Source organism: Amia ocellicauda, chromosome 18 (assembly GCF_036373705.1).
Source record: "Amia ocellicauda isolate fAmiCal2 chromosome 18, fAmiCal2.hap1, whole genome shotgun sequence".
NCBI classification, from domain to species: Eukaryota; Metazoa; Chordata; class Actinopteri; order Amiiformes; family Amiidae; genus Amia; species Amia ocellicauda.
Genome location: NC_089867.1, coordinates 19,529,960 through 19,674,138, shown reverse-complemented (window position 1 = coordinate 19,674,138; position 144,179 = coordinate 19,529,960). Strand labels below are relative to the sequence as shown.

At 36.7% G+C, this 144,179-nt stretch overlaps 1 protein-coding gene and 1 long non-coding RNA gene across 2 annotated transcripts; both read right to left on the bottom strand.

Annotated features, from left to right (window-relative positions):
* Nucleotides 1-64,933: 64,933 nt before the first annotated feature.
* On the bottom strand, nucleotides 64,934-68,612 carry LOC136713990 (uncharacterized). Its single transcript, XR_010805004.1, has 3 exons — nucleotides 68,456-68,612; nucleotides 68,007-68,071; nucleotides 64,934-65,922 (listed from the first exon to the last, which is right to left on the bottom strand). It is a non-coding gene; the product is annotated as an uncharacterized LOC136713990 (long non-coding RNA).
* Nucleotides 68,613-77,006: 8,394 nt separating this feature from the next.
* On the bottom strand, nucleotides 77,007-122,784 carry ajap1 (adherens junctions associated protein 1). Its single transcript, XM_066691180.1, has 6 exons — nucleotides 121,820-122,784; nucleotides 94,624-95,384; nucleotides 85,634-85,721; nucleotides 84,580-84,822; nucleotides 82,288-82,418; nucleotides 77,007-77,218 (listed from the first exon to the last, which is right to left on the bottom strand). Exons 1-5 carry the CDS (start codon nucleotides 121,846-121,848, stop codon nucleotides 82,346-82,348), a joined length of 1,194 nt encoding a protein of 397 aa, XP_066547277.1. The 5' UTR covers nucleotides 121,849-122,784; the 3' UTR covers nucleotides 77,007-77,218; nucleotides 82,288-82,345.
* Nucleotides 122,785-144,179: the final 21,395 nt, after the last annotated feature.

Sequence of the window (144,179 nt, the reverse complement as noted above, 5' to 3'; positions counted from 1 at the left end):
ACATACACACATATATATATATATATATATATATATATACATACACACATATATATATATATATATATATATATATATATATACACACACATATATATATATACACATACATATATATATATACACATATATATATATATATATATATACATACATACATACATACATACATACACACTATATATATATATATATATATATATATATATATACACACACACATACACACACCACAAATGGAGTGGTGTATTTAAATGGCAATACGAAAATAAAACATTAAAATGACAGGTATAAATAACAATGCTTTTTTTTTTTTTTTCCAGAAACGCGTACACTGCACAGTCAAAAAACAAAAGTGTTTATTTGTGGCGTAATCGCTCTCAGTGTCCACTCAATCTGAGACACTTGTAATGCTATACAATGCGTTTTGTTTTTAAACACATGAAAGACTGTAGACAGGTGAGGTAGAGATTGCGACTTGAACTTGATTTGAAATTATGCAGCTAAATCACTGTTGGCATATTTAATGCATATATTTAGGAAAAGTCACAAAAGGGAATGCGTAGTGTATTCAGGAACACATAGTAAAACACATTAAATTGTTCAAAGCAGCCCTGCACTTCTATCACGCAAGCTATCACATGACGAGAGCTACAGTTCAGTATGTGCACACAAACTGTGCACGTATGTGCACGCTAAAGGGAAACTACACCCAAGCATTGGATTCAAACTGGATTCGGAAGGAAACACTGAAGAAAAAAGAAAGATTTTCTGTTTCAATTGCAAGCAATGCTTTTCTTACAAGGGCAGTGTGAGTAGTTTACAGAATCATTAGTGAGCAATACATCCATTTGCTGTAACGATTATAATTCTGTTATAATTCAGTTTTAATATACATTTCAATTTTTTTACCATTCCCATTCCGCGCTGTCATACTGTAGTATCAATGCCTTGTATTTATGAAAGTATTACTGTGTGGCACAACCATTTAAAGACTATACATTTATTTTAAGGAATACTGATTAATCAACTAATTAACATTGATTAACCGATCAAATATTTTAAAAAAATCGACTGACAGCCCTAATATATATAAGGTTCAAACAGCTTTAAGAGATCCCTCAAACACTCAAATGTTGAGGATAAGAAACTTATATGTATTTTTTTGTAAATCTATCCAAGGTCCTACACTTATTTCAAAGTCGTCTGTACTTATTAACACCTACACTAGTACAAAATAAAAAAACAGTAACATCCAAAGTGGAAAAGGAGTAGTGACTTCAGAAAGCTAGAAAGCTTGTACCTCAAAGGTTAAGATTATATGTATATATAAATATAATCGTATTATAAGTTAACAAAAACACATTCACAGCTGTAGGTGTTTCAGGGAAATTTGCTTTAACTGCAGTGTTTCACTGGAAGAAGGATCTGTATTTCAGCACTTGTGGGAAGTGTCTGATTTTAAATGCAAATATGAGTTTAAATTAACAAACATGACCATAACTATCAAAGAGTGGAGGGGGCTATATCTGACCATTGAGATTGACAGGAAAACAAATATAGATAGTGTATTTCGATTATGCACTGTACCACTGTTATATTATTAACATGTTGAACAAACTGCATTATATTCCCCATTGAACACTGATCAGTTCTTGATGTCTTGCTCCACTTGTCTGGTAATGATAAAAATAATAAAAACCTGCACAAAAAAGTCTCATTGTTGTGATCTGCCTTATTCTTCTCCCTTATTATACAGGGCATTCAAATAATTTCCAATGGAAATAACAAACATATATTTCACAGCAGGTTACATGACATTAACTTCATTGTGAGTGACATGTGTATAGGGAAATATCATCTGATTTATGAAGTGAAAGCAGAAACATATTGATTGCAATGAACAATTAATGTATGCTACCCAAAGTACCTAGTGCCCTGCTAAGGGGGCTGGCGTCTTTGGCTCTGCAGTGCTGTGTGCGCATTGCAATCCAGGGGACCAGAGTTCATCTCTCCTAAGGCAGACAACAGTAGCTTCAGTACATTGTGAAAGTTAACCGACGCAGCTCACTATCAAAATCAATTAGTTACAGGATATGGGCAAATGCTATGTTTGGTTCTCCATGCCAGTGTGTCTCAATCATTCCTTCGATGGCCCATCTGTTGAAGGGGAGAGAAAAGATGTTACATCTCAGTCTCCATCTATGTCTGGGCACTTACTTCCCCTGTATCCTCAGCTGCCAACAGTCTATGATTTTATGATAGTGCTAAGAGTGTGGCACCAAGTGTGCTGCAATCCAGAGCACAGAGTGCATCGTTTTATCTTACAACATAAAAATACCCAAAAGGGGAACAAATACAGTAATTAGAATAACAACAAAACGTTTTTCAAAAAAGTTATAAATTGATTTGCATGTTAAGAGGGAAATAAGTATTTGATCCCATATCAATCAGCAAGATTTCTGGCTCCCAGGTGTCTTTTATACAGGTAACGAGCTGAGATTAGGAGCACTCTCTTAAAGGGACTCTCCTAATCTCAGCTCGTTACCTGTATAAAAGACACCTGTCCACAGAAGCAATCAATCAATCAGATTCCAAATGCTCCACCATGGCCAAGACCAAAGAGCTGTCCAAGGATGTCAGGGACAAGATTGTAGACCTACACAAGGCTGGAATGGGTTACAAGACCATCACCAAGCAGCTTGGTGAGAAGGTGACAACAGTTGGTGCGATTATTCACAAATGGAAGAAACATAAAATAACTGTCAGTCTCCCTCAGTCTGGGGCTCCATGCAAGATCTCACCTCATGGAGTTTCAATGATCATGAGAACGGTGAGGAATCAGCCCAGAACTACACGGGAGGATCTTGTTAATGATCTCAAGGCAGCTGGGACCATAGTCACCAAGAAAACAATTGATAACACACTACGCTGTGAAGGACTGAAATCCTGCAGCGCCCGCAAGGTCCCCCTGCTCAAGAAAGCACATGTACAGGCCCGTCTGAAGTTTGCCAATGAACATCTGAATGATTCAGAGGAGAACTGGGTGAAAGTGTTGTGATCAGATGAGACCAAAATCAAGCTCTTTGGCATCAACTCAACTCGCCATGTTTGGAGGAGGAGGAATGACTCCAAGAACACCATCCCCACCATCAAACATGGAGGTGGAAACATTATGCTTTGGGGGTGTTTTTCTGCTAAGGGGACAGGACAACTGCACCGCATCAAAGGGACGATGGACGGGGCCATGTACCGTCAAATCTTGGGTGAGAACCTCCTTCCCTCAGCCAGGGCATTGAAAATGGGTCGTGGATGGGTATTCCAGCATGACAATGACCCAAAACACACAGCCAAGGCAACAAAGGAGTGGCTCAAGTAGAAGCACATTAAGGTCCTGGAGTGGCCTAGCCAGTCTCCAGACCTTAATCCCACAGAAAATCTGTGGAGGGAGCTGAAGGTTCGAGTTGCCAAACGTCAGCCTCGAAACCTGAATGACTTGGAGAGGATCTGCAAAGAGGAGTGGGACAAAATCCCTCCTGAGATGTGTGCAAACCTGGTGGCCAACTACAAGAAACGTCTGACCTCTGTGATTGCCAACAAGGGTTTTGCCACCAAGTACCAAGTCAAAGGGGTCAAATACTTATTTCCCTCATTAACATGCAAATCAATGTATAACTTTTTTGAAATGTGTTTTTCTGGATTTTTTTGTTGTTATTCTGTCTCTCACTGTTAAAATACACCTACCATTAAAATTATAGACTGATCATTTCTTTGTCAGTGGGAAAACGTACAAAATCAGCAGGGGATCAAATACTTTTTTCACCCACTGTATATACATATATATATACACACACACACACACACACACACACACACACGCAATGAAAATAAAATATCTTCACAAACTGTTATTGAATCTCAAACTTTTCAGAAAACCTTTTATTTTATGACCACAGCCTATAATAATGTATTTCACTCATGACAAAAGCGTACACCATAAACACAAATCTTGCCTCGTTTCTGCATTAGAAAGCGTCGTAAAGGTCAGTCTTCCACTTTCCTTGAAATTATTCTGCCGCCTTGGTGTGTAAAATGTTATTATTCTTTTCCTAATATATCTGCTGACACATTCTCTTTCTTCTCCCCCAAGTTTGAACCCATAGGCTCTCACCATTAGCCATTAGCATTGGCTGTTGAAATGTTGCTGAGGTGGGTGATTAAAGCAAAAATACAGGATCAGCAAAGGCAGTGAATAAAACAGATTTAATTCATATTCTGACTAAGGAGTTAGTCTCTTAACCCTCTGGATCCAGGGGTTTCCCTATCCAAACCACATGGTAAGAATATATGTTTTTCTACAACAAATCACAAGAGAAAAATCTTATCGGCCTAGTACTGCATGTAAATGTTGCCCACCTGCCGTCCCTGACTGTGTCACAAGGCAGAGCGAGGCAGTACCTTGCCTCCTCCATCCCCAGCTTCCTGGCCGTAATGAGTGACCGCCAGCATATGATACACACCTGAAAGCACTCCACCGCCAAGCCCTATATAATGAACAAGCTGTCCGCGTCTCTGTGCACAATACCTAGAGGTGCAGGAGGAAGAGAGGAGAATACTTGAGAGAGAAAAAGAATCGGACTGATATACCGGCTAAACAACCTATTTTCGTATGAGACTCCAGACTCATACAAGTTGTTCATACAATGAACCCTTAATAATTAGCAGTGTGAAAAATTAAGGTTCTACAGAGTCTGCAAGGTTTTCTAAAATAATGCAAAAACAACAATTCACATTCTGTAAAAACTGAACTGAATACATTAGAACATTCTTTCCTCAGAAGTAGAAAAAAAATGCAATTTGTACAGATTTGAAATGCATTAGGGCTGTTAGGAACTTTACATTTCTCTTTGGTCTCAGCTGAAATTAACAGAGACGGTCTGTGCTATATTACATAAAGTCTGACAAGGTGATGTCTATTTCAGGAAACAAGATCATTCAGTACTCAATCTGTCAAGTAAATTGTTTTATAAAAGTCATTTCAAGTAGTCACTCATGCAGACAGTGCTTAATTTTTAATATTAGGAGAATTAAGAGAGCTCAGACATTCCATGAAAACCTTTATTGATTACTTAAAGCAAAAAGACACACCAATAGAGTTTTGAACGGTCTATAAAGAAGTTTGGTTTGAATACTACTAAATATAAAAAATAAAACTTCACATTTTGTACGTCTCAGTGCAGTAGTTCAGGCCACTAGATACATTAACATTATTAGGATGCTACATTTTTATTTGCGCTCTCTCTCTCTCTATATATATATATATATATACACTCACCTAAAGGATTATTAGGAACACCTGTTCAATTTCTCATTAATGCAATTATCTAACCAACCAATCACATGGCAGTTGCTTCAATGCATTTAGGGGTGTGGTCCTGGTCAAGACAATCTCCTGAACTCAACAAGGTGCTGAAAGCATTCTTTAGAAATGTTGGCCCATATTGATAGGATAGCATCTTGTAGTTGATGGAGATTTGTGGGATGCACATCCAGGGCACGAAGCTCCCGTTCCACCACATCCCAAAGATGCTCTATTGGGTTGAGATCTGGTGACTGTGGGGGCCAGTTTAGTACAGTGAACTCATTGTCATGTTCAAGAAAGCAATTTGAAATGATTCGACCTTTGTGACATGGTGCATTATCCTGCTGGAAGTAGCCATCAGAGGATGGGTACATGGTGGTCATAAAGGGATGGACATGGTCAGAAACAATGCTCAGGTAGGCCGTGGCATTTAAACGATGCCCAATTGGCACTAAGGGGCCTAAAGTGTGCCAAGAAAACATCCCCCACACCACTACACCACCACCACCAGCCTGCACAGTGGTAACAAGGCATGATGGATCCATGTTCTCATTCTGTTTACGTCAAATTCTGACTCTACCATCTGAAATCTACCACAGAAATCGAGACTCATCAGACCAGGCAACATTTTTCCAGTCTTCAACTGTCCAATTTTGGTGAGCTTGTGCAAATTGTAGCCTCTTTTTCCTATTTGTAGTGGAGATGAGTGGTACCCGGTGGGGTCTTCTGCTGTTGTAGCCCATCCGCCTCAAGGTTGTACGTGTTGTGGCTTCACAAATGCTTTGCTGCATACCTCGGTTGTAACGAGTGCTTATTTCAGTCAAAGTTGCTCTTCTATCAGCTTGAATCAGTCGGCCCATTCTCCTCTGACCTCTAGCATCAACAAGGCATTTTCGCCCACAGGACTGCCGCATACTGGATGTTTTTCCCTTTTCACACCATTCTTTGTAAACCCTAGAAATGGTTGTGCGTGAAAATCCCAGTAACTGAGCAGATTGTGAAATACTCAGACCGGCCCGTCTGGCACCAACAACCATGGCACGCTCAAAATTGCTTAAATCACCTTTCTTTCCCATTCAGACATTCAGTTTGGAGTTCAGGAGATTGTCTTGACCAGGACCACACCCCTAAATGCATTGAAGCAACTGCCATGTGATTGGTTGGTTAGATAATTGCATTAATGAGAAATTGAACAGGTGTTCCTAATAATCCTTTAGGTGAGTGTATATATATATATATATATATATGTATTCACAACCTTCAAGTCAAGGTAAACAAGACTAGCAAAGGCTGGCCAATAATATTATGCAACAGTGCAGGGCAAATAGAGCAAAAACAAATTAAATCCTAAAAACTAGATTTCCTATGTAACAAAACTTTACTTATACATATAGTTTTTTGTTTCATTCTTATTAAATGAGAACATAAGAACTGTTGAGAGCAGTAAGAGGTCATTCAGTCCATCAAATCTAATTCCTCACCAGCTCCAGGTAGCCTGGAGGGGCTGATCTAGCTGCTGTATATATGACCTTGGTGTTTTTGCTCCTACAACTTTGCCTGGTACACTCTTCCAATCATTTTGTTATGCCCTGTCTAAAGAAGTGGTTGTTATTTATTTTTCTCTACACTTTCATTTATGCCCTCTAGTTCTACTGCCTGCTAACAGTATGAAATGGGATCTTGGGTTAACTTTATCTCTAACATTTAGGATTTTTATCAACGTCTATCAAACCTCCATCACTGCCTGACTATTCTGTAAACTAAAGAGATGTAAATCTATGTCAAAGAATTAGCCTTGTCCTTTTGCATACCTTATTTAAAAAATGTGGCATTAAAGTGATAAGAAATAATTATGATGAGTTCTGAAAAATAAGCAATATATACTGTAAATATACAAAACAGGATTCACACGATTAATTTATGCCTGGAATTAGGGTTCTGAACTCAATGAATGAGAGATTTGGCTTACATATCAAATAAATATTGTAAAAGTATACTATAAACAATACAAGGGTGATAGGATACATATCAACAATGTATGTCGGTTTCTTCTTTAAGCTCCACATCTTGCGGAATGTGGAATGTGGAATCAGGTCTAAAGTTGACATTAAATGTGTTTGTTTTCTTTCTGACATTTCTGTTGAGATTAGTTTCTGGATGTTTTGCCGGGTCGAATCTTTAAACTGCACTGATGTTTTCACTTTTCTTTACAACTCTCCATTGAATTTCCTGCAGATTTGACAGCGATGTATTGTATGTCCCTTTCGGTGAGCTCCGTTTTGGCATCAGTCTGAAATGTGTAAGACACAGTGGCAGATTCACAGCCATTGCAATTGCTCAACTGCTTACATTGTTAATGGAATTTATTTATGCACAGTATTGCATGTGAACTTAGAAGTCAGAAGAACAAAGCAAAGAGAACATTATGCAGTTTTGACATGTTAGGCACCCCAGGGCCAAGCGCATACGTTACACTATCTATATGGTATTGACTTTGAAATAAATTATAGTTTACATCCCTCTTGATTAAAACTCCCAAATGCTATCAGGTATGCCGTCTCGTGCCATTAATTATTGTTTGTGAATGCATAAGAAGGGAGAATGTAACTCTCCATTACCAATAAGGAGATGACTTTCTGTGGGCTCCCATCTCGTGGGTGTATAAATATACCTGCATCAATCACCAAGACATTTCTGCCAGGAAACAAGTGAATGATGATAATGTAGATATCATACAAATGAGGAAACTAAACTGAAACTCGAATGGAGGGGGTTCTTGCTAGGAAATGGCACTGAATCCAAGTGACTGTGATGTATCAAGACTCATCACATGTTAGTTAGCTTCCAAATATAAGCTTCCTGCTTCTTCTTCTTCTTCTTTTCTTTTTATTTTCAGCATAGTGGATTGCAAGAGCCATCTCTGGAAGACAGACCTTTTATTTTATTTTTTTTCTCTAGGGATAGTGCATGGAGTTAGGTTTTAATTGGATTGAAAATGAGGGATGAAGGGTCACTGACATGTGAATCTAAATGGTAGACATGCTCGTGAAAAGGCAAATGCTTTTCTATTGAGTTGCGTCAACGAAGAGTAATGGATGAAGCTGTAATGCTTATGTTAAAAGGACACAATGTAGACCATAGATGGACTGAAATTAGAGCCCAGTAATATCTGAGCTTTTCATTTTAATTAGTGTGCATAGAAGTCCATACTGAAAAGGTTCAACCCAACTGATTAGAAAGATTGCCAGACATTAATATTTTTAATAATTTTTTTGTCTGTAAGATTTTTCTTTAGGAGATTTGCCAGTCAGATCCTATTTACTACTTTCCCTGATGGGCTTTCAGTTTATGTCTTTCAACTCTTGCACACGTTAAATACAACTAAATTCAGGAAACATATCTGTTCAATCAAAAATCCTACTGTACAAAGTACTTTCAATCCCAAACTTGATGCAAACATCAAATATGATACTTAAACTAGCCTTTAAATACATTATTCATTTTAGAAATATATATAAAAATGTATATGCAAATGGTAGCATTATAGCAATGACAGGTGAGGTGAGACAAAAGCTGAAACAAAGTATATTGTGTATTTTAGAAATGACTAGGCACGTATTAAGTTAATTATATGAATAATTCAGAAAAGTGTATGACTCTAGTAAGAGATACATTTATTGACTTTTGTGTAGTACCGGAAATTACAGATGCTTTTAAAAATTGTAATGATACAGCTTACTCATTTTCAGATTATGATCATTTATATAATACGTGTAACATGAACTGTACTAAAAACAAATCACACCATTTTTGTTCGCAGATTCCAAACTCCCACACATTTTGAGACTGTGAAATGGACTTGCAATAAATTTGATGTCCAAACAATCCTATAGAGCGAGACAGTGAACGTGTGTGCCATGTAGCCGCTATCTTCCTGCATCTTCTTAGGACAGACATTATCAGCGTGACTGTGGTGTAAAGTGACAACTTATTAACTGCATCTCCAAATATATCAGAAAATCTCTCTCCGTTTGTGTTCCAGAAATGTCAGCTGTCTAATTTCAATACCAACATCTGCCTTTATAATAATGCACTGATCTAAACAGGGGGGACAGTTTGGGATCTTTTGCAGCAATACAGCTTCAGATCCCACAGTGCTCATTAGAAGTTGGTGTTGAAGCTAAAATATGTGTCATTCTCTAACTAAGATGTCTTTTCATGATGCATTTGAGTAACCACAGCCATGTATTTATCATTAATTCCAGTAAAACATATCAGTAGAACATCACTTGACTGTTTAATAATAACATAATGATAATACTTTGTAATGTATACTTGTTTTAAGAAATACTGTTCTAAGCTAAATGGTTTAAAGGACAAAGAGCTACGGATAAAACACCATTTTCCTTCTCTTGGAAAAGTCACGATTTTATTCGGCTTATTTTTTCACCACAAAGACATATAGAGAAGTTAACCTCAGTGTTAATCCAGGCAAGAAACTAGCAAAATCAATAAAGCCGATTGATTGACATGGCAAGGCTCGTATAATTACTAATTATGGTTTCACTCTGGATTTCAATTTCACGTACACTCGTCTTGAACGATAACCCTCAGCAGAACATGGGCTGAGGGACACACAGGCCTCTGTGGAATCAGGGATCCGAGGCAAAGGGGAATACAACACCATAAAGACAGGAGGTCTTTGTTGTGCCATTATAGTGTGGTCTTAACCATTTTGCATCACTTTATTGACCTGCTCAAGGTAAATTAAAACATATACAACAATCATACACACAAATACTATAGTGCACAAGGTAAAGCAAGGTAAAGCAAGGTAAAACCTCGCTCTGCAACAGGGTATAAGAAAGATTGAGAATCGCTTAGGAGAAGGTTACTGTAAACTAATGTCAATCTAAAGGAGTTTAGACTTAGACTGTATATGTTATGTCTAACTCAATTTCAGTACAACTTTTTTTTTTTTAGTTGATTGTCAGTAGAGCTGGCAGGGTTTCAGTGCAGGGTGTGTTTGATAATTGCAATTAGGTTTCAGTATATTCTAATTATGGATTCATTAAAAGAAATGGCAAGTGGGCATCTTTCATAATGAGAGGCCTTGTGATTTTTGGACCGGAGTTTGTCACTAAGGCTTTGAATGTGCCGCAAATAATTAGAAGCTGAACATCCACAGTCTGCTTTTGAATTTGAAAAATCACCCTGGCAACACACAGAGTACACCACAGATAACTGGGCTGGCTGTGATGTCTAGCTATAGGGATAACAATCAATAACTGTGGAAGAATTTAAAGGGATATGGGTTCTTTTCTATTTGGAAACCAATTATGACTATGATCAGGGGCACTTGTGGATCCTGGGGAGTGGGATTTTGGGTCATGTGTTAACTTAGAAGTGGCATGATATGTTAAAGAAATTGGTATTTTATTCACCAAGTATGAATTTGTAATTAAGAGGTGAAGTTATGAACATTACTCAAAGTTAAAATAAAGGACATTTTAAGTGTTTTGAGAAAAATAAATAAATACACTGAATCTATAGCTTTAAATGCGTCTTACATATATAATATGGGAAGAGATACAATACTGGAGAATGATGTGCAGATTTGAAGACAAGAACTTAGACATTATGAAGTATAATGAATGTATGTGCATTGCTTCTTAATGGTGACCTACAACTTCAACTTATATAGTTCTGTGGCTATCATTTAGTTGCTACATTTTAATTAATGATACATACATCTAGGGCATGAAGTACAAAGCCCTGTTTTGCTTCTATTATACAGGGAACATCCAGAGAAGAATTATATTTCTCTGCTTATCAGTTAACATGAACTTTCAGGGAATCTTGGTGCTCAATTAAAACTGCATTTATCATATTTGTATATACCAGCTATAATATTAAACCACTGGTGATTCATGTAATTGTTGTATCTCCCATTATACATTAATACCACCTTATTAAAAAAAAGCTATTTGTGTAAGAGATCATTGCAATTCCAAGACACAGCAGGCAAGGGTATTTTATCTGCAGTCCATTATAAGATCTAATAACCATCTAATTGTCTCTTTATCCTTTCAATAATCAAATCAAATAGGTATTGAGACCAGAAATTAGTTCAGTCAATACTGGAGTAAAATATCCTGAGTTACAATGATGCTTTATGTTGTGTTGTTTTGTCTGAAGGCTAAATTTGATCATTATAGAACATGGCAGTAAGAAAAGATGAGCATAGTTGTTTTGAGCACCGTAAGAAGACAATAACGCATCACAACCCTGAAACAGAACTCTGAAGACATTAACAAAAGCTGTAATGAGAAACAACATTATCATCTCAGCAGCTCAATTTGATGCATGAGAAAAAAGGGTTTTAATTTCCTGTTCTACTACTCTCTTGCTTTATGTACAGTACTCTAAGTAAGCTTATGTTTTAGTAGACACCAGACTCCAATTTGTTTAATGGTTGCCAGAAAAATAAAAAAGGTTGCCCATTACTTTACATGAGTTTAACGTACACAAATTGTTTTAAATAATGTATAATTAACACAGTAGTAGTTTATAATGCTATTTAGCAATTTGTTTGGTTTAGTAAATATGGTTAAACTATACTCATCAATTATATATTTTTCAGAGTTTAACACTGATTCAACCTAGAGAAAACTAAAGGGTAAGATATGAGGTGTGAAAACAATGTGTCAATGCAGTACACTGCCTATCATTTTATTCTAATCAGATCAACCTGTGACTGCTACTTGGATTCTTTCCTGAAACTGTTTTTCAATTAAAGTTTGTTTATGTATGTATGCATGCATGTATGTATTTACTTATTCTTCCATCAGGTGTGGGGAGTATAATTGTGCTAGTGGCATGTCCAGCAAACATCAATGAACAACATGTTGGCTCTTTTTGTTTTTGCAGAAAGCCCTGGTGAGCCTGCTGCTCTTAATTTACCAACTACCAGGAGAACAAACGTTGACTTAAACATCTGACGTTCTTGGCAAGCTGCATGTGTGTATTGGGAGGGAATTACCTTTTCACTTCAAGCGGTCACTCTAGCACCAGTCAGAGAAGCGGTGGGAAGCAGGTCACGTTCCCTGTGACTGGACCTTATCCATCCTGTGGATATAGATGTCATTCACTTTAGTTTTTTTCTATAAGCTATAAATGAGAAGCAAGAGTAACACAAAAAAGTCAAACATTGTCCCCTTCAATAGTCTCAAAACCTGCACACATGCAGAACAGGGAAAAACCCTGGTCTGTACTGGTCTGTTCCCATCCTTTTCAAGATTCACATGTTCAATTTCAAATGTATTTTGTTGTATCAGATTTTTTTTAGGACACAATGTTCTCCTAACATTGTCTCAGACTGCTTTAAGCCATTAAGGTCATTCTAAAATTAATCCTTTGAAAAAAGAGGTATAAGTTATGGAAGATCAATTAAATCTTAATTTAGCCTCAGGACAGACTTTATTAACACTCCGGCCTTGGATTAAAAAATAGCATATGGATAATTAATAAATCAGCAATATGACCCATTACTCTCACAGCATAGGTATTCAAAGAGAAGAACCTCTGACTGCCCCATCTAATTCTGGGCAAAAGAGATCTTTATTACATACACTGAACAGCCACACAAAAAGCAAACAAACAATGAAAGCCTTTGTTGTTAAACCCTGCCTCGTTTCAGCCATTACTCATTCCTTATGTCTTCTTTCTCCTTTAGCTGACACTGTGCTCAGAATGCGCAGCAGCAGAAATAGCCACACAGCACAGACCATCAGACACTTTATTAAGCCAAGGGAGGCTCTGGCAGCTTCAGGACATTTGGGAAAACCAAATATGGAACTTGGGCTCCCTTTAGTATAACTACAGCAGACGGCAGAATACTGATAAGGCTTTTCTGTCTGAGGCCGAACTCTTTGTTTTCTTCTTGATAAAGTCTTGATTTCGTGTTAATGTAAAATGAGGGGTCCGTAATAAGGGGTGCATAGTTAGACATGCGGACCCACAATGTCAAAATGCATACCACACTAAATGTTAAGAGCTAAATCACTAAGCAGTTACAGAAAGAACACCTGGGACACAATGGAATAACCCCCCCACACACACATATATATTCCCCTCTATGAATTAAGAGATTAAACATGTTTTCAGTACTTATTGAAAGCTTACAGAGAAAGGGAGGGGGAAGAGAATGTGCTTCAATTAAATTTAAAAATATAAAAACAGGACTTGTACCACTTTTTGTACCACGTTTTTGTTAATACATGAACCCCTGACAATACACCACAGATTTCACCCAAACATGTTTTAATTTACATACAGCGTCAATAATTGCGAATGGCTGTTTTAAAATGTGTTTGGATACTTGATATTTAATTGTGGAATTGTGGAAGGTGTGTTCAGCAGGCATATTGTTTACGGGGTGAAATAATAATAATCATAATAATCGTATCCGTCTCTTGAATGCCCTACTTCATGGCATACATGAGTGCATATAAAAATGTCAATTAGTCATTTACAAATTGCTCATTAAAGATGCTATACTTTTAATCAAAGAGATGTCTGACATTAATGGTCAGTGAGTTGGAACGATTTCATGGGCAAATTAAAAGGGTCAGGTTACCACTTTGAATTTTATAGGGAGGAAGGAGAGTTGACTTTCAAACTGAAGCCAAATTACATTTCAAAGATGATACTAAGAATGTACAACTCCCTTAACGAGGGTAATGGAGCAGAATGTGGGACTATCAGATTCAGAATGACTGTAAATGTGAGACTTCAATAACCCATTTTCAGACAGCAATAAAAACGTAATATTTCACATGGATAGTTTTTTATAAAAGAGAAGTATCTGTGACTTGCACTCTTGCAATCTTTACAGGTATGTTTGAATATAAGTAGCCTGCTTTGTGTACATGTAAAAACAAAAATAACACCCGCATCTCTTTTTTGTTCCATTATTATTTGACTGCCACAAAAAAAAAAAAAAATTAAAACATAGGACTGGAGTCACAGGATGAAGTAAAAATCAAAAGGCATGTCAAAAGGCAGTACTGTGCATCTCTGATAGTTGTCACATTTGCTGCATTTAATGACACTAATCTCGAAAAAAGTCTTGATACGTTTGTACCAAATCACCTTTATTTGTCAGAGTTTTGAGTCAATAAGTGCTTTAACACTGCCATTTCTGATCCGGATCAAATGCATCAGTACATCAGCATCAGTTGATGCAACCCCAAGGTTTTCTGCATGCACACTAGCATGTAAGTCCCAACTTTTACAATAAGTTTGTTGTACAACATACAATTGAAGGAGGCAACAAAGGAAGATACAATTTATCCAAATATAACAAAAACAAACAGCCAGCAGTTTCTACTGTTCACAAGAACTGATATGTTTTAAAAAGTACTTTACCTATGTTTGTATGGTTAAATAGAAACTTCAAAACAAACAAACAAACAGTCATTACACCACAGTGCATGCCGAAACTTGAGCCCGTCGAGCATCCTCACTGCCAGGATCAAATGCTACCAATGCATTTGATTAGGATCAGGATCAGAAACGGAAGTGTAAACACATGTAAAGGCATTCACACCCCAAAATCATAACACAACCTGACCTGTCATAGGGCATATCTCAATTCTGTGCAGGTGTCACGCACAGGAAGGAGAGAACTCTACTCATTATCCACTTCTGTGAAAACAAAGGCTGTATTTTGAAGGCCTAAGGTGTCCCACTAAATGTCATTAAGGTTGTGTTTAATCCATGACTACCCATGCAAGGGTACATTTTTGACTACAGTTTACTGGTGAATTGCCCAGAGTTATTTTTAATTGCTCTGCAAGCCGAGATTAACTAATGAACTTAATCAAGACACAAGGACAGAGTATTCTATTACAAAAGTTCTGAAACTACTCAAAGCATGAAACATCATTAAAGTAGTGGAAATGCATCAATTCCCTAGAAAAACTTAACATTTCACCTGTGGCATTTCATGAAGTGCTTTTAAAAGTCTTGCTACAGCTCTTTTCATTACATGATCCAGTTCATTCCGGGGCTTCACACAAGCAGAGTCTATCTTTTGTTGTTTTTGTTGTTTTCGTCTTGCAGTTGTCTGATTGTTTTGTATATATAATTGGCTAATTCAAATTAAAATGGTTCTGTTATGCATATGTAATGAAATTCCACATAATTCTGAAACTCAATTTGCATATTAATACACAGGACAGATCTGATTTATATATATTAAATATTTTTTAAAACATTATGATGCAGTTCAAACATCTGTGGTCAGGCTGAAGTCTTAGCGGAGAATGACCAACCGTGCAATCTTTGAGCCTGCATGAACGTGGTCATCTTGCTGCCATGTCTTCCAGGTCTCAATATGCTTGCTGAGCCACGCCTGTGAGGAAAGGAGTTAAAATGCTAGCCCTCTTTTATCGCAGCCATTCCTCTCGCCGAGCTATTCTTTCAAATGTCAGCAGATATGCCTCTATGTCATCCTGTTCAGTTCTTTTTGTGAGTGGGTTGTGATGTGTGATTTTGTAGGTGGTGCCATGGTCAGGGCTGAGGAGAGAGTTGACAAAACTCCTGTTGCATGACAGTGGCATTTTGTTGTCAAGCTGCCCACATCTCTTGATTCATCTCCCGTTGGGTGATGTTGGACTACACAAGTTGTCAAATTAGTTCCTCCATACTGGTGTATATATTTGTCCCGCCTGCATTCCCCACCAACTTCAGGCACCGTAGTGGGTTGGACACAGTGCCCGGGATCTCAGGCGGCGGGGGTTGGAAATACAGAGACAAAGGGTGATTTATAGTACACAGTGATCAGTGCTCTATACAAAAGGACTTACAAAAACAAACAAAACTAGTTTGTCTCGAGCCTAAACTTAACACACTTAAACAGGTCCCTAAACTACACATTCAACACAAGACAAACAGCAACCGGTCCAAAATCCGTAATTGTCGTCCATAGTACATAAAGTCTCGTTATTCAAAAGGAAATCTTTCTTCAATACTCTTCTATTGCTCACAATACTCCACTCCTCTCCTCTCCCAGGCTCCCCTCCTGCCTCTCCACATCAGGAAGACATTCAATTCAGGAGGGGAGCCAGTAACAGAGCAACAGTAAATCAACTGCTGCTCCCTGTATAATCGGCTCCACCTAGGGCCGGGGGGTGCTAAAGCCTCACAGGGCGGTTTCTTGCTGAACCTCCTGGCACTGCATCATATATAGGTTTTAAAAACATTTGGCTTATACCAATATGTTTTGCGACTGACATTTGAGTGAAGTTTCACTGGAAATACAGAATGGGTCAGATAAGTTGAAAGATACATGAAGGGCAAATCATTTCTCCACGTTTACTTACAGCACAGTGTAGTTTTATTTTATTTTTTCCACAATTCAAAATTAATGTTATGACTTATTTTTTAAAGGATTTATTTAAAAAAATCTACATGATGACTTGTACCTGCTATTGAAAGATCAAATGGTACTAACTAAATGTTATCTGAGCTTCAGTGAACATAAATGGAAAATTGTCAATGGCAGCTGTACATGCATATGATGGATGCTGAGGGGCATTGGAGGAAATCATTAAGCTTTCCTTCACAGGGCAAACAATCCCCCCGTCTCTGCCTGAACACCTGTGCCATTGCAGGTTTGTTTGCTGGAGGGAGGGGAAAGTATTAAATAAGCAGCAAACAAACAGTGGAAGAAAAGCAGTGCCTTGTGGTCTGTATGGTATCAGTGGGATGCTCTGGATAAACAGACACTTCCCAAAAGTTTACCAGAGCTTTAATAAAGACATGAAGGTACAAAATAAATACATAGAATGTTGTGAAAAAAATACCTCAAGGTCTTTTAGGAAAACTACCATGGGTTACTTTTACCTTTTCTTTTTTAATATAGCAATGTACAGCATTCTTAAACAGCGGGTTTATAAACTTTTGCTGAGCAGCAGTCAAATTTTTAAATACCCAATTCAAGCCACTGAAATCATTTTTTCTAGCCAACTTTTTTCAAAGGCAGAACTGGCATTCAACGAACTCTGAAAAGATATCACTGATAAATAAATTGCAGTAGTTTACAACCCCAATTTAGCTTTAGTGACTGGTTATATGAAGCATTTGGCTTGAGGGGAAGAACCACCTGGCAGAATGGGCCGCCCCCCCAAACAAAATTAAATTATAAATTCCACATAGTTCAATTAACAATATTTATTAAATTAGACAAAACACCTAATTATTTTTGTTTCGAATGATGAGATTTTAATGTGTGAATATTTTGGACTACAGCTGTATGCTAGCTTTCCATAATATAGTGCACAGCGTCATTTCAGCCCTGCTGTACTTTATAATGATGCCATAATGAATAATCAGGATGTTGAGCTTGCCCACCTTTTTGCAGAAAGCTGATCCTTGACCAAGTGGGCTGCTGTCCAGGAAGTAAATCATCCTACACCACCCTGTTTGAGAGCTAAAGGCAAACACGTTGTTTCGTTCAAAAATATTCTCCTAGGAAACAGCAGGATATTAATTGGATTTGCAATTAATAACTTAAAGTCTGAAATGCATTTATTCACTTTTACCCACAGTTTCAAAGCATGGCATTTTTGTTATTTTTTTTTTTTAAATGTGATGCATATTTTATGCTTCTATTTGTGATAAATTGGAGGGACAATCTTGGATTTGCTTCAATAAGACTAATGGCTACTATCAGTGCATTAAAAACTTCTGAGCCTCCGAGTTAGATCCATACCTGGAGCACTCACTTTGAGTGATAAAACGCACAGCTCCAAATCTTCAAAGTGTTTGATATATTTAAATGTGAAATGTGCTTTCAGAAATGCAAAATTCATATTTTCCTATCAAATAAAGAGCCGTCAACTGGGTAATAGCTAAATGTGATATATAAAGGTAAAATATAGGATCCTTGTTGTTGTTGAATTCAGTTTTGGAGTACACAACAGGAATACATGTTTGCTAAGACTTATCATCATTCTGTTTTTTAAACACCCACTATCACTAAACTATGACTAGTCATCTTATGATTTGAAACACATATGCAAATTGTGCCACCCTTGTGGACAGGAAGAGAAAGAATGAGACATTTATTTTAAATAGTTATTAGTCTCATGGAAGTGTTATAAATTGTAATGATTAACCAACTGTTTAAGAGAGGTCAAGCTCCAATTATAAAGATAAGGCAGAATTGACAGTGTAGACTACCAAAAGTTTCAGAAGTCTTAAAATCACTAATGAGACAGAATTCGGGAATGCTCTGCACAAATGTAAAGAGGCAATTATAAAGTATAAGAAAGTCCATTATCTCTTTTGTAACTTTTAGTTAAGTTTCAGTTGTATTCATTATTTATGATATATCTATTTAGGTCTACTTTCTGGTAAAGGTAAAATATGTGAGGAAAAGTACAAGTGTTTTTAAGAACATTGAAAATAGGAATAATATTACAGGGTCAAACAGAATTCTTAATAAAGTTTACTTGTATTGTTTAATTGTTTCGTTTTGTACACCTCTATCAATTGCTTTGCTAGACATCACAGTATATATTCTCGTATTCATTTGGAAAAGTGAATATCATTGTGTTTTTGGTTTATAACATTTGAGTTTCAGTTATTAACATGTTCATTGGATTTAGTACACGTTGTGAATGGGAACAGAAGTGGTCATTTTGAAATATGCATAGATCCTTCTGAATCAAGCTGTCAAGAATGTTCATATATTTTTGCTTTAAACTAATATATATATATATATATATATATATATATGCAAGACTGCCTAACAACTTTTGAATAATTTAAATAATTTAAATAAAGATACTAGGCTGTAACCACTTAAATTACAATTATGGCAGACAATTTCCAGCTGTTATATTAAAGGTCTAGCAATATGAGCACTGATTAGTGGGATAGTGCCTACTGTGCTTGCATTTAAAAACAAGATATTCTACAAAAAATACACAAGGGACATTTATTTACTTCTGTATAAACAACTGCATTCCTTCCTTCTTCTTAATGCACAAATATTTAACTCATTGGCACCTGAATCCATTGCAAACAGACAAAGATAAATTACTTTACCCACCATAACATCCATCACTTGTCAACTGCTGCCTTTCACCAAATTCCTTGCACCCCCCTCAACATTATATATGATGAAATGGTTTTTGCCTTGTCAGACAACCTGACAGGTCTCTAATTGGGGAGGAGAGATACATGCATGCTTCCGTAATTGTAATTCAAAAGCTTTACAGTCACATTTTCCTGAAGAAGTGTGTATAATATGGCATATGGTTCTACAGGGCATAACCAGTCCTGTTTTGTAAGAAAAAAAAACTACCAACAAAGTTATTGTAATGACAAATAATTTATTTTAATCTACTTCTTTTTTTATTAATCTTACTTTTCAGCTTCAAACAAATATTTACAGTCAACACTATCACAGTCAAGCTGGAGATTTGGATTGCTTTTGACTGAACGCCTCTCAGTGTACTCTGTGACTTTTAAAGGCTCTCTGAAAAAGCTGTTACAAATAGTTAGAGGACAACTGCATCACAGGGCTAAAACGCTACACTTCAGCAACACACATAGACCCTCAACTATGAGATTTCACTTTAGCTTGCTTGTGGTTGCACCTGCCAAATTGTATTCCTTTCTATAATCAAACATAAGTATGTTAGCCACTGTCCTCTTTTCAGAATAGGATTGTATACAATAAATAACAAAAACACAGCATATGAGAGGTACACACAAACGTGAAAGAGCTAAGCAGAGTCTTTTATCACCCAGCCAGGGGTACTGCTGTAGCATACCTGGAACCATTGCTGGATGCTAGCGGTTTTTACAGGGGTCCAGTTTCCTATTGTATCTATCACTCAAGTCCAAGACGAATTGGGTCTCTGGCTACTCCAAGCACACGCTATTCCTGGAGTAGGATACCCATCAATGTTGCCAAGATCATTAGGTTCTGCTTTCCCTGTGGGCCAGAGGCAGAAAATAACTTTCCGTTTCCGGAGCTGGCAACTGCGAATACACGGTTAAATGAAGATATACAGCCGTAGGTCTATGGGCCTTTTCAAGGTAACCTCTGCTGTCAGCACACATATTCTAGTGTTTGCTGGCAGGGCTTTGGGAAGTAATATGCCACGGAGGTAAGGTTTGTGCTAAAACAATAACAAATAAACAAAAAATAAATATTTTCACGAGTTTTGTTTAGCCAAGTGTTTTTTGATTTGTTTGTTTTTTTTTCTGGGCAAGGTTTGATCTATAGAACTGGTTTCTACCTGCTTGCAGAACTGCCAGATAAGAGTCCTGTATTTGTGAATATTCCTGGGGCTATTCAGCTGAGGAATCAAGTAGCTGGATCTGAGCATGCTTCTTATCCTAAAGCGCATCTCCAGAATGCAGAACAATCTGTCAATGCAATCACCAGTGACTTACGACTGCCATGCATGCTTGTGAGTCTGTGTCAGTTCTCGTACAAAGATTCAAAAGATTTAACATGTCAGATATTTATATCTGATAACACATATGCTTTTACACTATGCTATGGAGAGCATCAAAGATTTGCAGCATTACACACACACAAACATTTATAACACGTATCACTTTATGTTGTTAAAAAAAAAAAACATCTCTGGTGTGTAAACATTTCCATTCATCTGTGTAGTTTGACACACTACAGTATGCATCTTTTCATCTGTAATACTGGTAAATGGAACATTTGTTTTTCCAAATCAATCAATACATGCATATATACAAATATGCAATAGTAATACATTCATTATTTTTGCATTATTTATACCTTTATATCTGTACATTAATTTTATATTTGCATGCCTTGGCTTTTGGTGGCCAAAATTCAGCATACTGCTACTATTTACAATTACCTACCCAAGCGGTTCTACCTTTTATATGTCTATACATGAGAAATAAAAAGGTATTCATAGTATTTGCAATGCTTTCAAACTTACTGTGTTCATTACTTGGCATGGATTAACTAGCTTAACTGTTTGATTAGGGACTCTTATTAAACATACAGCAGTAAAATCAAGGCCAAGTAAAATGTTGCTGCTCATAAATGCGAAAATTATGTCTGACTACCAGCACGGATGCTCACAGGACAGCTATGATGGTTCAAAACTCAAATCAACAAGCATATCCTGAAGAGAAAACCCTTCCCTTACACTGGTACTGTAACATGCATTTCATGTTTCTATACAGTATGTTCATTGGGAGCTCCATGCTAAATTAGTGTTGATGCAGGGTCAAAACTGTCAAAAGCTTTGGGGTAGAATCATTTCAGCTCATTTAACTGTTGTTAGCAGCTCATAGATTGGAAACAGAACAGCAATTAAACATTGCCTTCAGACTGAAAACCTTAAAGTAATGTGAAAAGGACACTGGGGCTCCACTTCAGTTGACTTGCTCTCTATAAAGAGAGATCCTTACGGACTTGTTTTAGTTTCAAGACATCATAAAGCAAAATTCATTTTGAGGCTGGTGAATATCTGAACCAATGGCCTAAAACAATAGATGCCGTTCAAAGTTCAAAGAATAAAATTATCCACATTTTTAAGGGCTACTTTCACTCAACCTTACTTATAAGAACTGATGAGACATTAATAGTCTGGTAAATTAAGAAGAACCAAAATCTCTGTGTCCTACTACTATTTAATCTTTATTTGTTGCAGGAATTTAGCATTTCTTTCTCTGTTCAAAACTTGTTTGTGAGTAAACTAAAATATATACAAATGGACTTAAACTTTGTACAAATGTTTAAAAACAGCAGTTTCACATTAATGCAGTTTTTATCACACTTTCTATATGAAAAATATTGACAAAATTATTGTAATCTGCATTTGAACTAATATATCAATAGTGCTAGAAATATAATAATGCAATATAAAGGCTATAAATGTCTATACCTATTCACACTACTGTGATATTCTTAAATCAATCAATAAGCAACATATCTATTCCATTATGATAGTTATTATTCCTGTGTGCAATTTAGTTAGCATTAACTCTGATTATCAATCGCGCATATATATATATATATATATATATATATATATATATATATATATATATATATACATACATACACACACATATATATACACACACATACACTCACCTAAAGGATTATTAGGAACACCATACTAATACTGTGTTTGACCCCCTTTCGCCTTCAGAACTGCCTTAATTCTACGTGGCATTGATTCAACAAGGTGCTGAAAGCATTCTTTAGAAATGTTGGCCCATATTGATAGGATAGTATCTTGCAGTTGATGGAGATTCGTGGGATGCACATCCAGGGCACGAAGCTCCCGTTCCACCACATCCCAAAGATGCTCTATTGGGTTGAGATCTGGTGACTGTGGGGGCCAGTTTAGTACAGTGAACTCATTGTCATGTTCAAGAAACCAATTTGAAATGATTCGACCTTTGTGACATGGTGCATTATCCTGCTGGAAGTAGCCATCAGAGGATGGGTACATGGTGGTCATAAAGGGATGGACATGGTCACAAACAATACTCAGGTAGGCCGTGGCATTTAAACGATGCCCAATTGGCACTAAGGGGCCTAAAGTGTGCCAAGAAAACATCCCCCACACCATTACACCACCACCACCAGCCTGCACAGTGGTAACAAGGCATGATGGATCCATGTTCTCATTCTGTTTACGCCAAATTCTGACTCTACCATCTGAATGTCTCAACAGAAATCGAGACTCATCAGACCAGGCAACATTTTTCCAGTCTTCAACTGTCCAATTTTGGTGAGCTTGTGCAAATTGTAGCCTCTTTTTCCTATTTGTAGTGGAGATGAGTGGTACCCGGTGGGGTCTTCTGCTGTTGTAGCCCATCCGCCTCAAGGTTGTACGTGTTGTGGCTTCACAAATGCTTTGCTGCATACCTGACGAGTGGTTATTTCAGTCAAAGTAGCTCTTCTATCAGCTTGAATCAGTCGGCCCATTCTCCTCTGACCTCTAGCATCAACAAGGCATTTTCGCCCACAGGACTGCCGCATACTGGATGTTTTTCCCTTTTCACACCATTCTTTGTAAACCCTAGAAATGGTTGTGCGTGAAAATCCCAGTAACTGAGCAGATTGTGAAATACTCAGACCGGCCCGTCTGGCACCAACAACCATGCCACGCTCAAAATTGCTTAAATCACCTTTCTTTCCCATTCAGACATTCAGTTTGGAGTTCAGGAGATTGTCTTGACCAGGACCACACCCCTAAATGCATTGAAGCAACTGCCATGTGATTGGTTGGTTAGATAATTGCATTAATGAGAAATTGAACAAGTGTTCCTAATAATCCTTTAGGTGAGTGTATATACACTCACCTAAAGGATTATTAGGAACACCATACTAATACTGTGTTTGACCCCCTTTCGCCTTCAGAACTGCCTTAATTCTACGTGGCATTGATTCAACAAGGTGCTGAAAGCATTCTTTAGAAATGTTGGCCCATATTGATAGGATAGCATCTTGCAGTTGATGGAGATTTGTGGGATGCACATCCAGGGCACGAAGCTCCCGTTCCACCACATCCCAAAGATGCTCTATTGGGTTGAGATCTGGTGACTGTGGGGGCCAGTTTAGTACAGTGAACTCATTGTCATGTTCAAGAAACCAATTTGAAATGATTCAACCTTTGTGACATGGTGCATTATCCTGCTGGAAGTAGCCATCAGAGGATGGGTACATGGTGGTCATAAAGGGATGGACATGGTCAGAAACAATGCTCAGGTAGGCCGTGGCATTTAAACGATGCCCAATTGGCACTAAGGGGCCTACAGTGTGCCAAGAAAACATCCCCCACACCATTACACCACCACCACCAGCCTGCACAGTGGTAACAAGGCATGATGGATCCATGTTCTCATTCTGTTTACGCCAAATTCTGACTCTACCATCTGAATGTCTCAACAGAAATCGAGACTCATCAGACCAGGCAACATTTTTCCAGTCTTCAACTGTCCAATTTTGGTGAGCTTGTGCAAATTGTAGCCTCCTTTTTCCTATTTGTAGTGGAGATGAGTGGTACCCGGTGGGGTCTTCTGCTGTTGTAGCCCATCCGCCTCAAGGTTGTACGTGTTGTGGCTTCACAAATGCTTTGCTGCGTACCTCGGTTGTAACGAGTGGTTATTTCAGTCAAAGTTGCTCTTCTATCAGCTTGAATCAGTCGGCCCATTCTCCTCTGACCTCTAGCATCAACAAGGCATTTTCGCCCACAGGACTGCCGCATACTGGATGTTTATCCCTTTTCACACCATTCTTTTGTAAACCCTAGAAATGGTTGTGCGTGAAAATCCCAGTAACTGAGCAGATTGTGAAATACTCAGACCGGCCCGTCTGGCACCAACAACCATGCCACGCTCAAAGTTGCTTAAATCACCTTTCTTTCCCATTCAGACATTCAGTTTGGAGTTCAGGAGATTGTCTTGACCAGGACCACACCCCTAAATGCATTGAAGCAACTGCCATGTGATTGGTTGGTTAGATAATTGCATTAATGAGAAATTGAACAGGTGTTCCTAATAATACTTTAGGTGAGTGTGTATGTATATATATATATATATATATATATATATATATATATATATATATATATATATATATATATATATATATATATATATATACACACACACACATATATACATATACACATTATAAATATATATATATATATATATATATATATATATATATATATATATACATACATACATACATACATACATACATATACACACACACACACACACACACACATTATATATATACACACAGTGAGGGGAAAAAAGTATTTGATCCCCTGCTGATTTTGTACGTTTGCCCACTGACAAAGAAAAGGTAGGTGTATTTTAACAGTGAGAGACAGAATAACAACAACAAAATCCAGAAAAACGCATTTCAAAAAAGTTATAAATTGATTTGTATGTTAATGAGGGAAATAAGTATTTGATCCCCTATCAATCAGGAAGATTTATGGCTCCCAGGTGTCTTTTATACAGGTAACGAGCTGAGATTAGGAGCACTTTCTTAAAGGGAGTGTTCCTAATCTCAGCTCGTTACCTGTATAAAAGACACCTGTCCACAGAAGCAATCAATCAATCAGATTCCAAACTCTCCACCATGGCCAAGACCAAAGAGCTGTCCAAGGATGTCAGGCCTAGCCAGTCTCCAGACCTTAATCCCATAGAAAATCTGTGCAGGGAGCTGAAGGTTCGAGTTGCCAAACGTCAGCCTCGAAACCTTAATGACTTGGAGAGGATCTGCAAAGAGGAGTGGCACAAAATCCCTCCTGAGATGTGTGCAAACCTGCTGGCCAACTACAAGAAACGTCTGACCTCTGTGATTGCCAACAAGGGTTTTGCCACCAAGTACTAAGTCGAAGGGGTCAAATACTTATTTCCCTCATTAACATGCAAATCAATTTATAACTTTTTTGAAATGCGTTTTTCTGGATTTTTTTGTTGTTATTTTGTCTCTCACTGCTAAAATGCACCTACCATTAAAATTATAGACAGATCATTTATTTGTCAGTGGGCAAACGTACAAAATCAGCAGGGGATCAAATACTTTTTTCCCCCCACTGTATATACACACACACACACACACACACATATACACACACATATACATATGTGATGCTGCCCTGTGCCTCCCCAGATCCCGGTGGAGGGGAGATACCGATGGAACAGCCAACTCGCTATTACCACCATGACTGGCTGCCTGCCTCTATAAAACAGGAATGCAATTTACTTCCTGTTGTTGGGTAGGCAGGAGGCGAGCCTGGGAGTGTGTGCGAAGGAGACATCAGCGAGAGCAAGCACTACAGAATGACAGAACAACAGTAAAGAGACTTTGCTTTGAACTTTGTTAATGACTTGGATTATGAACTCTGGATTGTTTGACGTTTCCTTCAAACAAATATGCTTAGGTAAATTAGAGGGACCACTAATATTGGGGCAAACAAGAAATTTGAACATTTTATGCAGCTGTTGCACAGAAACAAACAAATAGAAAGGATGACAAGAGCCATAAACAGAAATAATACAGCAGACCCAACAGATGGTGAGATTCAGCTGCATACTATTAACTGTAATAAGGTCATAATGCAAATTGCACCATTCTGCCTACAAGTGTAAGGGCAAATTGTTTTACACTCATAGCAACAGAATTACATATGGCATTTATGTTTCGCTCTGTAATATTTAATATGGAAATATGCAGTTTAAATTCCTATTCCTTAACAATTCTTGTAGTGATCTTTTTAGTGAATTGTTGGGTGGAAAATCATGAACATTCTTTGAAGTTTAAGATAGTTCAAGTTTTGCAGTTTCTAAAAATCACAAACAACTTAATCCAGATATTGATACAGAGTGACACCAAGCAGATATTTTAATAATATTCACTACAGAAAGACAAGAGTTTCAGCTTCAGGAGCAAACTTTGACTCACCGCTAATAGAAAAATAGAAATTAGAAATATTCTATTAGCAGTTGGAACACAGTTTTGATTTCATGTCTATCAGCAATCAGTCTTTCACCTTTGTCTATCAGCAATCAGGAAAGGTGATGTATTTCATTGGCATTGTATTTCTCTTCATTCATGTAATTGACTTTATTCTCAATGGTGTCTCTGAAATCTGCAGATTGTGCTCTTATCATGTAGTGTGAGTAGGATTTCAGTCACAGCAGTAAGAGCAGGTCCCAAAGGCTGTAATGCAATAAGTGCACAAGTGGACCACAATGCTAGACGTTGGCCTGTGCTGGATGCATGACTCATATTGACAGAGAAAGTTACAAATTCATAACCCAGATTGAAAATTGTTGAGAAATTCAGGCAAGGTAAACTGTACTCTATAGATCAGTGGTCCGCAAAGTCGTGCCCGCAAGAGGTTTCTGCTGTGCCCACGATACTTATTCTAAATTTTAAATAAATTAAGTTTCTTGAGGGGAAAAAGCACAAAAAGATTTTAATTCTCGAAAAAAATAAAATAATAATTCCAATAATGTACTGCAAAAAGGAAACAAAAAATAGTTGTCAGGCACTCTCACGCACAAATGTGCAGTGTAGTGAGAGATTGAGTAGATAGTGTTTCAGAATGACGTGTGTGTGGAACAGGCAAGTCCAGCAAAATAACAGACTTTTGGTTGCAGTTACCAAAATAAAAATATAGCTGTTGGTGTCCAGAGCGTCAGAGATCCTCTGCATGTTCACAAGCACATATCTAGGCAGGGACACTGCCCTTTTTTTTGCCGAAGTTCCTTATTGGTCTCACCCGCACCTCCCACGCAGACCTCTGTCAGCATCCGTGGACCGCAGTCAACTCCCCCCCGAACCACCAGATTCGTGCCTGTGGAAAAAATATATTGCGGAACACTGCTATAGATGAAAATACAATTCCGATTCTGTGCATTAAAACCCTATTTTAGCATTCTTCCAAAATTTTCTTCAAAAGTTTCTTCATAAAATCATTTGAGAAAAGGAAATCCACTGAATTCTGTCCTCAGTCCATGCATGCATAAGGAATTGATATGTTTCGGTGTCTCTAGTCTGACTCAATGCTTCTGATTACTCTATTGGTGAACATCACTTAAGAAATGCTTTTGCAGTCCAGATGGCAAGGTTGCTATAGAAGACAGGGATTGGCGTCAATACATTCAACATTAACAACACTTTTCATTCACTGTTTTTAATAATAACTTTGCTTTCCAGGCAGGGCCAATCAAAACCTCTGACTGATGAACATTGCTACATGAAAATACACTGTTTCAGTTTATTGAAAAACTGCATTTGTCAACCACTGGAATAACATTTTTCAAGTAAGACAAATATTAAAAAAACATTTATAAAGCTGTGTTTTAAAGTAAGCTATGAACCTCAATATAGACCATATAGTTTAACATCTGCTGCTGTGAAACAGTTTGTCTCATGTACCTGCTAACAAAAGCACCTCTCTATATATTTTGGAGCTCTGCGGAATATCAAGAAAACAAGTTACATAACATTTCCTTTACGTTTCCTGGAGTCAGGTATTGGTACATTAACTGGATGAGCTAAAAGTCATTCAAGTGTGACTGAGAAAACTATTACAGCGTTTAGGTTCTGTGGCCCTCTATCAGTCCTCTGTTGAAGTGAATAGCTATTTATGGCAGGTATTTATAGCAACAACAGATACAGTCAAGGAAGATTTCACAACAGATTTCCGAATGTCACAGATGTGGATCAGCCCCGTGGAATGAAAAGGCAGTAGTGCACCGTCTATCGGAAGATTTTTTTCTAAACTAGCATAATTTTTATATAAACCTAAAGAGATTATGCACGTTATAAACTGGTAAAGACGTTCAGGGATCAGACAGAGCCGACCCACCTTTTGATCACTCCTGATAATTTTATTACTATTAATACACTTCAGCAGATGAATAAAGGACTCTCAACAGTCTCTGCAGTAGTAATGTCCCAAAAGAGTACGTAGAACATTGTGGAAAAATATTGAAAGGAGAAAATACTCTCAAAAAGCTCACCACTGTCAGAAAAGGTGGAACTCTCCTCCAGGAAATCAGTAGGATAGTCTCCAAGGGTTACAGAACATCTAACACCAGGTAGGATGCAAAGCAGCTCATTAAATAATGCTCGCAGCACTGAAAGAGTTTTGACTCCAGCTGAACCACTGCAAAACACAAGGGCTGCTGAATTTTGATGACAAACAGTGTTATGATAACCTCTTGCCTGATTTAAAATAGAAAGTCCCCCGTACTGCTTATTGTCAGAGAGCAAGGTCAGAGCTGCAGCTTTTACCTGCCACCTCTTGTTATAATTTTGTGAGGGAAGCTCAATGAATACAAAAGGACTACCTGACTTGCTCATTATTTTATAAGAGGAAATTCACAAAATGCAAAATGGCTTCTATATTGCATATGACTTTGCAAACTTAGAAAGGAATACGATAATTATAATAACAATACTAATGATACCAGAAGAAATTCCTTAAACAATAATGTGCCCAACCTACCACCTAAGTAAAGATAAAATTAATAGAACGGTACAGCTTAATTATAGTGTTAAATAAAGACTATAATTTTCTAGTTCCACTGGATTTCTAGAAGAGAAATACTTAGAATTAAGTTAAACATTAAAGCAATATTCTTACTTGTGTACATAGCGTATGTGTCTCAGATAGATAAGAGGATAGACAGACAGTTACTTCTTGACAGTACAGTTTGATGTGATCTGGGACTTACAAACCACTATGTTCTCTCAAACTTCAGACTGTTAGGAGTCAGGTTTTTCCTTGATCTCAGAAAGGAGTGACTAAACTGGACAGCATTAAGAAGCTCAGAATTTTAATATAGAATAAATATAATAAAATGCCTTTCATCTTTTGGCAGAGAATTGTTACCTCTCCATAAGGTCTACACACTACTGTACAGGGTGCATGAATAGCTATTCCATGGGAAGCCTGGCAATGCAAAACTACACCAGGGAAATCGTTGAGAAATTCAGGCTTTCTGTTGATGATGGCTCATCCCTCAACCCACAGACGGCAGCATCATAGGAGTCTATCAGCCCAGCCTCCTGTGTGGTTGTGAAAGGCAGTGTTTGCAGAAAAATGCCACCCAAAAGCACAGCCCCAGTCACACACAGGTCATGATGGATTGTACCCACAGATGTGTACAATCTTTTGCAAGAAACACCAGGCATGCTACTTTGGCCCAAACCGCAGAGTCGTTGGACTATCATATGACACTACATCTGTTCAGACATGACAGCCTGTTTTAATTACCTGGTACTGATTTTCTTATCTAACTGAGCTATAACTTTATGTATGCATCTCATTTATGTAATCCTTTTATTTTTTACAATACAATAATTATATTATGCATGTTAGTTTATGGGGTTAAACAGGTGAGCATAACTGATTTAATGTGTTCTTATCATTTAGCCATCCTAATCAGCAAGACAACCTTCGTATAAGCTTTCATGAGTGATTCCTTATGATGTTATTTGCTGCCTTTTCTTTTTTTCTTTTTCCAAAAAAAGAAATGCAAATTTTTTATCGTCGCATGCTGTGCCTCTCTGGTTGAAGGAGCTGTCATCCATTATGGATGTAATGCTGCAATAACTAGAAAATAAACATTAATCTTCATTCATTATAGAGCTTATATTGCTCAGTTTTTCTACTGTCTTTAAGCAAAGCCAGCATGGGTACGCTGATTTTTAAGGTGGGCAATGATTAGACCTTACGAAAGTATTGATTCATGCTAGAATTAACAAATATTACGCAAGCATTAGATAAAATAATCCAATAAATCTACAGCTTAATGCAAGAATGTATGGGGAAATCCATCCATTATGATATTTGTAGTAGCACGAACACTGACATGAGAGTCCATGATTAAATTATGATTGAGGCTTTGATTTTAAGGTTGGAAATTCACTGCATCTCTATCTCCAGGGGGTTCTTTAGTCAATCCTCTTACATTCTCATGACTTCCATTAAGTAAATTATAATTTAATTGAACAAATTAATAAAATTCGGATACTGAAAGATTCCTTTCCGATAAAATAACATTCAGGATTAATAACGTTATGTAGTAGGATAATGATTGTATGGATGCATTTAATCTGTTTTTCAAGCTGTTCATATTTGGTTTCTAAACTATGTGTGAAGAGTGTAAAGAGCTGAAGAGAAACATGTTGCAGATGATAATTGAGCCGCCCAGTTTCACTTGATGGTGGCCAGGGTTCTGTCTACTGTTAGGACTGGTAGGTACATAGTAGTAGGTATTTAGGCAGTCATGCAGAATAAATAAATAAATAAATGCATAAAAATAAAATACATATTCTGTAAGTAAATGAAGATGTCAGGTTTATGAAATCATGTAGAGCCTAGGGGGTAAATGGTTGAAAAAAGGTTAAGAATCCCCATTTTAGAGCTTGGTTACTGTGGGGTATTATCAAGTCCAATAGAAACAACCAGATTATAATTATTTTTTCCTGGGAGTTTAACATTTTATAAATATTGAATTTAATTACACGCATCAGTGAGCTCATGTATCATATGTGATGCATGTGCGTGGATATCTTTATTTGGACAAATGCAAACAGTGGGGGGGGGGGGGGGACAAAAAGTTAATTCCAACAGAAGAAAAAACAGAAAATGAAATAAATAAATAATAATATTTTTTGTTTTACTTAACAACGAGCCAAGATAAATACCAGAACATTAAAGAAGTTACCTGATTCCTTTAGAACTAATTATCTTAATATATTTTACATTTAATTCTGAGGCAGTGCTAATGGATATATTCAATTAAAGTTTAAATTTAAAGTAAATGAGTGCTAAAGAATTTGCTGGCCTTCTGTAGTTTCTTGTGACCTCCTCTCACTGAGTTACACATTCCATTGCATATAATAAAACTGTTTTGTCAGTTACACTTACTTATGCCAAGCAAAATAACTTCACTTGTCAGGAGTAATTGTGCAGTCTGTTTCAAGGCCATTTGTGCAATATTTTACAATGGTTACGTTTATAGTTGAATCACTAAGGATTTCAGATCAGATTAAATGAAAGGGTCTTTATTTATAAAAGCTGTTTACCGTTGGGATTGATTATAAGCAGTTTTTTTTTTTTTTTTTTTCTCTCTTCGGTTTCAGAAAAATAGTCAAGCAATGCAAAGTACAACAGAAACAATGACTGAATTTGGATGAGTCAGTATGACATTCAGGATATCTGCACAGGTATGAAAACAGTATTTTTTACAGGATCAACAGAGAATCTCTTCAACATAATGAAAACAAATAGTAACATACAGAATCTAAGGTACAACTATGAAACGGCTCAGAAGAAACAGGTATTATGAAAGGCAACCTAATCAATAACTATTGTTAACTTGCTATGTAAGCTTTGCTTGGTTTATGGTCTAGTGTTGCTCGGTGTGCTAAAGCTGAGAACACCAAAGTTAACAGTGGCACAGGTACCTTATATAATAGACTATTTATGGTACCAAGCTCAGGAAAACACTGGTTTCCTTGATGAAAAAAATGAAAAAACAAACTTAAAATACTGCCGGCTGACAAAAGTGGAGGATACCACACTCCCTGAATTAGGCCTGGGATAAATACAACTTTAACAGGCTTCCATGCTCTCGGTGACTCAGGGTACTAAGTTTAATAAAGAACAATTTAGGTGCTTTACCGTTTTCCAAAGTACATCTTACAGATGTGTTACATAATTGTAATTGCAGAAAAACGGCACTGTGCCAGCAAACACATTTCCCCACTTTCATTGCTTCAGCCTCATTGTTTGAACACATCCCTTAAGGGATAGTAGACCTACTATGTGTAAGTGTCTCCAGACTAGATTGAGATATATTGTGCTTTAACTCAAATGAGCTGGTGCTCTTCAGTAAAACCCTCAAACAAATTTAGTTGATTTAGTTTGTCTAGCCTTAAGACTTCACACAAACATGTTAACATTATATACGAGCTTCCTATCCAGAAGGAATCTATATAGTAGCTGTTGTGGAAATGGGATGATGGGAGGAAGAGCACCTTAAAGCATTGAATCTGCTTCTTATAGGTCTTGTCTCACATTAGTAACAGCAGTCATACCCCTGCTACGATTTCTGATTTGTTACATCTTGTGCATTTGATTTTGTTTTGATGGTTTAAAGTCCCAGTGACCAGCACTCATGTTAAACAGAGGATTGTTTAGTTAGTTTCACAATAGATGAGGCAGCTTATAAAGACAATAACACAAAATATGAATATAGTATTTAGTCTACAATGATCTCTATACAATTTTGTAACAATATTTTGTAGGAAGAAAACACAAGAGTAAGGAACTCGTTGGGGAAAGTTAGGTGATAAACTTAGGGATTTGTGCATTCCTCTCTTTGTGCTTATCCATTCTCATTTCTACTAAACAATCTGAATTCAGGTCTTTTGTGTAGTGCTCCTCTCACCTCCTGCCCTCTCTACTGTCTTCGTCTTCCTTGCTCGTTGATGTGCCATGTGCCTTAGATCTATCCCACTCATTTTCTACTCCATTTTGATCAACTCACTAGTTGGTGGCTACTTTCCCTTTTAATTGAATTAAAAAAGGCTGGCATGCCTCCTACTCTCAAGCAGTGCATCTCACATGTGCATTAACAACTCTCCTCTCTCGCTCTCATTTATTCCAGAAGTAGGATTTATGAGTAAATGTGTTTTGCACGGTCAGGCCCTTGACGAATGATTGACGAGCTACTACATTAGAGATGATTTGGCTTAATTAAACAAACTGCAATTGTTACCTGACCCCCCCCCCTGCCCCCAGCCCGGCTGTTCAAACACTGAAAACAAGCATCACTGACATGATAATGTTTCTGTTGATTTATTTAACAATTTGCAGAGCAACACAATCGGAATTACCCAGAAGGCAACATGTCAGTTCTTGCAAGTTTAAAATAAATACATGCAGGCATGCATATGTACAAATCATAATATACTTAGATTATTTTAATTTATCAATTACACTGAAAAATAAAGATGAATACAAAGGCTTTTCTATCAGAATTATCAAAAGATGCAATGGTCTATAACTTTCCATGGATATCATAATCAATAGCATATAAATGTAACATCACAATAATGTCAGAGTTGCCGTATTGTATCATTCTTGATGTATTTGTATAATAACACAATATAAAAGAGAAACAAACCACAATCCAGTGTAATCAAACCACAATGACTTCTTTGCTATGGAATGAAAAAAAAAAAAAAAAAAAAAAAAAAAGATATTTGCAGAAAATGGCCAAGACCAGTTAAATACTTTGCTCACCTGTCTGGATTCATCATATGAACCTCAAAATTAAATGTAATATGTACAACCCCTGCATTCCTCAGTCCCTGATTCACATCTACATGTTCTGTACTTTTTGTTCTACAGAAATTGTAGAAATCTCCCTCTTAACAAGGCAGGCCACTACATCCAACCACTGCAGCATTATGCTTTAACCCAAATTTATATGCTCATAAACATATTTCAGAAGACAGTAAATGTTATGGAAGAAGTTGCTTGTATTGCTCGACCACAGAGTAATGGAAATGGAGATGTTTTATTGTTCAAGGCCACGGAATAGGCCATTGACAAGTGGTCTTATTTATAGTCTGAATGTTGACATTTCAGATTCTCGGCCATTCCCAAGTATTTTTAATCAAACTTCCAAAAGCATGTCTGTGCATCATAAATCCCTGTCCTGCAACTTTATTATTTATGCAAACATAAATATAAATAAAAATGTCTTTGGGGGCTCTTTTGTGCAAGAAACTTTATTACAAACTTGAGTCACTGTTACCAATTGGAAGACCATCTGCATTTTACAGATTTTTGCATATCTTAATTTTCTTAAGCATTACAGTACAAAATTACCCTGCAGAGATTTAAGCACTAATCGTTATATAGCAATTAAAAAGAAGTCAGGACAGAAAAAACGCTTACTGTATGCAATAAAAATAGGCTGCTTGCCTCTTAATGAATTTAAACAATTGAGGGCCTGATAATATCTATCGACATATTAATTCACAAATGAACCTTCCGAATATGAGATAACAGAACGATTAGCAAGCTGACCCAAGATTTGTGTGGACCAAATATTGCAAACCTTTATTATGCTCCTTCACAGCATAAGGCATCAATACACTTGGATTTTTACCCTCCATGAGGATAAACCTATTTAATTGAGTCATAGAGTAAATAATATGTAACTTTACCAAACTGCTAAACTGCCAAGTTATTTGGATTCATTTTAAAAATAATATGTAACTTTAACAGTTGTTTTTGTTAAATAAATATTTCTAATAGTAATAAGAATAAGTTTGTTGAAGAAAGTGTACAGTTTGCTTGAAAAAAATGATGACACTCCAGCCTGGAGTTTAATTCCTTTGGGAGGCAGTAGTTGTTCATTTATTTTTAAAACAGCACACACTCTGCAGATTAGAATGTCATAAACTGCGATATAAACAATGAAATGATAAAGAGCACAAGAGAATGGCATAGAATGAGAGTATATGTAATTCTCTCTACGGCTAAGAGAGAAGATTCCTTTGGGAGTAAATTAAGCATAATTTAGAGTTAACAGAGACACAGAGTTTGCAGGCATAGAAAAACAAAGTTAGACAAAAAAAAAAACTTTTCATATTCTTCTTTCAAAATATTAAAAGAATAAGAAAAAGTTGATTACTTTCTTTGAAGACTATGGTCAAGCTTTACTAGCTAAGTCAATTCACTTTGGTTTCACCCTTTTAACAGTTTTGCAGTGGGTGTGCCTTTGAAAGATACCAGGAATTTACAAAGGGGCAGAAAATAGCAGAAAGACATTAATAATCTGAATATAGCCAGACTATGGACCTCACTCCAACTCTTTAGTGACTCCTCACAGTGGAGGGGCTGAGTGCTTGGCACAATATCCTTTGAAAGGTGCCCAGCTACTGGAATTGTGTGACGGTTTCTGCAATAGATCGTGCAATCCACCGAGAACAGCACATTAAAGCATCAGGGAGCAAACAGGGCCACCCGGACAGTGCTGCTGAATGTGCATTATCAATAAAAGAAAATAAACTCTCCTCAACATAATATGACATTATCAATAGACATGGATGTCTGCTCCTGGTTGATTGGTCTTCTCCTAATATCAAATGAACTGTGAATCTATGTGCACACACAAAACCACTCAAGCTGCATTTCAGCTGGTTCAACTTTTCATTGATGTAAGGCTTAACATCAGACAAAATCACCTTCCATGTTGGGAAAATCTGATATTAAAGTGCAGAGGCATAGAGATGCACTGGGAGAGCCTGATGTATGATATTAAAGCTAAGTCAGAACTTTATTATAGTTTGGGGAGCGATGATTACCTAGAATGATGCATTACAGACCTGTATTAGGACTCAAATGGTCTACTTTCTATGTAAAGATGGCAATATTTCCACATTAATTTCTTCCTGTAAGAGACAACAGAGATTTCATTTTTATTTCCCTTCCACAAAAACAAAGTGAATATCCAATTGGGTGATATTATTATGTTTATGTCTTTGGAGTAACTAGGACAAAACTTATATTTTCAGCATTTGTTGGCTTGAGTGTTTAAAACCGAAAATAAACACTACCAACAAACTATGTCAAAGCATTAAGGTGGCTAAGTTATATTCCGTAGAAGAGGACAAATGTTTGGAATGTAAGTTATATAGGTTCACTGAAGTCTCACATTATATAAAAGCCAGGTATGCTTGTTCCAAGTCAAACACAAAAAATACAAAAACGAACAGGCACAGATAATCAAAGGACAGATGAGCAGATGGACAAAGATTGTTTGCAACTTGATCTTGACCTTGACCTTGTACAATCAGCTGTTTATCAAACCTGCTAGGAAGGTTTGGAGGATGGATTTAAAAAAAGAAAAAAGTATTTAGTTAGGCCTGAAGGAATACACCAGAAGAATCAATGGATTTCAGTTTCATTAATTCAGGCTTAAGGTGGGCCAGTGTTCTGTCACGTGAATTTATTTGCAGCTGATGGTTACATGCAAGCTATTCAGCTGCCAGACAGTCCACGTTTATTTAAATGCAAAACTAATGTCATTGGATGTGATTGAATTTTAAATCAGCTATTTTAAAAGTCAAAGCAAAGTTACACTTTCTGTGCACCACAATCCATTAAACTCTACATCTAGATGGCACATGTGACAAAAAGCCACATGCTGTTGATTTTCTTTTCTCAAAATAAAATGTTGATTGGGATACTGGTGACTGTAACATGTGTTGTGTTATTTCATAGCAAAATAAAAACCCCACCTGTGACACGCATCCTTTTTATAGGAGTCAGATTCCTTTTAAAAGCAGTTTATTTTCCTTCTGTCTGCGTTTCACTATTCAGTGAAGCAAAAGTACACCGATCAGCCATAACATTATGACCACCTGCCTAATATTGTGTAGGTCCCCATTTTGCCACAAAAAAACAGCCCTGACCCGTCGAGGCATGGACTCCACTAGACCTCTGAAGGTGTGCTGTGGTATCTGGCACCAAGACGTTAGCAGCAGATCCTTTAAGTCCTGTGAGTTGCGAGGTGGGGCCTCCATGGATCGGACTCGTTTGTCCAGCACATCCCACAGATGCTCGATTGGATTGAGATCTGGGGAATTTGGAGGCCAAGTCAACACCTTGAACTCGTGATTCATCAGACCAGGCCACCTTCTTCCATTGCTCCGTGGCCCAGTTCTGATGCTCACGTGCCCATTGTAGGCGCTTTCAGCAGTGGACAGGGGTCAGCATGGGCACCCTGACTGGTCTGTGGATAAGCAGCCCCATACGCAACAAACTGCGATGCACTGTGTGTTCTGACACCTTTCTATCAGAACCAGCATTCACTTTTTCAGCAATTTGAGCTACAGTAGCTCGTCTGTTGGATCGGACAACACGGGCCAGCCTTCGCTCCCCACATTCATTAATGAGCCTTGGTCACCCATGACCCTGTCGCCGGTTCACTGCTTTTCCTTCCTTGGACCACTTTTGATAGGTACTGACCACTGCAGACCGGGAACACCCCACAAGAGCTGCAGTTTTGGAGATGCTCTGACCCAGTCATCTAGCCATCACAATTTGGCCCTTGTCAAAGTCGCTCAGATCCTTACGCTTGCCCATTTTTCCTGCTTCTAACACATCAACTTTGAGGACAAAATGTTCACTTGCTGCCTAATATATCCCACCCACTGACAGGTGCCATGATAACAAGATTATCAGTGTTATTCACTTCACCTGTCAGTGGTCATAATGTTATGGCTGATCGGTGTATAACAGAAAATAAATTGCAATAGATCCTGGATTCTGCAATGACAGGCAGTCAGTGTCACCAATCGGATCAGTATTTTTAGACTAAATAAAGCCTTTCTAGTCATCTTTGAAGCCAGGTTCTTAGCGTGGTCTGCAATAGCTCTTTATACACTGTGTGGGAAAAACATAAAAATAAATCAACCGTATGATTATTAATTAGGGAACCAGAAATACCATGCCTTCACAACTTACAAAGTATTCATACTTGGCACTTATTTGATTGGCTATAATCTGTAGTTCATCCTGTCAATTAGAAGAATCTCCAAGAGGGTTTTATTCCCAGCCTTATGGATTGTTTAATGTATGGAGGAAATCATAGAAAAATTAACCAGGAGCACTCCGAGTGTGAGGTCTTTATGCTCCAGGTATTAAATCCAGCACTTGTCAGGGAAGGAAGAGTATGAACTACAAATGGAAAGATACCCACTTAGCACCAAGCTGTTTTGCCTTTGGCTATATGGAGGAGGGCTGCTTCTGCTGATACTTTATAGAAGGTTTCACTATTTGCTACGGTTCTGACATCTTTTGTAGTCATAGAAGATGCAGCTTTATATTTTTTGATTCCTTTCATGTATAAAAGGAGTTAAGAAAAATCTTTGAATTGGGTAAATATTCAAAGATTTGTTATAAGTGTAAATAGTTATTTTTTGTATTTGTTGTTAATTGTATAAGATATAATATTTCAATTTGCTGGAGCACAGCCACTCCCACATGCTATAATACTTCCTCACAAGTTTAACCACTAGCGATTGTTTGTCCCAATTAACATGTTTTGTAATGTATGTATTTTTCACATTATATAGCATAATACTTACATATATAATACATAAAACCCATGCATACATATATCTCACTTTTTAATCGGTTTAGGGCACACAGGGGATTTCATACGATGCCTTATGGATGCAATCATTGCAAAGAGAGAGACTGAGCTCCGCACATTACATTATCATTTGGGATTATTCTGCATCCCTGTTACAAAAGTACACACACTCCTCTATAAGATGCAATATAAGCCACCAGTGGTCAAATAAGACCTGTGATAGAATTTGGTGTCAAAATCCCCAGCACCGAATCTCTAATAAGATTGATAGCACATTTAGATAGCTGGAGACGTCATTGACTTTCAGCACATCCCGCGTATCGGAGATGATAAGAATAACACACAGGATGGAGAGTGTCGGGGTAATTAGTTGCATGGCGCGGACAGATGGGGAGGACGGGTCGGGAGATTGCAGATGATTTATAGAAAGATGCCCGCTTCCCATGTTTGTCCAATCTGATTGGGCCCAGCTCATGCAAGCCCGAGTGATAGATTGTTGTTGAGGTCATTCAGATGGGGCCGCCTATCCACAGGAAAATTTGTCTTTAGGACGATGAAAGTGGCCTTTACTGACCATGCATATTTAGGGGATATTGCCTTAACCCCAGGCATCTGTGGGGACGTTCTCCAGATCACTGCGTGCGTCTTAATCAGATTTCAGAATTAATAAAACCCCAATAACATTACCTGACATGTAACGTTGTTGTTATATTGGGTATCTATTGCCTTGTTTTCTCTATAGCTGGGGTAATAATATTGTTGGTTTTGTTATTGATAAGTGCATAAAATGTAGCTTTTGTTCTGGGAATATATAAAGGAGTTTCTTTTGCATAACATTTCCTCCAGCAATCCTGTCCACAGTGATATTCTAGGCATTTTTAAGGTCACATCTATCAAAGCAATTACTGCTCAGAGAATGACGGCCTCTTCATTCAAAAGAATATCACTTCTTAGTAAAGTCTGTTAACTAGCAAAGCAATACTGGCTTTGATTCTGAAACATATGTATATGGGCTTTTTTTTTTTTTTTTTTCCTATGCAGCCATCAAACGTATGCTGATGAGAAAGACACTGATAGCCAGGCGAGAATCCTGTGGAGAACACATTTCTTTCTAAAAGCCCAAACTAACACATGAGAAATGCCCTGGTGCAGTCATCTTGCGGTTATCTACTTAATCTGATATTTTAATTAATCAGCCCATGCCATCATACATCTCTGAGTTTCAAGAAGAATGTGCTTCCAATCCCAGCACTTCCTGCGAGGGATAGGCTACTACCTGTTATTTTTCACTGCCAATGTAGGTGCCTCTAGAATACGATTCCCCAAACATATAGCTGAAATCCATTTGACAGGAAACAAAAGACAGTTCTACGGTTTCTCATCAAGTTGTAGAAGCTCCATTTTACACATTCAAGAATTAAGTCTCCTTTATTGTGTTAAGCTACATCATGGTTCAATTAATTACAAGATGACCCTTCATTCCGCTACTCATAATTGATTACAAGCAAGTAGCAAGAACACTGATGTTGTTTATCCTTTTACTGAATAATGCAAAGCCTCCTGAACTTGTGAAGTTTTTGTCGTTGTTCAAAAGCTATTTGAAGAGCACAAGACACACATTGTGTCATGCTTTGTACAAAAAAGGAAAAATGCAAAAACAATTGTAATAATACTGAAATAAAGAGACTATTGGGAAGTTGTATGTTAAATGTAATTCGTCTCCTTTATAAACCTACTATATTTTATTTTCTGGTATAGATAACCAGTATATAACAGCCATTCTCTCTTAGGTAATGTATATATGGGTGATTAAGTATAGGGAGGTTTAGTTTTTTTTTCCAGGGCTATAGATCATAGGACTATGTACTTTACTATTATGGCAAGGCAAACTAAAATATAACAATATAATAAAGAATATCAGCTGAAGTGAGAGCTATACATGGTACCTTAATATACATGTTGCGATACAATTAAATTACAGAAATACTAATTTAAAAGACTGGGTTCGCTGCTACCTCCTTGTACAGGAACCCCCAAATGTGGACTCCTTAACAGAGAAAGGAGTATAAGCATCCACTGCTAAATAAAGAAGATACCAGGAGGGATGCCCTTAGAACTGGTGTGGTCTCCTCTTTGCCTCATGTGTCAGCATAGTAATAATTTCTTCCCTGCTGTTACAGAACGCAATCAAAATAACCAATTCAGAAAGCAAAGATAGTGACATGAGGTATGAGCATGATTTTAAGAAGTCATAAAATACACGTCAGACGGGATTGATTTAAACACTGCTGTGTATTGGAAGAATTTCGAAAGTGTGGGTCTTAATGCAAATATTCCTACTGCACTGAATTTACTATTGGCCCTGCTGCCTGTTTTCCACATAATAGCAATAAATAAAATGCGGTTTGCTTCTGAAATATGAGAGACGATTACACTGTTCGATTAAATATTTGGTGACAGGTGAGTAATATTGAAGGACACCCCACTGAGAAGGACATTTTATCATGAAAGATTATTTAAACAGCAGAGGATTAATGTTGTCAACCTGCAAGATTTAAGACCATTGAAAGTGCTGTCAGCAATCCAGCTAACAATCAGAAGGACAGCCGGCTTGTAAGTTCTTAGGAACAAGTTTTGTTTTTTGTTTTTTCAGAAACTTCACGGTGTTTTTTTATTCCACACAGAATGGAATATTGAGTGCAAGAGGAATGAAATGTTATAACAACAGACTAGGGTCCTGGGAACGTGTCAAGATATATGACCCCAGTGGTCTTCAGTTTTTCTAACACAGCAGACATCTTCATTGAATAATTGCTCTTGGGAAGATCATATTATCATTCCTGAGGTTAAAATCAATTGATAAATCAGTTCTCTGTATATGCATTGCCGTTTATTTTCTTTTTTTAAGCTGCCTTATTGGAAAAGAGTGGTATTGGGTCCACTGCCAAGAAGCTAAAATAACTGAACATTTTCAAAACTTGGAAAGAATAGGATATGGTGTGCTTTAATTAAATTCATTGATTTATAAAATACATGTGATTTCAATGGAATCCACAGTGCTTAATTAAGTGATTTAATTCTTTATGGTTTTCCTTTGAGTGGGGAAACCTTCAACTGCCGGTCAGTTAACATCTTAAGCAGCGCTATTTTTTTATCTAATGCATCAAAACATCACATACAGTAATGGCATTTTTCAAAAGTGACCCAATCTGTTTGGTTACTGAAAGTGAATTATACAACATCGATTAGGTCTTATATTTAAATCCTCAATCTAATAATTAAAACATATTCTGTTATTATTTCCCAGAACAACTTTTTTAAATTATCACTTTGCTAACTGCTTCACCATTTGGTTGATCAGCTTATATAAGATTAGGAAGGGAAGGCAATGTCATTCCCAGGGATCAGCTTCAAATAACACTGAATCAGAGTGAGAATGAGAACAACCACACTCACACGTACTGTATTATATTCCTACACAAGAAAACAAGATCTCATGTCCCCCCCAACCCACGCATTAATTTGCAAGACTACCATGTGGCTCTGGAACTTACTGAAAACTGGCACTTACTCAATGGCCACTGTAGTGCAAGATCAATAACATCAATACATACATGAGAATCAAAACCAGTTATAAAAACAGTTTTGTTTTAATCACGAAGTGCCCCTTTTCTTTATGTTACACACACAATTGCAGAGCAAAGATGTCAATGTTAAACATTAGAAAGCAAGGAAAAGTAGGCAAAATACATTACTGGAAAATTAGTTTTCATGTGAACAAGCAGGAAACACAGGTCTTATCAATATTTGTAACTGCTTAATTACATTCTGTAGACCCAGACCCATTGGTATTTTTAATGAGCAATATTTATATACTGTGAGTATGAGTATTATGCAGTATACTAGACTACTTAGGGATTGAATATAAATGTTTTGTTGAAATCTTCAACCTTGTATATAGCTCATAAATGCATTTTGGTTTGTTTGTTTTTTCTTGTTGTTATGTACTCTTCTTTGTTTGACTTAATAGAAATGATGTAAACTGTATGGCTGGACCTGTTTTAATGTAATTATCCAAATTTGAAGAGCTTCTCTCCCTACCATTAATTATGTATAACACTGACTTTGTAACTAATTGCATTTCAAAGTATTTTTAGGAGTGAATTATTTTAAGATCATCTTTGTTATAAAAAAAGGATTAATGCTTTCAAAATATAAACTAGAACAAAGGAAAGATGGAGGAGGATATATATAAAGCAACATATGTGAAAGAATAGTTTAATAAGGCAAAATGATGTGTAGGTAGCAATCCATATTTTTTCCACTAACTGCACTCTTCACCAATTTGCATCATTAGGTATATCTTCTGTCATATAACTTCAGTAGTAAAATGATTGATCAAAGCTTAAAGAAGCCTTTCAAAGTATTTGCAAAGAGGCTGCGTATCAGCCTTCTTATGACACCATTTAAAATGGGTCTGACAATTATTGAGGCAGAGAGACAATACAATAATACATTTTCTCGGAGATATCACCAACTGTCAGAAACGTCATTGAACAATTTTTGTTCAGCATCCTCACAGATTTAAGCCTAATCCTCTGTAAAAGTAAAACAAAACGTGCCTAATCACTGATGCTGAAGGGGAGTTCAATGCGTCCAAGCTATAAAAAGAACTAACATAAGTCTAATTCTCTAGTTTTAAATAAAATACACAAAAAAATAAAAAATAGATTCAAGACTACATGTGATGCATGTACCACTCATAATACTACTGCTACTGATATTATTAGAGTAATAAGTAAAAGTGGGAGGCAAGTTACAGAAGAAAAATCTACATCAAATCAATATTTGGTGTGACCACCCTTTGCCTTCAAAACAGCATCAGTTCACTTAGAAATGTCTTTGTTATCGGAACATGTCCATTAAAATATCATCAAATTGATCAGAAATACAGTGCAGACATTGTTAATGTTGTAAATGACTACTGTAGCTGGAAACGGCTGATTTGTAATGGAATATCTACATAGGCGTACAGAGGCCCATTATCAGCAACCATCAGTCCTGTGTGCCAATGGCAAATTGTGTTTGCTAATCCAAGTTTATCATTTTAAAAGGATAATTGTCATTAGAAAACCCTTTCACAATTATGTTAGGACACCTGAAAACTGTTGTGCTGATTAAAGAAGCAATAAAACTGGCCTTTGTTAGACTAGTTGAGTATCTGGAGAATCAGCAATTTAGGGTTCGATAACAGGCTCAAAATGGCCAGAAATAAAGAACTTTCTCCTGAAACTCGTCTATTCTTGTTCTGAGAAATTAAGGCTATTCCATGAGAAAAATTTTCAAGAAACTGAAGATCTCGTACAACGCTCGTACTACTCCCTTCACAGAAGGGTGCAAACTGGCTCTAACCAGAATAGAAAGAGGAGTGGGAGGCCCCGGTGCACAACTGAGCAAGAGGACAAATACATTAGAGTGTCTAGTTTGAGAAACAGACGCCTCACAGGTCTTCAACTGGCAGCTTCATTAAATAGTACCCGCAAAACACCAGTCTCAACATCAACAGTGAAGAGGCGACTCCAGGATGCTGGCCTTCTAGACAGAGTTGCAAAGAAAAAGCCATATCTCAGACTGGCCAAAAAAAGAAAAGATTAAGATGGGCAAAAGAACACAGACACTGGACAGAGGAAGATTGGAAAAAAGTGTTATGGACAGACTAATCTAAGTTTGAGGTGTTCGGATCACAAAGAAGAAAATTTGTGAGACGCAGACCAAATTAAAAGATGCTGGAGGAGTGCTTGATGCCATCTGTCAAGCATGGTGGAGGCAATGTGATGGTTTGGGGGTGCTTTATTGGTGGTAAAGTGGGAGATTTGTACAGGGTAAAAGGGATCTTGAAGAAGGAAGGCTATCACTCCATTTTGCAATGCCAAGCCACCGGATCTCAACCCTATTGAGCTGTTGTGGGAGCAGCTTGACCATATGGTACGCAAGAAGTGCCCATCAAGCCAATCCAACTTCTGGGATGTGCTTCAGGAAGCATGGGCTGAAATCTCTTCAGATTACCTCAACAAATTGACAACTAGAATGCCAAAAAGGTCTGCAAGGCTGTAATTGCTGCAAATTGAGGATTCTTTGATGAAAGCAAAGTTTGAAGGACAAAATTATATTTCAATTAAAAATCTAACCTTGTCAATGACTATACTTCCTATTCAAACTCATTTCATGTATGTTTTCATGGAAAACAAGGACATTTCTAAGTGACCCCAAACTTTTGAATGGTAGTGTATATAATGTACCTTATGATTTATAGTCAATGGGAGCAGTAAGCCTAAGAGGTCATTCAGTTTACATAGGGTGTTGTACAAGTACCATCAATTTCAATACCATACATGAGTACTGAGTATTTTTCTACGTACATTGTAGATGCAAGTTCAAGTAATCATTAGCATACTAAACTGATTTGATTCCTTTTGTTTGTAAGGCATGGAAATTACATAATTCACTTAAGAAAAAACAGATATAGAAATGTTCTGCTGCCATATGTATAACGCATCAACCATCCAATATGTAGTTTCTAAAACAACAGCATACAGTATGTTGTGATGATTCATTTGATTACTGGGCTTATATAATGGTAACATGTAAAACTCATAGGAAATGTAATTTCAATAAAGGAAAACATTAATCAAATCAACAAAAAAAAAAACAGGGAGAAGGCATTTCTAGTGCAGAATTTTTCCAATGTCTAAATTAGCTTTCTAAGAACTCTCTCTAGCTTTATATATTTCCACACTAAGTGAAACCTTTTCCACAAAGGGAAAAATTGACATCAAACACTGAAGTGAGTGGCTATTAATGCTGGAGACATTACCAATCTTCATTGAAAAATCCAGGGAGAAGTCTCTTTATGGATCAGAAGGGAGAAAACAAAACAAAAAATGTTTCTCATGTAAATTCACCACAAACATTTTTTTTTATTTTCTGTAAAGCATGTAATGTCAAGAATAAAAAGTGTATTTGAGTCTTGAATTTCTTATTCACTGTATATTCTTTAAAGCACCTGCTAAGGATCTCCCAGAAATGCAGAAATGCATAGAAATGCAATATTATGCTATATAGAATATTCACTTAACTTTGCAAATTAGTCATCACCTTTAGGAATGTTATCTGGATAAAGACTTCTACCAAAATAATAAATTCATCATAATTTAAAAGAATCATAATTCTGTTTTATCAGGAAAATAGTCCTTGCAATATAGCCTGAGGGCAGAGGAGTTCTACATAATCCCATGAGTAAAGGAGAAATACCATTGATTAACAGTCAAAGAACATCACTTAAGTGTAATTCCCATGCTTTACTATACCACATGCTAAATTAATGCAACATTTGTAAGAATATTTTAACTGTTTGTAGCAAAATCTGAATCGGTAAGGAAAATAAAGGAATTCACATAAAGAGCTACAGCTCAGTCACTGAAACCCGTGCTTTGCTTCCTGTGGGGTGCACAAGGTTTGAGTAAAGCATTTACAGTATAAAACCACTCTTTGGTGTAAATGCACCATCACCTTCAGGTTCACAGCTACACTTGACCTAATAAAAATATGCTTAGTAGTGCTGACATCCTCCTGGCTCGGAAGCTTCTCAAATAATTATTTCCCCTTGAAGGTGGCTCAAGGCATCAAGATGAATGAACTAAAACTTCACCCACCATGCGTCTCATTAAGGAAACTGTATCGCTATGTTCTGATCTGTCCACTGCACCTTCACTTTATTTTCATCAGCTGTACAGGGCCTATTCTCTGCCTTCCAGAGCATAAATTACATTAAGAAACGATAAGTTACAGTGAATAAGTATGATATTGGAACATTTCCCACTGCAAGCTGAAATGCAGTGAATCACCCACCAAAGCTTGGTGCATTTAAAAGTGAAATTATAAGAAAAGTACTACCAGAAATATAACTATATAACTATGTATGTGTGTATATATATATATATATATATATATATATATGTAATTGAGATGTACTGATGACTGTAATTGTACCTGTTGCTTTGCCTAGTATCCATTAGCCTATGCTGTTTATGAACACTTCACGTACAATGAGTAATATAAAGTCACATGCTTCACTATATTGACTCTTGGGTAGTTCATAAGCAGTACTGTAGAGTGTGTACCTCATTAGCACCCTACACTGTTCTTCTTTTGTAAAATTGGATGATAAACAGTATAATTTATAATACATCCAGCTTCTACTTATGGGGAAACATTGGAACATTATATATTGCTTCACTGACTTTGTATGCTCAACTCAATTATTTGAGATGGGCAAAGCATACAGGGACATCATTTTGTCTGGAATGTAGGTATGTGTGTATTTATTTATTTGTCACTAATACAAATGTACATGTGTGACATTTACACACTAAAAACCTCCACCATCATAATGTAAGCTGAATCCTTAACATTAATTCAACTTAATTGTGAAGTGCCCAAAAGTAAAAAAAAGTGTGCAGCATTACTAAAGAGTGTTACATGCTTTCATAGACACAGCAAAAGAATAATAATGAAAATAAATCAATGCAAATAAGTTTGCTTACTTATTCCTTCATTTATCCTTGGTATTTTTGATGTTGGTTGACTTCACTTTGAAGATCAAGCTCTTTCTGGGCTAAGTTCCCTTGTTCTGTCTGGTTTTATCCCTCTGGCGTTTTTCATGCTTCCAACATATTTTTTTTTTCAACTGTATTAACAATGCAAACACTCAATGCAGAGACTATTCATCATGGTAAGCCATGTAACATTCTAGTGCATTAGATATTTGTCAAGCCTTTTTAATTTCCATCCCAGATAAGCCCGTATCATCATATTAGTGTAATACATTTGCTAATAAACAGCAAAATGTCCGTGTGTGCTAATTGGGTATCTGCTTGCTTGATGGCCAAGAGGGAATTTCCAAGGCCATAATAATTCTCTGTGTAGGCAAGAAGCATGCTCTTGGAGAAATTAACAAAGTCCTTTGGGATTTAAGAAGAAAATTGGGAAATATGGTGTTCAAAGCCTGGACAGAGCATTAAAGATCTCCTGGTTTGTGTGCTGGAGCATGCAGGAGAAATGTTCGGCACACTTCTTAAATAACGGAACAGAACTTCCTTGAAGTCATAATGTGGCCTTCAAAGCTTTTGTTCTTATTCTTTTTCCAGAGGGGTCAAAACACAAGCGTAATCTTTCAAGCCTTATAAAATTTACATTTTAAATTTATTTTTTATGTGCTCCCATTTCTTAGCTTCCCTAGGCAACATAATCCCTGCTAGAGGCCTCATTGTGAAACGATTAGGGAGAGCCATGGACATCTCCATTACCAGTGGCACCCATATTGAGGGTCTTGTCTGTAAATGTTTAATCACACTTATCCTGAGGAGTAGCTGCCATTAAACAGCTTGAGAGACCTTTAGGCATTTCAGAATACAGATCATCAAACTGAGTTTTTTTTTAGTTTTTTTTTATTATTATTATTTGGATGCTTCCTTTTATATACTTTTATATCACTTAAACAAGACATCAAAGTCATGGCATTCGAAGGACAGGAGACGGTACATGTTCCAGGCTTCCTGGGAATAGGCCTCTTATTATGCAGTCACACAAACACTGATTATTAAACTTGCAGTTGCTGCCACATGTTTCTCTGACATTGTGTTCGTTCTTTACGCTCGTCAAGAAAGCAGATGATCATTGCTGCACTGCACACTTTCTGTGGTGGGTCCGCTTTGCAACTTAAATAATGTCATGCAAAACAGATCTCCCTTAGGCTAGCTATGCCTTTCCAAAGGCATTTAAAAAAGTTATTCTATCCATCACACATCACATCATATCACAATGGAAACTTAGCTCATCAGAAAACACTGGAAGATTGGAGTTTCACATTCCCCTTATCACAAATGAAGGTTACCACTGCCTCACAATCAGCTGTATTCATGAAAATAAAACATGGCATAGTGCTAGTTTTTCACTTTTTTTTTTGGAAGTAATACAGGTTGACATTTTATACTGACTAGAAAAAGACAAATACCACTTTGTTTTCCTTTTATAGAAACATTTAAGGGGGCAGAGCAGATTTTAATTTGTAATATATAGTCCAGTAGTAAAGTTCAAGACATGCAAGGTCCAGTGGCAAATGTGTTTTTGTAATTACAGTTTGAATTTCATGGCAGGCAGTGAAGAATAAGAACAAGAAAACAAACTGATAAGCACTGAACTGCAGAACCTGTTGTAACAGCTGGATGAGTCAGCATTTAAATTGCTATGCAGATCTTTCCTATAGAAACCTGTTTTCCTCTAATATGAGTGAAAAGCAAGAATGCTTTTGCCAGCAATAATGTGCAAAAAACACATTTCCAAAATGTAATAATCCTTTCCTTAAAAGGATTCTTAAAAGAATGTTTTCCCTCAAGCGAAAAGTCAGTGGTTATGAACAGTGACATTATCAGGCAAACCTACTCCTGGGAAATAAATCTGTTTTTAATTTGGGCTTTGATATTCCTCCAATAAGATTATTATTAAGATCATTAACATTATCATCATTAACAACTTCTGAATTTCCCCTCCTATTTTACAGTGCACTCACAGAACTGAAGTAAGTAACCCTATAAACCTGTTTTATATGATGAAAGAATGATAGGGTGGCAAGATCACACAATGTAATATGGCACACATCTGTGGGATTGAGTACAGGACTTATAGCATGCTATAACACAATTCTCCTTCAGCAGTTCCTCGTTCATGTTGGCAGATGTATAGACACTTCCCCTTAAAACTTAATTGTCTTTGGCAGTATCCTGTTGTCCAAAATATTACATTATAGCTTTTATAAGTGAACAAGCCAAGTTCAAAGCAAGGGTGACACCACCATACTAGCACAATACCACCACGGCCACACTGCCAGCACAACCAGAAACTCCCAGTGGAAAGAAAACAGAATATAGGATTCACTGTCCACATTGCATGTGTCCGCTGTTGTCAACCCCAGCCCCAATACTCTTGTATGACAAATGGGATGTCTGTGGCTCCCGTGCCACAAAATCCTTGTGCACTGTTATTCCTTAAATACAGTGGAAACCCTTATGGATTCACACCTGTCTAGGCCATTAATTTAGTAGAACTGTTCTGTCACACAAACTTACATTGTATTGTATGTATATCAACAGAAGGCTTGTTCTGAAGAGAATAAATTACAAATATTGGTTTAATATGTCATAAGTAGGGTCCTGCGTTTTATGCAACGTGGTTTCTAAGCCTGCACTTCATTCCCCCCCAAACAAGGTGGCCATGTAGGCTGCTTAATTAAACAGTGATTGTTTAATATTCTCAATTAGTATTTTTAATCAAGGTTCATCGAGTGCAGATTAACTGTTACTGCAAATGTTAATTCGAATTCTGAGGTATCTGATAGTACAATTTTCATCTTGTACAAATCAGGTGTTTTGAGGTAGGTATTCCCTTTTCAAATGACCTGCTGCAGAAGTTGCTCCCACCTTTTTTGATTATTTGTTCATTCAAAATGCACATAGTTGGTACTGATAATTTTTCCCCCTAAGGCAATATTAGCACAAACAAATGCCTGTCAAAAAAAAAATCTTATTGATGTATATCTTTCCCTTATGTTATTACTGGTGGAGATCGTTTAATAGATATAAATCTCAGACTTTCGTTTTCAGTGGGTTTTCTTCTGGTGATAAATGTTAGTCTAATGTTGTAGAATACCAGGTGTATATTGCTGTGTGAGTTAGCCGAATTCATTTTTCTTTGGATCAAGATGTTTTTGACTGCATGTTTAGGTCCCTTGTTATTTCTTTTAATGCCTCAATTAATTCAATTTCCGTTTGTACTAATCGTAAATCATGAAGAGTCAAAGCGCAAATTGTGATTTAGTTGATAATTTGAGTACTTTAAATTAGGAGGCTGCAGGGACATCTAGGGCATAGCAGTTTGAATTACAAATGGGAGGGGGAACAGAAAAATGTCCCTAATCATAAGGGCCGTAATCATAAGTTATTTTTAGAATGTCAGTTATCTTACATTTTTCTGAAGCAAGAAATATCAATGCATCTTCCACATTCTTCTGTTAATACAAGATTCACAGCAATGTTTAACAATCATATATAAATATATTACTTAGAACTAAAATAGCTTAATTTAATTGCTTAGCTTAAGTTGATTGATGTAAAAGCCATTGCATACATTTTTACAAATGAGATTAATCCTGGTCTTTCCTATATACACTGATGTAAGTCTGGTTTGTGAATATCTTTCTAAAGAGAATTATTGAAAAGTAAATCCATTACTTACTATCCACAAATGGGGTACTCTCATATTTATATTCAATTAAATGTATAATGATTTCACTACAACTAACTCCACAATCATCTTGTTAATTATTCTCATGTATTCTTAACAGCATTATATATCTGATCTCCTCTAATAACTCTATACAATCAGATGCTTCAATCTATACTAGCCTTGTTTGGCACTGACAGATGTGGGTAGTGCAATGGAATGAGTAACAACTTATTATCCTACAAAAAATAAAATATTCTCAGATTGAAGTTGAATTCCCTTCTAAACCTCTTCCAAAGCTTTTCTCCGGGGTCAAGTATTGGTATATTATCCTAGTTAACAGGGAGTTATGTCAGATTTCTACATTTGGTAAGGTTGTTGAGTCAGCTGAAGCATTTCTGGATACCCTCAACAAGGGTCAGTGCCATCCAGGTCTACATTCACTTATTCATAGGGTGTCCTTTAAAGTACCACAATTGGGTCACATGTGCATTAAAATGAGCTTGTATGTTAAACAAGTTCACAGAAACATTTATTTTTTATCTTCCAAAAAACTAATAATTTTATACGCGTGAAGAATATTTTGAAATGTGTGTGAAATCATAGCAGATTTTGTCAAACATAAAATGGTTGCATTTCATTTCACGGAGCGGTAGATAAAACATGAAAATCAAAGGAACATTATCAGTCAAATCTGAAGCGCCTAGTTGCCCTTTCTGTCCTCTACCAACCCCAGAGCTGGATGAGAAATCAGGTCTAGCAGTAAAATAAGAACATAATATATACTTGTTCTAGTATTTCATGTATGGTTTCATCTACATTTCCCCATTGCATAAAATAAAACTCTGCCCTATCTTCACACAAGAGAATTCCAGTTAAGCTGCTTTAAACTGAATCATCTCTGACCCGCTTTGCTCTGTAAGACCTTTTCGCTCACAGCTTTCTTTGGCTACTTGACACAAAGTTACGGTCTGATCATTGTACTCTCTCACGTTTCCCAATATTATACAGAATTTTTTCAACACAACTCTGAACCCTATCTCTGGCTTATTGTTTTTAAGATTCAGAGGTTTTGTTTGAATATTTATTTATTTACTCATATTAAAATATATATACTGAAGTTTCGAAAAATAATATCAGTATAGATATTTGTGACCTGCAATTCTCCAAACAACAGCAACTATAAAAAAAAAAATTCTCCCATAAAAGATTAGAGTATTATAAAGAAATGGAACAATCCAAGGAAATAATCTTTTATTCAAAAAAATGTAATCACTGAAATGAGAATTTACATTGAAGATAAGCTTTAAGCATCATCATTTTCCAGAGAAATAAAAAATAATAATAATAATAATAAAAAAAACATAATACACAGTTATATAATAGTTTCTGAAGGAGCATAGCTAAAGACAAATATGATCTCTGTTTTAAGACAAGGATTTGTCCTTGCTGTAAGTGTTTAGAAATGCACTGAATAGCCCACAATTACTAGTTTATTAATGCATTATAACCACAGTTATAGAATACTTATGCAGTATGGTTACATTAGCCATTAATTATCCTGTGTTACGGAGTGACACTGTGTGCCCACTGACACTCTACAGATTACTATTTACAAACAGTGAGTAATGTCTAGCCTCCAAAGCAGATCGGCAAAGTAATGTCCCTGGAGAGCTTGGTTCCACTACATATTACACGTATAGATTAAAAGCCTAATGAAAGTTTAAATGGCTTCAATGCACAAACCAAGATGAAAACTCTATGAAGAGTTATATGGGATGACTGTGCTAAACAAAAGAGTTATTATAGGGCTTCCAAAATCCATTCCTCTGGACTGGAGTGTATGATTTTGTTCTGACTGAATTCAAAATGACTTAATTGAACCATTAATTGAACAATGCATCTTAAATAAGGCATTTACACTTATAAGCATATCATAAGCAGTTTAAAACACCTAGCATTTCTATGGACATTATTTAGAGGGTGATTAATGTCATAAACTAATAGAAAATAAGAACAAAATCTAGATAATATCATAATCATGAGTAGAGGATTGGGAAGATCTAGTTATTAATACCTAACAAAAGACAATTTATTCATTTTTTTATTTATATGTTTGGAAACCAAGGCAAAGCACATGGAAACTAAAAAAATATTAAAATAAAGATAAAACTAATACCACTTGTTTTTACCTGCTGCACAGTAACACTAAAATTCATGGTAACATTCCTGTTGATTTTCATGTGGCTTTAAAGTGCCTTCAAGGGGAAATTGAAAAACGAGGCTGGAAAACAATGATGGAAAAGTCACAATGGTAACATATACTGACATCTCAATTTTTCGGTTTTCTATGGCAACCCAAGAGGATATGAATACTTGAAACAGTAATTAATACGGGAGGTGAACCTCCTCTGTGGGAAATACACCGGCCTCTACTTGTTATGGTTGAAGACTTTACATTTGTTTTAAGGCTATGACTACGAATCAATAATACATGACATTAATGCAGAGGATGTTTTTATTCTGTTGGTCTGGTTTGTGCTTTGTTTGGTTTAGTGCCTGAAACGCTGCAGAAACAAGGCCTCTGCTGTTTGAAACAGCTCACTTGTGAATATACACGCTTTGTTCTCCAAAACCACCAGGAGTGAAGCATGCTGTAAATGAACCATCTGCAATTCACAGTGAGCCGTATGCTTTGCACCTACTCTCTGAAAAGGTGAGAAAAGTGGCCGACAACATGCCAGCAATCTCAGGTTGTAAACCAACCCGTTTCTCTCTCTAAAGCACCTGCAACGACTAATGAACAAAACAGCTCAGATATTCTAGAAAAAAAAAAGTGTCACACAGAAACAGTAATACAAGTCCCATCCCTCAGCAGACCCCCCAATAAAGCATTTATTTTGGTGTCAGTGACTAGAACAGCAGAAAATCATAGCCTCCTTCACTTGACTGGTCTTCGATTTCTCCCAATGCCTTAAGCAAAAAGCAAGAGAGCAAAACAAAGATAGCTGTGTACACAATCGTTAAGCACTACTGCTCTAAAGGATTCAATATTACCAAGAGTGTTCAGACAAAACATAAATTACAAGTCAATATCATTATGTATTTACTTTGGTGAAGGCCTATCCTTGGCTGTAATGCTTTAATCATACTGATTCATGGACAGCGGAAAACTGCCTTTCCTCTTGTACCACATTCTATAGTGCAGCGAGGGAAGTTGGCATCTGTGGCTTCTTCGTGATTCAAACTGTCTTTATCAATCCCAGAGGTATTCTATGTGATTAAAGTCTGAGCAACCCATGAAATCTTCTCAACACTATTCTCCTTTAAGTACTGTGTTGCATTCCTTTTATTACATTGGTGAGTAATACAAAAGTCTAAATACAGACCCTCAACACAAAGTTCCAGCAATATCCACATCACAAAAAAACTACTCCAAATAAAATAATACACAGAGAGACGTGTTGATGTACTTCTTGTAATATAGTATAGAGGAGCTATGCCAAATGTGAAAAATACAGTTTCTTCATGATTTCACAGATCGATGTATATACCGTGATGCTATTGATTTCTTTCAGAGTTATTTACCGGTTTAAAAGAGTGAGAAGGGTTTAATGGCATTTACAAATCACTAGTCTTGACTTGTGGAAAATAGGTTTGTCTTGGATATTAGGGAGCATTATAGATATCATTTTGGTTTGATTATATATATATATATATATATATATAAAAAAAGTAAAAAGACTTCTGGCCAATACAAATCTAAACAATGCATTTACTGCATGCAGATTGGCTCTTCCAAGTTGATAACATGTAGCCCAATGGTTCAGTTTTCCCGTGGTATACAATTAGCCTTATGCAGGACTATATGCATTCAACTTTGTGCATGATTCTAAAGGCCCACCGACTAAATATAAATTGGTTTGTGACTGCTCCAATCTGCTCTTGGGGTTTATCTCATGTTGTTTCATCCCTATATCTGCTGCTGCTTATTATAGAGTGGCAAAGCTCTGTTCATCCCATATCTACTCTCCAAGCTATGTAGCATTTATAGGTGTCGAGGGTGCACTAGCAGAGTGATTTTCTTGATGTTCTAAGCCCCAGTGTTACACTTGCTATTAGGAAAGCCAATGAGAACACCTGTGATTGCCTAGGTAAATTAAATGGATTCAAACGGCATGAACTCTTGAATGAGATTTGTTGTGCCCTCTTATTGGAACCGATTCCAGGCGCAAGGTTCTGGGACACTTTCCAAAGGCAACCCAGGAGAATAAAGGGCCAGTTCATTAGCTCTAAAACAGTGAGCCTTGTCTATATATTGAATGTTCACCACTAACTGTTATACATGTTATCAATTAAGATGGGGGGTAGGATTTGTTCATGAGCACAATGCTAATTATATTAGCAATTCAATCTGCCTCTTGCCACTGAACAGAGATCTCCTTATTTAAATAATGTCATCCCATTAATAGGGTTAGAAACTTGCAGAATCGATAGATTTGTGATAGAACGTTGTGCATTGACCACATGGACACAAGTTATCCCACTTGCTTCAACTGCTGATCCAGAATTTAGATTTAGAGATCACTGTCTTATCTTACATGTCAATGTTATATAAACTAATATGTCCTACATTATTTGGATAAGATTGTCTATATTTATGCCAAGACAGCACCAGACATTAAAAGACATTTACACATGTATTATTAAGTTCAGTTCTTCCTGTCATTACTGGCACCATCTTCAGGCACTGCAATGAATAATGTGCTAAAGAGGAAGTAATTTAACCCTATTTAATTTAAAATGTGAAAACAATATCTGGAAGTTGGGAGATGAAATTCTTCACATAAAAATGAATACAACTGGCACTAACAAAGTATTTGTGCTTTTGGCAGCCTCTAGCTAAAACAGAGCACACAAAAGGTTACAAATCCATTCAAATTCAAGCTTACAATTTAATATGAACTGGGACCCATTCCACTTATTATTAATGGGAGAAATTCCCCATTTACTTTCATGGTCACAGACAGTCCAAATGGCTTGGCAGTGACTGAAGTGATTGGCACTAAATCAACTTTAGTATGGGGTTGGCTACATCAGTACTGTGTTTTCAATAGATGATTTTTCAGGCCACATACATTGTAGTTCTGTAAGCCCTGTAAATTTAAAGACAGGAGACAAATGCACAAAAGATGAAATGGAGTAGGGGTGTAAAAGAATGAAAGCAATGCAGCATCACCATCAAGGAGAACAAAAATAATGAACATTATAAAATTATGTATTCACAAAGATTAATAAATAAATAGAAACAGAAGGGCAAATCTGTGTCGGCAAACGCCAAAAAGAAAATAAACTGCTAGAAGCCTCAACAAATAATACATTTGTTTTCTTAGACTTGTGATGGACAAAAAGAGCTGCTGTTCGTCTTAACAATATTCTTAAATTATTCAGTTAATAAAACAGTTTTTCTAAAAGGTCTTAAATGAAGGACTTCTGATTTCGCAGACCTCTGCTGCCAATGGGCAAGCTCCTGTTTTAATTTTAAAAGTTCAACATAGTAACAAAGGTACTGAAAGCAAAACATATGATCTAGCCCTTCATTTATATAATTTGCTAAAAATTATTAATATTATGACAATCAAAGCTTTATCAAAACACAATCTCAAGTTAAAATTCTTTAATTCCACTTTAATGCTCTGGAATTCCCTCCGATTCCTTGTTGACATTTCATAACAACCATAATTCATTATCATAACATTTATAATTTAAATAGATTAATGTGATGAATTAGGAAATGTGTGTAAGTCAATGTTTAAATCTATTACAAGATGGGTGCGGGGAGGGGGATTGTGTTACCTTGTTTAATTCTGCATGAGATTCAATGTCATTAAAAAAAAGGCCAAATCTTTACCTAACTGGATTTAAACCAGGCGCAATTACTAGAATATAATCTCCCTTGTCAATCAGTTAACGTCTGACGAGATCAATATTTTTATCCTACCAGAGGACCGAATTATTCTGCCCAGCCATTGACTAAAAAGAAAAAAAGCTCCCAACTATATCAAATGAAAAATGCATTTGTTGGCCCAATCGTAGTTAAGAATTCTTCACAGGAAAAATAAATAAATACTTGTAGGTAAAGCTATTACTGACACTGCAATCTTTAACCCCAAGAGAATGAGTGCATTAACTTTATCATCAACGTTAAGCCAATGGAGGATGGCTTCTGCAATGCAATTCTTATTAAAAGTGCCACACCACACAGATTTAGTTGAAGCCATCATGTCATAGGTTCTTTTGTAATCTTATTTTATCAAAAACATTATGTTTTTTCTTGAATTTAGGAGCACATCAGAAGAAATCCACAACATATTATCTAAAGACAGAATAAGACCCTGCACATGCGATATTTAATAGTCTGTTAAGGTAAATTATTCATCAGTTTCATTGCCTGATTATAATGTTCTCTACAAATGATTGCTCACATATAATTACCATCACTTTTATCAAATCACCATTAATAGCAGTCTCATTGGTGCTCTCCTGTGCTATTTTAGCATATCTAGTTTATATAAAACCCTTCAAGTTGAAAACAAATTCACAAGGGGCACGGAGATATATATGGGTGCCCCGGTTACCGCCAGGGAGAAAAGTAGTATAGAGAGAGACGGAGTTCAGTGCTGCTCCTTCAAAAGCTGCCTGAGAATAAAAACTTGTTTTTTTGGTTTTGTTTTTTGCAATGGTGAATCAAGTAGCAAAAAGCCTAAAATGCTTTCTTTTTACATTCTTAAATAATTTTGTTTTACTTTCTTCCCCCACTACACCTCGCCCACTTCCTGATTTGCATACAGCCCTAGGGTAGATGAATCTAGTTTTAACACCATCATGCACACCCTGAAACAGCTAGTGCACCAGCACTGCAAATAATATCACACTAACTGTTAAATAGCAAATCTGGCGTGAATACCGACATCTAACACTTTATTTTAATGCCAGAACTTCAACCCTGAAATGTTTGTGATTAATCTATTACTAGATGGAAATATATAAGCTTAAGGCTCTATAGTCATGCTTAGAGAGATACAATAGCAAGGTTGAGAATTCAAAGGAATTATAAATACAAGTTTATTGTGGTCAATTTAATCAATAATTTACGGTTTCTGATGCTTTACTTATGTAATTTTTGAATAGTCACAGTTGTGATTAAACCTATTCCCCCACCAGAGAAATATAATTATAATTATATATATATATATATATATATATATATATATATATATATATATATATATATATATATATATATATATATAATATATTTTTTGTTTTTTGTTTCTGTTTGGATGGCAGCCTCATTCATTTATACAATTACACATACATACACAATATTAAAATGTATTCACAATTACACACCAAAAAGTAAAAGCAGCATAAATATCAAGATTAACCATCCCAGTTTTGTCCAGCAATAGTGCAACTCTCCCCCATGTGGAGCTCACCAAATAAATGTTGCAGTCCCTCTTAACATTAATCCAAAGTTAGTTATTTTTTTCAGTTTATTTTCTTTTTTGTAAATCACTGCAATTTGTCATCTGCCACTATCGAGCAGCTTATAGCCAAACTCGAGACAAAATTGATTTGTTTCCCATGGCTAACATTTTATTGTTTTCCCTGCTCTTTGTAAAGCATTTGCGCTGCTCCCAGTAGAGAGCACATGACAACATAATCCATTTGAAATCATGTTTGAAAGCCTATTCTTTTTTTTGCTGTTTTTACGAGTAATTAATCTTTCACCTTTGAGTTTGTGTAACCCCTCCCACCCAACTACTGTCTTTTGTTTAGTAAATAAGTCTTCAGAGGTTTACAGAGCAGGGAAGGCTACAGGCTTGAGGAGACATTTAATAGAGCCCTGTGTATTAATGTATCTTGCTTCTGGTCACACACTGTTCAAAGAACACTGATAAAGTTCAACGGTTAAGACTTTAAGCCATTATTTCAAGCAGTCAATCAAAGACTAAAAAAAATACTTCCAAAAAACACCCATGGTTTCCACAGAGGATTCAAGTCTCATGGCACGTTCACAATATACAAGAACTTAACAAAAAAGAAAGCAAAATCAGAAAGAGCATGTAATGTGTAACCATAATATATTGTTGGTTGGCAAAAAAACGAGGCATATTTTTCTGTACTTTCCTCATTACATTATGCATCTTTTTGTTCATTACATAGACGATCTTAGTACTATAGCCTGTAGACCATTGTTTATATGTAATGTGTATTAGAAGTCCCAGGAAGTGTTCAACTAATGTGTCACTATTGCTGGGATTGTTCAAAGATAACCAACACATGTAACACAGGGTGCTATTTCTTTTATTTTGTATTTATTCTCAATATTCACTATAAACTAAGCAGAGAAAAAAAGCTATTGAATTCCACATGAATATGAGTAATACTAATAGAATTAGGAATAGTAATAGTAACCGTGTATTTCAAACCTTTCAAAAAAAAAAAAACACAAAAGTAACAGGAGTTATAATAGGAAACGACAGGAAGACGCAGGTGGCTGAAAATGTTATAAATATTGTTAATGCAAAGTGAAGTCTATGCAGAACCTTTACCTTCCAGGGTCAAAAAGTTGCTTGAAATAGCTAATTAATGCATAATCACGCTGCATTCCCATAACTGCAAGCAAACACATTACATTCTATCAATATGATACGTCAGCAATTCCTTGAACATAAATCTGTTGGTGTTGGTATAATACATTCATTTAAAAAAAGATACTCTCTAAAAATATCTGTTGTATTTTACTAATATTTGAAAGTTTTAAATTGCATTGGATTAGTTTAGTGTTTGTCTGTCTGTTCTAACCTATCGTTGATTTAAAGAATGCCTACTGCAAATGTATTCCTCTACTTACTGATATATATAAACGCACATGCATATGTTGTATATTTACTGTATATTTTTCAATGTTTCAATAGTGCAATCACCAACCCTAAACTAAAATCAAATATCCACCGTTTCATATTTCTGGTAACCATGTGTATATAATCTCAGGCTTCTTGGTAGATAATGGTTTATGAAAACATGCTTATTAATACAGTGAATTAATATTGTTAACAAATTTAAATTAGAAAAACAATACATGTTGGTATTTCTGACCTGCTGTTAGCACACATTAAATCAAATTAAAACACAAAGAAATCAATATGCTTTAATCCCACTAGGATTACTAATTAACGTGTCCACACATCCAAACTGAAAGTCCAGTTCTCTCAGATTTTTATTTTGAATAATATGCACAAAATAATGTTGCAGGGGATGCACAGCAGATCTGAGCTGATTGTATTTACACAGATCTGCTTACTTCCCATTGTTTTCTTTTAACATTGAGCTTTTCTTAAATTCTTATATTGTGAAAAGCTTTTCAGTGGAGATACAGTAGACATATTTCAAAGCACATTTCATATTTCTCCAGTTGAATTTCTTGTATTTTACCAATCTTTTAAAGTTTTAAATTGCACTGGATTATTTTAGTATTTGGCTGTCTGCTGTTGATTGTAAAGAATGCCTACTGTAAGTGTGGCTTAATGTAAATGCATTTTAAAAAACAAAACGTGCTTAAAAACAATCTTGTGCAGTTTACATAATCTTCTTTAGTTCACCCTGAATAGTAATAGTCTTCCCATTTCTTAAGTATTAATCCGAAGGATTATTTGAAAAAGCTTGTCAATTCAGTTCTAAATTCAAAATCCTTGGCTGACTGTAGATACATTTAACCTCTACTAAACCCGACTATATATAAAAACATTATTTGAGATGCAAAATAGACGAGGGATTTGAATAAAGCTATAGAATACAAACTGAGCATGCGAGTCCAATTATTGTATAAACGATATACATATACATGTGCATATGAGTGTGTGCTTGTGTGTGTTCACCATGTTAAATTCTTGGTACTGTTTCTGTAAAAATCCCGGCAGCGTTGCAGATGGCTGTGCTCCTTCCAAAAACATTAATCGTTTTAATCCCTTTAAGAGCCCTCCTTTCAAGGTGCTGTTTTCTGTATTTGCAGATGAATATGCCTAAAGATACTGTGGTTTGTTCCATAAAAAAAAAATGTTCCCAGTTATTTGCATTTGGCAGCTCCAGGGTGTTAATGTGGAGGAAAAGCAGATTATTCCTTTTCCTTTTCTCTACGGTGAAAACATCTCTCTCCAACTTAATTCAATACAATAATGTCAATACATACATACACATTAATATATATATATATTTATATACTGTGCCTATAGTCTACACCCCCTTTACATTTTTTCTCCTTTCCTTATGTTACATTATAGCCTTTTTTTTGTTGTCGTTTATCTACACATCATACCCCACAACTTCCAACTGCAACAAATAGTCTAGAAATTTGCAGAAACTTAATTACAAATAAATATAGTAATACAATATTTTATCAGGTGTAATCAATTACCTTCAAAATCAGTAATTGAGACCTTAAAAAAGTTACGAGACCTCCACCTGCGCTAAATTGTAGTGATTCACATGATTTCAGGATAAATACAGCAGATCCTGTAGGTTCCCTCTGAGCAAAGACTTTAGCTGAAGCCATATAGCAAAACTCTTGGCCTAAATACAAAGCATTGTATGGCGCTAACCCACCACAGTGCATCACCCAAAGAACACCAACCCTACTGTGAAGCATGGTGGGGCAGTATCATGTTATGGGGATGTTTTTCATCAGCAGGGACTGGGGAACGTATAAGGATAGAAGGGAAAATTAATGTAGCAAAGTATAGAAAAGTCTTTGAGGAAAACCTGCTGCCTCTGCAAGAAACTGAAACTGGGACAGACATTCACCTTTCAGCAGGACAATGATCTGAAGCACACAGCCAAAACTATACTGGAGTGGCTAAGGAAACAAAAAGGTAAATGAGCGGCCCAACCTAAATCCAATCGAAAAACTGTGCATAACTTGAAGATTGCTGTTGGTAGAGATGTACCAGGGGGTGGAGGCTTATCAAATTATTATATTTGAGTTTTTTTATTTTTAATATTTGTTTTATAAAAAAAAATAAAAAAATTTAAATGTATGGAGTATGGTCTCTGAGGCACTGACAGTCCTCTGGCTATGTTTACATGGAGCCTAATAATCAATTAATAATCCAACTAATAGCTCAAACACCTGAATCAGAACAGACTAATCAGATTCAGCTCATTCGGAATGAAATTTCAATCTGAATGAAAGGGGTGGTGTAGACCTTCGATAATCCCTTCAATAGAAGAATATCAGCGTCTAATAGCCATGTAAACGTTCTAATTAGACTACTTTCTCAAACAGAAACTATGGGTTATTTCAGCACATGTCCATTAATTTGCATGAGGCAGATAAATCCCTAAACATGGAGAGTGGCACAAATTGGTCTGCTGCGGAAACTGTGTTTACTATGTGGTCATAGCAACCTCTACGCATATGCAAAATATGTATCCTGATTACATCTCTTGAACATAAAAACGAACACCTCTAATGGATTGCTTTGTTAGTGTTAGTAACAGTTTATTCTGAATCTTCCATTAGAACGAATTCGATCGGATTAATGAAATTCTCTGCATGTAAACATAGCCACTGTGAGCAAGTTCATATATATAAGTTAAACGAGTACTTTGAACTGAAATGTTTTACAAAATCCCACACTACATGGTTTAGTTAGCATGACATTGTCTCACTTGGAACAATAACCACCCTTACAATGACATGGGCCCATGTTTCCAAAGATACATAAAACTTATGCATGGACAGATTGTTTTCTCAATCAAGTAGACATTTGCAGAAACATTGTATTGTGTCATTAAGTAAAGGGATTGCTATTGTTAACTATAGTAAATCTTTTCAGGAAGAAGATTAGTTATTCTTATTAATGCCAGCATCTCCAAATCAAATATGTAGGTCTTTGTGACCCATGCAATTGTTAAACAAATACTAAGTTTGTATTAAAAGTAGTAAAAGGTTGCAGATACCCAAAACATCTCACCTCCTACACAGGTTGTGCTTTTCATATCACAAGGGGATCCATTTCAAGCCTGTTGCTTTTCAAACAAAACACATGCTTATAAAAAATAAGAACATCAAAATAAAAGTCACACACAGCTTTGGAATTGTATTACATTTTACCTTCACGTGTCAGACTTCCCGAAAAACATGAAGATATTGCTTTGTCAGTAAAGATGGCCATGCCTTTGGTTAACTAAATCAAGTTACATGGGTTATCTGAACCCATTAAAAACCCATTTCTCTGGTAACCAACTACCTTTCAATTTGCCAATCTCCATTATTTCTGTGCCTGGACATTTCACAGTGAAGTGACACTGCCACAATACTACACTGCATCTGCACCAACATGTAGGAGTCTTCAAGGTCACAGCACAGAGCAAATAAATCCTTGGCACCTAATGAAGGACAATACATCAAACTTCACAGCGAAATCAGTGGGTCAGTAATGGCACCTTTAAATTCTGGCTGCAATGTGTTTAGTAAATATAATATTTCTGATTCTTATGGAGTATAACTTAAAGATGCATTACAAAGAACTGGTCACAATGGTAACAATACTGTAAGCATTTCTGTATACATGCACTAATAGTATACAGATGAATGCATAAAACACGTCTCTAATTAAAGCAATGTTTTGTATTTATTTGTTGTTCTCAACCGTGATGACTTTACAACCAAACAGATATAATTCGGGGAAAAATACAAAATCGAAATTGCTGGAAGAGACTCGACCTGAAAAACTCAGAACTGAATCGAACATGCTAAGAAAAAAGACTGTGTGTGTGCGTGTTATACAAGTGCTGAGAGAGAGTTCTTGAAATGTTTCCTAAAATGACACTCCTGTTTCAAAAGGACAGACTGAGAAACCTTGCCCCACCCCCTACGCCTACAAAATTAAATCCGGTGATATGTTTGTGTCATTTGTCAGCCGCTGTTACTCAGTGTACAGTAACCTACTCTCAGGCCCAAGATGGTTGCCGATTACAGTCTCCGTCTATCTTAGCAGCCATCAGTTAATTGGCTGCGACTCATGTGTCCAGCCAGACTGTCATTTTCATTGACAGTTACTGTTTGTTGCAGGAGCTTTATCTCATTGCACTAAAACACCAGAGTGGCAGCTGTTGGTAGCTTCTGTCCATTTCATTGATCTGGACATCTGTACAGCTGAGCATAACACTGTTTAATGTATGTGAACTCAAGAATTCAGGAGCTGTGAGCTGTCAGACTAGGAGAAACTGATCATCGCAAATACATTTTAATGTAGCCTGGCATTTGTCCCTGGGGCCATGGCATCAGGACAATCTGTAGCTCTCATGAAGAATCATCAAAGCCTGCAAGAGGCTTATTATAACCCTAGTCAGAAGGTAATATTGAGCTCATCAAAAAAAAATGACTCGGTAAATGTATTAGGGAGTTTAATTAAAAATGTGCATATATTTACAAGTTCCCTAACACCTTACAATCAATCCTTAGACCCCTGAAGCTTGCAGACCAAAACAAAATCAGTCTGGCAGTGCTCTCATTAGAAGAAAGTCTAGAACTACCCTTACTCTCCCAGACAGTCCTTCCAAAGCTGGTGCTGTCATAAGGCTCAGAAACTCTTTAAAATATTATTATTATTATTAATATAAAATCCTACTGTTCTAGTACTATTCCAGGATTTGCTCCTAATGCTAACCTACTTTCCTTTTGAATCATTTGTATGCATACAATGAATCGACTCAATATGAAGCCGGATAATAAAGAAATCAAGGTTAATTCACCAGTGTGACAACCCCTTCACCTCTGTCAACCAAGGATTTATATCAAAAAGCTAAAAATAGAAAACAAAAATATGTTGTTTCTTCTTTGTTCTGCCTTTGATAATAGATTTATTGAAATGCCTTGGCATGGGGGACAAATATACATAGCATGTTTGTTTAATAAAAAGCTCTGCTGTTCTGATTAGCTGCAATGCATGAAAGTGTCTGCCTTACCTGAGCTACAGGGAAGAACGGAGCCGAGGCAAATTAAGCACCAAAACAGAACTTTGACATCTCCAATAAAGGAGACAAGGAGAATTAGATCAAACCACAGCTTTGACGCTAAGTGATCTCACTAAGTCCCCCTGCCCTGAAAGCTGTTATTAAGGAAAGCCCTACGTTTTCTGAGCACATGCACATGTGTTTTAGGGTTTTATTTTTGTGTGCAAGTGTGTGTATATTTTGTTCTTCTGTTTTCTGCTTGTTTGTTGGAGTGAAGGTTGTCTGCTCTTGACCACAGCAAATGATTTAACGAGGTGATAATTCCACACAGGCTAGTGGCCTTATACGTGAGCTGTGTTCTCTCCACATTGTGTATCTAACATGTCATCCGATGGGATGGGATGAATGAACAGTGGTCGCTCTCATCAGCAGTTATAGGTCTGGAACCAAAACAGTGAGAAAAGATTTACATCAGAAGGAGAGAAAAAAATAACTACTGTCCCACATATACATCTATACTCAGTAGTTCTTTAATGAACATCCAGGGATTCTATTAAAGAGCACTTGTATGAAGTATGAGGAGACCTCAGGGTTGATTTGATTATGATAATTCAAACAAGGATAAGCCACCACTTGCACTTCCCTAACATACTGCATTCTACCTCACAAGAGTTCCTTTCAAAAACGCCCTCACAGAATGTATTATTATTATTATTTATTATATTTCTTAGCAGACACTCTTCTCAAGGGACGACTTACAATTGCTACAATATATCACATTATTTTTACATACAATTGCCCATTTATACTCGCAAATCTAGGTAAAGTACCTTGATCAAGGGTACAACACCCCACCTGGGATTGAGCCCATGGCCCTGTGCTCAGGAGTCCTTGTTTTTTTCCTGCTAAAGCACCTGTTCTGTCTGCACACACCCCCCCACTACTAATTCAGATATATCTAGAAGGTTCCCATAACACTCCAACTTTAAAAAAGATACAGCTAAGCTACGTTAAAAAGCAAACAATTACATTTGTATGGTCATACACAGAGTGTGACATTATTACTATATGAAACTGAGAGCTGTGGGGGGATACTGTTATAACCGAGCATGTAACCCAAACGTGACAAGTGAGTATAGATAGAAATCACAGAAATGGGAAAATGACAGCAGTGCATCAGTGTCAGTCTTTGAAATATATAATTGTGGCGATGTAGCATTGTACTGAAAGTGCTTACACAAAAGCCATTACCACTAGGCATTAGTACTAGCCATTACTATGAATGCTAGAGATGGACTATGCTCATCATGCTAAATGATAAGCTAAAATAACATGCTAATTCAGTAGTTAGTAGTAATGAACAAAACACAGGACAACATGTGCAGGGCTCCTCACTCAAAGAATATTCTACCTAACAGCACAAACTGCAATTACTGAAAATGAGTGAGAAGGATTCACGGTGTACCTTGTGCATGAGGTATCAATAAGCATGCTTATCCTTGTAATCAAACTAAAAATCAATTAAGTGCACTCCCATCAACACTGCAGTTTTGAACTGCATTACTGTCTAGCTCCTTAGAAATTGAACTGGACTTTTCACATCTCTGCTAAAACTCATTATAGAAAATTATCTTAAATGTTGCAGCAGGCTACATAAGATCCTGCAAATATTTAATGAAAGATGTTAGTCCAGTATGTTTTCATGAAATGCAATTTATCTGGATGCAAACCTGGGGATTTAATTCAATGGGTTTTATCCATAGAAGGCGGCTTGCATATGAGAAGCTTTATCAGACTTATATTAGTTTCTACCAGCAAATTTGTTTTGTATGCATAAATGGTGCCGACTCGAAATTAGCCTGCGTGCACATAAATATTACAAGAACCAATTCGGACCAGTGTTTCAGTCTGTGCTCAGGAGGCTGCTCAGAATTAATGAACAAGCATTGTTTGAGAAATCAGCACCTCTTTGCCCTTCACACATAAGATGCCAGGACAGAGTAAGAAAGTCACTTTGGGCCCTGTTCCATGTTGCAAGTTTAAAATGTTCATCTGTTTGGCAACTTTCATCAAATTACCATAATAGGAAATAAAAACATATGTTGATAGCTTGGGATTTGTATGTGTAATGTAAATAGGTTGCTGTTTGATAATGATTATTACAATGGCAAATACCTTAGCCAAGGGACAATGTTAATATCATCTTCCAACATAGTAAACCCAAATGATTAACCACAAGAATTGGCATTATTGATCTCTATGGATCAGCTATTGCCTAGACTGTTAAAAATATAAGTTGTATTCATGGGAACTGTATGTGTTTGCAATGCTCAACTGCACTGAGTAGCTACATATTTATTTGAAAGGGTAAATATATGAACATTCAAATTGCATTTTATTTTCTACCATTGGGTAGGCTAAAAGCACAATTCATTTATTTGAAGTTCAGGGTAACCTGGAGGCTGACAAATGTCTTGTATTGTTTCGGGCAACTGTTTGTGTTCAGCGACTTATGAACACTTACCCGTTCAACTGCACTTGCGCAGATCCTGCATGCTGCCCCGTTCTCCACGTCTCCCGGATGCAAGTCTTTACATATAAATAAATAAAATGGAAATACATTATAACAGCAAACGTTAATTACTACTATTCATCATCATCATCATCGTTGTTGTTTTCGTAGTGCTTTAGAGAAACTTCTACCAAAATGAATAGCACGGAACACAATTCTGAGCTTTATTTGGGTTTGCTTTTGCATTCCCTGTCTTCCGCTGAGCACTTCACCCGGAAGTAATTGCCGTTTCCGCACCTGTCGCGATATTCACGTGTGCAACGCGATGTCCTTTCTAGGATTCATCGCTGGAAAAATAACATTAAAAAAATATATAATAATACGGTATGATAGTAATAATGAGAAGAAGAAAAATAAAAACATATGACTGAGAGATCCTACTCGATCATGGCTGAACTCACCTCCAGAGAGCGACTCTGTCACCAGTTCTCAACGACTCACGTCCTTCTGAATCCATCTTTTAAAGTAGATCCAATCTTCACACACAGCTCAGATAGGACGTGTTCAGTCTTTTCCCGTTAGCAACCACTACATTAAAATACACTAAAAAAAAGTAGTAAAACAAGTAATACAGGTCCTGTATGCTCAAAGTGTTTTTTTCTACTCGTTAACTATATCTCCTTACTGTTTTTCCTGTTGACCCTTCTCCAGCTCATTCCAAGTGTACAGCGGCAGATGGAAACCTAATTTGCCTCTCTCTCTAATTCCTCTCCCACCTTTTTCATCTGCCAGGTGCTCAAAATAAAAATCAATAACATTGAGACTAACCGTTTGATCTTGTGTTCCATTAGGAGCTAATAAGAATACTGTATTCTAATTTTGATTGACACGTTCTCCTACATGACCCCTTTGATAAAGCCGTCAAAAACTGTCTCTAAAAATATTATTAGACATTAAAGAAACCTTAAGGCAGGAAAGGGGAAAAAAAAAATGTAACCACCATTTGTGACTGGGTGTTACATACATGTTTTTGTTTTCCTGATTCTTGTAAGGAAACATAAAAAGAGAAACCTTGCATAATTTACTTGATGCTATTAAATATCATCGCCAACCTAGGGGGAATTCTAACATTTTCCGTAAATATCCAATCCGTACACTTATTTGTAAAATGAACATTTTAAATCTGTGAGTGAACTATTGCTAGAGATGCCCATCTGCTTCCCATATTGTCCTCCATTTCTTTGAATCCATATTAATCCACTTTACAGGGCTCGCTAAACTCAGCCTACTAGAGATGAGTAACACACACACACACACACACACGTTTTCTGAATACGGATTAGACGATGGCAGATTGTTAATCAGACATGAAAGCATAACCACAGAGATCCTGGTATTTACCCTGGATTATAATTACTCGCTAAGAAATTCAGATGTGTTTTGAATGCACTTCAAAACGTGGAAATCTAAAAGAGATATCCCATCCTCGAAAAGATGTGATTTTTAGCACCATGTGATCTGAATAATGTGAATTTATGTAACGTAATGGGATTTTTTTTTCTTTTCTTTTACTGTATAGACAATGAGGAAGCTCAAAGACAAAGAAAAATAAAATACATAATCATTTTTTGTATATATGGAAGAGTTTATTCCATCTTATTTATATGCAGATGCTGGCTTAGAGTGTTAGGAAAAACATCCATTCATGGAGACAAATACAGTCTGTGGGCTCTTTAGCTAACTACCTTAGAACTACAGCTACCAAACCACCCAATGTTTAGGTTCAGTTTAGTCCTGGAAGTTAATGATGTGTAAAACCATTGTAACAGACTCAGGTATCCAGATCTTAGTTTGGAACTGATGAACCGGGTAATAAAATGTTGTGCCCAGGTCTTCATATCCACATTTGAGTGCACAAGGGTGTCATGTTGTTAAGTATTTTGAAAAGTGTGGGAAGTGTTTGTACTTGAAAATAAAAATGCAAAATATGCCACAGTACAACTAACAGTACAAGCCACCTAAAAAGCACATACACTTAAATCAGTCACATCCATGTTTTAATTTGTTCAGTTGCGTATTTAGAAGTCAGATTATTTCATTACAGAGACCAAAAATAAATACATAGCGGAATAAAGTTATTAAATGTGAATAGATTAATATCCTCGTTTACACAGTTTTGAATGGGGTTGAGTCAAAACGTCATCTCTCTTGGCTGGAAGGAAATATACATCTAATTGGGAGGAATCAATTTGTATTCTGTGGATTCCACCCTCATGATAGGAAATAATGTGTGCTGAACTGAAACTTAACTCCTGTGAAAATGCCACTCTGTGCTGTTCTGTAGTTCAGCATTAGCTTGTGGCATTCGCAACGTGTATTCACATTTAAGAAGCAAACAGGAGTTCAAACTGTCACATGAGCTTCCAGAAGAATAATCTGGTGAGCAATCCCCCCCACTGGCACCAGCCACTGTTTCACCAGGTGAGTTGTAACAAGAGTCTTCTTCACTTGGCAGTCACATGAGGATGATAACAAGAGCAATGCAGTCAAGTCCAAAGTGTAATTACAAAAAAGCTCCTGGGGTTGAATATGGTTCACTCTGGATAGCAAAACAGCATACACAGAAAGACGAAACAGGGAAGCAAAGAGACATTGTATTTCCTGGGCTCCTTATAGCATTGTGCCTTTTCTAACCCATTAAAAAAGATAATTGCAGGTAAGAAACACTCCACTTAAGGAAGAAGGGAGCATTATTATTACATTTTTATACTCAGCGTCTGAAGATAAAGCTATGATGACTTAGTTGGAAATATCAGTTTATTGATTATCACGTATTGACTTTGCATGCTGTTAATACATTTCTTCACACATTGTTCTTCACAGCAAAGTGAGTCTCCTCATTGTTTTGTGTTGTTGTTTGGTTTTGTTTCATGTCAGTCGATAAAGAAGCACTTTCCAAAACAATAGTACTTTTATTTTTAGTTGTCTGGCCAACACAGCATAGAAGCAGGTGCACCACACACCTTATTAGGTAGATGAGATGTGCTGTGGTTGGGTAGAAAAGGGAAGATTTTACTCTTGTTGATGGGTTTATAGCCCACGTTAATTAAACGGTATTATTGAACACCATTTACTAACCCTCTTTAAACAAGAAGTCATGAAAAATAGCTATTGTGTTCTCCTCAGTATGATTAACAGGTATTTATCAAAGTATTTTTTTAAGTAACAAATCACCAATGCATTTGTTCTAGAAAGACATACCATTTTGATTTTATATTTTTTAATAGCAACATCATAGTACTAAATGTACACAGGAGGAATCAGATGAGAATCGCATTTACAGTGCTTTCAAATACAGAGCTTAGAAGTACAAGAGTAACCAAATCAATATCACCTAGAAATTTAACATCTTACCAATACTTAAAAAAGAAGATAGAACTGTGATCCATATGACAGGAAAAAAAATAAAATAAAGCAAAAAAAAAGTATACAACATTTAACTGACACAGTAACTGCATCTGTAAATGACTGATATATTTCTGAATGTGTGTGTATGTAATATATATATATATATATATATATATATATATATATATATATATATATATAATATATACACACACACACACACACACACACACACAATGTATATAATTTTATTTGTATATTTTATATAAAAGTAACAGAGGTACTCTTTGATATATTAAACACAAATATAAAAAGATAAGGATTCCACTAAATACAAACATTTCATTTTATGGCAACAACTTAATTGTAATCAAGTTTTATTTAGCATTATGGATTGCAGTGTAAATGGAATGCATCACATTTCTGAAATAAAGTTGGCCTTTTCACAACAAAATAGTTCAACAGACTATTTTTATAAATCTCTCCCACAATGAGCTTTTTAAGGAATTAATATCACTAATACAGCAATCTTTAATAAGAATTGCTCATTCTCATGGGAAACCTGAATTTGTCCTTGCAGTTCATCCAAGAAACAGAGAAAATATTATTTTATCATAAGTACCTCTTTCACACTATATTCACTAATCCAGTCACCACATTTATTAATCAGTGAATTTATCTTACATTCCTTACTGTGCCTTCTTATGACAGATTGTATCTACATCCAAATTGTATATATATTAACAAAGAAAACCTCTAGTTAAGTATTAGCTGATATGACCAACAGCAGGGGTTACTGTTCAATTTTCTCATTCATTTGGTTGTGAAGACAATATTCAATTTCCTTCTTTTATCAGTTGGAATTTCTTGCCTCAGTCCCTGAAAATATGCAATGCATGGCTTGCACAGCTTTATGAGTGTCAAACTCTAGCCAAACAACCACAATTATAATATTACTTTATGTTTTTTAAAGTGCTTTTGTTTCTATAACATTGTTTTAAAGAAATACAAACCTTTCAATAATATATATTTTAATGGAAATATAGCAGATATTGATAAAAGGAAATTAAAAAAAAAAGATTAGCATATGCACAATATGTGTACATACACATATCAAAAATGTAATTTAAATATATTGCTGTCTGCAATTAATTTATTTTGACAACTGGAACATCATAAATCACATCCAGTTGATCAGAATTGTCTCCTGTAAAAAGCACACATACACACAATGAAAAACAGAAAACTGGGGCTTCTTAAAATGTTTTGCATGCACGAGAAATAAACCAATCTGAATTAGTCTCAACTGAAAATCTTCCATTTCTTTTAGGATCTCAAAACTTTCAATAACAGTATTAGTCACTAGTCTTACACGTATGCAATAAGAACAATCTCAAGTCAAACAATTGCAGATTAAAATAATTTTCATACTGTACTGATTTTGTTCTAGTTTCATAAATCGTACCGGTAGTAATAGAAGTTCTGTTACAAATAAGTATTTTCACACTATTTAGATATATTTCAGCACTCTTTTAAAATGACAGGAGTATGAAGATACAACACTTCCCTCCCATGAACTTTGTAGTTTTTTCAATTTGACCTGTGACGCTGCACACATATCACATTGTCTACTGACAGCCTCATACAGATATCACAGACACTGTATCTAGCATGTACTACATATGACTTTGTTTGTTTTACCTGAAATGTATCTTGTGTTCTTGTCTCGTTTAGTTTAGTTTTTGCACTTATGTCTCACTGCATATGCTGTTGTCATGTAGAATGGGACTGCTCAAAATGTTTACAGGAACAACTTGAATCATGTATTTGCCACTTGTCTCTAATGTGTAGCATCCCGCCCCTTATTGCAAGTTTATTTTAAATCTTTATTTTTTGTAACAGGCTTTCACAAAAAGACATGTTAAGGGAACACTTCTCTTAATATAGAAATAGAGCACACATTCCACAGCTATTGTTATTTGTCTTACCACATTCTGATTGCTTCATTTTGTTTCTGTCTCTTACCGTTTAATGCTTTGCAGCCCTTTGCTCTTCATGCATATCAATATCATTTGCAAAGGCACTCTGAACTCTGGGAGAGCTGTGGAACAATTCTGAGACATGAAAACCATATGGCATTATATATAACTTTCATTAATTCAAAAACCATTAACAACTAAAAAGTTGTGCTTGTACATAGATGGAATGTATCAAAAACTGAATATATTTTTTCTGGGATGTGTGCCATATTTCTTTTCTTTCTTTCTTTCTTTTTTGTCCTTTACCATAGAAGCATATTTTGTGGAATACATCTGGATTGATCTTTATTGAGCAGAAAATTTACTGGTCATGTTAATACATGGATCTCTGTGCCTCACTTGTTATGCACCTGCTTGTCTTAATTGGATCATGTTAATTGTAATATATATATATATATATATATATATATATATATATATATATATATATATATATATATATATATATATATATATATATATATTTACTTCAAATTGATTTTGGTTTGGTGCTTGAAAATAAATATACAGGTGGGGATGTTATTAAAGCAGGGTATTTTATTCTGATAGGATGTCTATATTTCTTGTGTAGATGAATGAATCGCATCAGTGAATGTTTTGCTTTCTCCATATTGGGGATGAAATAGATCTCATTTTCCAAAATCAGCCCGTCAACAAGTGCTAACACATTGCAGCGATATCTTCATGATGCCATAAATAAACTGTCAGCATAGTGTCCCAGAAAATGTGCTGAACAATAAGAAGGTCAAAGAAGTGATTGCTGGAGAAATAATATATAAATACATCTGTTAGTCAAGCTTTATGGTTTGTGTTTCTCATACTACAAATAATAAGATCCAGTGGTAGTTTCAAACATTTTTAGTAGCACCACACGTTAATATCATCCTCCGAAACCATGGTATATTAATTTTTTTACATTGATTACACCAGATAGATATTAATGCAGAATATATATATATATATATATATATATATATATATATATTCTTCTATTCTGCAGTGTTTCTTAATATTGTTCTTAACACTATTAATTTTAATAAAGCTGTGAGCTCCAGCTGATACAATGTTAGTTGTTACACAATGCCTACATTAGCAAAAGAGTGAGTCAAAAAGTGGGTACAGGATGTGCGTAGACACTTCTATACTTGTGTGTGTGTGCTTCAGTGCATTGTTTTTCAAGGGGTCTGGATGAAACATTTCTAGAAATATCAGACAAAAGAAACAACATAGCGTTAACTTGGCAAAAACATGTTTAAAATGTAGCCGAAAAAGAAAGAAAAAGAATGAATGACTTCCTTGTAGAAAAAACACAGGACCAACTTTATTTGATTACATTAACCTACTGAATTGAAGCTAAGAATATTTATATGTAGTATATTATGTATCTAGCTTTACTTTAATTGAAACATTGAAAACCTATGCAGTTATCTTTGCAAAAACCTATTCTGATATTGTGCATTAAGATATTTGTTTCTTTAATTACTTTTTCCTGCTTTCAATTTTTTGGTCCTTTTCAGGGAAAATTGCTTTGCTCTGCAATCTGATGATGCAGTCTTTGTACAAAATTGTAGGCTTTTTTTTCAAAAATTCAGTGAAACGCATGGTCACTGAGAATTTGATACTGCTTGAAATTACAAGGAAAGAGTTTGGCACAATATTTATCTGTGTTATGGAAGAAATCCCTTTGTAATCACAAATGTAAACATGTAAAGACACCCCCCCTCCCCCAAAAAAAGGCCCCGTTTAAAAAATAGAACACAGCTATACACAAATAGAAGTAGGGATATAGAAAATACATTTACAATTGTAAATTACAGCAATTTAATGTCCTTCAGATTTTTGAATCACTCTTTCAATAAAAATATTAAAATCAGGCAGCAGTGACACAAGCTCCAATTCACATCTTAGGTCACAGAGGCACTATCTCTTATAGGAGGTTTGAGATGGGGGGAAGGTGTAGTGAAAGAGGGCAGACCCCTGTTCAGATTCAAATCGCCTTCCAGAGAACCCTGCCCAGCAACTTAACTGGCCAAAACAGTGGACCCCTGACACGGGAGGTTTAAATGCTTTACCAAAACTAGAGGGACTGAAAAATGCTAATTTGTATACCATTTGAGCCCTGTTACATATACAAAAAAGTTCAAATAAAAATATGTGCCATCAATGTTTACATACAGTTTAAATCAGCCTGATACCATTCGAGCAAGATCTGTTTAAACTATTTATCTGCATGTAAGTCACAATACAACATGTCAGTTCATGGATTGTGCAATAAATAGTGTACATGTAAGTTATAAAATCAATACTGCATTAAAATAATACATATTTTTGGAAAAACTGATTATTCATTTTACGCCCCCATTTTTAATTTCTAATTTCCTCCGCAACATGATCCACACTTGACCCTTGTTGTGATAGAAGATAGAGAGTCTGTTCCACATTTAATTTTTATTTTGATGGATTGTTAATTAACCTGTATCATATATATGGACAATTATATCACCTACATTTTACTTTATTAGTAATGGTGAGGATTTCAGGATTGCATTAGATTTAATTCAAGACTGCTTTAGCCTTAACTAAATTGCAGATGTTTGGCTGACTCTTTCTCACTTTACATGAGAGCCACTCTCTGACACTAATCTGCCTTTCCTTATGAATTAGAAAATTGGGTCTTGACCCTACTAGAATTAAATGTTTCATATAATTCAGAGATTTACTATGAGAGATAATGCCACTTAAGTTTGTATTAAAAAAAATCTAATCATGGCTTAAAGAAATTGTGCAATAAAAGATAAAAAAATTACAAGTTTGTAGTAATGAACAAAATTATGCAAGGGTTATAAAAACAGAAGCCTTACTGGGGAAAAGACTTTTCATTAAAGAAAACAATGACCTCAGCTCTCAGGCCAGGATAGAAGTTTGCTTCTCGCATTTGGACACCATGTCTTAATTCAAATGTGAAAATGTGAATTATCTTGGGGGTTGTAGTGCTTATGTTGCCAATGTGATTTCTCATTATCCTCCTTAGAACTCTCTCACTCTCTCACTGTTGTATAAAAATAGACAGTCAGGATGAATTTGGAAAAAAGGAAATCAAGGGATCTCACGGAAAGGTCTTAAAATAATGCACTGCGCAGAGCCATCTACCAGATCAAAAGGAATCCATCATTTGTTTTATCATTGTATAGTGCTTTATACAAATAATTTTTGGAATTTGCGACACAACTCCTTAACAACATTAAAATGTATTCAAAAACATGTTTTTTTCATTTTTTCATTTTTTTTTTTAAAAAGGTTGTGTATGTAGGATGTAGGGATACTGATTCAGAAATGGTTTGCCGATCATGTTTTCAATTATCCATGGCATCCTAGATAAGTCCCTTCTGTACAGTTTGTGGCACATAATGGCATTATTGGCACATTGTTCAGTATCACAGTTCAGTTTTTCTAGCAGTGGCCTTTGGAAAACTCCTTTCTCTTCCAGACGTCTCACCTTTAAGAGATCTGCATTCTTGATTCTTGATTACTGTTCATTATATATATATATATATATGTATATATATATATATGTATATATATATTATATATATATATATGTACACGCCACAGTTATTGTTATAGATATTAAGAACTGGCATCTGTTATGCTGTTTAAGTTATATTCTTAGAAAAATAAATTTGTTCATGAAAGTTCAGAGGAGTCCCACAGTTTTACAAAATCTGATGTTTGTGTATTTGCTTGTTTTGCTTTGTTTAGAGGTTTACCAATGGAATCCTGTAAAAAAAAAAAACACAAATAAATAGATGAAATAATTCCATAATTCAATGTACATACACACACAGTTACTCTAAGACTTAGCAATGAAACAAATAAACACATAAACTGGTTCTCCATTTACATTTTCACTGAATTCACCAAGCACTATATAAAGAGAAAGACGAGTGGATATGCTGTGACCACCACTATAAAAGTTCAAATGCTGTAAAAGGTACACTGTCACATATTTCACATTATTTTATTTAATGTCCTGCTAGTAGATGTGTCATTGTTTGTATATTTGTATAAAAACTTTGTATATGTTCTAGAATAGTTGGAAAAAAACTAATAGTAATATTACAAGGGAATCAAAATATTCAAAAACAGTTAAAACCTATTGAAAATACATTTTATAAAGTCTAAAGTCTCACATACTCATATAAGACATATATAATGAGAATGCTTTGAAAATAAAACAACATGAAACTCTTACTTGGCAAACACAATCGAAAAGTTAGTGAAGTAGGCTTGTCTTCTTTTGTGTTTACTTACAAGTGACAAAGGGCACTGGCAGTTTTGCTAAGTGCAATGACCACATTGACCACTAATGACCACATTTCAGTTACAAAAACATGTACTTAGCAGACTTTTCACGGACTGCTCATACAATGCCAAAAACATTATATTATATTAAATGTATTCTATATAACATTATATTCTATTCATTGTCATTTTACTGCTTTATGGAGCACAACTACCAGCCTTATTACATGTAAACACCTTTGCATTGCAATGAAACATATCTCCCTCTGGCCTTGAGCTTAAGGGGTTTGTTAAATCTACTATACAGCCCCAGTCATGCCGTATGTAATGTACTTTTTGTTATTAAAAATAGTTGTGTTGTGACATATTCAATTCAAATGCAGCTAAGTCTGTTTAGGAAAGTGCCTATGATCTAAAACATTATTTTGAAATCATTTAGAATGGGAAGAGTTCTCATAAGGTTTAAAAGGCTGTGTTTGAAACAACAGGAAAGTTGTAAGTTTACTTCTGCTCTTGGCCAAATCTACTGCAATGCCTCACACCAAAGCAGCCATGGGGCCAGGACACAAGGGCTGCTGTAAACACAGGTCACATGTAAGTGGGATAAGGGATTCTTGCCTTCACCCAAACATGCCATCTGCTCAACACTGAGGTTGGGAATGTCGTTCCTAGTTCGGTCATTGCCTTTGCGAGACATAACCTCTTTCCTCATTGTTTCTGTCTATATGAATGCACCTTGGAGGGCACCAGTTGACCACACAATGCAATGAAGCAGGCACAGATTCAAACATCAGAAAGTTTGAGGTACTGGTCGATAAACTTCCCATTACTATAACACATAATATTATTAAAACAATTCAAAATGATATTCGTAATAGTAATAGTAATATTAGTAATATTACTAGAATATTTCTGAATCCATCCTCAGATTTATCTTTATTATTACTTTCTCTCTTTTTTTTCTCTCTATTTTTTCATAAGAGCCGCAGGCATTCTGTTCTCATTAAAATCTGGGTCAATAATAAAGACTTGATTCCCTTGGGAAAATATGCACCCGTAGGGTTGAGACCATCTCTGCGTGTTATATTTTTCATTGCAAGTTTATCATTTGAAATTAACTGCATTCAACGAGACTAAATGTAACAATAAGCATTAAGAACCCTTCTTTTTTTTTTTTTTTTTTACGTTTTGAAACACCAGGATTCCAGTGTCCCTTTCCAAACTGCATCAAACTCCTTGTGTATTTTACTTTTAAAAATAAATGTCACAACAATTGTGTGTGATTAAAAAATAAAAACACAAAAGTGTCTTTATATCTGAATCTGAATTTATATATGCTTCAGGCTGAGGACTGTGTCCTCTACCATATATTCTCTGGAGAACTCTTATGTGGATTTTTACATTGCTCTTAATATATTTATCTATTTATTTATTTTGCATTGCTGGCTTTTTTTTCAGTCATTCTCCATGCAGAACTCCCCAATAAATTGAAGTAGGCAGTTCTATTTGAAAAGGTTAAGCTGAGAACAAATTTCAAAATGCAAATTAAATGTCCTTGAAACATGTAAAACCTCCTGAAGCACTGAGAAACTGGTTATTCTGATACACAATGGTGGCAGTGTTTAAATTATGAACCTGATTGTTTTTTCCCAAAATTATGAAAAACACCTCATGCCTCATCAAACACTTAAGGTTTGCATATCACAGGGGCCACCATGTGTTGTACATGGATACAGTGCCTAAAGAAAGTCTACACCCCCTTTCAAATCATGTATCTACACAGACCCCACACAACAAGTGAAAACATGTTAAATAAATAAATAAAAACTGAAATAGTTTGGTTGGATGAGTATCCAGCCCCCTTATATTAGCAATCCTAATTTAGAAAGCAATCGCCACCAAAATTGCAAGCCAAGTTAATTCATTTCCACCAGTGTTCAGTTGTAGTGATTCACATGATTTCAGGATAAATTCAGCAGTACCTGTAGGTTCCCTCTGCTGGGTAGTGCTTTTCAGCACCAAGGAGTGGTCAGAAGAACTCCAGGACAAAGTTTTTGAAAGGCACATATCAGTGTATATATATATATATCAAGGCCCTTTAAGGGGAGCACAGTCAAGATGATTATTAAGAAATGGAAGGTGTATGGCACCATCAAGATCCTGCCTAGATCAAACAGTTCCTCCAAACTGGATGACCTAGCAAGAAGGAGACTAATCAGAGTCTCTGCAAGAGCTACAAGGTTTTATGGACAAGATTGGTCAAGTGTGCATGGGACAACAATATCCAACACACTCCACAAATCTGGCTTGTATAGTACACAAGAAAGCTTGAATCCTTGAACTATGGAAAAAAAATACACTCGGAAGATTCTGAAACCATGTGGCAAAGGGTTTTGTGTTTCTGATGAAGCTGACATGGAACTCTTGGGCTAAATGCAGTGTTACATTTGGTGCAAACCCAACACAGCACATCACCCAAAGAACACCATCACTACTGTGCAGCATGGTGGTGCAGCATCATGTTATGGGGCTGTTTCTCATTGGCAGGGACTGGGGCACTTGTCAGCATAGAAGGGAAAACAACTGGAGCAAAATACAGAAACGTCCTTGAGGTAAACCTGCTGCCCTCTGCAAGAAAGCCGAGACTGTGACACAAGTTCACCTTTTGGCATGACAATGACCTGAAGCACACAGCCAAAACTACACTGCAGTAGCTAAGGAACAAAAAGGTAAATGTCATTGAGTGGCCCTGTCAGAGCCCAGACCTATATCCAATCGAAACTTTGTAGCATGACTTGAAGCTTTCTGTCATCAATGCTCCCCAAGGACCTTTACAAAGCTTGAACAGTTTTGTAAAGAAGAATGGTCAAATATTACCAAACCTAGATGTGCATTACACACTCCTGGCTGTGATTGCTGCAAAAGGTGCTTCCATCAACTCAGGGGGGTGGAGACTTATCCAATTGTGATATATCAGTTTTGTATTAAAAACATCAGGGAATACCTTTTCCCCTTAACAGTGTGGAGTATATTGTGTAGATAAATGAACAAATATCCTCATTTAAATGCATACAAATCTGAGACACTGACACAAGAAAATGTGAAATCAGTTCAAGGGGGTTTGACTTTCTATATGCAAAGTGTGTATGTATGTATGTATGTATGTATGTATGTATGTATGTATGTATGTGTGTGTGTGTATGTATATATATATATATATATATATATATATATATATATATATATATATATATATATATATATATATATATATATACACGTATGTATATATACACATATGTATACGGATGTATATATACATATATACAGTGAGGGAAAAAAGTATTTGATCCCCTGCTGATTTTTTACGTTTGCCCACTGACAAAGAAATGATCAGTCTATAATTTACTTATTTCCCTCATTAACATGCAAATCAATGTATAACTTTTTTGAAATGCGTTTTTCTGGATTGTTTTGTTGTTATTCTGTGTCTCACTGTTCAAATACACCTACCATTAAAATTATAGACTGATCATTTCTTTGTCAGTGGGCAAACGTACAAAATCAGCAGGGGATCAAATACTTTTTCCCTCACTGTATACACACACACACACACACACACACACACACACACTCGTAAATACAGAGACAAACACAAGAAAAACATTCATTCAAGCTTCAATATAAAACAAATCTTTGTGATTATAGTGCTGATATTTCAGGACTTTCCATGCTAATCAGCACCCAGACATTAGTGCACAGTAAACAAGGCATGCCAACATCATTCACAGTGCTGTACAGTATTTACAGAATGGTTCATGTGCAACAATCTCAAAAATAAGAACAAACATACGCTTGATTTTTTTGACAAATACAGAGAACAGCCTCCCTGTATTGTACTTGAGTATGATTGGTGCAGAGATTTATTATTATAATTTTTATAAATGCAACCCCATTATTTGATTAAGAAAGAAAAAAAAAAAACACTGGTTTCAGATTAACTGTCTAATAACTTACACATTGGACCCATGCAAAGTGGACAACAGACCATGGAGTTCGCAATGCTGATGAGGGGAAAAAAACACAGAGAGCACAATGGGAATAATAATGATAATGCACCTACCTTTTCCTGTGGGGTAACATGATATCTACAGTGAAAGTTTTTAGTTGTCTCAGTTTATTTTTGAATACCTGAATGCATTAATTATTTTATTACAATTTATTTTTGTGTTTTATGGCACATGATTCATAAGAAATCCATCAAACTACTATCAGTATCTTATCTGTCCTGCATGCACGGATTTAATACTACATGTACATAGATGTAGTGTAGTGATGAGGAATTAGTATATCAGCAAACACAGATGGACAATATCAGGGTAGAGTAAGTAAGGGGAGGATTACCTGTGTAGCATACATGGGAGGCTCAGATTCAGAGGTAGTTGGATGCATGGAAAAAATGTGGAGCAATGGTGTGTGGATTGATGGTTGGGTGCGTGGGTGGATTGGCTTGAGGAAAGAAATTGAGGAATAGTGGTACGTACCAGGAAACAGAAACAGGAAGTCTGTCCCGCTCACAGGAAGTAAAGGGACTTCGTCCAGTCAGCAGGAGATTTCAAACCATTTCTCAGACACAAAGGCCACGGGAATTAGCTGCCGTTCGGTAGGCGAAGGTCTGCAGCGAGCAGAAAAATGGGCTTGCACGTGCTGGTTCGTGACATTCAACATGCAGGCCTAATATATAAGCTTGCAACCAAAAAAAAGACAAAAAGAATCTTATCTTCTACTGAATAAATAATAAATCTGAGTACTCCCACTGGAATAAATTTGTGTACTCCCAGTGGAATAAAAATAATGCTTTGTTGCTTTGGTTATTTAATGTAACTTCACTTACAAAATAAAAATACACTTCAAATAGTAGCCATTAATCTCTATCAGGATTAAAAATGATACAAAAAACAAACTACTATTTCTAACTTTATTACACAGTTTTACCCACAGATCATGCTGCATATATCTTATTTACAGGACCCACTTTAATAATGCTGATAGCTCCTGCATAGGCTGTGAAAGGAACAACCCAACTCTTAACATCTCACTTCTGTTAATAAACAGATGAGACTAGCATGTGAACTAAAAGAAAACATGAAAGTCTGAGCTCTCCTGGGATTTAGCCTCAGCAACCTCTAAAAATGAAGCAGCTTAAACACAATTGACATCTCTGGTGTTTCAATCAGCCCTTTATAAACTGCAATGTGAGGAGTGGGCAAGTCACAGTGTTTAAACATTAATACAAAGCTCAGCCCTTTGTACCATTGCATCTTAAAGTGTAGACCCCCAACCCCCACCGCCACTCCCCAATCAAGCCTGAAAGTCCACGTAATTAGTATTGAGAGAAAATATAATATTGCCTCAATTACCATATACTATTATCAGTTCTGGCCAATTTACTCAATGCTCATCAAAGCATGGTAAGTTCTACAATTATTAAGTCATTTAATTTACGTGGGAGTCGCCAATTTACATATTAATTTGCAACATGTTTAAAGATTAAGGCACTTGATGTTTTCTTTAGATTGATCAACAGCAACCAAGAGTAGCAACATATTGAAAGCACGGACTGGAACAAAAAAAAGGTAGTATCACATCCAAACATTAAAGCAAGCCTTAAGCCTAAGCCTTACATTAATTTGTCAAGATCGTGTTAAAGCCCCATCAAACACAACATGAACTTATGATTTGATATGAAGATATGCTGTAGATTTGGAGCTCCTGTAGTGTAGAGCAGTGCATGATTGTGGTAACACGAAAATAATGATAATAACAATGAAAGACAGGCCATACGGGTTTCTTTTTGTATAAAAGTTGTCTGAAGCATTACTTTTGTTTCCAGGTGTAAAGAACCCAGCTGAAAGGTCTTACCAACAGATGTGGATGTATTTGCACCTGAGGGCCCTGAAGACATGGGAACTAGGAACTGACACAACTCAGTACAACGTAGAGACAGAACAGCACATTGAACAAAACCTGCTTGTATCCCAGACTGCATTAGCTGAGCTTGAACCCAGTGACAAAGTATGAAATGAAAATACAAATGAAACAAAATAAATAAATAAAAAACACAACATATATAAAAGAAGCTGTTGAATAAACAATTGAGTGAAAACTATCTTTAGTGAATCATCTTCCAAAAGAGTGGCTTTCATTCTTTCGCTGAGCCCGTAATGAAACATATTTCATATCAGCTTCAGGCTGTGTAGAAAAAAAAAGAAAGTTCTGCAAGCTGAAGTACATCTAGATTTAATCTTATAAGTATAAGATTTACTATCCTTTTCTTCCTGTGGTCCATTATTACATTATTAAACTTAGGACAATATCTCTTAATTCCTTTTAGGCCTTGGGGGAACGTGAGAGTTACCCTTGATTGACAGACTGTCTCCGAGTTAAAGCTGTTATGGGATTATCCTGGAAATCTCTGCACCAATAATGCACACAAGAAATGTTAAAGGCTGTTTAAGCAGAGAATATCACATTTTTCCCAGATAAACCCCGGCAAATAAAGTACTTCAACAGCAGCCTTTTGGGTGCTCATCTATGCTTCACAGAACAAAGAAGAAATTCACAAGTATTCCTTTAAAAGAAAAATAAAGTAAAATCAAATGTATCATAATGTATGATGTAAACAGGACATTGAAAATTCTACAGTTTGGAACCCTTTTCTGTGAACCTCCCCGGGGGAAATTACGTTAGATGATTCACACAAACACACAGATGCCTCCATCTTTGGATAAGTTTTCTGAGACTCACAAGGTGATCATCTCGAAATGCATGCTTACCTATTTCCGTTATATGTCGTCTTATACACTGGGGTCTGCTGTATCATTTCGTCGGTGTACACAGGCACTGCTGTCCGCACACACTCGTGGGAGCACTGTAAACTGTCGTTGTAGGCTGTAAAGATGTCCACGTTGCTGGGAACCCGAGCCGGAGTGAAATCGGTTAGATTCTGACAGCTTTCCTCTTGTTGGTTGATCTTCCTCTGATGGCTGTTATGTCGTCCATTTCCACTCTGCGCACAACTACAAATACAGGTACCAAAAAAACAAAACAAAAATAAAATCGTACCTTTGACTACATTGTGTACATTTGAACTGAAAAGGCAAACATCACAAAGATATTTGCTGAGAGAGAGAGAGAGAGAGAGAGAGAGAGAGAGAGAGAGAGAGAGGAAATCACAGGTTTAATGGCTCAGAAACACATCAGTGCACATCTTCTCTGCCTACAGGAAGACATTAAACACCACAAAACTCGTCCATTTTGGGATGTTAAGAATATTGAACTTTGAAGTAATTCGTAAACCTCATTACCTAATGGTGAAGAAGAAGAAGAAGAAGAAGAAGAAGAAGAAAGAAAAAGGAGGAAAAACAAGAATAAATAAATAAAAGATGTATACAATATGTGGGGAAACAACTATAAAGCAGGATGGAGATTTTTTTATTCCATATCATTATTTCTTATGTATGTAGATGAGCATTTAAACTATTCTGTGTTTTTATATTGGAAAACACTGTGGGGGGTCAGAAAATTGAAGAGGTTGTCTTTGTGATTGGGGGGGTTACTGGACAGAGATGTGGTGACTGGGGGATTATTGGACTGCGTTTGAACATCAAGATGAATAGCTTAATTCAGCAAGTGACAAAGGCTGGCCAGGAGAGGTGGAGGTTGAGGATTATTATCAGTTTTCAAATGCCTTTGTTCAAGAGTCTGATACAGTGATTAAACTGGAAATGGGGCTTCCAAATTGTGCTAAAAATGAAAGATTGGACACTCACTCAAACAAACAAATAAGATAGAAAAAAATATATTATGGATGTAGGGACTCCCTCCTACCAGTTCTTAAGGACGAGTGTTGTTATCAAGGCTGCGATGACCATGATAAGAGACACAGTGATTGTGATAATCTGGTGAACTGCCAGACCTGGAAATAAAGCACAAGAAAGAACAGGAAGTAATGCAAGATTCTGGCTTTGAAAGAGCATGTTTAATGCAGAAATTCAAAACCATTTTCGAATAACCTTTTCTAAAACCCAGTAATGAAAATGAACAAAAAGCAACCTAGAGAAATGCAAGGACCCGCAAATAAATAATAATAAAGACAAACACAATATGAAATTCCCAGCCATGAAATAAAATGAATGTTTAAAACCAAACTAAGGCATAAGACCTACCATGTGATGTATTTCCCTAACCTTGAAAAATATCTGAACAATACTACTACTGTTCAAATATATCTATGGTGATGAAAATAACAGTGTTCTAATCTTAATACATTTAAAAAGATCCATGTTGATGAATGAACTGCACACACATGACTACAGCATTGTCTGACCAGTGAACGTAACCCAACAACATACACAATCACATACCAAAGTAATAGTCTTTGAAGATAAATCTGAAGGACTTATTTTGAAACAGCCCATAGCGATAAGTCACCTTGTGCCAACCACTGAGAACCGTTTGCAGCTAACAGTGCAAAGAAATCAGAGGTCTCAAATGGGACCACAAAGCACCTCAAGCAGGTAAATGGCTCTTCAAAGAGCAAATGACTGCATTCAAAACTGGCAATGTCCCAGCATTTGTGATAGAGAGCTGATTGTAATAGTGATGATTATAGAGTTAGAGTATAGAGCTGAGTGTGATGTAAGATTGACTCCCTGCTATCCACTGTCTGTGACCACTTTAAAATGACCTTCATTACAATAAACGCCACACAGAAAAATATCTCATACCCCCAGGCTGTCTTTATAATGTGTAGAAAATAAGCTTAATTTGACCTGTAAAGTGCAAGTTATACATATCCTTGTGAAGTGTATCCACGTGTATAGACTACAGACACTTTAAGTAACACAGTACGATGACCGCAGGAATATCATATTTCCCTGCATTTTCAATGGCTGAATTATGCTTGTTGGCAACACTGCTGTTTTCATTGTTTCAGGTCTAGCTCTGGCTGCACAAGCTGATTCAATTGTATATCTCAATCCCAAAATTCAGTCCCTTGCCACTGTTATTTGCAGTAAACACAACAATACAATAAGCTTCCCAGACTTGATTATTGATTTCTTTTTTTTCTTTGGCATCCCCGACCCCCACTTCAATCAACAAAAAAAAATAGTTCAGGGCTGTGTGAAGCCGTAAATTGTTTTTGAACATTTTTTTAGTTATGGAGCCGGTAGCACAGTTTTAAGGGCTTACACCAATCCCTGAAAGTCATGCCACCAGGATCTTCATTATCTATCCCGTGTTCCTCCTGCCAGCAGAAATTATTAATTGTTCGCCAGACTCCTAGGAGACACCTAAATTGAAAGGGAGAGACAATGCCTTCTGGGGGAGACACATCTTTCTTATTCCCATAGGCAAGACACTGAAGTTGAGTGAATGGAAACAGGGTGCAGAGAAGATTTGCAGATTAGGTTTTTGTACTTTGTTGGTATCATTTTGAAGACTTCCATTTATTTATTCATTTTTAAATTATTGTTTCAAATTGTAACGTCTGGCATTGGATATCGTCAGGCTGTGGTTTCAATCAAATCACAATATTTAAAATACACATGGTTAAAAGATTGCTTTCGATCAGTTCAAGCAAGATATTTTGCAGGTGCATAACACTGTGGTCAGTGTGGGATGTGCAATTACTTGTGGTTGCTATTTTTGCCTTCTGCCTTTGTTTGCTTAATGCTACTGCTGATCTGGCATAATAGATACATTTTGAGAGAGTGACAGTTTGCAGTGTAACACACCTGCACTCCTTATGAATTGTTTTGGAGGTATAAACTGTTCCCAGACAGACAGCTGCAAAAACCTTTCATTACTTTGTTTAACCTGGGAACTCTCCAGGGTGCTGATCTCTGGTTATTGAAAAAGAAAGGAAGAAAGAAAAGAGACATCTTGAAGACACATTGCAATACATGCTAGCAACAAGGGTTAGCCTGCTGTTGTGTGGCCCGAGACATACCTGAATTATTTGTTTTGATACTATAAGTCACCGTTTGTCTGTATTACAGTGACCTCCTGGGGCAAAACATAGTAAAAACTCAGACACATTCTTTTTGAGGTATCAAATGTTAGTATTAAACAAATCATAGACTTTCAACCCTAGACAATGTTAAACCAACCAAAATCATTTTATATTCATCATAAGGAACAAGCACAAATGTACTGCTAATCTAAACAGACGTTCCAGTCTAACACCATTAATTGACATGCTCCTGCACTTAATTGCAGACTACTACATTTGACTTGCACTGTGTGGAAACTCACTGGGATGCATTGCTAATTTTACAAATGTAGATATTCAAAACTGTCAGCCACAGAGATTAATGACAATCCAGCCTAATTCTGAAACCTTTCCCTGCCCTTCCAATTAGGATCCTTATCCTCAGAAGACACATTAACTCTTATCTGACAGTGATTTACATTTTTCACTTTATGTTTTTGACATCAAGGCTGAAGTTGAAAGTACAGGATAATAGATTAACCTCAGATGAATTTCTGTTGAGGACAGATCTTGCCCTTGACATTGAGGCAGTGCACAACTGTCCTGTATTTCCATATAACTTTTCTTTAGGGGGTTGATGTAGATGTAACTGATTAAAAAGGGTGCATTACCAATATTCTCTCTGACCTAAATGTACCGTAAGACTAAAACTCAGATGAATAAAAATTAAATACTGGGCATTAAGTACGCACGTGAAATATTAAACCATAACCCTAGAATCTGATTGACCAAATCTACTTTTCTCCATAAATTATATTATTATTATTATTTCAAATTACACTGTACGTCAAATTTCTGCGACAAGCAGGTAAAATGTAATCAATCTAATAATCACTTTGTGTCACTTTTCAGTGATTTCATTAGTCTTCAAGCAAAATCTCGACCTGCCTTGTCAGAAAAATAAATATGTTCCACTATATTTCCAACCTGTGCTATTTGCAGGAGTTGGGGTATTGAGAAATGAGCCTTTGCAATCACCTTTCATAGGCTGTGCCGTGTGATGCATGGAACATTGTTAGACTCGTGGTCTGTGTGCGCTCTTTGTCTGAACTGATCAATCCCAATTAGGAGGAATGAGGGTGAATGGAGCCAGGAGCAGGAGGACATAAATCAAGCTGCCATTTCATCCTCGGCTGATTCCTCAGACTTTGGATTGATTCAACTGGGAAACCGAGGACAATTTTTATTTATTTTTTCCTTTTATTAATACCTGGCAGTGTTAAAATAATAATAATAGTACCATTTCATGATTTTTATTGTCATCTTATTCAAAAACCTAAAACAGTTTAATATGTCTTATCACAGTAAAAATCTTTGTTCATATCTCACTATGAAAAATAGTACCACGAAAGCCTGTGATGACCACATTTAAACTTATTTTGTCCTTGATAGTAGCAAGACAGTTCATAAACTGTATTCTGATTTATTGAAAGACACAAATACATCTGTAGAGAGTACCTGTTGTATTAATATAGACGAGACTGAAAAACATTAAATGCGTCACACTTCTGCGGAAAAGTTCAATAACAGTGGTGTCTCCAATGTAATCAGTTTAAAAGGAATAAAGAAAAGCGGTTATATTGGGGAGGAATGCATCAGTTTCTTTGTTGAATCTAAATGGAGTAAGAAAAGATTGTTTTCTTTTCAATATTTTCAACAACAATCTGAATTTGAAATAAATACGGTTGATTTTGCAATGAGAAAAAGACAGTCACCTCGTGGAGACAATGGTGGTGATAGGAAAATACTGTGTTTATAGTTTGTTCAATCTCTGCTGCCTTATAGAAATTTCTGATTGTCACTACGCAGACAATGCAATGTGACGGAACACACCATTTGATTGAAGACCTATGTCACTTATTATGTCACTTTGACTAAACCCCTTTTCCTGGCCACACATGACACCCCCTAACAAACTGCAAATGTTATGAATAGGTCCCTCATTTATAATGCATTAAAGGCCAAAAAGTGTCAGTCTCGCCTTTCACTGTGCCACAGGCCCCCGCACGTATTTCTTTACAGGGGAAGCCTTCTCTTTGGGCTGCTGATGTTTTGGAATTGCCAATTAATGCCAGTGTCAAAATGTCAATCTCCACTGATTTCCGCTGAGCTGAGGTCCTCAGAAACACTTACTGTGAGAAATGAGCCTTGAAAGATCAGAGCCAATTAGTTTAACTGCTTTGTCACCACCTGATGTCACGGGTAAGGCTTTATAATTCAATCACCTTGGATCACAAACTTCCAAAATAAGTAAGAGATAACAGGAGGTGCAGCCAAAGCTCATATATTCTAGTCACGATGATTATATTACTTAGCAGAGAGTGTAGTCAACTTATGTGCCAATACTTTTTCACACTTTGTGAAGGTTGGCTGCCATGATGCATATTTAAATAGCTGCAATTATGTGAAACTGGAGCATAAGATATTGTTTTGGATCACTGAGAACAACGGCAAAAAAAAAAAAAAAATCAAGTCTACTCAAAGACACTGAAGATTGGATGACCTCACACCTTTCATAGTTTCAACCTCGTGGCAGTTAAACCTAGACATTAGTTACATCGCTTAATTCAGATGTTTTACAGAAGCTTGTGCTGTTGAAAAGATTTTTATTACATACTGCATATTTCATCAATACACGTCTAAGTCACTGGAAAAAGTCAAGGTGATTACGCTTTGATTTATTAATGGACAATGCACAATGAAAGACAGTTAGTTTTTAGTCTGTCCATTACTATGGTAACCAGGGATTCAGTTAAAAATGTGCCCTGTTTTGAACAGCCCTTGTAAACACTTTTGAAGAAAAAGTAATTGTTTTTATATAATGTTCAGCACAGCCATTATGTATGTTCAGTTACAAAGTTGTTGAGTTTTTTTGGCTTGTTTAAAATTATTATTTTCATAGAAATTTGTATTCTGTTTTGGTATATAGCTATGCATTTCCACATCTTGCCATGGGCTATTTCATCTATAAAACCTGTACTTGCCATTCTACACTGAATTATTTATCCAGCTTGTTGTGATAATATTTTCTAACTTAGCAGGTCCACCCCCCCCACCAGATAAGTACATACATACATACATACATACATACATACATAAATCATAGCTGATTTAGATGATTAAATCTATTTTAACATCAGCTCTAACTGAACAGTGTGCTGAATCTTTATGTCCGTGATTGATCATTCTGTTTTATCCTTCACTCAGCAATCTGCTAACAAGCCCCTAATTAAAAACAATAAGTCCTACTGTAGTTCTTAGCAAAGAGTGTTCATTGTGAAAGTGACAACCCCATCTGTGCAGCTTTCACAATAATAACATGTTCATTAGGATCCATCCAGCAGCAGCTTGGATGTTTGAATAGGATACATTTTCTAAATATGTTATTACCACTCCCAGTGGCTTCTTCAATATAAATGGACTTTAAGCTACATTACTCAGTTTGACTGTTTATTTGAAAATGTATCTCTTAAACAGGATTGAAGAGCAGAGACATTAAATCAGTGATATACTCGTGATGTCTGGTGCTTTGGCCGTCACAGATGGCAGATATGCACCAACATGTTTTGTCTTGAGTATCATTGGTGGGTGTTGCTTCTTCCAATTGACCACTGCATTACTTCCTGCCTGGGCTGACTTCATATTCATCTATAGACTGGACACTTTGGAGTGTTGTAAATACAGTCTACTTGAAGGTGCAGATCTAAAATGTTCCAGTTTAGGCTGGGCTCAAATCAAAATTTGAACCTTCCCATGAATATCAAATAAAAAAATGCACCCTGTTGCATTTTTAATTATTAGTATTAGAAAGCAATGATCAAATATTAAAATGCATCTGGGTACACGTTTTTAATTCATGATTCATGGGTGAGTTAAAGTTTCTGTTTTCTTGGCCTAATTCCCATGTAATTCTGCAATCAAGTTACAGTATCTCTGCTGTAGGTCATTTGTTTACAGAAAAATGAACCACACAAAAGTAACCAAAGTCTTTTAGAATTATGCATTTCCATTTTTTATGCTATGGTTATCCACCCTTTGTGTTGTTCAACATACAACATCACTCAATAGGTCTCCATATGTTTACAGAGAATAATAGCAAAGTATTTGTGTAAGATGTGTGTTCATGTAGGTTGTGCAAAACTTAAAAAGTGGTTTCATTCATTTACACCAAATTGCAAGTATGACATTTAAATCAGAGCTTGTATAAATATTAAATAAGCAAATCCACTTCCTGATGTTTTATGCACGCTTACTGAATTATCTGTAGCTGTGCAGATAGCATGCGTGTGGGAGGGTCTTTATGCATGCCTATGAGTGTGAAGTACTCTAGAGAGACATTGCGCACATTTAATCAAACAGAAATGATGAAAACCGGGCTGACAATAATTCAGGTTGACAGAATCAGTCAATCGCTGCTCGAGTCGAAGAGGACTCATAATGCAAGAACACTGAACACATTAATACAAGCTATATACTGTATATATTTATTGTGATTTCATAAAGGGATATCAGGTCTATATACTGAAGACTTAGAATAGGTTTGAAAGCCAAGCATTAGACAGGGTGTTTTGTACCTTGGTGTTTTGAATTTCATCCAGGTATATATTCTTATATTCTATATACTTAAGATGGCACTGGCAAAGTCAGAATCGGTACACTGTCACTGAAGTCATTTGTTCAAACATTCTTTCTGCCCATTATTCCTTCCCTCAAGGCCAATGTTTAAAATAGAGGTTTCCACATTTAATGTATATATATATATATATATATATATATATATATATATATATATATATATATATATATATATATATATATATATATATATATATATATATATATATAACCTTGTGGATATGGTACACTGGAGACTTAAACTACTTATTCAATGCTTGTGTGTCAGTCATAATTTGTGCAATATATTCCAGTCATGCAGTCCATCGATTTCAGTAGGATGCAAAGTTCAAGTTACACATTCACACAGTTTTTCTGAATAATAGTGAAAACAACCAGAATACTATGTGGAAACAATATATGAGAAAACTAATTATCTTAAATATTATTTGTATTGCTTAAATCTAAAATAAACTCACTTGAAAATGCTCAACTCACCCAGGCCAAATTATAGAAATGTTGACTATTTGTCAGTGCAATATTTATTATTATAGTACAATTATTCATTCTCACACCACAAAGTTAGTCAAGACAACCTTTCTGAACATTGAGGAGTAAAAAAAAACACTTAAAGTCTTGGAAACCAAAGCATTAAAAGTTCACTGCTGATAAAACATGCATTTTAGCAAGTAAAATAATGAAGAGCGAGACAAAGGAGATAGCAGGGAATCTTGTAAGTCCTCAAAAGGGACAGTAACTTCAATCAGAAAATAGTTGAAGCGAGTGAATGTCATGACAAGGATTTGAGAGAAAAAACATAGAAGAAGCAGCACATTTTTTTTTTTTTTTTTTTTTACTATTTGCTTAATTAAGATGATATTTAGGGCATATTTCAGTATTTCAGTGCTGATCAGGGTAAATGTAATTGGAACACTTAAACAATTTCAAGGAACACTTTTGGGAAAACACTGCAACATAAAATGCTGTTGTAGCATAGTGGTCTGATGCACTTTGTTTGGCTTGAGAATTAAATAATGTGATTGACACTCAGGTGAAAGTTTACATATTTTGTCAAAGTCTATTGGCATTGTGATGGTTCAGAGACCACTGAAATTGAATTCAGTTTATGACCTCTTCTGTACCAATATGAGATGAGTTTTCACCCCGTTGATTAAAGAAAGGGTCTTCCGTATATTACCTATAAAAATAAAATAGCTCCAGCTAGTACATTTCCAGAAAAATCTAAAACGTGTCCATTTAGTTTTAGTTTTAGTTAGTTGTTTTGTTTGTTTGTTTTTTGGGGGGGTGAAGTAATTCATCATAAGTAAAAAAGTACATTATTTTATTGAAAACAGATTAAAAAAATAATTGTAATAGATGCATAATGTGGAAACTCTTATAACGTGTGCAAGGATTTCAATCTTGTTTGAATCTGTTCAAAAAGAGAGATTGGCACTTTGAGTTCCTTTGATGTCAGATTTCTTCTTTATCTAATGTCATGCTATCCTGAGGATGCAATGATTACTAATTAATAAAGCACTTCAGTGCACATTACCATATTCATAAATGGATTCCAGGGGGATTACCATATGCATGAGCTTGTTTTCTGCTGGCCTGAAAAAGTGTTGCAGACATATGAAGTGAAATGGGATCTGCTAATTTTTTTGGAGGGGTAAAGCCATTAATAAAGCAAATTGGAACTTTTCTTATGGAATATAATGAAATGAACATCCATATCAATGCTGGACCCAAATCTATTTCCCAAAAAGTTATATACTGAGGTATGATTAATTTTTTTTCCATATATAGATAATAAAGGTTACACATCAGAGAAGCCCTTTTGGCTCATTTGGTTTCTATGCTCCAAGAATCTCACCAATTTGTTTTTTTAAAGGAACACAAACAGTCTGCATCATTATAGATAGTCTCATTTTCCATTTTAGATACAGTATGTATGGATCAGACTTATAGGGTTAGGTGACCTAAGTTAAACACATTTGGTGGTCTTCCTATTTCAAAAAGTACACGGTATCAATGATTATAACAAAAAGAATGAAAAAGGCCATGACAAATTTCACTTGATATTAAAAATAAACAGAAGCAATTCATTTGTAAACAGTGAACAAGCAGGAGTGCAATGACTGAAAATATTCAAAATATTCTTCCTCTAGCTCACACGCACGTAAAATAAGAGACAATTTGGGATTACCTGCCGTCTCTCCAAATGGCTTAGGTGGCTTGACCGTTTGACCCGAGGAGATGCTGTTCTGTGTTGTGCTGAGTCTCTGTGGGTACATCGTGGACACCGTAGAATAGTTTTTTGGGGGGTTTCTGGGGCTCTTTGTGGTCATGGTGGTTGTGATGATCGTAGCAGCGGTGGTGGACTGGGGTTTCCGAGACACCGTGGAGTTTGGGACTGACTTGCCATCGTCCTCTACTGTGCTAGTGTCGTCTCCCCCCGTTGGTCCCCATTCTATATATCCAGACACCGTCGTGGTTCTCCCTTCTGGGTTATACTCGTAATCACCCCACTTCACTTGCCTCCTTGGCCTTTTCAAAAAGGTCACTTTGTCTGAGTTTGTGCCCCCACGAGAAACCAAAGAGTCCAACATTTCAGTGGAAGAAAATGAAGACTGGCATTCTTTACAAAGAAGGCCTTTATGTATCGATCCTCTGTGCTTATGACTTCTGAGCGCCGAGCCTTTTGCTGCTTTTCCCTGATTCAGCAGCACAGGCCGAGCAGCTCTCTGCCACCAGGGGTTTGGGAATCTCCAGTGCGGTCTATTTTGGGTGTCCCACAAAGGGCTGTGGCCTAGTCTGTGTCGAAGCAAAGGCCTTGATATTAGTTTGAATCCTGGGCCTGGAGTTACAGGGCTACAGGAAGAGAAATCCATGGTAAGGTGGATCATAGCTAAAAGAATCCAAGCATGGCGTCCAGTTGCCCCCCCTGGTCTTAAAGCAGACATTGAACTGCAAAGGGAAAGAAATACACATTTTAATGTTAAATGTCTTCTTCAAACAGTTGCAGACTTAAAAACCTGGTTTTGTTTTATGTTGAAAGCTGCAAGGGCTATAAAACAGTTAGGATTGCATACTTTCAATAAATTAACTGAGTTTAATTAATAATATAGATTAAACAAAATGTTTCAGAAAAGTTCAGAAATTGAATAAGTTAAAGTTGTTTTGAAAATAATTTCCGAAAAGTAACCTAAAATGCATTAAAATGCTCAGTATTTTCTTCACCCTTCAGTTTTTTGTTGACATTAGTTTCAAAATGAGGGTGAGAAAGAAATCCATTAGCATGCACTGGCACAATGACTTCTCCAGCTGAACAGCCTGAGGACTAAGGTTGAGAGCTCATGTTAATGTTCTCATACATCTACACAACTGATGTATAATTTCTGTTGCATATCTACATCAATGCTTATCTATATAATAGAAGTGCAAAATTTATGTGTCAGCAGATATCATTTATCTTACATTCCCAAGTCTGGTTTTGAAGTTTAATTTGTATGATTACAGAAAGCAAAAAAGGAATAACAATCACTGAGTTACTGCTATTAAAACAGAAATAACTGGATATTGTACAATTTCCTGACTATAAAATAATCTGTAAGAATATATATGCTATAAGTATTATATAACCTAAAACAGTACCAATGGATACACACATAAGATATTACACTAATTTGCATACCATTGTGTTGGAATACACAAGGAGTAAATTCAAGGTTAGCCATTTGCTAACTTTGCTCATGATCAATAATCTTATGATCTGTTTTATTGATTAAATAATATCTGACCAGTGTGTTCTTTTTTTCTAATTAATATAAATACATGATAGGTTTGTACCCCCTTGTAAGTGTTCTGCATTAATTATAACAAAATATATATTGTGCATATGTGAAGGCTCTATTGAAAATCATTACAGATTTGACATCTATCGTTTTCAGTTAACAAACAAACCAAGGTTGTGCCCTTGATCCTGATAATATATTCCATTGCAAGTTCAGTTAGAGCTCAGATGCCAAGCTGATGACCTAGATTAAAACTCTGATGTATTTCAGCTTGCCATAATGTAGCCTGCGATATCCCTCTAGACTTTGCAATGAAGACACAAGATCTAGCTTTCCAGGTACAATGAACTGCCAGCTGGATTATGTAAAAGAAACTGCTTTCTACTGTCAGTGAAGGGTGAACTTGCACAGATAGCAATGAGAAAATACAAGGTCAAAAATATTCTTATTTAATCAATATAGCAGCAGCAATTGAAGTAAAACTTGCACGAATAAGAACACACAGTATTAAATTATAAATCGGGGTCACCCTTATGGTTTTATTTGTTGGATGCTCACATTTTGCATCTCATTATATACTTAGCAACTTGTACTCTACCTTAGCTTAGAGTCTCTTTTCTAAAGAGGGCTTTTGTGTCAATGAGATGTACACTCACCTAAAGGATTATTAGGAACACCTGTTCAATTTCTCATTAATGCAATTATCTAAACAACCAATCACATGGCAGTTGCTTCAATGCATTTAGGGGTGTGGTCCTGGTCAAGACAATCTCCTGAACTCCAAACTGAATGTCTGAATGGGAAAGAAAGGTGATTTAAGCAATTTTGAGCGTGGCATGGTTGTTGGTGCCAGACGGGCCGGTCTGAGTATTTCACAATCTGCTCAGTTACTGGGATTTTCACGCACAACCATTTCTAGGGTTTACAAAGAATGGTGTGAAAAGGGAAAAACATCCAGTATGCGGCAGTCCTGTGGGCGAAAATGCCTTGTTGATGCTAGAGGTCAGAGGAGAATGGGCCGACTGATTCAAGCTGATAGAAGAGCAACTTTGACTGAAATAACCACTCGTTACAACCGAGGTATGCAGCAAAGCATTTGTGAAGCCACAACACGTACAACCTTGAGGTGGATGGGCTACAACAGCAGAAGACCCCACCGGGTACCACTCATCTCCACTACAAATAGGAAAAAGAGGCTACAATTTGCACAAGCTCACCAAAATTGGACAGTTGAAGACTGGAAAAATGTTGCCTGGTCTGATGAGTCTCGATTTCTGTTGAGACATTCAGATGGTAGAGTCAGAATTTGGCGTAAACAGAATGAGAACATGGATCCATCATGCCTTGTTACCACTGTGCAGGCTGGTGGTGGTGGTGTAATGGTGTGGGGGATGTTTTCTTGGCACACTGTAGGCCCCTTAGTGCCAGTTGGGCATCGTTTAAATGCCACGGCCTACCTGAGCATTGTTTCTGACCATGTCCATCCCTTTATGACCACCATGTACCCATCCTCTGATGGCTACTTCCAGCAGGATAATGCACCATGTCACAAAGGTTGAATCATTTCAAATTGGTTTCTTGAACATGACAATGAGTTCACTGTACTAAACTGGCCCCCACAGTCACCAGATCTCAACCCAATAGAGCATCTTTGGGATGTGGTGGAACGGGAGCTTCGTGCCCTGGATGTGCATCCCACAAATCTCCATCAACTACAAGATGCTATCCTATCAATATGGGCCAACATTTCTAAAGAATGCTTTCAGCACCTTGTTGAATCAATGCCACGTAGAATTAAGGCAGTTCTGAAGGCGAAAGGGGGTCAAACACAGTATTAGTATGGTGTTCCTAATAATCCTTTAGGTGAGTGTATATGCTTACAAAATAAAACCTATTGAATAAGTAATGAAATCTCACTAATTCATGTATCTGAGCAGCAAAGATGGTGAATGTTTAACAAACTGTGACATACGTTTCGCATGTTATGCAATTATTACATCACATAACCTACTTCCAATTACTGCTGTGTATAAACCAAAATGTTTCACTGCTAGTGGGGAATTGATATTTAAGCACCGTTTGTTTCAAATAAGTTATTATCATTGCTTTGAAATAAGCACTGAAGTGCAGATACAGACCTGCGTTCCTTTCATTGTCAGAATAGGGTCAAAATAATGGATTTATATGCCATCATGCAGTATTATAATGTCCAACATGACCCTGGCTCACTTCATTGCTAGATTTACAAAGAGAGAATGATAGTACTATTAATAATAATAACAATTATTATTATTATTATTATTATTATTATTATTATTATTATTATTATTATTATCCTACAAAGTCATTCACTGAATGGCACGGCAGTGTCAACTGAGACATTATTGCAGAGGAATTCAAATACAGGGCATCTAGTCCATGGCCAAGTCCTATCCCTTATAGAAATGAAAGAAAGGAGTCTGCAACCACTTTCAGTTTGCTGCAAAAAGCATGTATATCAAATAACATCAAAAGAAACATGATTACTTAAAAAAAAAAGATATTGCATTTGCAGGAACTTCAATCGAGGCAATGACTACAGGCATGTTTGCTGTAAACAGTATGCATTATTCACATACCTATCCAAATCGGTTTTCTGTAATCTACTGCTGGTATGAAACTACTCTTCCTAACTATTGAAGATCCATTAGTTTTCCTCTTCACTATTGGTAACCTGAAGGCCACAAGAGATCTAGAGATAGTGAGATTCATATCCACATATACAGTGAGGGGAAAAAAGTATTTGATCCCCTGCTGATTTTGTATGTTTGCCCACTGACAAAGAAATGATCAGTCTATAATTTTAATGGTAGGTGTATTTTAACAGTGAGAGACAGAATAACAACAAAAAAATCCAGAAAAATGCATTTCAAAAAAGTTATAAATTGATCTGCATGTTAATGAGGGAAATAAGTATTTGACCCCTTCGACTTAGTACTTGGTGGCAAAACCCTTGTTGGCAATCACAGAAGTCAGATGTTTCTTGTAGTTGGCCACCAGGTTTGCACACATCTCAGGAGGGATTTTGTCCCACTCCTCTTTGCAGATCCTCTCCAAGTCATTAAGGTTTTGAGGCTGACGTTTGGCAACTTGAACCTTCAGCTCCCTGCACAGATTTTCTATGGGATTAAGGTCTGGAGACTGGCTAGGCCACTCCAGGACCTTAATGTGCTTCTACTTGAGCCACTCCTTTGTTGCCTTGGCTGTGTGTTTTGGGTCAATGTCATGCTGGAATACCCATCCACGACCCATTTTCAATGCCCTGGCTGAGGGAAGGAGGTTCTCTGGGCTGATTCCTCACCGTTCTCATGATCATTGAAACTCCACGAGGTGAGATCTTGCATGGAGCCCCAGACCGAGGGAGACTGACAGTTATTTTGTGTTTCTTCCATTTGCGAATAATCGCACCAACTGTTGTCACCTTCTCACCAAGCTGCTTGACGATGGTCTTGTAGCCCAATCCAGCCTTGTGTAGGTCTACAATCTTTGTCCCTGACATCCTTGGACAGCTCTTTGGTCTTGGCCATGGTGGAGAGTTTGGAATCTGATTGATTGATTGCTTCTGTGGACAGGTGTCTTTTATACAGGTAACGAGCTGAGATTAGGAGCACTCCCTTTAAGAGAGTGCTCCTAATCTCAGCTCGTTACCTGTATAAAAGACACCTGGGAGCCAGAAATCTTGCTGATTGATAGGGGATCAAATACTTATTTCCCTCATTAACATGCAAATCAATGTATAACTTTTTTGAAATGTGTTTTTCTGGATTTTTTTGTTGTTATTCTGTCTCTCACTGTTAAAATACACCTACCATTAAAATTATAGACTGATCATTTCTTTGTCAGTGGGCAAACGTACAAAATCAGCAGGGGATCAAATACTTTTTTCCCCTCACTGTATATCGAATATCATCAATACTGAATTGGATGAGTCATTTTCAATAATTTGCTATACCTATCTACTCTATGATTTAAAATCTGCTAGCTGCTTGCAAAGATCCCACCGTTTTCAGATGTCAGGAAGCTATTGATATTCTATGTTGTAAAGTCAAAGTGCTTTAAAGGTAATAAAAACACCCAAGACAAACTAACAGTGTTAAAGCAAAATTGCATAGTCCCAGTACCAGTAGTGCTGGAAGTGTTTAGGCAATATAGCATTTTATTACATTTTAAGAACCTGCAAAATTGGTACGAATAATACAGTAAGCAACCTGCATATAAAGTTATGAATGTGAGGCCAAACACCAAGAGGCAGGAATGTGATGTGCTTTACGGCATTATCATTCCCTGGGGTCCCCTTGTATGTGTCAGCTTAAGAATGCCAAAGCAGAGGTCAATGCAAGGGTTATACATTTACCAAAAAGTGATATATTTTCCTGTCAAAAATACAATTACACACTTACACACCTACACACCACCCACAGAGAGAGAGAGAGAAATTGGGAGAGATCTGAGGGGTGCCATATACTTCAATATAACACATAGTGGATATTTCCCCTTGTCTGATGAAAGAATGTTTTTCGGTCTTACTGTTACTAATATAAACCTCATCCCAAGAGGTCAACCAATATTGTACACAAGGGATGACACTAGATCCAAACACATAACGATGAAGGGGCTGGTTGGAAATTACGCCAAATTATATATTTTTAAATATTCCACTTAATTTGTCTTTGCATGCAAATGGCGGAGATACTTCACCATGACTGGTTTTATAGTACAGCATGAATTAGCATGACAATTATTATATACATCTGATGATTGGGATTTCAAGGTAATGTTTTGGAATATATATTGCAAATGTTTTGACATGTAGATATATAGATATTGTAACATAGGAGGAGCACAACTTAGCCAGCAGGCCAGCATCTCCCAGAATTCCTTGAAGGGTGAATCACCTGACCAGCAGGACTCCCAGGAAGCAGGCACGCCTTTGTGTGGGGTGTAGGAGTAGGAAGCTGGAAGGTGTGGAGTAGAAAATAAAAAGTGTGCAACAACAAACAGAACACCATTAAATAACTATTGGCTTTGAACTTTGGGCCGGATTAAATCAAAATTTGACCCACCCACTAATAGCAAACTACAAACCTGGACATCATAGCGGTTATTAGAAGAAAGTAGCCTCTTACTAAAAATGAAGCCACAACTGAGTACAGTTCTGTAGTTTTCAATTAGTGGGTGGATCAAAATTTTGATTTAATCCGGCCCTTTGACTACCATATCATGGCAAGCCAAATTATCATTTAGAGATATCTCAAAATGTATTTCAAGATATCTTTAAATATTTTTAGATAACTCAACATAATTTCAAGGTATCTCTAAATTTTTTGCAGATATCTTTAAAGCATTTGACTTCCTGTTTATTTAGAGATATCTGCAAATCATTTTGAGATATCTTCAAATTACTTCCTATATGTTGGCTGAGATAATCACTTACTGTTTCCTCATAGAAATGAATGAACAGGTGTGATAATCTTGGGCTACATACAGGAAATCATTTAAAGATATCTTGAAATATTTGAAGATAATTTTTATATTTAAATGATAAATCCTTTAGATTGTGATTTGAATTGATAGCTTGTCTGGTTTTGATTAAATGTATGTGTAGATAGGGACTCGTTTTACAGTTTAGTTAAACCACCAATATGGAGGGAGATCACAGTCAATAATATTAATATGTTTAAAAATAATTTGTACTTGGAAATGCTGGCACAAATCACAAATACAATAAAAATAAGAACATTATGAGTACAAATCGCATATTTGTGAGTAACAATCCACAATCCACAATCCACAATCTCGGCCTGTGACCTTTGTGGCGTATATTTGACAGTGATTTAATGCTCTGTACAACTCACAAATATATGTGAGTGGTAACCAAGAGCTAAGTTTATGTTTCAGGGTTTTTTTGTTTTCATTTAATCTGGCACCATAACCCCCACCATATATATATAGTTAGCTACATTATTTGCAAATTGTCTCTGCCTGAAAAAAATATATCACCCACTAACAGATCTCAAATGAAAAGGGGTTGAATGTATGATTTAAAAAAAGATTCAGCTTCTCAGTTCTTTTTTCTGCTTTTTGATCCAGTTTTTATGTGTAACTACATCTAAGTAATGTGACAATCAAAAGGATTTTAGAGCTTTCAAGGGAAAACAAAACATCAACAACAAAAAACTACCAACAGCTCAAAATTACAGTATCAGTAGACTTTCATTTCAAGTGACAGAAGTGTGAGAATAGATGCTTCAGTTAAACCTCTCATGGCGGTACAAAAAAAAGCACTCTCCAGTTCCACACAAGAGAAAATAATTTTGCAAAACTAGAACACTTGTTTCATTATAAAAAAATAAAAAAAACAGTCTGATTTGTAAACAACTTAATTATTTATTTTCAAATTATAACAGTGTAGCCTATCTACTATATTGTCAAAGGGGATTTTTCTGTACTTTTTTCTGTCAATATTATGTTTTAGAGGGAATTAAAAATAATTGAATGTCTGTGATTGCCTAATAATCTCATGCTGAGAGATTATTTCATTACAATCTCCTTTGTAATATAAATAAGAAAAAAAAACTGTTGTGCTCCTTGCTGTCTCAGCCTTCAACCCAGATGTAATCAATTCCTGATGTCAGAGCTGTGTTACTTTTATTCCAATAATCTCTGATTTTAAATAGGTTACAGCCTCAGGAATGGTAATAAGGTACTTGGCGGAGCGGGTACCACCGTTTGATTCTCTACCTGTAGAAAATGATCTAGCAGCTGGAATTCCTGATCACCCTGTTGTGTTAAATGACTCATATTGCAAAACGTTACCTTAAAGCATTGTGATTAATCGGCCAAGGTAACAAAAAGAAAAGAAAAGAAAATCTCTGGACATTTAAAAAATGTAAATATGGTACAACCAAGAAAATTCAGATATATTTTCCATTTTGGAAAGTATATATTTCAAACATGATTAAGGATTTTTTTTATAGGAATGGGGGGAGGTTAGAGGGAGAGATATGATTCAGTTTCAATACTGCCACTGCCTCATGCTGAGAATTAGCTGGAAACCTGAAGCACCAAAAGTAAAATTCCTTTTCTGTTTTGAATATTAACATTAACATTAGCATTAACAGTTTAAAATTTGTAGATTTTAATTTGGGATAAAGCAATACCTTTCCCCATTTTCTGTACTCTCACTATTGACGAGAGGATTTTTATTTTATTTTTGTTAATGTTGTTCTTGCCTCAAACAGCGCCAGAATCAGTTAAAAAATCCCTACTTTAAAAGTGCATTTCTCATTTGTATTCACTGGGTGGGTGGGAGTCATTTTATCACTTCCCACATAAGCTAAAAAAACAACAAGATTTAAAGAAGAAAGTATGTATTGCTCGTGTCAGAGAGATCAGATTTCTATTTAGTTTAGAGCTATAATTCTAACCCTAATAATTAATAATGAGTAGGGAGGTTGAATCTCTGAGTTTTTAATATGTACTCTAGGGACGGGTTTCACTGGCTTGGATTATCCAATGTTATTTTAGGTAGGTTAGTACACAAAATACTGCTACTTGTGGTCTCTGAAACCAGTTGTTTATCATTCATCATTTTTTTTAAACAAGGGTATAAAACCCCTAAGATACATCTGGTCATCAAATGACCATTTGGTTAATAACAAAAGGGTTGAGAAGAACAAATTCCATTTCAATTTCCTCTCCTACCATGAATAGCTCTAATCATGATGGGTTTGCTTTTCAGTGCATTCTGATTTTGATTATTACTATGAGTAAAATAAATAATGGAATAATAATCTTTTCCCCAGAGGGACTGTGAACTTATTGTTCTCTTTCCATTTCGTTCTGCTGTGACTAAAATGTATAATCCTGGATAATCACAAACAATTCTTAACTTTTCACAGGTGGCATTAGAGGAAAGTACCAGGAAAAATATAAATATCACCTTGTCTAATATTAATGATAAAAACATGAGTATAAGGCTACTCCTAATCAACATATGCTGGGTAATGGACAATTGCATAATTAAGTAGCCAGGTGTAACAAATTCAAACAGATAAAATGGATTAAAAAGTCCAACTTGTGTGTAATTAATGAGTAATGTTTAATTATAGCTTCAAAAATATTTAAACATAAAATCTGCACACACATCTTTCTGCAAAGAGAAAGTGACAGAAATGGGAAATAGCACAATCCTATGGAGAAATAGTTAAAAGGTTCCTCTGAAAACATTTAATTTATCATTGTCTCTAGATCTATGCTAATGAACTGTTTTTTTTTTTTTAAATCATTCATGAATATAAAATAATGACTAAGGCTAAACATTGTATTGCAAACACAAGTGACAGCAAATTCCAAAAGACATTGTGCCTGGAAGGAAACAGCAGTGACTAGAAAATAAAAAAAGTCAATTCTTGGCACAAAACATAACTTCAAAATCATGTTCTAATCCATAAAAGAAATGGAGGAAACGTCAAGTGTGCTCAGCTGCAACTGAAGATTCGAGTCTTTGTAATGGTCATCATTAGCAATATAGATCAGAATCAAGATTATAATAATTATGCACTCCAAAAAGGGAACAGGACGATTGCAATTTTTCAAATGGCTTTCCAGACATAATGTCTCCCACACAGTATCACTGATTTCAACTCAGATCTAGAAAAGGCTGCATTTAAGTGTAATAATACACCTTGCATTACCAAAGCTTGTAATGTTAAGCGTATCTAAAAGTAAAATCAATGATAATTCATTTGAGAAATATAAATTCTTTCAGGGGCTGAGCTGGTATCTCTTCTTCTTAGGCGAGATAACTCAAAAAGCCTACTACTAACTATTTCAAGTACATTCTTAGGAGCAGCTGAGAAGTTAATGCTTTTCAATGGCCTTATATTGTTTATTATTTAAATAAGATTAATTGATTGACGTCTAGTAAAAAGGAAACAATTATGCAATGTTTTGGGGGTACATTTAAGGGAAAACAAAAAACAAAAACAAAAAAACATCTGGGGTCTGAGTCTGGGCCTAATACATGACTAGCAATTTGCACAATTGCATACAATGTCCTTGCCATTAGGTAAGGGATATAAGCCTAACAGTGTGCCACATGCCTTCAAGGACAAACAATATACTGCTACAGTACAATATAAAAAAGTATCTTAAATATGATCAATTACAGGATGAAAAATTAATGACAAAATGTTTATTCTTTCTTTGTCCTTCATACTTAATGTCAGGGGTCAATTACCTGTGTTACATCTACTGTAATGAAACTCAATTTTTCATTAACTGCAGCTGGATTTTAACATCTACTGTTCAAACGTGAATTGTTTACCTCTCTCTCTATTTCAGATGTCCCTATAGCAGATTGAACAAAAGGAGCCTGTCATCTATGAGTGATTTCACATTTGTTTTAATCTACAAATGCCTATTCACAGCACGAAGCAGACCATTTAAGACCAAGTTTCATATGACATCGCCCCTTCCTACTGTTGCCGCAAGCAAAATGCCCAAAGGCATCCACGGCTGTGAACCAGATTTTCGTTGGGCCTGTTTGCTTCAGTCTTTAACAGCGTTCAGTCAGGAGAGTTCGTCTTCTCTGCTGCACGGATTGCTATAGTTAGTTATCTTATCAGTATTCAGCATTCTTTCAGTTGCTTAGACACCACTACAATAGGCCCAGAGCTCACATTTTCACTACACAGTGCTGCAAATAATGAAGAGCACGCCTAATTTCTGCATTGCATTTTTGACACGAATAAAAGCACAGCTATTTTAAGCCAAAGAGAGCTTCTTAAATTAATACCTAAGATAAACGTGATGGATAAAAATAACAGTATCTGCTTAAAAATTCACCTAATTGACAGGGGAACATATTTTCAAGACGATGAAAGTGTTGGCTTCGCAGGCATCACAATATTGTTATAACCGAGAAACTAAAAAAAAAAACTAAAATAAACGCAACTATTATTCATTAAGCAGCGCAGTAGAGTTTAATTATGACAGTTTGTAATTAAATGTGCATAATGAAGGACTAAAACCTGATGACTATCTATCTATTGAATTGCCTAATAACTGTCATCAGCACTACAAAGGCAGAATTATGTCTCATCTGTGATGGTACAAAGTGTGGCATTTTAAAACAGATTCCTTTTACATAATCACGCACTCTTCTTTCCCTATCAGAGATTCTTTGATACAGGGACACATAAAGGGAAATGCCATGAATATGCATGTCGTACATTGACTACAAATTTCCATCATGGGACCCCATTCTCAGAATACATATAAGCATTACTTACAATAGATCTGGTGAAACTCACTTTATGAAATTGCAAAGCATGCGGCATTGTAAACTCCCTTAAAGCTCTGCAAACATCCATACATAGTATTGTGCAGTACGTGACAAGGCTTTTGTTATTTCTGTTGCCTATTTTTAATTCCCACATAGTGATTCAGTCTAATTATATATTGTTTAAGACTACGATACAAAGCATAGAAGGCTTGCCAAAGGAATGTTTGGCGTTCGGCATGGGAAAAGAAAAACTTGTGTCTTTGATCACCGTCTCCACTCTGCAGAGTTTTACAAGTTTAATCAGCCTTCCCATCAGTCCTAAGATCAATGCATCACAGCCTGTCCTGTCCTGCCAACCAGAAGAACTTGATCAGCAATCCCCTGAATAACCCTGCCTTCAGACCCAACTATTTCCCATCCTATTGTATTTTCTTCTCGTAACACGGACAGTCTGAACTTCTTTACCAAGTATTTCTCCATAAAGTTTCACCAATGATACCAACTTCCATTTAGAGGATCAGGGAAGCTGCTTCATGATTGTGCTCTGACCCCGAACGAATGTGCTCACGAACGAAGCGATGTGAAGTGTGTGGGTGTGTTTTAACATCGCACCAGTGAAATAACAATGAAATACCTCCAGGCACAGACCTCTTTCTAGACATTATGCATTTTATAAAGTCTACCACAAAAAAAAGTTTTTCTTGGAAGGCTATATGTAACCAGTATAACTACAGAATAAACATCTGACTTTGAGCTTCAGAAGATGCTGGACACATTTATAAACCATGGTGCCATCCACCTGAAGGGTTCTTGACCAAGTTCAGAGTTGGCTACATTTATCATATCCCACCCACCCTCTTTCCTTTGAGCAGTCTGTTAGTCTTGAACCTCTTAGCCTTTTTGCATAATTTGGAAAATATCACTGTGCCTCTCACCAAACCCTACACCCCCACATCCCAACACCTATACTACAAGACCTGGAGACATGTCAGTCATCCAAGTTCCCCCCAGCACTGTAATGACCTGCTATGACTGAGCTAAGGGGCTGCACTTGTTCTATGTTGCATTTCATGGGTTGCCAGACAGAGAAAGCTACTCAGCATGACAAAGCCATTCATACTCAAAGAGTCATAATATACCCAAGACAGCCTCTCCCCACACAGAGATCTACTCCGAGACCAGATATAAAATCTGAATTTAAAGTGCTTGCTGGACTGGACTGCATAATAGCTGTGCAATGCAATGCTCTCCGTGGCAGGGCTGATGAGGCTGTGTAGCTTCCCGTTTTAAATGTGCACTTACAGTGGGGGGGACACTACCATATCTAAAACAAAATGGTTGCTTTTATTTATTTATTTTTAAAGGGTGCATCATCAATCAAATCTAACACACATGCTCCCTTAGAGAAACGTAACTGTGGTAAAGGCACTGCCATCTTGCCACAGGGTCAGATTCTGTCCCCGGTATGAAATCCTTAATGAGTCTGCCGCCGTTTTCTTGCTCATGCTGCTCAATTTGCATCAAGTGTTAAATCCCCCGCTGCACATTAGTGGGACTCTGCTTAGTTTTGTGAATTCACCCCACAGGTGGTCAACTGCCAACAATATAGGATCATGACTGCGATTCCAGTTTGCATATTATTACTCTGATCCTCTGAGTCAGGACTTGATCAAACTCATCTTGCAGCTATCTGGGGGCAAAAGAGTATTTTAACCTTTAATAGCAGCTTCTCTAAGCTGACATTGGAATTCTGTTTTTAATCTAGATAAGTTAATCAGTGCCTACCTTCATACATTTTAAAATTATGTCGGCGTAAGCCTATATAATACATAATAATATATATACACACACACACACACACACACACATATATAGATGGCGTACGGGTAGCTTGTTAACTAAATCAATCAATTTCAATAGAGCTGAACCTAAATTTAGCAAAATAAGTGCTTTGAATGCAATGCTGTCAACAGGACAAATGTCAGTAGTGTACATTTGCTACTGATTGTTAATACTCGGGTAAAGTACAGCACAGGTATATACTGAAGTGTGAAACTTAAAATCCCATCTGAAAATATTATAATTACAGCAGTTTGCAAAGTTTCAGTATTTCAACAAAAATAGTACAAATTGCGAACAATACATATTACATTGACAACTGGCAAGCAAGAGGTTCTGGAATGGTTCTGGCTCTGGTCTCATATCCAGATATCGTTCACCTGCTCAGAGCTCCATACAGCTGACCGTACTGATGTTCTAACAGGCCGGAACGAGGATTCAGGGTTCAGAGCCATTTGAGACTCCACAGGGAGTCCGCTGAAACATGCTGTCAGGATCCTGGCACCTCCAGGGTAGCTCTCAGATCCCGGCCAGGCTGCTTGAAAAGGGGAGCATCACTTTGATCTCCGCTGTTGTGCAGGTAGAGTCATCACCCTGCCGGTGGATTTGCCACTGACGAAAATGGCTGGTTAATCAAATAGTACAATGGCGGATTAGCATAGTTTTAATGAGTTCAGGATAATAAGCCTTTGAAGTTTAATGTTACTTTCATGGCGAAAAAAAAAATCAAATTACAGTTCGGGCATTAAGGCATTGTGCAAAGTTAAAGGTTGCCAATTGTTTTAATAGGAATTTTGATGTTCACTCATTTTGAAAAGCCTTTTTAATCTGTACAGTAGAGCTGGGCAAGATGAGAACTTGCGTGGCAAGGCCTTCATGAGCAGTCCCCTCTCTTTGGCAACCTCAAGACTGCGCCATGAGAACGGTTCTCCAAATCCCTTCTCAATCTGATTCATGACATCATACCCTTTAAAGGGACAGTGACACGGAATAATCTTTGTTCTGAAGAAAGGTCAGCGAAGATGCTATTTTAAAGCTTGAATAGCTAGAAGCAGAGGAACATGAAATGTCTCGTAAATGACCGCACAGTGAAAATGACGTAAGATTTCTTGTCATTAAGCATTAGAGGCATCAGTCACAATGGGGGGGATATAAAATGCCTTCCACAATGCTCCTTCTTACCCATTATACCACCACAGAAGACTACCATCAATCCCTGCTGCTAAATTACCCTGCTGGTAAGGAAGGAATATCCCAGTCCTTATAATCTCTTCACCCCATGACATTGTACATCCTGATACGTTTTCTTTTGGGGGCTGTTTCTTTTACCAGTGATTTACACTCAATCAAGCCTTAGCAATGACTGACAATGAAATAACTGAAGCATCTAAAGAACATTGATTGCTTTTAATTGTCTTCAGCATGTGCTTCTAAGAAAGTATACTAGTAATGCAGACTAAATGAAAATTGCTTTAAATTGCTTTATGTACTTATAGTGGAGGGAACAAGCCATTGTGTTTTAACAGTTTCAAATATGTGTACCAGAGAAGTATGTTTTTCAAGGCTATTTGTTAACAGCATGGCAGAGAAAGGGGATGTGACCTGATTCACACTCTCCAGGAAGCAAACGGTTTGGTTTTAATATCATGGAATGAAAAAAATGTGTAAACAAAGTCCAATGTTCATGATAACTTCTGTTTCTGTTATGTCCTTGACCTTGCATCTGAACGTTGTTTTTATTAATGTGAGTAGGCCTCTTTGATATTACTGGTACAAGGACTGGCTAATTTGTAGAAATAGTACCACTTCACAACTGGGAATAGATCATAAATAAGGAAACGCATTAAATATATCTGAGTTAGCCACTGATTGATGCGTTTTAAGGCTTCTCTGAGCAAAGTGGAAAATGTAGTTTGATGAGAAGGCACGGCAGGAGCTGCTCATACATTCAACATTTTCATTTATAAGCTATTAACTTCAAGAGACAAAAAGAGAAATGCTTTATTTTGTAAACCTCCAATCTGACCCTGTCCAAGACTGGCTGTGTAATAAAGTGCTTTTCCAGTGTATTAAACATAGCCTACAGGGAAACATGGGTGGATTACAGCAAATTAGCAGTGTTTTGATTCAGGCCGTTAACATACAGCCAAGATACATTGTAATTAAAGGCTGTGATAAAAGTATTTATTCTCATGAACAGCTTATGCAGAGGGAAGGAAAATGTGATCTAAGCAGAAATACGCACCTGTAAAGAACCAAGTCATGTGAAATGTGCACTAGGGACTTTAAGCTGGTGAAACTTTTGGTCAGCATTTCAGGAAGTGCTATCAGTCACTCTTCCACAATAATACAGATTTATTTTCTCATCTTATATATAATCCTCTTCTAGGAAGAAGAAGGGGAAAAAAACTGTATCTAGCAGCCGCTCCCAAATGGGTGATTAAAACAAAACTGTACATGCCTGCAAGAACTTACAAATATACATTTTTTTTTCCTTAAGTAGTCAGAACCTGATGTAGTGGCCTTTCCATGCAATACCCCAATTAGTTTGACACTGTCTGCACTGTCTGCACTGGATATAATTTAAAAACTGCTGTATCAATCATATTTTTTAAAGAACCAAGAGACGGTACTGGTCCATTTCAGCATAATCTCTTTCGGCAATATATTGTTTTTGCTTGAATTTATTTTGAAAAACAATAACAAAAAGATTTGAAGATGCATACCCTGACAATTGTATGAAATATGTACTAAAAAACTCTAAAAGTAATAGGACAATGCTATCTCCACTGGTATTGGATGAATCCATAGGTTATGTGTTATGCAGAGATTTATTATGTTAAGGGTACCATGACTTTTAGTAGTATGTCCAATTCTAGACAGCATCATACCAAAGATCCTCTATCTATCTTAAATCTATCATACTGTCTTGGTTGTATTCTACTGTGAGTAGTATATCTGTGTAGTAACATTCAATGCTACAAACCTGGGTGTGAAACACTTGTTCAAAGATAATGGCTTCAAACGCATTTCTTGTGCTGCTTGGAGTCCTGACCTCCAGCCTACACCTTTAGGATGAACCAAAATTGTGAATCAGTAAGTCTCTGCAGAGACAAACTTATCTAACTGCATTAGAAACTTTGCTGTACACGAGATGATACAGAACTATAATCTCACATAAGGATTGCAGTAGTCGCTAAGGCCACATTTGGGCCCAAACCCATATTAAATAAATTGCTGTCTTTGCCTTTCATCTGTTTTTCCAATTATTTTGTTACTGTGATGCAAAACATACTTTGTTAAAGATGATAAAAATAGGCAGTCCATCCTGTGAGGTCTTAATTACTTCCTTTGGTAATGCTGAAATAGGTTGGTGAAATTATGAGCGGAGTAAGCAGTTTTCCAGAGTTAAAATACTGGGATAGACAGTTAAAATACAAAGCTCAGTGAATTTGTTTCCAGACCATGTATTTAATGTGGACATTTTTCCAAATCTATTAGATTGGCATTTATATATATAACTCCATAACTGAACTCCAAACTGAATGTCTGAATGGGAAAGAAAGGTGATTTAAGCAATTTTGAGCGTGGCATGGTTGTTGGTGCCAGACGGGCCGGTCTGAGTATTTCACAATCTGCTCAGTTACTGGGATTTTCACGCACAAACATTACTAGGGTTTACAAAGAATGGTGTGAAAAGGGAAAAACATCCAGTATGCGGCAGTCCTGTGGGCGAAAATGCCTTGTTGATGCAAGAGGTCAGAGGAGAATGGGCCGACTGATTCAAGCTGATAGAAGAGCAACTTTGACTGAAATAATCACTCGTTACAACCGAGGTATGCAGCAAAGCATTTGTGAAGCCACAACACGTACAACCTTGAGGCGGATGGGCTACAACAGCAGAAGACCCCACCGGGTATCACTCATCTCCACTACAAATAGGAAAAAGAGGCTACAATTTGCACAAGCTCACCAAAATTGGACAGTTGAAGACTGGAAAAATGTTGCCTGGTCTGATGAGTCTCGATTTCTGTTGAGACATTCAGATGGTAGAGTCAGAATTTGGCGTAAACAGAATGAGAACATGGATCCATCATGCCTTGTTACCACTGTGCAGGCTGGTGGTGGTGGTGTAATGGTGTGGGGGATGTTTTCTTGGCACACTTTAGGCCCCTTAGTGCCAATTGGGCATCGTTTAAATGCCACGGCCTACCTGAGCATTGTTTCTGACCATGTCCATCCCTTTATGACCACCATGTACCCATCCTCTGATGGCTACTTCCAGCAGGATAATGCACCATGTCACAAAGGTCGAATCATTTCAAATTGGTTTCTTGAACATGACAATGAGTTCACTGTACTAAACTGGCCCCCACAATCACCAGATCTCAACCCAATAGAGCATCTTTGGGATGTGGTGGAACGGGAGCTTCGTGCCCTGGATGTGCATCCCACAAATCTCCATCAACTGCAAGATGCAATCCTATCAATATGGGCCAACATTTCTAAAGAATGCTTTCAGCACCTTGTTGAATCAATGCCACGTAGAATTAAGGCAGTTCTGAAGGCGAAAGGGGGTCAAACACAGTATTAGTATGGTGTTCCTAATAATCCTTTAGGTGAGTGTATATATGGCTATATATTATTTTTCACTATGAGAATATTGGATGCATGCACCAGTCTAGTATCAACAATTTTTTATTGATTACCATGGGGTAATGGAGTCCAGTAAGTGTTTTTCAATGGTTTTACTTGCGGAATAAGGTTAAGTAACTTTGTGGCCAAATCACTGCCTCATAATTAATTCCCTAAGGAAATACTATAGCAGCAAACTGCCTGGTATGAGGTGGGCCATTTATAAAAAGACTAAATCTAACAATTAGAATATATTCATTCTTAAAGAGCAATAGCCAATCTCTGTCTGATTGAAAAAACAATTACGGTAGCACAAAATTGATCTCAAGTCTTAAGTGTTATTAATGTCACACAGCCTTCTTATCTTAATAAATGCTTAGGCTGATGTCCTTGATTGGAATAAAGTATATCTGTGTGATGCATTCCCTACCTCCTCCTTCTTGAAAAACAATTTGTCACATATTTCTTCCAAAACATGTTTGTTGGTTTACTATTCAGTGCAATAATGTATAACAGGTTCTACTAAGCTGATCATTTAATTTCATTATTGGCAACATTAATTGCTAATGAAGTTGCATTTAAAACAAGGGCAGTGATGTTCAGACTGTACAATGCACTAGTTAGAGCTCATCTGGATACTGTGGACAGTTCTGGGCTCCACACTTCAAGAAAGATATCGCTGCTCTAGAGGCAGTTCAGAGGAGAGCAACCAGACTTATTCCAGGTCTGAAGGGAATGTCCTACTGAGAGACTGAGGACCTGAACCTTTTCACCCTGGAACAGAGGAGACTACGTGTGGACTTGATCCAAGTCTTCAAAATCATGAAAGACATCGACCACATCAAACCAGAGGAGCTTTTCCAGATCAGCAGGGACACACGCACCTGGGGACACAAATGGAAATTGGGCTTCAAGGCATTCAAAACGGAAAACCGGAGACACTTCTTTATACAGAGAGGCGTCACGATCTGGAACAAACTCCCCAGCGATGTGGTAGAAGCTGAAAGTTTGGGAACATTTAAAAATAGACTGGATAGGATCCTTGGATCACTTAGATATTAATGGACACCAAACAAGCACAATGGGTCGAATGGCCTCCTCTCGTTTGTAAACTTTCTTATGTTCTTATGTTCTTAAAACCAATACAAAAGGTAAACTATCATGAACTTAGCCAGAGCATAATTTCTGCAGGAAGTTAAAAGTAATGTCTGGTAATGAATTAAATGTGTTTACTTATACCAGGAAAATCTAAAGGTGCGATCTTTTTCTTTTTGATGTCAATTTGTATTTTTAGAAACCATGTTAAAATAAGAAAATAAAAAATAAAAACAGGTAATTTGTTTTGCTTTTGATAATATTCTTTATATAAGAAACTCAGACAAACAGGCATTCATATGTATTAAATGTGACATACTGCATCACTGACTGCTTTAATATAATTCTCTTGTGAAGTATGTATGCTCTACCATAATAACAGCCTGCTTTCCTATGGTGCCATATATGCAAGCAAATTGTTAGCTGGACACTGCTACCCTGCTGCAATGACATCTCAGTGTCCCAATTTAAATCTAATCATACTGACCTGGATTGGCTATGGAGGCTACCAGATAGGACAGAGCAAGAAAAAAACAAGCTGTTCTCATGGGCGAATTATGATATATTACATCAGATTTCTATCAAACATTAGTGGCAAATCAAAGTAAAAAGTCTCAAGATGTAACAGGCACCAATGGAAGATTAAAATCCCTCTACATTAATCACACCCCCCTCCAACGCTAGACATACAATCTTGAACCATAGGGGGAAATAATTGATTAAACAAAATGCATTAACCAACTTATTGCTTTTCTTCTGTATTTTCCACATTGAAAGTTTGCACAGGGATCCCCTGAGACAGCTCCATCCTCCTGTGTTTCTATTTACAGGGGATGTGTCGCTTTTTACTTTGGCTCATAAACAAAACTGCCTGATTAATATTTCATGCGAGGGCTATTGATTCCACCAGAGATAAACATTTTATAGCTGTGAATGAATCAAGTGGCATCGGATTTTATGCTGTGGTCTCCAAGTAACAGAATTCACATCGATTGGCCGTTTTTCATATAGAGAAAAGAAGAACATACGACTTGAACTTATAATGGCTTTTTTGTTTTCAACTGCCTTTCGACTGCCATAAATGTACAAATACAGGAAGAAATGGGGATCTTTGGGAAAGGGGGTAACTTCTTGGAGTCTCCGTTTCACCTAGTCGAACAAATCCATTATCTGAGGTATGTGCTGTATGTATTGAACTCGTTTGTCACATAAGCTCATAAAGTACAGAACAGAAGAGGCGAGATGTTTCCATCAACAAATCATTTCTGATATGTTTCTTTAAATACTTCAAGGAGGTACAATTTCGTGACCTCTAGCTTGTACTGAATGTTTTATGTGCTCCACACTCAGACACTGCTGAACTGTACTGTACATCATAAATTGTCCACCCCCCACCCCCTCTAACCGGCTACTTGGCTCACCACCGTACATCAGCAGGTTGTAATTGTCTGCTCAGTAAACATGGCATCAGGGCTCATCTTCACTCGGCCTGAGATTGTGTACATCTCTCTCAGATTTGATAATGACCCTCAATGTCACTCCATAAGAAACAGTGCTGGGACTGTTGATCGCAACCTTCAGCACAGCACTGCAGACTGAATACAGTGCTATTGTATTATATGAGGAATGGAGTCACTAAGGATAAATAATTAAACATTTCACACACTATATACAGGATTAACAACAGTTTGATTACATTTTCGGTTTGATAGTATAACTCTGCCCACCACATATCTGAATAGTAAAATATTCTTCCCATCTCACCGAAGTATTAAAACAGGAAGTGTTTTTTGGATTGAACTCTTCAGGTGCAAAGCACAGCTAAGGCATTGACAAATAAAGTTGGGAGCATTTGAGTATTAAACCTTTCGAATTACTTTTTTTCTTTAAGAACCAGTGATGAGTTCTACTCCAGCTGCTCTAGTTCAGATGTTGGTTAAAAGAAAAAAGAAAAACAATTTAACATTTAAGAAGGTATAAAGTTATATTCAAAATGTGAGGTGAATTATGCAGGTAGAGACTTTGACCATGCTTAAGTAAATATCTAAATACTATGGGCAAATATTTTTTTTATTTGCAATGCAGTCTAATGTTATGATAAACCATATGTGATTCTGACATTAATATCACTATAGACGGACACCAGGGATATTATGCGATAAGAAAATATTTAAAAAACAAAAAGAACAACCACACATGAAGAACTGAACCATCTGAAGTGGCAGTATACGTACAAAAAGCTCAACAGTAGCATTTATATCAAGAATAACGTGTCACCCTCTTTTAGTGTCACTCCTACACTTTAAACATGCTATAAGAAATGCTGTCTAATGTATTCTTAAAGCAAGCAAGGTTTATAAGAAACTTGAAAATATTGTTCCATTTCATTCACAATTGCTGCTTATTAAAAATAATGCCTGATCAATTTTGTCAATGTTATATCACGTTAATTTTGTTTGCCATGTGATTTAGATCAAAATAACAATGACTGAGTAAGATATATAACTATTTATTATTATTATTCCACCCACAAACTTGGATTCATAGATCCAATATTTACATTGGGACTTAACAGAGGTCTGAAATTTTGCCTTGACAGAGTGCTTTACAAATAACCTCTTACGTAATTAGGGATGCAGAACTTTCATGATATAAAATGAACATGCTATTAGTCATGCTTCCCACTTTTTGCATGTAAATGCCTCCAATGTGTCTCGAAACAAATGACTCAGCAGTTTGCATTTCAGAAGCATTGCATTTGTGTGAATTATTGAATATTGCAAAACATCGTGCAAAGTGAGAGCCGGCAGGTCAAAAACACCTCTGGGGGAACAGATGTGACAGATTATATTTTATCTAATAACAGTAAAGAGGTAAACTGTATGTCCACCATCGCTTGGGCAACACAACCTTACAACAGCATCGTGATTATAAGTGTCATCCAAAGGACAGGACACAAGGAAGGACAGAAATTCATGGCAGGGTACCACCCAGTGGAGTAATTGGCCGGGCAAAGGCGTCAACTGGGATGATCTAAGAAATAAGTCACTGGACCACCTGTCCTCCTGTACCAATATGAGCAGCATGCTTCTCCCAAAAACAGCACTGATTTGGTGTTATCTGCTGTGACATCGAACTACTTTGTTTTAGTCTGGAAGTGTGAAGACAAGCCTTTAGATAATAAATTGTTGTGGGACATAGATGACTGAAGCGCTGCACTGCATGGGCACCTCCTCACAGTCCTGCTTTGACTACGCGCAGACAGTTTTATTTAGTATCATGTTAATAAAAGATGACCGTGACCAGAGGAGAGAATACACGCAATGTCGAGCTTAGCGTTAGTGTTAAACAGGCTGTACAAAGAAAATAAAGAATAAAAAGGCATGTTTTTCTGACATACCTGAACATGGTTGTACTATTCAATATATAGTATATTATAGACCTTATCATTTTGATTGCAAGTCTTTGCTCTTTTGTCGACCTCAATGATACAAAAAAAGATCAAAAGTCATTAATTAATTATTGACACTTGATGTTCAGGCCCATTGTGAAATAGTTCAGAAAAGCCAAAGTTTCCACATGATTTATTACCTCAAGTTGTGTTGGCTCTGTAAGGCAACTGTCACAATGCCTTTCATCATATTTGACTTGCCCATTTAAATTCAGCTGCAGTCTATTTATAAGGGCAGACGTTAATGTACTAATGTAACTGTTAAAAGCAGCAGCAAACGGGTAACTCCACTGTCCTACAACAATCACATTCCGAACAATTACAGTAAATTAATAAGTACATCAACCAATTTATATAAAACAACTGAATGTCATTCACACATCACATTTCTCCCTGTGATTTATAAAGAAGAATATGTGTCCTTCCAGAATATTACAAGTACAAATAACTCTTCACTCATGCTGTTTGGTTATGCTTAAGAGTACCTGTGAGAAACATACTGTAAAGCAGATGCCATGGAAACAAGAGTGAAAATCCATATCTGACATGGCAGATTGAATAAGTTTTGAATACGTTTTGATAAAATGAAGATGACAAGGATGAACACAAACCTTGATGTTGTTTAATACCCCATTTCCTACTCTATCTGGCTGCATTGTTTGAAGTGATACCACCATCATAAAAACATATTATTCAAATACTAGGCAGAAAGAAACATCACCAATATAACCCAGGCTGGCACAGATGGGTATAATTTGTTTTCAACCAAAGTACACTTAAATACAATTGAAAATTATTACACGTAATTGAAATAAATAAATCCTTGGTACTCCTTAAATTTGACCACTAGTGGCCAGCAGTATCTAAAGTAGAGAAGCATCACTTGTTTTCACATGTTCACAGTATATCCACAAAAGCTCAGTCTCTGAATTCCTACACCGTTTTAAAAACTGAGTAACTTTAACCAAGCTTCAAAAGAGTCACATTGCACACAAACCTATACTGACAGTTATTAAATAAGTTTCCCATCACTGGAATGCTTAAATACCAGGCACTGATAATATATATAACACAATTTTGTGCTAATGATATAGTAGTAACTAGTCACACAATTATAGTGGAATGAACATTAGATTATAGATCCCTGTGTCTTAACCCACCAATCCACAGGAACAAGATAGTAATATTAGTGTTAAACTCAATTAATCTAAACCATAACCTGTATCCTACACTAAAGAAAAGGAATAATTATAAAATAATAAAATATATGTTGTGTTATTTTATATATATATATATATATATATATATATATATATATACACTCACCTAAAGGATTATTAGGAACACCTGTTCAATTTCTCATTAATGCAATTATCTAACCAACCAATCACATGGCAGTTGCTTCAATGCATTTAGGGGTGTGGTCCTGGTCAAGACAATCTCCTGAACTCCAAACTGAATGTCTGAATGGGAAATGGCAGGCTGGTGGTGGTGGTGTAATGGTGTGGGGGATGTTTTCTTGGCACACTTTAGTGCCAATTGGGCATCGTTTAAATGCCACGGCCTACCTGAGCATTGTTTCTGACCATGTCCATCCCTTTATGACCACCATGTACCCATCCTCTGATGGCTACTTCCAGCAGGATAATGCACCATGTCACAAAGGTCGAATCATTTCAAATTGGTTTCTTGAACATGACAATGAGTTCACTGTACTAAACTGGCCCCCACAGTCACCAGATCTCAACCCATTAGAGCATCTTTGGGATGTGGTGGAACGGGAGCTTCGTGCCCTGGATGTGCATCCCACAAATCTCCATCAACTGCAAGATGCTATCCTATCAATATGGGCCAACATTTCTAAAGAATGCTTTCAGCACCTTGTTGAATCAATGCCACGTAGAATTAAGGCAGTTCTGAAGGCGAAAGGGGGTCAAACACAGTATTAGTATGGTGTTCCTAATAATCCTTTAGGTGAGTGTATATATGGTGGGAACATTTTAGCAAGGAAATTCATATTCTTTACAGGTTTGAATCTGAGTTAAGACTGCAATTCCCTATTCTTCTTTCTGAAAAAAAAAAATGAAAATAACCCATAATGCTTCAGAGTGATCATCACCCACGGGCTGGACAGGAACTCATTTACCATCTCATGTGAAGGATGGTTAAAAGCCATGAAGTGGGCCACTGCTGCCTGATGACTTACAGCGATTTACAATTAGTACTGATTCATATGTGCATTTGCACAACAGTTTAAAAAAATATCTTACACCTCTGCTTTTAATTGAAAGAAAAAATTACTACAGCCTGACCAACAAGGGCCAAAAGGTGCTTTTCTTTTTGCTTTTAATTGGAGGGAAAAGTCCTATAACACTAATAAATGCAAATAAGCTGGTTTTCTTTTCTTTTTTGAAATATACTCATATATATAATATTGAGGTAAAAAGCATACTTTTTCTCAAATAATTAATTTATTAGAGCTTGAAGACAGAACAGAAAATATGCAGACTACAAAATTGGGTACCAGAATCAGCTGGAATCCATAAGATCACAGCCTCCGTTAATAACAATTAAAACAAATACAAATACATAACAATGTGTAAAAATAGGTCAGTAACACCGAATGTATGCCTGTGTCATACGAATGATATGAAGCACACATGAGAGCAGGACACTCATCCTGTCAGGCGGTCCTGCAGGCTGCAGCTCATGTGGCACACAGGCCTGATCCCGGGCTGCAGGGGCTGAGGATCAGGGTGGGGCTCACAGCGCCTCATTTCTCTCACCCTTTCACTGGCATGCTGTCTTCACGCATGTGTGAGTCAGAAGGTGCTCCAATTGCCTTAATTAAGATGCGTCATCCAGCAATTAAACACTTACAAAGTTGAAGATCACATTTTCTTCAGGACAGCTTTCATATAGCCAAATTATATATATATATATGTGTGTGTGTGTGTGTGTGTGTGTGTGTGTGTATCTATCTATCTATTATATGTTTCCTCTCTGCCCTGAAAGGTATTCGCGCCTATCCATTGGAATGAATAGCATTTCCCAATCTGTACTAACATTAACATTAAACCAAGCTATTTCGAATTGAAACCGAACACCTGTTCACACCATGCAGATCAAATGGTGCCGAGGGATCGAAGTTATTCCGGCTCTTCTGGTCACCAGCAAGATTTTTGCTATAGAGAAGTTGGACTGGTTAGTTAGTACAAAGTGCTAGGCAAGTGGAAAATTACCACAATGTCTAGCAATAATAATAATAATAATAATAATAATAATAATAATAATAATAATAATAATAATATACCATATAATTTGCTGTTCTGATTTACTGTTACATTTCCATGTAATCTATATTGTTTAATACTTAATAATATGAATATGGTTCATATGCTACAATGAACTTTTCCACCCTTGGAGATAACTACAATTAATCAACCCTGTGATTTGCAGAGTTTGAACACAAATCCGACATGCCCCAGAGTTGCTCTTGTAACCTGAATAAAATGTCATATTCTTGTTAACTGCGTTTTTCTTCTGAATTACTTCCCGTCCTCGCATGGAAACACCATTAACTGAACAAGTCAGCTCCCAGTGCATCCAGTGCAGCCTAGTCGAAACATCTGTGAAGTCTAAGTACAGGGGCGATGTGTATCTGTATCAATATGGGAGCTTTAAATCACCACTGTACACATCTCTTACTGTAATGGGATACATTGTTTCATACGTTTGTATTGGTTTCCACAATTAGCACCTGTCTGGGCTGTCTGGCATTGACTCGTGTGGATGTGGCGCCCCCTAGTGTTTATTCAAAATACTAACGAAGGGTATTTTTCTCAAAGTTAATACTAATCGCAATAAACTATTTTTCATTTTTAACCAATAACATGGGAATAAGATATTGATAAATATGTGTGTGTGTGTTTGCTGAAAAAGGCATCGCTTACCAGTAAAACAAATAGCTCTGTTTACCACCTTGTCCCCCATTCCCGTCTAAATCAGTAACAAATAAGGATCTTCTGTAAACTAGCTAATTTTACTAAACCAGCAGCAAAAATGCATTTGGAAAATGACATTTGTATCCATTTACTTTTTCACAGCGTGCAAAATACCAGTAACTTCTCCACTATTTAATGAGAATGAATGTCTGAAATACCTTTTAGCAAATAAAAAATAAAAAACTTAATGTATTATCGGTTTCTGTTCAACTACAATGACACACAACACCAATAAACACATAAATACCATGTCTTACCTGTGTGCAATAAACCTTTTTATCCACATTTTCTCTACTATAATCCCGAATCACTTCTTCAGGTTTCCACCCATGTATAAATGCGTGTTTTCCCCCCAATGTCTGCAAACGCACATGAATCAGTTAAGGAAAAGATCTTATTCCAGATAGCAACAACATTAGCATTTTGAGGGTCTGATCACCCGGTTTCAGTCGCGAAATAAATCCAAAAGGATGCTTTATCCCAAGAAATAATAATTTTAAAAAGAAAGGAGAAAAGAGCAAAGAAAAAAATCTGGGTAAGTTGTCTTGCGTTTTTCTCTCCGCTGGATTTCAACACAACGCAGCCGGAGAAGAGAGTTCAATGTCTCCTCGGCAGGTGGTCGTCTTTTAAGTTTTTGCTGTAATGTTTCTCCTGTCCATCAAACTTTGGATTTATTCAAAATGACAGCATATATTCCCCCTGCGAAGTCCAAAAAAAGCCATGAGAGCTGTTGCTAAAGACGGCCAAACAGCGAGGAGCATCGCCGTCATCCCCGGGCATTCAGGTTTGGAGACGAGGATGCATCTTTTTAGGTTGAGGTTTAAAAAGACAGAGCAGTGGCACACCGTGAAAATGAATCAATAGCAACTGAAACACACACACACACACACACAAAGGCTTGCAATAAACAAACAAACAAACAAACAAACCCCAGCAAAAAAAGTAACTATAGATGCACCAATTTGACATACATGGAATATGATGTCAATGAGACAGAGTTCCACTATAGTTGTCTTATATATTAAAACAATAAGCGCCCAGCAATCAAATGCCACATACAAAAATAAAGAAATACATAAATAAATAAATAAAAAAACGCCACTGTGTGGTTTGGTTGGGTGTGTGTTGGCCTAATGAGGTTTGGGAAGCGAGATAATAAAGCAGCGATGAAGGAGCGCATCATGGGGAGAGACAGTGCAGTGTCCTGGTCCAGCGCCGCATCCCGCTGCCTCTCTCTCTCTCTCTCTCTCTCTCTCTCTCTCTCCGACTCAGGAACAACCTGCCAGTCCAGCCTTGCCTGACACAGCCGTGACGTCATTGTAAAGTCAAATATGTAATGCAATAAGACAGCCCTCCACCACTCAACCCCCCCCCCCCCCCCCCCAACCCCAGCCAACACACTTACATACAAACACACACACGCATGCACTAACTGACCACAATGCACAACACAATGCACTCAACAACTTCGCAGTTAGAGCATTACAGCAGCCCGGGCATGTCAACGAGCGAAAACATGGACCCGGTGCTTTTGTTCAGGTTGCCAACCAGCTGCTCGTCCTGCTTCACCAGCGAGACAGTGGTCAGTCAGAGCTGCGAGAGATGGGGGGCAATTGCACCGGAGGCTGAAATTAATATGCATCTCCTCTGTGCACGGATTTAGCAGCTGCAGCAACCACAGCAACAAGAGCGCTCGAAGAAAACAAACAGCAGTACATGGATTGCATAGGCATCGCAGATCTGCATGTCTCTATTAGTGGTGTATATGAATGACTGCAGATTACGAAATTAAAATCATCATCATCATAATGAAAATGCATGTATAATCTGAGTGAGATTATATAACTGTGCTCTGCTCATTTGCTATATATTTCCCTCCTGATCGTTCATTCTTTCTAAGTATTCGGACATCTGTGAGATCCATCAAGTAGAGGAAAGCAGAGGAGCAGGCTATACTTAGGTTCATGAAGTTCAGTCACCTTTGTAAGGCATTGCTGTGTGTCTTGAGATCCGCAGTATTGTCAGTGCTAGATTGACTTGAATACCTCTGAACTCCCACATTTCCTAACAAGAGCTTGAAAGGAGAATAAAAGCCATAGAGGAATAAGTATAACCAGTCATCAGAGATTGCACGATTACAAGCTGTCTAGTTTTACTTCTATAGTGGTTTTGTTTGTTTGCTTCTGTCTTGTTTAGCTCTTGTTTTCAGACTTTGTGACTTTATTAACCACAATGTGAAGTCCTGACAGACAGACAGACAGACAGACAGACAGGCGAACTCAGACTTGGCTGTGGATGGAATCTGAATTCCTCTTCCTATGAGTGCCTATGGAAACCCCCAGGACTTCAGTATTTCAGAGGGAAACTCCTTGTAGGATATGGAGCCCAGAGATTTCAAAAGTGTGCAGTGAATACGTCTGAATATCACGTGCACCCTTTTTATTTCATGTGTGTAGCATTGTGATTATAAATTTATTATGTGCGTGCTTCAGAGAATGCCTGCAAAGATCAAACCGAAATGTCTGCATATCCATGGCCTCACCACCATTATAATATAAACTATGCTTATGGAAGAGAATCCCATAATGTGTAATGTGTGTGCACAGAGCCCTAAGTGGACTCTTATGTTCTTATAACGTTATACATATCTATATATGTACATGGCTGCCATGATGAAAAAATGTTACTGCCAATCTGTACTGCCAGATTGGTCAAAAGGTTGAGTTACCGATGGCATAGGGGCATTAATAAATGCAACATTTCAGTATACCATATCCACTAGATTCAGCCCATCTATAAATCTCCCTCTCTATCATTTAGTTTTCTGTTTTTAAACACATAAAATCATATTTGTAGAACAACGAGGAAGTGCTCTTTGTCATGTGACATTTGTTGTAATTTGATCATGCTTCCATTTATATGCTAGATGACATCAAATTGCCATCCATTATTGATCATAATCAGGGTCAGGTGGCCTGGTCAAGGGGTCAGTTTTGTTGTTGTTGCCGCTGGGAAATGGTTAACGCACAGAAGATTGGCATTGTCAACGAAAGACAAACGTGTTGTATTTGTTTCTGAAATTCCTCCCACAGGAGCAGAATAATGGCTCCTCTCCTTCTTCCTCTAGAAATTGAGGGGGGAATAAAATCACTCTACCGGTTCGCCTTAGCAACAAGGGAATTGGCACTGCCTTCAATTAAAACAAATAAATCTTAACTCTGCTAGGAGTTTTGAACAGAATTCAAGAAAAAGCAGGTCTGTTCTCCTCCTGTGAAGTGTTTGAATTGTCTGCACAGAGCTCCAACTTACACTCTAGCCACTGCCTGTCCAGATTCATTCTCCCTTTAATTAGGGGTAGAACATATGTTTGTGTACTTAATTAAACTGGGGACTCGCCCTCCCCCAATCGAGACTACAGTTAGACCTCCGAATCATTGGTTCCCAAATGATTTCATTTTTCTCAGGGAACAAGAAAGCCCCTTAAAACTCTTCTCATTAAAACAGTAGAAGTTGCAAGTCCAATGATCTCTTCGCTAGAGCAGAACACCCATTGAAATCTCTGCAACAGATGGTAGCCGTCTTTTCATTGCAGCTGTGTCTGGGGAACGCATTTAATATGGAGATCGTTACAGGTTGATGAATATTACACAAGAGTTAGTATTATTAGAGTTGGCATAAAGGAACCATTAACAGAAATATCACAAATGAAATACATGTAATTGAGGGTGATCCTCAGCATATAAAAGTATTTTCTCCCCAGACTTACTCTTCTGGGAGGGTTTGCAAAATCCTTGCATCAGTCCACAGCTTTGCGCATGTCTTGGATATATTTAGGACTAAAACTTATCAGTTGTTGCAAAATTAAATTGATTTCCTGGAAATGTTTCAAGCTACAGTTATTTTACAGTACATTTTTTACTCATTTTTTTACCTTGAAGGCATTGCTGAAGCTAATGGTAGATTTAGTTAGACCAGATTACTAGAGATATAAAGGTGGTGAAGCTTTTTAGTGATGGAAGTGAGACACCTCCTAATTGTAAAGCACTGTGGGATCCTTCAGGGATGAAAGACGCTACATATAAATGCCAAACATGAAAACACATATTTACATGACACTTTAGGTCTCCGTGATCTGTGGCAGACCTGTTACATGGCATTCTAATACCTCTAATTAGCACAATGCTTTAAGCACTAATGGGGTCAATGTCTATTTTAACACAGTGTGCAGCATCAGGGACCCAGATACCTCTCTCAAAGTATTTATATATAGTTTTCTCTGGTATCAGAAACAGGCAGTTTCTAGTGAAAGGTTACTATCATCTGTTTGTTCCAGTGCATTGAGTCCAGCTTGGCACGGTTTAAACTTAGGGGCCCAGAACCCCTTGTTCTACTCATTTAGGACCTCCTTCTGTGGTCAACAGGGTCAAGAGGAATGGAGATGCTCTGAGAGTGTCTACTACTCACAGTTTAACTTAATTCAGAATACATGTGTATTATTTAATACATACATAACAAATCCTATTAGCAAGAAAAATAATACAACATGTTACCTTTTTAGTCATGTTAAAAGAGCAGCTGTGTGGTGAGATGTGTAAAGGAAGGTGAGACATGATGTATTACATCAGTTACTGAAAGCCCATGTTTCTTGGGCAGTTTATAGCCAACTAAGCTGGATGCTATTATTACACTAGATCATGTCACCCAATTACATGCCATCGACAGATACCTTTCCTTAGTACAGAGGCCCCGCTTTAACAATTTAAGACCTGACAAGACTGAAACAGTACATTGTGAGGCCCCGCAACATTGAATTTCAAGCTGCAAGAGTCATGGGAGAGATTAAAAGTGCTGACGACAGAGAAATGTATGCATCTGTCACAGAACTTGAACTGAATGTTTATTCTTTTTGTTTTCATTTGCTTTTGTTTTAGAATCCAATCGAAAAGCACTGTCATTTAATTGAAATGCACATATCACGTCTGAGGCATAAGCAATAAAAGTTTTCAAACAAGAATCACAAAACGTTCCCAGTTGCTTTACAGCACGCTGCTTGATGAATGTTCCCGAGTTGCAATCTATATGTATCATTATAATACAGTGCTTTGAACACGTCAAATCGCCAGCTATACAGAAAATCACATTGATGATCTGACCTTAAAGACATCAGCTGGAGGGAGGGTTGTGAACAGAGAGATTGCTTCATCTTGTATAACCTTTCAGTCATGACTCAGGCAGTAGTTCACCTTAAAGTGCAGTTCATGCGGTGTGTTACAAGTTGCATTTTTGGATGCAACTGTCCTACACCCGTGTGTGCAGGAAAACTGGACTAAACGTGAACATAGTTAAATAGAGTTGAAGCTTCTATTCTCCAGACCCATAGGTCCATGTTAAAACAAAAACAAAAAACATAAAAAACAAATATATTTTTTGTAATCTTTAAAGCAGAAAATGAACAAGGGAAAAATAACAGATGGGAAGAATAAGGAAGAGCAGACCTAGGATTCCATTCGGGATAGATTGCACACCTGCCAAAAATACATTAATTCAACAGGACTGGTAAAATGATCTAGATAAAGATTCACCACATACACTGCCCTGCATCATGCATGGAAGAGCTCCCACCATTAGGGCACTCACAAGCAGCTCCTGACTGTTTGCAAACGGCACTTACTGTTCATAAAAAGTCAATGTCAGCACACTGTTGCATTCTTGACTGGTTGCAGCTGGTGAGCAGAAATGTATTGAACAGAAACTCATCTTGCAACAGATGTATTACACTTTTTGACGGCAGTAGCTGGGGACCTTTCTTATTTGTTTTTAAAGTTCCTTCCTGGTTAACTTGAATACTGTGAGCTCCACTATTTTATGAGGCAAAAAATCTGTAAAATGAAAGGAACCCAAAATGATCTACCTAATGGTATCAGGAAGATGTGTTGTACTTTACTTGAAAATAAATAAATAAATAATATAGGGACTGGGATATGACAACCTGAGCCCTGATATATGAAGGATGTCACAGCTGTGTGCTGTAAACATCACTGGGCAATTTATTAGAACCGGATAAACAAAAAGTCTTTGGGCAGTCAATTTCTCTTAGTTCATGATAGAAAAGCTCTTGATTGTGTTCTGCGCCTTCTTACTCTACTGCAATGCATAACAATTCTCCTCCACACCACTGTGTTTCAATGCTACAATGAAGGCCAAATAAGAAAACGCGTCTACTTCAATAAGAAGCCAGCTATAAACAAGACCATGAACCGAGGCTATTCGAATTTCGCAGCATTTCATCAGATGAATGCTTATCAGTTGCTTCAGCTGGTGGTCTGTGACGTTTTCTGAGAAGAGGTCTGCCTCGCATTCTCTCCAGCTTTCTTTGCATTGCATGAGCACTGTGGGCTGGGGCACCATTTATCAATAGGACTAGCTTCTTTGGATAAAGGAGCAATGGCTAAGACAAGCAGTAATCCCTCTTTGAGAAACTTCATAGAACGGGCAGACATTACTGTTCTTGTTGCAGAATTGACCCATTGAAAACAAACTGTCAGCATCATAGTGATCCAAGAGTTTCCTTCCTTTTCAGATTCCTACTTAAATCCTGATGAAAATTTCTGTTCATCCTTCCTTCCTTGTGTGTAGGCTACTACTTCAGCAGTACTATTATTTTGATAATAATCAGTATATATTTAGTATTTGGCAGCATTTGCTTTACTTACATCACCAGCTTGGTATGTTTACAAGAGATGTACACCATTTGTGTCTGTTGTTTTCAGATAGTTTTGCATTTACAAGCTGCTTTGGAAGCTGACGCTGATTTGATGCGTGTTCTGATTGTAAGGTCACCTTGTCCTCCACTTAATCACAATATTAATGACCATTTCTATTTCATTTGGAGAGATAAGAGAACAAGATAGATAACTGAAACACCTCTCTGGCTGGGGGAATAAAGTGACTAAGAAATAACAAAAAGAAGATGCAATGTGCCCTAGAAATAATTGACAATATCTTTGGAACAGACACTTAAAAAAAACTACATTTCTAATGATTATGCTTAAAGTAAGTTCTTAAGTTGATATCAATCTAAGTAGGTCAAGAAAGATTACGTTTTGGACCTTGGCTTCCTTCTCAACTACTTTATTGCATTTTTAGTTTTTAAACGAGCCCCTATGCTGCGTAAAAGTGTAATGTGGAATGAAAACACCACCTAAAGTCATATCCATCATGTTTAATTTTAATTCCCGCCTTCTTACATTATTCAACTCTCTAGCTGGGACTCAAAAAGGATTCTTAGATTCTGAGATTTTTAGAACTCATCCTGCGCTACCAAACACGAGACAGAAAAAAGTGTTCACTATGGGTCGCCTGGCTCACATATTTTGAATTGCAAAATTAAAACCGTTATCTGAAACGAGACGGAGGGGGGGTGCAAAAAAACAGCAGAATATATTAATTTCAATGGTTTCATAATTTTTACATCTTGGCAAGTTATTTATATCGATATATGACATTGCATTAAACCAGTGATCGCAGAGATTTCTTTTAGGGTCCCAAAAGCACATCAGTATTCAGTCACAGTACATCAATGCCCACACAACACCTTCTAAGTCATTAGGAGTTGGCATGCTGTTGCAGTCTATCAATAGTACCAGGCAGGAGGGAATCAGATGGGCCGTAGCTTCCAGTTGGTGTAATGGCAGACTTTGCCACACTACTTCCTGGAAGTCCTGTACAGAAGCAGGTCACACAATAGGACTGAAAGACCCTCCTTATGAAGCCAGTAGTGGACTACTGTATGTTCCTCATGTGTGGTTAAAGCTATGGCCTGGCATTTGCTATACAGTACACATGGAAGCCAATGCTGTTTTAAGTTGTTGTTGGCATGCCCCTTCAATCCAGAAGAAAATTTAAAACAGAAGTATCTGAGTATTGAAAACAGCGTATAGTGGAAAAGACAAATTAAAGTTAAACTCCACTGCACACGTTAATGTTTATAGAGCTCCGGTTGGCCTGCTTCCGAAGTTTGGAGCTTTGGATAAAAATATTTGATCCAACCAGGCAAAACACCTAATTGGCACACATCGTGGTGAGCAGAGAATAGGTGATTACTGTGTTTTACTAACAGCAAACACAGGTTTGAAGGATGTATTCATTTCATTTTTATATGGGATTGCTTTTGTGCATTACAGATTTGAGACTAAATGAAAATGATGGCCTCAACCTGACCTCTGAATGACTAGATAATACTTTGGGAAGTATTGGATGTTGCAGATTAACTGTAAATGTTAGACCCCCATCCTTAGTCTATTCTTTAGTTTCTTTGTTCTCCACCCCATCTCCCACCCCCTACAGCCAGCCTTCTCTTGGGGGAAAGCAGATTTGAAGGCCACTTTTTCTGGACACTGACTTTCCATTTTACTTTCCATTCATTTTGTATTTCTTGTTTGTTTGCAGTCCCTTTGTAAGGTGAGCATCAGGTACCACACAGCTTGCTTCATTGGACAAGGCTTTTGCTGTAAAAACTACACCGGATAATGTACTGGAGATATGCCCAAGCTGCTTTCACACCAAATGAGACCAGTTTTCTTTGCCTTACCTTTCTCATTTCTATTCATGCATTACGCACAGGTGCCCGGAAATCTATGTCAGTAGAATGGCCATGCATATCTTTAGAAAGGCTGTAGCTTCATAGGGCACTCAAACCCATATGTAAAGGATGAAAGAAAAAGTTAAATGCATGTTGAGGCAAGGCAAGTGCACAAGATTCAGTAATCACTAACATGCTAAATGTCAAAAGACTACAACAAAATGAATGTGGATGTTTACAGGGGAGAGCCAAGGGCATAATGGCCTAAAATTACAGTTGGCAGTCAAGCTCGCTTATGGGTAATTCTGTGGTTGTAAATGCCTCAAAAAATAAGGGAAGAAAAAGACAGGTGGGGTGTCCGGGGGGGGGACATTTCAGTCATTAACCTCTGGCGTCAGACCACTGTAACGCCACTCACACGGAGATGTGTTCACAACGCTTTCTCTTTCACCAAAGGCGGCATCTGTGTAGTTTTCCTGTGAGCACACAGAACTCTTCAAAATCCCCCCTGAGAATTTCAGGAGAACTGAACCGAGGGCAAGCTCTGACTCCCAGGTAGAGAAAAGACTGAAATCTCCAGTCTGATCTGCGAACCACATCACAGAGATAAATTGAGTTTTACTAGGTTTGCTCACCCAAGTGGAAATGGACCTGACAAAAGGCCATACAGAAAAGGAAACCGATGATGCACTAATCTAGTCAATAGCGCTTGCTTCCTGCAAATGAAGAGGTACAAGGGATGGGAAATCGCAACTGCCATTTAAGTGATTGGAAAGCATCCTAAGCCACACAAGGGGATAATCGTAATGAAGGAGGTAAGCAGGAAATGCTGGTAAAGGTCGGAAAAAATGGTAAAAGATCAAAGAGGTGTCTGTAGTTTTCTCGTCTGAAAATGGCTGGAGAAGAGATGGAAGCCTCTCGATGATGGAGGTTTGACTTCTCTTCAATAATTAATGTGCGCTCAGAAGGGCTTTTGACCCCTGTGTTGGGTTGACTTGAGCAGCGATAGCCAGCTACGAAAGATCCACACACACTCCTGCTGTCAGTACAATGCAACATGACTTCATCAATACCTGTGCAGGGAAATTCAATTCAATTCAATTAATGTCATACAAATTACAGCAATCCCCATTACATCACACCAAGAGCTCCCCCCGGATCACCTCGAAAAAGACTACTGTGCTTATGAACGACTGGGGCGTGAAATATTGTCAGCAGGAGGCAGAGCTATAAAGTAACAAAGGCACACGTGAACTTTCTTCAGTGTGTAAACTAGCTATTATTCTTGAAAGTGTAAAGTTGAATTAATGCCACAATGGCCAATGGCTTACGAGATCAGTGATCAATTCATTTGGGACTGAAGGAATCCGAGAATCCGAGTTTCAAGATCATTGGAAAATCCCCCCTGCTGCTTCACTGTAGATAGAATTAATGAGTTAGGTTAGTTCTTAATAAATCTATAAAGAAATAAAGAACAAGGATTGAGGTCAGGTGGGCTTTGCATTTTCACAAACTGTAGGTAATTAATTCACTTAATGAGTTAGGTTAGTTCTTAATAAATATATAAAGAAATAAAGAACAAGGATAGAGGTCAGGTGGGGTTTGCATTTTCACAAACTGTAGGTAATTCATTCACTTCATGCACTGAGTATTTTGTTCTACTCTTTATACAAATTACTTGTATTCTGCTTCCACAATAGATTCAAGTGGCATCCAGTTTTCTTTTCTGTAGAAAACACATTCTTCTTTTCTCAATGTAAGAGCAACAAATAGCAATTCTTTTTAGTACTATCTGTTGAAAGAAATGAACTGCTGGACTTTTACAACAGTCTTTACCTCAAATAACAAGACCACACATCGTGCTATCTTCACTGATTGAGTGTAACAACCGTACTCTCCTCTATTGATTATTTTTATGCTTCATTTTCATGCCAAACTGTTATTTGCACTCCATCACTATTACAACCTAATTAACTTTCTAGCCCGGGCAAACAAATACAAATAAAATAAAAAGGAACATGGTATGTCTTCAGTATTTCCACACATAGTTAATGTACACAGGAACCCCACCACCTTTAAAAAAAAAACCTGCTGTTTAATCAAATCAAATGGTCAGTGGAGGCACATCTGTGATGAACAGTCAAGTGATGTAGGATGCATTTGTATTAATGTCGGCTATTTATGGCAACATCTTACTTAAGGTTTTTTCTTTCTTCTTTTTAAAAGCTTATGTGGTAATTGAATGTTTCTTGCAAAGTGAAGCACTTTTGGGGTTTCATAAATTGCAGATCCTGCAAGAATAATTTATGAACGCAAAATAGCGAATTAAGTGACATTGTTCTTCTGCTTCTGTTGTCTTCAAGGACACCTCCTTAATGCTACTACTACTACTACTACTACTACTAAAAATAATAATAATATAATTTGTATTATTATTATTATTATTAATAATAATAATAATAATAATCATTGTCATCATCATCACTTATTATTATTATTATTTTAGTTGAAAACAGCTGAAAAATTATCAGTGCTGAAACCGAATGCACTAAACAATGAGAATATGCAGAAAAATAAAAGGAAACTGTCATTAATTAAATGAAGCAGGTCATACAATACAAACCACACAGCCAAGCAAATTAACAAAACGAACATTACAAATGCCAAACCTGCCTTTACGTGCACAGTGCTGTTTGGTAAATTTTCCAGATCATTTTCATTAACCTCAGACAATGCAAATGAAGATGAAAAGAAGGGATGAGGTTAATCAATTAGTCTTGTCTTGGTATATATGAAATATAAATATGAAAGCTTAATTTTGATTAATAATGGAAAGACTGCACTCTTTGCAAAATAGCACTATTACTCATTTTGTGAGTCTGCATTACATACTGTATGCTTAAGCAGCCTGTCTTAATAAACGATAACTACATTCAGTTCAGAATGGTTTTACCCAAAAGAAGCCTACAGACATTAAAACAATATTAATATGAATAATAATAAATAAAATACAAACCAGCCAGGGAGCTATGTTTATTAATTGGATGGCAAAGCTAGATCTTTTTTTGCTGATTTCTTATGAAAATTGCATTGTGGTACAACTAATGATTAAAATAAAAAGTATGTTAAGGTAGAAGGAGGAGTACCATCAGCCAAATGTTTGTCAAATACTGATTTGGATTCATTTGGTAAGCAGCTTCTATATAGTTTCATAGATATGTCAATGGCATGTAAAATGAACTTGCTCTTCTCCTCAAAGACCGTCTTATTGGGATGATGTAAAGTTCAGACTTGGGGTGAGACCTACAATTAGTGTTACATTTCATGGTTAAGCAGATTATCCAATCTTTCTCTGCTTCAAATGTTGGGTCCGGTTAGAGTTAGGGTGATTTATTCAAGTTTAAGTACCAGAGTGAAGAACTAAATGTAATCATTCTAGATACATTTCACATTCCTAGAGTTTTAAAGCTGACAGTTTCTCTGTTACTCTTTGGGTCTGGCAAAGACTGACACAGCCTCTCTAAAGAGTATAGATTCTTTCTATCATTTCAAATATAGTTATCTTATCTCTAAGGCTCTGCATTGGTGCCCTGCACTTGTTATTGAACAAATATTGCTGTGTTAGCATCCTTGTCCAAGAGGTTATTCATTCATAAAGTCTATGTAGCAAGTAATTTAAATGTATCTTGTTAATTAGTTACAATTTGCTTAGTAAGCTTGTTTGCACAAATCAAGAAGGAAAGAACTGTCTTCTCTGTCTTGTACACAACCCATAAAATACCAAATGCAACTTAGAAATGTTGAGACTGTTTGAGGAAACTTCTCAGGTCAGGCTCCCCTGCAGCTGCCGGAATAAAGAATCAACCTTCCACCTATTTTGCTATTTTCTGCAACTCTTCACAGAGTTTACAATAACGATTCAGATTATAATTTAGTTTGGTTGCCTATGTCTCCCTCAAAGAGGACATGCAGAAAGAAAAATGAAATCCCTGTATCACAAACAAGCCAGTTTAAAATTAAAACCGCAATAATGCTATTCTCCACCAGAGGGAGCGTAAAGATACAGTGGTGTTCAATTACAACAGGTTTATACATGAAATGTGAAAGTATACAAATGAACACAAAACACATGCTGTTCTGAATTATTCTGTTTGTGCTAATTTATTATTCATCACGTGATTTACTCTTTCCTTACACAGTTTGAACACATACAGCTTAGCTAGATAGACCATTCTGTAGATGGTAGATGGATTATGAACTGGTTGATGTATAGGAAACGGGGTGTCGATTAGAGGAGTTGCTTCTAACTGGAGTGAGGTTGTTAGTGGAGTTCCACAGGGATCAGTACTAGGGCCTTTGCTTTTTCTAATCTATATTAATGATCTGGACTCTGGTATAGTTAGCAAACTTGTCAAATTTGCAGATGATACTAAAATAGGTGGCTCAGCAGATACAATCTTGGCAGCACAGGTTATTCAAAGGGACTTAGATAATATTCAGTTGTGGGCCGACACCTGGCAGATGAAATTCAATGTGGACAAGTGCAAGGTATTACATGCAGGTAACAAAAATGTCCACTATCATTACACTATGGGAGGAATAGAACTGGATGAAGTAACGCATGAGAAAGACCTAGGAGTCTATGTGGACTCCTCATTTTCTCCATCCAAACAATGTGGGGAAGCAAAAAAAGGCAAACAGAGTGTTAGGGCATATTTTCCAAAGTGTAGAATTGAAACAAGGGCAGTAATGTTCAGACTGTACAATGCACTAGTTAGAGCTCATCTGGATACTGTGGACAGTTCTGGGCTCCACACTTCAAGAAAGATATCGCTGCTCTAGAGGCAGTTCAGAGGAGAGCAACCAGACTTATTCCAGGTCTGAAGGGAATGTCCTACTGAGAGACTGAGGGAACTGAACCTTATCACCCTGGAACAGATGAGACTGCGTGGGGACTTGATCCAAGTCTTCAAAATCATGAAAGGCATCGACCACATCAAACCAGAGGAGCTTTTCCAGATCAGCAGGGACACACACACCCAGGGACACAAATGGAAATTGGGCTTCAAGACAGAAAACAGGAGACACTTCTTCACACAGAGAGTTGTCACAATCTGAACAAACTCCCAGCAATGTGGCTGAAGAGACAATTTGGGAACGTTTAAAAATAGACTGGATAGGATCCTTGGATCACTTAGTTATTAATGGACACCAAACGAGCACGATGGGGCGAATGGCCTCCTCTCGTTTGTAAACTTTCTTATTTTCTTATGTTCTACTGTGATTGAAAGAGGTATAGAACTTGCAATTCTGATACTATATAGAACATTACTATTAGTCCTTGTTTAGTTATGATATTTTGGTGGCATTATTGGGTTATTAGGAGACATGCTTATATTGGAAAACTTTACAAGAAATTCACTTTTCAATCTAATGAGTGCTATGGTTTACAATAATGTTACTAATAATAAGGCTTTTTTCCAGGTTTTGAAAACTCAAACCTTTTTTCAACCGTGTCACCAAAGTGATGACAACCTCGGGCAAGTGGGTTTTAGTGGAACAGTAACAAAGAGATAATTTCTTTCATAAATCCCTAATCAATATATGTAAAACTTTCCCATGACCCCTGTAACCCTTTTAGTCAATATTCGGTTGGAAAAGGTTTAGCTGCTATCGAAATCAATACTCACTCAGCCTTTTGTATATTAAATAATCAAAGTTTAATTAGTCATTGTTTGCAACAGCACTAATAGAAATTCAATTACACTAAAAGTTTAAACTAAGTGAAGCATTTAATTGAATTGGAGTTTGTAAGGAATGTGATTCCATTTGGCTTCTTGGGTGATTTTGACATGAGCTTAGATGCCATGTTGTCCTCCAAATAGTTTGGTGTCATTTAAAATAAAGAGAGGGTACATACATTTTAGGTGCAATGAAAGATTTAAAAAAAATGTTTGGTGAACTTCAGTCATGCCCCTTTCACTCATTACAAACACAATCAACCTTTACATGATTTTTTACCATTTTATTGCATGTAACTTGGCACACGATTGGTTGAGACCCAGGTACTAGAGATAGATAGATAGATAGAGATATCTGATCCCACTGACAGCAGATAACACCATCATTAGAACATTAGCTTTGCATTCTGGGTACTGTACAATCTCAGTGTGCCAATATGTTAATGATTCTTTAAGCCTGCACTTCAATAGTTACAGTTTAACTGCACGTATATGTGAGTAGTGTGTGTAATTATAGTAAATGTGTACTTGAGAATAAATTACAGTAATTTACCTTACCAACAGTGAATGCATGCTGTGAAATGAATACTCCACACTGACTTGCAGCCTGAATAAAAACAACAAAAAAACACCACCAACAAAAACAGAAAACTGAAAAAGAAAATAGTAAACAAAGAACAAGGGAGATAACCATGTACAGAGGCAGGCGGGAGATATAATAGCTTGTGATATGGGTGACCATTAAACCAAAGGATAGAGAGTATCTCATTAACAGAGCACAGCCCATGTCGCTCTTGAAGAACCTCGCCTTTTGAGGGGAAAGCACGGTCACATTAGTTAATGTGTTGCTGGAGGTCTTGGATGAATGGGCTGAGTTGGAGAAAGTGTTACATTTGTGAGAAGACTTTAAAGGAGACAACAGAAGTCTAATCAGACAATACTGAGAGAAAGACAGTTTGTGTAAGTGAGTGTGGGCGTGTGTGTGTGTGTGTGTGTGTGTGTGTGTGTGTGTGTGTGTGTGTGTGTGTGTGTGTTCATTTATTGAACAGGACCACTTTTTCATTGTTTTTGTGTGTTTAAATAAAAAGTATTGGTTAAAGGTCTTCCTGTAGTTTAATTATCATCAGGAGTATAACATCACTGCCGGATTCCTTCTCTCATTTTGTCGGGATGCAAATGAAAAGCCTGTTTCTAATGCCAACGTGCTTATAATTTTTGCTTCCAATCAGACCTGCACACCTTGCAATTAAAATGAAAAATGACAAAAGGCTTGTCTGCATATGTTTGCAAACAGTCTGCTTGAGTTATTAAGGCTTTAATTTTTTGCATTGACATTAATAAACACTGGATAGCATAACACATTGAACAGCGCTGCAATTTGTTTCACTGCTTCTCCCTACTTGGCAGAATGACAACATGTGCTGTTTACAGAAATTTTCAAAATAAATAAAGCTATTTTCTCCCTTTCTTCTTTTGGTTGTTTATATTTTGAGGTAATCGCCTCTCCATTAGTGTCTGCATACCTGCTGGCACAGCGCGGAGAATGGCAGGACACCCCTCCTAGGCAAGGGAGGTTCTCAGCAGTAGCTTTTAAATTTAGTTTAAAAACGTTAACAGGAATCTGAAAGTCTGAGAATGCAGGAGACAGGAAGCAAGAGGGATTCAAAGGAAAACACATGAAAGCAAGATATTTAAAAGGCACATGCACATGGTAAATGCACTTTTTTTTTTCTCACAGACCATTAAGCAGAGAAGGTGTAAAGTGGGCCTTGCATCTTCAAGTCTTCTGACAGGTCTGGAAGATTTGAACTCACTGGATAAGAGTTTGCAGAGTCTCTACCTTTGAAACAGCCTGTTGGGAGGAACGCATTGCAGGATAGAGGTTTTGTAAATGAATGCTTTAAAAGATACATATGAAGCTCTTCATCTTGGCAAGACAAAGTGGGTATTTTTTGTTTTTTAGATAAACAAGCAATTAGGCTAGTTTCAACTAACTACATATCTATGAACAAAATGAATGCAAATTCAGTTTGATTGACATATATAGAAACAGTCTCTCTTAATTTACTATTCCAATTTATCATCCAGTGACGGAATTGCCGTACAAAAATCTGACCTTCAAAAAGCTCCATGTGTGCATTTTTTACGGATTTTGAAACTTTAATTGCAACTGAATTAGTGCTGCAATAAATACAGATTCATTACTGAGATTACAAGAGAAAATATCCCTGGCAGGAATAAAAAACTCCATTCCCTGTGATTTATTTATAAGTCTGAAGGAAGTACAGTATCACCAACTAGATATAGTGTACAATACCTTGGGACCTATGTGTACTCTGCATTGCAAAGCAGCTCAAAAGCACACATCTAAATTGGCATTCAATTGTCTGAGACTTCCAAAACAGAGCAATCAATTTAAACACAGACACACTATTTCTGGAAAACTCCATAGACTAATGACACCCTAAACTAGGGTACAATTTAAATTTTAACCTTCGAAGATTCGGAACACATTACTGAATGAAGGTTCGAAGCTTTGTTGGTGCTGATTTGTATCGATGACGTGGCATTAGCTACTAGTGTATGGATTTGCAAATTTACATTAAGCCTTTGGGGGTCTCCTGTGAATTTAGCAAAAAAATCCAAAAAGCAAATGTTTGTCGAAACATTTGTTTTACATTTCCACACTTTGCTGTAAGGTCGTGGATGAACAAACAATGACGCATAATAACGCAGTGCTCCACAGGTATCCCTGCAAACACACAATGTTGCCACAATGTTGTAGCAACGTAATTTAGTTGTGTGTTAGCTGGGATGCTGGCAAATGAGGATAGTTCTCTTTCAGAAGAAACATTTATTATTATTTTTTAATTGTATATTTTCAAAATACTTTGCCTACGTTTAATCTGGTCCAATGCCTGCTGACACGACACTGGCAATTGAGGGGCTTTTCATTACGGTCTCGAACTTAGTTATATCCAGTAACTTTGATTTAAGTGAAGTCTAGACCGAACGAACCTTCAATCGTTCGAACCTTCGGAAACAGCCCTACCCTAAACTATTTATTATTATTTTATATTTTATTTATCTTTATTTATTTCTTTTATAGCAGTCACCCTTACCCAGAGCCTTACAGTTTCCACAAGAAACCTTGTCAAACCATAACAAGAGCAGTAATACAATTAATACAAATCATCCTCACACAGATGAGCTCACAAGTGCAAACATCATAGATAAGCCTCGGGTAGACCCAGGAGGAACGACAGTAAAATGAAAGTGCAAAAACACCACTGTAATAGATAAGCAATAAGCATTTAATAACTAGTTTGGTAAAACATTTTGATATAAATAAAAATGCAACACTGAGTTTATAATCAAGCTGATGGGAGAAGTAAACACATTTTCAATGCACAATGATCAGACAAAGCAAAGACACTATTGAAAAACATAATTTACTGAACTGTGTGAACTAAATGATACCTTTTTATAATATATATATATATATATAAATCTAATTTTAATGTGCTTGTGTATGTAAGGTGTATTTCCAGTTTTTAAAGTGTTATTCCATACCGTACATGTTATGATAATATAAGTGAAACTGTGAAAAGTACGCATTATTTGTATCCCCCCCCTCCTCTCTCCAGGAAGTGTCTGTGAAGTATACCTGGAACTCCAACTCAGACAAAACGATCCTGAATGGTTTTTCAAAAAACTGACAGACACCAAAGCAAAACTACGCACATGTAGCAGGATGGAATCCGATCACTCAGCTCTTCTCTGTTTAGAGACCACTATAAACCATATGTTGTTCTTGGTATAAACAGATGGTGTGGAAACTGGAAAGTAGATGTGATTAGTAACTGAATTAAAAGAGCTGAAGACAATCACTACATCAGAAGAGGGTAGGAAAGAGGCTTTCAAAGGGACAAATTAAATACAGTACATGTTTAATTTATATAGTTCATGTATAGAATAATTTTTATTTGTCTGAGAAAACGGTATAATATATAGTTTAAAAAAAAGTCTGGTCAGTATTAAGCATGCATAAAGGTCTGTAACAAATGTGATTTGAAAAGGATACAGTGCAGTAGACTCACCCTAAAAACCCAAGTACAGAACTCAATCTTGACACCAGATGGAGGTTTCAATGTTAAAATGTACAAATCTGTCTGTACTATAACATATGCCTTAAAACTCATGAGAGCTGTTTGTAAACCTAAATATGTGCTTACAATATTTGTATTTATTTATTTTGTCATCGGGTAAGGACTACCTGAATACAATTCCCCCCTACTGCCCTGCAAATAATTTAATTTTGACATTTCAGGAAACAACTTGTGTAGAAAGTTGATATTTTGGCAAACATTTGATTCCTCGGTGCAGACACAACACAGATATGGATTTCTGTTGTTATTTCATGTTTCCACTGATACCAATCAATACATGGTTGAACTGGCTTGTACTTTCAATCCGTGCATCTGGCTACACAACGTTAGGTTACAATTGCAACCCATGTTCCTTGAAAGAGAAAGTACCGACAAGAGTACGGGACGCTCATGTACCTAGTTTGAGTATCTAAGCTGCCCTAGGCATCCGTGGGCAGTGACATAATAAACCCAGCCTCCCTCCTGGGCTGAACTACGACATCCTCCTGCTGGCCAACGTCTCTCTCTTCCAAGGCTGCAAAAGCTGCTACTTTTCAGGCAGCCGCAATGACAAGCTAACGTTACCATCTGTAAATATCACAACCCCAATTCTCAGCACTGTTGAGTCCAGACCAAAGGACTAAATGTCCCATTCATCAAAGCCACATTCATTCAACTCAAGCAGGTGATTCAAAGCTTACAAACGCTACACAGAAAAGGGGTCTGCTCAGAACTGGTTAGTGTTACCTTACAGATCATTATGGGAATCATTATCCGGGGGTGAGGGCGGGGGATGGAGGGAACCGGCACATCCACAATACAGAGTGACATGAGGATGTGTGGAGAGCTAAATAAAGAAATGCTAAGCTCTGCATCATAATGCCAATACAGCATTGATCCTTTATAAGATTCGGCTCGTTGAAATGCAAGTCTTCCTATTTACTATTTGCTGCCTGGAATAACAGGTCTCTGAAAGATAACGAGCAGAAGACAGAGAGAGAGAGAGAGAGAGAGAGAGAGAGAGAGAGAGGCTAGTCTTTAAATCCGAGATAACACAGTTGTGTGCTGGGCTCATTTTTCAGATGCCTCTAATCACTATTAGTTTCTTATTATCAGATGGCTCAACTTATTGATTCATGTTATCCACTGCGACTTTCTAATTTAGGAGAGGAAGAAAAATCATTTCAGAGGAAACATCGCCAACGACTTTCTGTTCCTTGCCCTGATAAATAGGTTATTACTACGAAGGCTTGGATGGACAGTATGCAAACATTAAAGTAAAAAAAAAAACATTAAGAAAAAATGGTTTATGCTTTAAGGCAGCAATCAGGTTGACCATGTGAGAATCTGTGTAGGCCAAACCCATCATTGTCTCAGCTTGTTTTTTTAGTTTATTTTTTTTAGACTCTCAAATCCCCTTATTGTATTGTTTTAAACTTTAATTATCGTGCAGTTGCCAACTCAGTTCCGTCTACTCACAAGTGTGTATAACAAACTCTTCGCAGTGCACATTGTTGTGCCCGATTAGCTATAGCACCAAACCTTTAACAATGCATCTTCACATTGTAATGCCTGCCATTTCATTTCAGTTGAGTCTTAAAGCGGAAAATGATTGTACCTGAGGGAAGGTACGGCAACCAGCAGGAGATTTTACAACGTTGTCTTCTAAAATCACTATATCAGCCCAAGGGAACCATAATATTCCACTATAAATGGAACCTCCAGTCTGTATATGTTTTATTGCGACATGAAAGTCTTTTGTTTGCATTTCTCTGTCTAGTATGATCGTGTTATCTCACATAGAAGTTATTTTGAAAGCCTACCACCACTCATAAACACATTTGCTGAATAGATATGTTTAATACATGTACCTACCTCCATTTAACCATTGTTGAAGATGTATTACCAATATTAGCCTTACGTGGCTGGTGATAGATTGGACCAGTGGTCATGGAGTACCTGGTGGCTACTTTATGTGAACAACACTAAACGAGGTGGTGTGTGTTGTGATTTTCTCGACAACAATATATCACTAGCATTGTTGGAAAATAACGATGCTCTATACATGTATCGACACTGTAACACACTGTAACAAACCTCAATATGACAGCAGTGACTCAAGGCCCAGGGTATTCAAACTATGAAACAGTCCTAACCACAATCCAATAGAGCACTTCTGAGATAAACCAGGATAGCTAATCAGGAAGAGGATATAGAGACCACTATCTGTAGAACTCCCCTGCAGGAGAAACGGCACAAAATTCCTCCAATGATGTGACGAACGGATTGTAACCGAAATTGAAGTCTATTGTGAGCGTCCGTCTTTTCTGTTGTTCCTATCAGTGTATTAATAAAGACCAGTGATAAGGATATGTGCCCTCGATGATCAATGGATAACAAAGCACATTAAGTGCATATTGTTGGTGTATGTAGCGGAAAGATTGATCTTTCCTTTCAAGTTCTCATAATTTTGATGTACAGTTTTATGTCCTCGTTTTGCAGTGAAATGGTGAGCTCAGAGTATTTTACTGTATTATATGGAGTTTTATATCTGAAATAAATATATATAAAACAAACCCTTTTTGGAGAAGATCTGCTACTCCATATTTCTTCCTGAATTATACGAATGAAGCAAGTTGTTTAGATGCTGAGAGCGTCCATTACAGTCTTGGCACAGAGCTTCACAGAGACACTGTGCAATGGCTCAGGCAGCCGTTTTCTCTGATAAGACACAGATGAAATAGGAATCTGGATTCAAATGCCTTCAAAGTTTCGACGGTTCATATTAGCCTGGGTAAAGTACTTACTTCAGATAATTGCATCTCAGCATTGCATTTGTTCTTAAATCTAAAAATGTATGTGACTTTAGATGACTTTTTTCTTTACTATACACTATAATTAATAAAAGGATATTTACCATAGTGTAAATTACTATATAATACAAAGGATTTGAATAGCATTTTTTTTATTGTGTACAGTAAACCAAAATTCCCTGTTAATTTTGCCCATTTTGCTTTTCTGTTAATAAAGAAATACATATTTTTCATAACTAAAAGTGTCATAGTCACTGTTTAATTAATTATCGTATTTAAAAAGAGATGCAATGAAAGCCAGCGTGTCCTTCGTCAGAGACTGGTGAATTAGTAACCACATACATCAGAATTCAACATAGTAACTAATAACTTCAGACATATGCAGATTTATCACAGTGAAAGCACGGCATGGATGACTTTCAGGTTTTAAAATATTATCAATCTTACAGGAAATGTAAAGCTATGCAGAATTATCGGAAAATGCAAATGCTCGCACACATAACCATATTTTTCTTCATTATCATGCCAATACATAAAACATCTGCTGGTTCTTGAGTTCTACTTTTTAAGAAGTAATATATACACTCTCAAAGTTAAAAAGCCTTTTTTTCTTCTTCAGAGAAAAAAAATGATATGCAAAAGACTTAATTAAGAAGGAATGAAAGTTCCACAAAAAGAGTCATACATTTTAATTGACACATTTTTAATTTGCCCTAAACCATTTTATCTTCGTTGCCTGCCCGTCTTGGATAACTCTCTGTGTATTAATTGCTTTTTGAAAAGGCTGATTCTTGGAATATTGTCAAATAGCAATTTATAGCCATGTAATGTAAATGATGATCATTGACTTATGTCATTATTAAGTCTTACTTACTAAACTTTAGTGCAAAGCATTAAACAGTGGAAGGCTGTGAATAATTTTTAAATATTTAAATATATAAAAAATTACCATAGATCAGAAATCACTCCAACTGACAACTTCAGTGCTGAACATTTGACACGTTTAGCATGTACATTATTAGCAAAGTAGAAAACTACATTACTGGCACTAAACAGAATTATTTAAGAATGTTTTGATTGTTGTCTTTTCAAGTGAACTTCATTAAAAATATTTTATATTCATGGAATTCTTATGAACACTATTGAAGAATGTCTTTTGAATTCAAATGGTATTCATAATTCCTAGCTCCTAAGAACATAATTTAATTATATGACTTGCAAAGCACTCTGCTGCAGCTAGAACAAAGGCAACTCTATGCTGCTCACAATTGTGACCTATTGTCACATATCTTTCTAGGAGGTCTTGTCTCTTGAAGTCCAAGTCCAGTCCAGTC

Bases quoted from the DNA above. Each gene is read 5' to 3' on its own strand.
- ajap1 (XM_066691180.1), bottom strand. From the start codon at position 121,848: ATGTGGATAAAAAGGTTTATTGCACACAG. The intron at 95,385-121,819 runs GTAAGACATGGT...TTCCCTTTGCAG, and splicing joins AAAAGGTTTATTGCACACAG to TTCAATGTCTGCTTTAAGAC. The intron at 82,419-84,579 runs GTAAGCATGCAT...TGCTCGCTGCAG, and splicing joins ACGACATATAACGGAAATAG to ACCTTCGCCTACCGAACGGC.